The sequence below is a fragment of the Sturnira hondurensis genome, unplaced genomic scaffold (genome assembly GCF_014824575.4).
Source record: "Sturnira hondurensis isolate 20B ecotype Veracruz unplaced genomic scaffold, ASM1482457v3 Scaffold0001509, whole genome shotgun sequence".
NCBI classification, from domain to species: domain Eukaryota; kingdom Metazoa; phylum Chordata; class Mammalia; order Chiroptera; family Phyllostomidae; genus Sturnira; species Sturnira hondurensis.
Window position 1 is genome coordinate 4894327 of NW_028074140.1, and position 144179 is coordinate 5038505.

Consider the following 144179-nt stretch of genomic DNA (forward strand, 5'->3'; position numbering starts at 1 on the left):
TAGTGTCTAGCACATAAGAAGTGTTGACTCGCTTATCACCATCTGTCATTTAAAGTGATCTTATTTGAACGCCTTGGCTGTCAATCTCATAAAGGCTTAATTTTTATGCTTAGATTCCCGATAGACTATGGAGGGAAACATTCCTGTACCATTTTGGATTGAGTTGTTTTTTTTCCCCTCCTAGAGAAAGAAGATGGCATTCTGCCCAGTTACACTGGCACATGGAATATAATGTCCAAGCCACCAACAATAGAGCCAGGGCTGGACACTCTGGAAGACAGCACAATTCAGTGCTGTTCACTCTCTGCGTGTTTGACTCTGTGCAATGCTGCCCAGGAAATCCTTGAAGCCAAGTAAACAAACAAAATAAATAACAGAATGCACTTAACGTGCTTACAGAATTATAGGGTTTTGAGAGATGGCATGGTATCCTGCTAGAAGCTGTAAAAATACCCCAGCTGTTTCATAGTGTGCAAGAAATATATTGGTTTTACATTTTATAATTTCAAACTCTGTTGTCAACGGGCAACTTATGTTACTTTATATTCCACTCATCACAACCCACCATAATTCCTCATGGCAGAGCAAAGTAAAATATATTCCTTTGTGCTGACACTACTTATTGTTTTTTGTCTCCTATAAATGATTTGTGGCCCTGCTTTGAATTTTGGTAAGAAAGTGCATTTCCAGAAGCCTTTTATAAGAAATAACATTCTACAAGACAGGATATTCGGTCTCTTAGGAAACAGAAAAAGGCCATTTGGCTCTTTCTCACAAGCCATTTGCGCTTTCTCCCATCTCTTTCTGCCAATGTTCTTCAAGCCTCTGTTTTCAGAGAAATTCCTCAAGCAGTTGTTGAATCTATTAACCCCTTGCTTTGGTGCCCACCAGCCTGCCTCTTCCTCAGGCAATGGTGGCAAGCCCTGTAGGGCAGCATCCTAAGGTGTGGGTCAGAGCGCATCTTCCACTTTCATTCTATTGTTGATTCAAAGACGACCAAACGATAATTGTCAAGAGAGTAGAGAAGTTGATGTCATTGTCTGAGAACCTTAAAAGGATTAGGAGTTTTGCCCAAGGTTTTATATTTACTGGGTTTGTGCATCTTAACCCAAACTTCGGCTATCCAAGTCATAAAAGAGGCCAGCTTTAAAAATATATATTTGTACATCCCACCCTGAGACCTTGTATCTTCATGAAACTTTTCTTTGGAATCCTCAGGTCATCTCCCGGCCCTCCAGGATGGAGCTGAAGGAGGGCACCCAGAGTGGAGCCGGACCTGGGCCCCCAGAGAAGGGGGCAGAGGCCCCGTCTGTTGCAGGGCGCTGCCCTCATGGGCCCCAGGGACCTTACTGGGAAGAGACCTGTGCTCTCAAAACAATTTAAAGTTAAACCAGTTCAGTGTGAGCCTAACGTATTGCTATCCATGGCACTTATGTGTATCTAAAGAAATAACATCTACAACAAAGAAGTAATAACACAACCATCCACATTACTAATACAATTATAAATCACAACTGAAGTTTTCATCTGAAAAACATTGTTTCCTCAAAACACTTTCATGGTCGAAATTACATTTTTGATGGGTTAAGTCATCAAAAATTTTTTATGGTGATGTGTATTATTTTGAGCTTTTTCTAGGTTTAGTTAATCCTCCATCTACCCTATGACATGGACACTATTGTTTGCCCATTTTACAGGGAAGAAGGCGAGGCTGAGAGAGATTAGGGGACTTGCTGGAGGTTTCCCAGCCAGTGGTGGGGGCTGGAGTGCACACACGCACACTGCGTCCGACACCTGTACTCGACCCACTGTGCCCACTGCCTCCTACATTACTGTTGTGATGGTTTCTTCATACTTTGCAAATCAGTGGCGTTTTACCTATTTCCTGATGTTTCCCAGTAAACATTTTTCTATTTTTTCAGATCTTTATATTTTGACAGTAAATACAAAGGAGGTTTTAAACAAAGTCGACAATCTTTGTTCTTGAGGTTAAGAGGTGCTTATATCTAGAAGTAGAAATAAAAGTTGCCCTTTCCTCCTCACGTGCATTAAATCACCTGGCATTGGTCTACTAGGGCAGGGGAAGATGAGGCGGCAGGATTGTCAAAGATGCAACCGAGAAGCTATAAAACTTAGCAATAGTTCCCATTCATCATGAGTTTACTAAACGCTTCATAAACATCGTCTTTTAAAATCTGCTTACAAATGCTTGGGCTCTGCATATTTTCTCCATTCTAAAAATAAGAAAAATGAAGTTGTTTTTGCAGAGCAGTAAGTTTTGGAATCTGGTTTCAAAGCCAGGAATCTTTGCCTGTTAGAAAGGACGCAGGACTCACCCATCCCATAGTCCTCAGTTCTACCTTGCAGAATGGTTGCAAGCTTGAGAATTTGGCTTAAAATTCAATGAAGAAATGTCATGCCATATATGGAGGATTAAATCTCTGAGGTGGGGGATTATATACGAAGGGAACACATCCAAATTCCTTTTATTAATCAGAAGTAAGCAACTCGTATTTCCTCCCGACCTCATTCCCATTCATTCAGCTACATTGAACCAGTTTCCATGGTTGGCTTCTTTGTTCGGGGGAGATTTCATCAACTAATTGAAAAGAGCACAGCTCTGTCCTCAGCAGAGCTAAATACATACAACAATTTCACCACCAATGCCAGACACATTATCAGTGTCCTGATCTTTGGCCTTTGATACTTTCAAGAGATGTCCCAGGGGAAATCTTTCACTGGAATGTTAATCTGTTGCTTCTCTGACCTTCTACACATGTACCACATTATTATTACAAGCCACATGCTTCTCTTTTCACGCTGTCATTTTGACAATAGAACCATCGGGCAATTCATCTTTAGACTAGATAGCTGGAACAAAGTGCACACCAGTAAGTGAAATCAGATTGGCTAATGGTATTGTTTAAATGCAATAACATTTCTCTTCTGAAATCCACCCAGGTTTCAAATGATATGTCATGCCTGTGGGATGCTCGGCAACAATTAGCTACTGGTGATTCATCAAAGGGTCCCAGGGTGGGGATTTCTTTTTAACTTTCTTCTGAACATGCTTTGGAAACATAAATTAGTCCCTGAACTGGATCGGTGTGGATTTATCACTCACAGTTCCCGTCTTTACCTTTTCTTCTTTCATCTGGCAGATGTTTGTTTCATCTTCAGATTTACAGAGAGTGGTGTGGGGATCTGAGAGCATTTAGCAGTGCTGAAAAGGTGTTTCTTTTAAGACTCTGCTCAAATGTCACATGACACCTCCTGGGAGAGGCCTTTTTTTTGACCACCCCACATAAAATTACCCTTGTTCCTATTAGCATCTATCCTTCTTATTCTGCTTTTTTTTTTTTACAATACCTGTTATAAGCTGTCTTATGACATGCAAGTATTTATTCACATTTGACTATTTTCCACCACTAGAATGTAAGTTCTGGGACTACAGGAAACTGGTTGTTTTATCCACTGCAAACTCACAGGAGAGGCTCCAAAACACTTGTATGTGTTGGGTAGTAGAGAATTTCCCACCCTAGAACATACAGAGAGCGATGCTTTGGAGGCACATGAGTTGCAAATCTCACTGATAACCAGTAGGCATTTCTCTGTCACAGCCTTAATTATGAAAGCAAAGACTATTACACAAAAATGACTGCTTCTTTGTAACCCACCTTATCAGCTGAAGCATTTGAAAAATATGTCATGAGAAAGCTCTAGTCTGTATGGTTTTATGGGTTCTTTTGCTATGCTGACCACCATTCCAAACATAGAGGGTAAGCAAAGTTTCTTTAAAATATTATTCATGTTAGATAACAGAGCATTTGTGAACAGAGTTTTTCTATATATACTTCAGCCAAGTAATCGTAACAACTGAAGAGTCTTGTAAGGCTGGAGAATAAGTGTGCAAGTATGTGTGTGAGTGTACCTGAACCTTCAAACCCATCTCCACTTTCTGTATAAAAGCATCTAAAATGACATCCTATATCACTTCAGTCCATTTACAGACAACACACTAATAGCCAACACTGTAAGCCATGGTTGCCCAGGTCCATGGTAGATTTGTGCTTTTGCAGGGTGCCTTCGTGACCTGAAAGAGTTTGTTCAGCTTCCCAAATCAACAAACTCATAAGTAACAGTTTTTTTTCAAAACTGGTAGAGAATACTTCAGAATGTAGTTAGGTAGGAAAGGCTTAAATGATTTATCTTCCTTGGATCCTCCATAGACCACAGTTATTTTCTCACCCTGCTGAGAAAATGACCAGTCTTCTTTTGTGGCTGTGATAATTACTGCTTTGGCATAACAACAACCATGGAGAGTTGCCATGGAAATCCGCAGTGCAGTCCTCAGTGGTGAAGAGAATGGACAAGTCTAGGAATCATGAAAAGGTACAGTTTATGATCTTCTGATTATAATAATGAAAATAATTTTCCATCTTTTTAATTAGTTTAATAAATTTACTCTTTATCCCCCTCCCCCAGAAACCTTTCCACATTCTCTTCAAAATATTTGCTTCCATTTCTCATCAACATTAATGTCAAATTCTTATTCTTATTCTTATTGACCAAAGGCAGGTATAAACAAAGAAAAAAGAGGGAAATGTCAAGAGAGGTAAGAAAGAGACAGAAGACATGGATTGTATTTAAAATGTAATCTTCTAATGTATAAGATAAAATGCTTAGGGGGAGAAAAAATAATCAGAAAACATTCTTTAGCGATGCAGGCAGGCTGAAACAAGTCAATGGGAAAAGGGTCCTAGAAAGTAGGGGCAAGCAAGTGCCTCATGTGACTAAATTCAAATTAAACATCTCAAGGGAGGCAAGGCTTAGGCTGAAAATGACAATAAATCTAGGCCCTTCTTCCACTCCTGGAGGAAATCTTACCTACATTTCGAACTTCATCACAGCGGACCACATGGTTAACAGTGGTCTCTTCGAATGTCCAATTAAACGATGTGCTTGCGCCTTTCAAAGAGTGTCAATAGGAGCAAGAAATAAGTACAGGGAAGACCAGGGGCTCAGCCGCAGGGGCTGTTCCTTTCGAGCAGGAGCTTGTTGTGTCCTTTCAAGCTGAGCTACAATATGTGCTTTGCAGGGTTGCTGCTTTTCATCTTTATTGTTTGCTCCCTCTAAAGAAATTCGTAAAAATATGATGACAAATCCCAGCGCTGCTTAAGCCTGCACAGCCAGCCTCTAAATTGCTAACTCACCTCAATGAGATCAAATTGTTCAGATCAACTTTTCATTCAAGAGAGAGAGAAATGAGAGAAGGTTGGTTTGAATTAGTTCTCTGTAGAGGAGAAAGGATATTCATCAACTTTAGTTTACACACCAACTCTTAGTTTACACTCAAACACATGAGATGAAAAAAAATTTAGAAGCAATAAGACAGCTTTTAAATTTGGAGCTTAGTTTATACGGCATGTGAGGAGGTGGGAAAAACAGAAGTGAGATCAAAGTGTAATGAATACTTAAAATGTTTTGAATTATTCATCCATTCATTTTATATTCACTGAGCACCTACTGTGTGTCAGACTCTAATCACAGCTGTGCTGATCAGCAGCTAGGAGCGATCGGGGCAAGTGTTGGAGTCAGATGAGCTGCTGAGGTGCCTGTCCAAGCCAAGACTGAGCCCTTCACATGGATCTGGATCTCACCCCCACCACACCCAGATGTCCTGTGGCTGTAGGACTTTCCCAAGGCTGCTGTAACTCACTGCCACAACCTAGTGGCTTCAAACAACACCTATCTTGTCCTACAGTTCTGGAAGTCAGAGGTCTGAAAGGAGTTCTATGGAACTAGAATCTCCAGAAGTATCTCCTTCTGGAAACTCAAAGAGAGAATCTGCTCCTTACCTTTCCCACTTATGGAGGCTGCTCACATGCCTTGGCTTGTGGCTGCCTCCCTCTGAACTCTGCTTCTGTCATCACATTTCCCTCTGACTCTCACACTTCTTGTAATCCTCCTTCTCCTGTGGACCCTTGTGATGACATTTCCCAGGTAATCCAAGGTAATTTCCCCACTGTAAGTCCTTTAACTTAATCATGTCTGCAAAATCCCTTTTGCCATGTAAGGTAATATACTCACCGGTTCCAAGGATTAGGATATGAGCATTTGCTGGGCGGGGGAGGGGGTGGTGATTTCCTGCCTACTACAGCGACAAAACACCATAGGTTATTCTTTTATTTCTTATTTGAAATTCAGCCTCATCCATCTTTTGCTTTTGGCACACTTCCAAACGACTCCTAGCTCTCTCAACCACCATTACCTCTTCACAGAAACTGCTCTCAGCAAGACAACCTAGATTCACCCCATTGCCGTATTACTTACCCTGGTGCATTTGAGGACTTGTCAGTCCCAATATCTGTTAAGTATGATTTATTGATGACCCATCTAGTCTTCCTCCTTTTCAAATAATTTTTCAATTACAGTTTACATTCAATATTATTTTTTAGTGTTTCATGTATGTAGTTTACATTCATTATTACTATGTATTATCTTCGTGTTGAATGTATACTTTACATTCAGTGTTATTTTTTATTGCTTCAGGTGGATAGCAGAGTGATTAGACAACCATATACTTTACAAAGGGGTCTGCTCGATATTTCAGGCACCCACCTATCACCATACATAGTTATTACAATATCATTGACTATATTCCTTATGCTGTACTTTACATTCCCATGACTGTCTGTGACTACCAATATGTACTTCTTAATCCCTTCACCTCCTCCACCCAGCCCTCAACACGCCCCCTCTGAAGAAACGGAAACCATCAGTCTCATCTCTCATTTCTGTTTCATTAGTTCATTCATTTTGCTCTTCAAATTCCACATGTAGGTGAAATCATACGGTATTTGTCTTTGTCTGACTGACTTCACTTAGCCTAATACCCTCTTGGTTTATGGAAGTTGTCACAACTGTTTAATATTTTATTTTTTTATGGCCAAGTACATTTCCATTGTATATACGTACCATATGTTCCTTATCCACTTGTCTGTTGATGGGCACTTTGGTTGCTGCCATATCTTGGCTATTGCAGACAACACTGCAGTGAGCATATTGTTTCAAATAAGTGTTTTGGGTTTCTCCAGATATATGCCCAGAAGTGAAAATGCTGGGTCATAAGGCAATTTTCATTTTAATTTTTTAAGGAACATCCATAGTGTTTTCCATAATTACTACACCAATCTTCACTCCCACCAACAGTATACAAGGGTTCTCTTAACTCTAGACCTTCATCAACACTTGGTTGTTGACTTATTAATGATAGCCAGTCTGACAGGTGTGCATTGATATCTCATTGTGGTTTTAATTTTCACTTCTCTGATGATTACTGATGTTGAGCCCCTTTCCTATGTCTGTTAGCCATCTCTGTGTCCTCTTTGGAGAAATGTCTATCAGGTTCTCTGTCCATTTTTAATTGGATTTTTCTTTTGTGTGTGTGTGTGTTGAGTTACATGAATCCTTTATAAATTTTGAATATTAACCCCATATGGGATGTATAATTGGCAAATTCTCCCCCATTCACTAGGTTTTCTATTTTGTTTATGGTTTACTTTGCAGTGGAAAACCTTTTTGGTTTGGTGTAGTCCTATTTGTTCATATTTTCTTTTGTTTCCCTTGCTCAAGGAGCTATGCCCGAAGAAATACTGCTAAAGGAAATGTCAGAGAGTTTAATGCCTATGTTTACTTCTAGGACTTTTATGGTTTCAAGTCTTACATTTAAGTCTTTAATCTATTTTGAATTTATCCTTTCATATGGTATAAGAAGGTGGTTAAGTTTCATTTTTTTTTGCACCAATTTGTCCAATTTTCTAAACACCATTTATTGAATAGACTCTCTCCCATTGTATGTTCTTGCCTCTATTGGCATGTATTAAGTGACCACATAGATGTGGGTTTATTTCTAGGCTCTCTATTCTGCTCCAATGATGTGTGTGTCTGCTTTTATGCCAGTACCTTGCTGTTTGATTACTATAGCTTTGTAGTACAGTTTGATATCAGGAAGCATAATGCTTCTAACTTTGTTCTTCTTTCTCAAGATTGCTGGGGTATTTCGTGTTTCCATATAAAGTTTTAGGTTACTTTCTTTGAAAGGAATTATATTGAATACATAGATTGCTTCGAATCATATGAAAATTTTAATGATGTTGATTTTTTCTACCCTGAGCATGGTGCATACTTCCATTTACTTGTGTTTTCTTCAGTGTGTTATAATTTTCCAAATGCAAATAGTTTACCTTCCTGGTTAAATTTGTTTTTAGTTACCTTTTTTTGTGATGCAGTTGTAAAAGATTATTTTGTTTGTTTCTCTTTCTATGGTTCATTATTGGTATATAAAAACTCAAACAACTTCTGAATATTTATTTTGTATCCTTCTACTTTACTAAATTCATTGAATAGTTCTAGAAGTTTTTTAATTTTTTTCATTTTTGGTGGAATCTTTAGGGTTCTCTATAAACAGTATCAGGTCATCTGAAAGTAATGATAGCTTTACTTCTTTCTTTTTAATTTTGATGCTTTTAATTTCTTCTTATCTCATCGATTTGGCTAGGACTTCCAGGACTATGCTAAATAAGAGTGGTGAAAGTGCATATTATTGTCTCGTTCCTGGTCTTATAGGAAACACTTTTAGTTTTTTCCTATTGAGTATGATGTTGGCTGTGTGTTTATCATATATGGCCCTTATTATGCTTAGGTATGTTCCTTCTAATCCCACTTTGTTGAGATGTTTTATAATAAATTTGTGCTGGATTTTTTCAATTGTTTTCTTCCACATTTATCAATATGATAATATGAGTTTTATCCTTCATTTTGTTTATGTGATATGTCATATTATTTATGATACTATACCAACCTTGCATCCCAGGAATAAATTCCTCTTGATCATGGTGTATAATATTTTAAATGTTTTGCTGAAATAAGTTTGCTAATATTTTGTTGAGGATTTTTTATATGTTCATAGGCATATTGGCCTATAATTCTCTTTCATTGTAATATTTTTATCTGGTTTTAGGATTAGATAATACTTGTAAAATGAGTTTGGGATTTTTTCCTCCTCTTGCATGTTAGCCTTCTTTTGGATAACAATAAATTAGCTTTAATTATTTAGTGTTTACTATGCTCTAGGCACTAAACTAAACATTTATCAACATTATTTTATTTATTTTTTCCACAATTCCATAAACTCAGCACTATTTTTCACATTATAAATGTTAAAACTGAGTCTTATAGAAGTAACCTCAAATATGTCCTAGCATTCTCTAAACTTTCTTTCCAATCCCCACTTTTTTTCTAAGTGATGAATCTGAACAGCTGACTGGCCTCGGGAAGTAATCATGTGGTTGTCCGAGTATTCCTTTGATTGGTTTTTTTTATTTAATTGTTTTCCAAGTACAGTTTTCTGTCTTTTACTCCAACCCCAGCCCACCCCCCAGTGCTCCCCACCTCCCTCCCCTATCCACCCCCCTTAGTTGTTGTCTATCTGTCCTTTATACTAGTTCCTGTGAATCCTTCCTCTTTTCCCATGAAATTACATCCCCTCTCCCCTCTGGTCACTGCCCCCTGTCCTCTGTTTCAGTGTCTTTGTTTTTATTTTGCTTGCTTGTTGGTTTTATTATCTAGCTTCCTGTTAAAGGTGAGATCATATGGTATTTGTCATTCCACACCTGGCATATTTCACTCAGCTTAATGTTTTCCAGTTCCATCCATGATGTTGCAAAGGGTAGAAGCTCCTTCTTTCTTTCTGCCGCATAGAATTCCATTGTGAATATGTACCATACTTTTTTGATCCATTCATTTACTGACGGGCACCTAGGTTGCTTCCAACTCTTAGCTATTGTAAATTGTGCTGCTATGAACATTGGGGTGCATAGGTTATTTTGGGGGCCCGCCAGGCCGCAGGGGATCACGGACAGAGCCCCCACTGTGAAAACGGTGGCGGGACTTGGTTTCTGGTCCCTGGAGCCGGCGGGTATCTTGACATCTTCCAGACCTTCTCCTTCTCAGCCTTGAAGGCAGGAACAAGGTCTTGGCATGTGCGTCATGTTCCAGGAAAGAGATAATCTTGAGGACACTGCTATCTGTGGGCTAATGTTCTCAGGATGTGAGAACATCTTGCCCTCTTGATAGCCTTCGGTAATGTACAAACTTTTGTAAAACAGCATTGTTCTCGGGCCACTGTAGTTCTGCATATAAGCCAGCAGTTTCTTGAATAAACTCGCCATTTGCCAGCCAGGAGCACTTGGACCTCTCCATTATTTTAATTAAGTTAAGTCCATCGCCTCACCTCGCGACCACCTTGCTGCCGCGGGCGGCGGCAGGTTATTTTGGATTGGTATTTTAGGATTCTTAGGATATAATCTCAGCAGTGGAATTGCTGGGTCAAAAGGCAGGTCCATTTTTAGTTTCTGAGAAAATTCCATACTGTTTTCCATAGTGGTTGTACCAGTCTGCAATCCCACCAACAGTGAACAAAGATTCCCTTTTCCCCACACCCTCTCCAACATTTGTTGTTTGTTGCTTTGTTTATGATGGCCATTCTGACTGGTGTAAAGTGGTATCTCATTGTGATTTTAATTTGCATCTGTCTGACAGCTAGCAATATCAAGCATCTTTTCATGTGTCTCTGGATCCTCTGTATGTCCTCCTTGGAGAAGTGTCTGTTCAAGTCCTTTGCCCATTTTTTAATTGGGTTAGTTGTCTTCTTAGAGTGAAGTCCTATGAGTTCTTTGTATATTTTGGAGATTAAACCTTTGTCAGAGGTATCATTGGCAAATATGTTTTCCCATACACTTGGTTGTCTTTTTATTTTAATACTGTTCTCTTTAGCCATGCAGAAGCTTCTCATTTTGATGAGATCCCATTTGTTTATTCTTTCCTTTATATTTCTTACTCTAGGGGACATATCAATAAAAATGTTGCTGCATGAAATATCTGAGATTTTCCTGCCAATGTTCTCCTCTAGGACTTTAATGATGTCACGGCTTATATTTAAGTCTTTTATTCACCTTGAATTTATTTTGGTGTATGGTGTAAGTTGGTGCTCAAGTTTCATTTTTTTGCATGTAGCTGTCCAGTTCTCCCAACACCATTTGCTGAAGAAGTTATTTTTACCTCATTTTATGTTGCTGCCCCCTTTGTCGAATATTAGTTGCCCGTAGAGACTTGAGTTTATTTCTGAGCTCTCTGTTCTGTTCCATTGGTCTATGTGCCTGTTTTTATGCCAGTACTAGGCTGTTTTGATTACAGTGGCCTTGTAATATACTTTGATATCAGGTATTGTGACCCCTCCTACTTTGTTCTTCTTTCTCAGAATTGCAGCAGCTATTTGGGGTTGTTTATAGTTCCATATAAGTTTTTGAAGTGGTTGTTCTATGTCTGTGAAATATGCCATTGGTACTTTAATAGGTATTGCATTGAATCTGTAAATTGCTTTGGGTAGTATGGACATTTTGATGATGTTAATTCTTCTAATCCGTGAACATGGTATATGTTTCCATTTGTTTGTGTCTTCCTTGATTTACTTCTTCAGTGTTGTGTAGTTTTCTGCTTACAGGTCTTTTACCTCCTTGGTTAGGTTTATCCCCAGATATTTTATTTTTGTTTTTGCTATATCGAATGGGATTTTTTTCTTGATTTCTGCTTCTGCTGTTTCATTGTTAGTATACAAAAATGCCTTTGATTTCTGGATATTGACTTTGTAACCCACTGTTTTGCCAAATTCCTTTATTAGTTTGAGAAGTTTTTTGGTAGAGGCTATAGAATTTTCCATGCACACTATCATGGCATCTGCAAACAGTGACAGTTTTGTCTCCTCCTTTCTGATTTGGATGCCTTTTATTTCCTTTTCTTATCTGATCACTGTGGCTAAAACTTCCAATACTATATTGAATAGAAGTGGTGAAAGTGGACAGCCTTGCCTTGTTCCTGATCTTAGTGGAAAAGGTCTTAGTTTTTGCCCACTGAGTATGATATTGGCTTTAGGTCTCTCATATATGGCCTTTATTATGTTGAGGAATGCTCCCTCTATTCCCACTTTGCTGAGTGCCTTTATCATAAATGGGTGTTGTACATTATCAAAAGCTTTTTCCACATCTATTGATATGATCATGTGGTTTTTGTCTTTGCTTTTGTTTATGTGATGTATTACATTTAGTGATTTGCAAATGTTGAACCATCCTTGCATCCCTGGGATGAATCCACTTGGTCAGGGTGTATGATCTTTTTGATGTATTGTTGGGTGTGATTTGCCAATATTTTGTTGAGGATTTTAGCGTCTATGTTCATCAGTGATACTGGCCTGAAGTTTTCTTTCTTTGTTGTGTCTGTATCTGGTTTTGGAAGTAGGATGGTGCTGGCTTCATAAAAAGAGTTTGAGAGTTTTCCATCATTTTGGGCTTTTTGGAATAGTCTGTGAGGAATAGGGGTTAGCTCTTCCTTAAAAGCTTTGTAGAATTCTCCTGTGAAACCATCTAGTCCAGGGCTTTTGTGTGATACAAGTTTTTTGATTACTGCTTCAATTTCATTTGCTGTTACCAGTCTATTCAGGTTTTCTGCTTCTTTTTCATTGAGTTTTGGAAGATTATTTTTTCTAGAAATTTGTCCATTTCACCTAGGTTTTCAAATTTCTTGGCATACCATTCTTCATAGTAATTTCTTACAATCTCTTTCATTTCTATGGTATCAGTTGTAATCTCTCCTCTTTCGTTTCTGATTGTGTTTATTTGTGTCCTCTCTCTTCTTGTTTTGATGAGCCTACTTAAAGACTTGTCTATTTTGTTTATCTTTTCAAAAAAAGCAGCTCCTGGATTCATTGATCCTTAGAATTGTGCTTTTAGACTATATGTCATTTAATTCTGCTCTGATCTTGGTTATTTCCTTCCTTCTACTTGCTCTGGGCTGTCTTTGTTGTTGTTGCTCGAGTTCTTGAAGGCATAGGGTTAGGTTGTTTGTTTCAAATGTTTCTGTCTTCTTTAGGTAAGCCTGTATTGCTATGAACTTCCCTCTCAGGACTACCTTCACTGTGTCCCATAGGTTTTGGGTTGTTGTGAGCTCATTTTCATTTGTTTCCAGAAACTTTTGGATTTCTTCCCTAATTTCATTCTTGACCCATTCATTGTTGAATAACATGCTATTCAATCTCCATGAATTAGAGTGTTTGGGTTCTTTTTTTTCCTTTGGGGGTTGGTTTCCAGTTTCAGTCCCTTGTGGTCAGAGAAAATGCTCAGTATGGTTTCAATTTTCTTGAATTTGTTGAGTCTCGTTTTGTGTCCTATCATGTGGTTTATCTTTGAAAATATTCCATGTGCATTTGAGAAGAATGTGTATTTAGCTTTGGGATGAAGAGCTCTCTCAATATATAACAGCTAAGCCCATTTCATCTAGGGCATTGTTCAATGCCACAATATCTTTGTTGATATTTTGTTTGGAAGATCTGTCCATTCTTGACAGTGGGGTATTAAAATCCGCTACTATATTTATGTTGCTGTCAATATCTTTCTTGAAATCCTTTAAGATTTTCTTTATATATTTGGGTGCTCCTATGTTGGGTGCATATATATTTACAATGTTTATGTCTTCTTGGTGGATTCTTCCCTTGAGTATTATGAAGTGACCTTCTGGGTCTCTCTATATGGCCCTCTTTTTTGAAGTCTATTTCGTCTGATATGAGTATTGCTACCCCGGCTTTTTTTCTTGTCCATTTGCTTGGAAAATCTGTTTCCAGCCCTTCACTTTCAGTCTGTGGTGGTCTTTCATCCTGAGGTGGGTCTCTTGTAGACAGCATATGTGTGGGTCATGCTTTCTTATCCATTCAGCTATTCTATGTCTTTTGATTGGAACATTTAATCCATTTACATTTAAGGTTATTATTGATAGGTACTTATTCATTGCCATTTTTGTACCTGTGTTTTTCTCCGTCTTTCTTTACCTTCCTTAAAGCAATGCTTTTAGCATCTCTTGCAGAGCTGGTTTGGTGGAGGTGTATTCTTTTAGACTTCTTTTTTTCTTGGAAACTCTTTATTTGGCCTTCTATCTTGATTCAGAGACTTGCTGGGTAAAGTATTCTTGGTTGCAGGCCTCTGGTTCTCATTACTTGGAATACTTTTTGTCATTCTCTTCTTGCTTGGATTGTTTCCATTGATAATTCAGTAGTTAACCTTACTGAGGCTTCCTTGTATGTTACTTCCTTTTTTCTCCCTTGCTGCCTTTAAGATTCTTTCTTTATCTTGGAATTTTGCCATTTTAATGATGATATGTCTTGAAGTGGGCATCTTTGGGTTCCTCTGGGTTGGAACTCTCTGTGATTCCTGGATTTGTGTGACTTTTTCTCTCATCAAACTAGGGAAGTTTTCCCTCATTATTTTTTCAAATAGGTTTTCTATCCCTTTTTCTTCTCCTTCTCCTTCTGGTATCCCTATTATATGGATACTATTACGTTTCATATTGTTTTGCATTTCTCTTAATCCCTCTTCATTCTTTCTGAGCCTCTTTTCCTTTTCTTGCTCTTTCTGTGAGTTTTTTCTGCTTCGTCCTCTGATTTTTAACGTAGTCAGGTCCTAAAAGTCGTTTCAGCAACCAGAAATCTGGCTATCACCTTAGGTTTCTCTTTTATTTTTTCCCCTGCATCCAAGAAGTCTTCAAGCCCTGTTGATTCTACTTAAATATGCCTTCATTTTTTTTCTTTATTTCTATTTTCATGGCCACTACCTTTTGACTTGGCTTGATTCCTATTACCTTCTGTCAATTACTACACTAGCTTTTAACTGACTTTTCTGGTACTACCCATTCACTTTACCTCCTGTTTGGGAGTTTATCCTATACCTTGTCTCTACAATAATATTATTAAAATGTAATTACTGTCCTGTCAATTCCACCTTAAAGTCCTATAATGGTGCCCATTTGCCTTCAAGTGCTGCCATCTCGTAGCTCTGTACTTCTGTTCAGCCTATTCCCTCTGCTCCGCACACCATCCCCACTTTTCCCTTCTCCTCTTCCTTGGCCAATAGAAAGAGCATCAAGTTAATTAATTTAGATATAAGTGAATGAACATTTGAATAATTGTTCTATACTCAATAAAAATAAAAATATTTTGATATGAATTTTTTAATTATTGAAAATTTTGAAATAATGAAAAGATCGGGATAGTTTTGGCAAGCATGCAAGTACTAAAATAATAGTTTAAGAAAGTATGACTTGATTGTCCCTTTCTAAAAATCATTTTTTTACTGTATAATAAGACCTTTAAAAATCTACATTTGACCTAGTATTTCCAATTCTAAGGATTTGTGCTAAGAAAATAACTAAGCATTAAATATGCAGTTAAAGATTATACCCTTGAATATAAATCTTCATATTCAAGAATATTGCAGAATTTTTTATATTCATTAGGAAACATTTAGAAATATGTTTAAGAAGAATACACTAATTACTTAAAAATTAAAATATGTAATAAGCTCATATATTTTATACTAGTTAGAAATCATGTCTTCCAAAACATGGCATCACAAATATTCATAATGCAATTTTAAATAAAAAATCTGATTTTTTTACTTTATAAAATACATATCTATGTATAGACATGAAAGAAACAATAAAAAATAAAAATAAAATGAGCCAAATTAAAAGAGAAAAGAAAGAAACTAGAAAACAAATAAAGTAAATATTATTTTTGATAGAATTTGTGATGACTTCAATTGATTTTATACTTTTTTACAGGCATTAGAGATGTGGGTTAGATGAATTGACAGAGCACAGAGGATTTCTAGGGCAGTAAAAATACTCTGTATGGTACTATAATGGTGGTTACATGTGTTTATACATTATCCAACCCTATGGCATGTACATTATCCAAACCTATGGCATGTACAGCACCAAGAGTGAACTCTAATGTCTATGTAGACTATAGACATTGAGGTGATTGTCATGTGTCCATGTAGGTTCATCAATTCTAACAAAAATAAAAATATGGTGGAGGACATTGATAATGTGAAGGCTGTGCATGTGTTGGGGAAGGGAGTGTAAGGGAAATCTCGGAACCTTCCCCTAAATTTTTGCTGTGAACCTAAAGTTACTGTAAAGAATTAAGTCTTTAGAAAATATATTTTCTATATTCTTTTCTGTATGTAGCCTTTGGAGACAGATGGTTGGGATTCAGGTTCACATCCCAGTTCCATTTCTTTCTGTGTGACTGTGAGCAAGTCACATAATCTCCATAAAGCTCCTTTATTCTCATCCTTAAATTTAAAAAAAAACATAGAATCATGGGCAAAATAATTAAAACACTTCAATGTCTATGTAATAAAAGTCATATAAAGATCTCAGCATAGTGTCTGACACATATAAGCACTCAAAGAAAACTATTGTTGAAGTTATTATTAAACATATAGCTATTATTATCAATGTAAAACTGTTACAAATAGTTTTTCCTATTCAAAAATACTTTTTAGAGAGCAGTAGTTTATTTGTCTCCTTTTGTAAGTTAGATACTTAAGGTTTCTTGGTGTTCCTGTTGACATTGTATGGCACTATGGGTGTGTAACTGACCCGGGTTTTTAGTTGCCTATATAAAAGAGACATTATTGATGAGGTCTTCTGGATGTAATGATCAGTGTTTTGTTGAAATTCATCTGCTCTAAGCTTTTTTCTGGCTTTAATTTTAACATTTGATCTGAGTCATAAGTCACTCAGTAGAACATCTTAAGCAGTTGGCTTCATGCCCATGTTCTCTGAAGGTCCTCAAATTGACATTGGAAGAATGAGTTTCTTTCCATTAAGGACTTTGGTTATGTATAAGTAGAAGAAGTCACAGTAGAAGATAGTTTGTGCTACTCCAGACACCACTTCAATTTGGTCACAGAAATTCTCAGTCTTATAGTGCCTTATCTGGTGAGGCAGGAAGAGTGCCCTATACAGCCCAAGAAAAAACAGCAAGTGAGTAGTAATGGTCTCCAGCCTCTCCAGTCTTGCTGGTCATGAAGACCTGGGGTGGGATGGCCACCAATTCCAGGTAGAGAAAGTTAAGAGGATCTCTAGGGAATTACAGTGAAACTATAATTATCAAGGATAAAGAACCCAATGAATGGAACCAGAGGAAACTCCAGGAGGAATGTATCATTCTCACTGTTAAACGTTTTCCCAAATCTCCCATAGATCATGTACACTGACATAGGCACAGAGGAAAAAAACCACCTTCACAACTGTGTTGAAGACAGAGATGACATTGACGAACAAGTCCAGGTACTTGGTGGTGAAAACGACTACAGAAAGGATCTGGCTTTTCCCCAGTGATGTCTTTTTAGAACTTGGTCTTCTAGGTCTTCCCCAGGAGCATGGCCAGGAGGTGGCTTAGTCTGTCAAGGATACAGAACACAATCCTGGTCCAGCCAGCAGACCCAATGCCCATGCACAGCCAATTCTTGGAAAACTTTCTGGTAGGCAAGGAGGCTGCCACATTTTGGCATAGGCTGTGGGTCCCGTGCAACCCTGTCCATAACTCCAAGCTCTGCACTCTGTGTTCTCAGCTGGTACAAATATTTCTTATTTGTTATAATTATAAAAGCAAAACAAGATTGATAATTAAATGTGAGGTCTGACAGTCAGGGAAGAACGCCTGTTTGTCAATCCTCATTTAGGGCCCAAGTAAAGCTCTGTGAGGGCAAGACAGGTAGATAACTGCATAGTGACATCCCAATAATAGGGAGAATATATTTCTGAAGAAAATGGAGTTTTGCCTCCTAAGGAGCAAACAATGAAAGCAAATGAGCACCCAGTTCAGAAATATAAACTTCAAAATATAGAGGAAATGGTGTCCATCGAGGATGCAAATTCCAGTGTCCCTAGGATAGCCCAACCTGAGCATAGCAGGTCTCAGCACAACTCTTGAAGTATGCTGGGAGTAACGAGCTGTATGTGTTATCTATTGCTATGTAACAAATTGCCCCAAGACTTAGCACACTAAAATAATACACATTTATTATCTTGCAGTATCTCTGGGTCAGGAATTTGGTTATGTTTAGCTGGGTTCTCTAACAAGGCTCTAGTCATTTCAAGGCTTGACCCGAAAGGACATGCTCCTAGCTCACTCTCAGGTTCTTGGCAAGATTCATTTCACTGTGAGTTACTGGACTAAAACACAGTCTCTCCCAAGCTGTTACCCAGAGATTTCCCTTGGTTCTTTGCCATATGAACATCTTCGCTGAGCATCTCACAATGTGGCAGCTTGTTTCATCAAAGTAAGAAAGTGAGAAGTCAAGAGAACAGCAGCAAGAAAGAGAGTTTTAGCAAGATGAACGTCAACATTGTTTTATAATGTAATTATTGAAATGGTACCCGTCACTTGAGCTATATTTTATGCCTCAGAGGCAAGTCACTAAATCCAAACTATACTCAAGGGGAGGATACTGTATGAAGGCATGGATACCAAAAGGGGTGTGTGTGTGTGTGGTATGGAGCTAGTTCACTGGAAGTCATGTCTTAAGCAACCCATCCCAAGAGCCCAGGTAGTGGGCAACCACAACAGCTACCTAAACTGATACAACAAAGGAATTATTTGTTAAATGCTGCTATGTGAACAAGCTAAGTATTTATGTTAATGTAGATTTTTATCTCTCTACTTTTGCCAAATTAAAATTTTAAAATGATTTAGAGTAAGTGTTTATAGACTGTTCACTTACCTAATAGACTATTAGGGATAAAAGTGTAGAGGGCAAGTCTAGCCCTTATTAAAGTCTCAGAGAGGTAATAGATAAAAGTAATTTTTTTAAGATTGTTTTTATTTTTTAAAGATTTTATTTATTTATTTTTAGACAAAGGGGAAGAGAGGGAGAGAAACATCAACATATGGTTGACTCTCGCAAGCCCTCAACCAGGGACCTCTGGCATGTGCCCAGGCGTGTGCCCTGACTGGGAATCAACTGGTGACCCTTTGGTTTGCAGGCCAGCACTCAATCCACTGAGCCACACCAGCCAGGGCTAGATATAGGTAATTTTTATATATGAGAAAAGTTGACCAGATGGCATTCAGAAGTTCCTAGAAAGAATTAAGGATGTAGTAACCAAGATATTGACAAGGGTTCTCACAGCTACACAGAAAATACTCGCTCCCAAAGACTGTAAGTTCAGTAGTGTTGGAAGCCTTTATTTATGCAGAATCAGTGGGGCTGCTGGGGAGGGAGTTGTCAGTCTTTCAGTCATTCCAAACAAACCCCCACATTCTTCCTAAAGATAGGGACATGCTATTGTCAGTTGTATACCTGGAGAGAACAGGTCTGAATTTGACCTTTAGCTTTGCCACTCACAGGCTGTGAGACCACTTAGAAAGTTATTTAGCCTCTGTGAGTTTAGGTGAATCCCTCTGAAATGAATGCAAAGGGCACAGTGCCAAGCATGGTCCACCTGACGTAATACATGGTAGATAAGAATGACAATTAGTGCCGGGTTTAAGAGCATGGGATTTGATGTCAGGTAAGTTGACATACCAGGTGTCAAATTTTAGTTTTGCTACTCACTGTCTGTGAAACAGACAAAAAAAGTACAATGTATTTTACTTTGATTTTTTTTCTTAAATGGATATAGTATCTATTTTAGAAGGTTATTTTGAAAATAAAATAAATATTGTATAACTGTATAATAGTCATTTAGCCATTAGCCCGGTGCCTGACACATGTCAAATCTTTTAAAAACTGTGGCCAGTCTTCAAAGACTGAGTGAAACCAAATTAACTTGATGTAGAATTTTCATGATGTTTCTTAATGAATTATAAAGGACAGAGAATTCATAATTAATGATGAATTGGAGGTTAGCCAAAGAGCAAAATGATGTTCCTGAGTATAATTGAGGAAATGATTCTGCAAGCTTAGAGAAGTTAATAGTGAAGAAATGAGAAAAAAAAGGACAGTCAAAAGCATGGTTCACTGAAGTTAAGGAGCTGAGTATTTAATAACAACATAGCTAGTAAATGAGCCTTTGAAGGTCAATGCTACTTCTCAATACCTTCCATTTATGGGTTGCCTCCCACACAAAGATGCTAAACAAAGATGCTGAACAAAGATACAGAAATGCTGATTAAATGGATCTTGTGTCACTTCAGGTTGACTAGAGATAATGCAGTTGTTCTAGGAAGACTATTAGATTGGCATCTCTTATACCGTATTTTCTTTAAATATTTGTACATCTTTTTTTAATGGGAACTGAGAAGAAACTGATTTTTTTAAACTAACACAAACTGTATATAAAAACAGTCACTAACTTCACTAGCCTCAGAAGGAGGGGAATGAAAAGATCCAAAATATTTATTATATTTTCTGTAGTTTTCTAAAGTTTCTTTTGCAATTTTCTAAATGAGACAATATATTGAGAGGCAAATTACAGGGTTTAACATTTAGATAATTAAACTAAGCCACTCATTCCTGGTAAGCAAAACAACATGCATTATTGATTAAGAACTCAGCCGACAGCAAGCTCATGTGTGATTCACAAAAGTCCTTAGCACAGATAGGTTGACACCAGTGAGGAGTGAAACCAATTTACATTTTGCCAATTTATTCCAGTGATGTTTTAGTTCCCCCTTTAGATCTGCATCCTCGGTAGATACCCAGCTTGCCTTCCCATTAATTTGACTCTGAATTCTACTCTAAAATCTGTGGGTTGTTGAAACAGGATGAAAAAATATTCCAGGGTTGTGAGTCTTCTAGGGAGAACAGTTCTGAAGACAACACTTCATAGGAAATTCCTGCCACTGGATTATCAAAAAGTGCTGCAGGGTAAACGGCAGGAAGGCAATGGAAAGGCAGCCACTTTTATGGTAACCACACTAATTAGGCTTGATCAGCTGCCCTTCCACTGAGCACTGAGACTGAATCCGCTGACTTTGTGGTGTTCTCTTTTTTTCTCCTTGAAGCATTCCCTTAGCGGAGTAGAATGAGCCTCCCAACTAAAGGAAAAATGTTGCTCATTCCTCAGACCATGTGCCCTCAGGTTGACAGTGGTTATTCAGAACACTTTGAATTCCGGAGGTGGTGATGGGGTGGGAACAAGAGGTTTGACATGACTCTCTGTGATGAAGGATTGTTACCAGAAAATATGCTAAGCTGGGAAGGCAATACATCAGTACATACATTTTCCTCTTATGCTCTTCCAAATATTTGTTAAAAATTTGAATTTATTCCTTGGAGGCTGAAGTCTCTACAGTCTACTCCTATGAATTAATTTGGCCCCCTAGTTTCAGTGACTGCTGGATGCTTGGGGGAGATTCAGGTTCAAAGATTTTGCACTAATCTGCTGCCAACAGTAGAATGTCTTCTTAAAATTGGGAAGGAATGTGGTAAGGAAATGACACTAGAAACACGGTTCACACTTCTCTGAACTGTATTATTATCAGTCTCCTCTGAGCGGAGGTTGCTCCTGAACAGTATATTGCTGTTCAGGGAAATTAGCTTTTAAAAAAATGGAAAAAAAAAAGATATTACTATTGGTTGTACAAAAGAGGAAAGGGACATGGAAGGTCAATTCCATCATCCCATTTTATTCTATTGGAGCATAATAGTGTTTATTTTCCATGGTCCTTTCGGACTCAGTTTTTAAAAATTCATATATGAAAGAACCTTCTGCCTAACTCATAAAAATATGAGTTCATATAATTTTGCTCCACTTTGAGTCATTAGCTAACCATGCTACTCTCACCCTGTGACCTGTATTGGGGAATAACTGACAGAGGGAGCACCAAGAACTCCATAAGCATTTTGGGTTCTTGATTGACATGGTTATGAGTAGACTCAGCAATACTTGACCTTTCTTTGTGAACTAAGTTCAGATCTATTGAAAGTGATTTTTTTCATTCTTTTCACCTTTTGATATCATCAAGGCTGGGGCAAGGTGCTGTGAATATGAAACATACAGGGTCTCTTTGCTTTCCAGCAAGCCTCTTACAGGAATAAGAGAAGTTGGGTACCCAGAAACTCCATTCTAAGAGATAATTTCCTGTCAGACAGTGGTTTTGTGATTTCTCTTCCATTGTGGGCAACTAAGGTTCTTTTGGAATTAAGCAAAATTCTCTACTTGCTGCCTTTCTGGGTGGAGCTGCTTGAGGATTCGGTTTCTCATTTTCTTTGTAGTACACTTCCATCCAGCTATTCCCATCCAGTACACCACTGCCAACTCTGTGGATTTCCTCCTACCCATCTCCCTCTCATACTGCCATTACTCATTCGTCTTCTCTTACTCCCCCACCACTGCTCCTCCCTCTGCTCTGGGAGGGAGTCTGAGGTTGACCAAAGTTGCTCATTAATCATTCCTTTGTGAGATCCCCTCATACTAGTGGCCGAGCTCAGAGCTCTTTAGTTCCCTGGTTTTATGAGAAGATGAGTCATTCCTTCACCTGACCACATAGACCCCAAGCCCTCTCCTGGGGACATAGCCAAGAGAGTTACTTTAAAAGCATCTGTTTGGACATGCCCTTTGTGATCCTAGGTCCCTTAACCAAATGGAGAGGGGTACTACTCAGCTCATCTTAAATAACTCATAACGACTCACTTCTTTTTTCTAAACTAAACATTTAAATCCCTCAATGAGGGGAGGGTTTCTGTTTTAGCATCACAAAATTATTATGGGGAAATCATGGTCCTCGACCCAAATAAATCTGTGGCAGATTATACTTGACCAGATGACCCCAAAAGAGACCCCCGCCCCACTCTTTTTAAAAATCATACCATTTTTATGAAGAAGGAGATTCTAGCTACTTTCTCCCTCCAACTAATCAGGCGGTGACTTGTTCATAGCCAATAAAATGGATGGAAGTGACAACGAATGATTTCTAAGGCTAAGTCATAAAAGACAATAGTGATGCCTTATTTGATGGAATGCTAATTCTTGACATCTTCTTGCACCGTGTAAGCTATCTGATAACCCTGGGGTTTTCATGCTGTTAGAAAGTCCAGTAGCCTGTGCATAAAGAACCCTTGAAGAGACTATGAGCCTTCATAAGGCGGGGAAGGTGCTCATCCAGCCTACAGCTCTTTTAGTTCTAGTCAAAGTTTGTCTACAACCACAAAAACACCCACCATGCCAGAAATGCCTGTCTGAACCCTTCCAGAATTTCCAAAACATAGAGACTGTGATAAATAAGAAAATGATTATTGTTATTTTAAGACCCTAATTTATAGACTGGTTTATTATATGGCTAACTGGAACAACTGGTTTATTATAAGAGCTGACTGGAACAACACCTATGTTAGTCAGCTCAGGCTGCCATAACGAAACAGCACGAGTTGGAACACTTAAACAACAGAAACTTATTTTCTCAGTTAGAGGCTAAAATTCTAAGATCACATTTCTGGCCAGTTTTGTTCCAGGTGAGGGTTTTATTTCTAACTTGCAAATGGCTACTATCTTGTTATGTCCTCACATGGCCTTTCCTCAGTGAGTATGTATGTGTGAGAGAGAGGGAGAGAGAGAGAGAGAGAGAGAGAAGCCACTCTAGCTCCTGGCATCTCTTCTCATAAGAATAAAAATCCATATATGATTAGAGCCTTGCCCTTATCACTTCCTTTAACCTTAATTACTTCTTTAGAGAGCTCATCTCTAAATATAGCCACATTGGAGGTTAAGGCTTCCTCACTCGAATTTTGGGAGTACACATTCAGGCCATAACAATGTCTGAGTTCATTATAGTTCTACTGCTATAAAACACGCTCAATCTGAGCTACTAATTTAATTTCTCTGGATCTCAGATTTCCTTTGTATAAACATAGAAATAGTAATCCGACCTCATCAGATTCTTCTGAGGACTAAATGAGAATAAGCATGTAACTATTTTATTTATCTCTAGAGAGGGGGATGACAGGCCCTAGGCCTTTTCAGTCAGCCATCACCACTGCCTTCTGTGTCTGACTACAGAGGGTCCCTGGGACATCCTACTATGACCAAACCAAGCTCTTACTTCTGTTGAGCTAGCCAATGGTCAAAGAATTTTTAAAAAATCATCAATTTATTAAAAATATACAATATAGTAATAACAGCAAGGAGCTCAGAAAAGAAAAGAACAAACCATGATTCTGCCCTCAAGGAACTTACCCTATGCTGGGAAAGGCAGCCCCATGAGCAAATACAAGGTGGAGCAAAAGTAGGTTTCCAGTTGTAAATATGCAAAAGAGAGTTAATTCTGATATCATTATTTATCAACTGTATTATTTTTATACAAACAACCGCAAACCTACTCCTCCTGCCTTACCCTGTATTTACATTTCAATTTGGCAGGTGCTTAATGAAAAGTGATATCTATCATAGAACTCAGTGACTCAGGTCACTGTCTTATCTAATCTTCACCAAAGTCAAGAAAACTGAAGCTCAGAGAGATTGAGATCTCCTTGCCCCAAATTGCACAGCTTACAAGTGGCCAAAACAGAACCTGATTCCACGTAATGTTATCAGAATCTGTGTTTTTATACTATATGCTGAAAGAAAAAACTTCTAACCAGGAATCCTTTGCCCAGCAAAGCTGTCCCTCAAGAATGGAGAAGAAAGATTTTTCCAAAACAAACAAAAGCTGAGGGAGTTCATCGCAGCTAGACCTGTCTTATAAGAAATTCTAAAAGGAGTGATTCAAGATAAAATAAAATAACACCAGTTAGTAATATGAAAACATATTGAAATATAAAATACACTGGTAGGTAAGTATATAGTCACATTCAGAATACTCTATTATTGATTATAGTGGTTTCTTAATTATTTAACTCTAACATAGATTAAAGGACAAAAGTATTAAAAGTAATTGTAGCAAAACAATTCATTAATGGATACACAGTATAAAAAGAAATAAACTGTGACAGCAAAAAAATGCTTGGGGGTAAAGTTTTTGTATGTGATTAAAGTTAAATTGTTATCAGATTGAAACAGACTATTATAACTATAAGATGATTTATGTAAACCTCATGGTAGACAAAAAGCAGAAATCTTTCTCTCCCTCTCTCTCTATATATATCCATATATATATGGATATGTATATATATATATATACATATACATCCAGCCATGTGATATGAAAAATAGAGGTATTTATTGAAGAAGATACAAGGTATAGCAAATATTGTACATGGGAAAATGATGCCTCAGTCCCCTTCCAAGGTAGGCACCTTGGGGCCCCACATAGTTCTCCCAATCACCATCAGCTGCCCTGTCATTATTTTCCTGAATCTCACTGGCAGCCTGAAATCTCTTCTCTTTCAATATTGATTTTAGTTTTGGGAAAAGCCAGAGTTATCAGGGTGTCAACTCTGGGCTGTAGTGGGGGTTGAGTCACCTGGGAGATTTGATGTTTCTCAAAGAAAACTCTGCACAAGACGTGATGTATGAGAGGGCAAGACCCCAAGATCTGTCCAAAAAAGTCCAGTCATTGTTAATATAACAACATCAATGTAACCTGGTAGCCAAGGAGAGTGACCTGGAATGCACATATGTGAACAATGATGACTTCACCATAGTAGTGGGGGCAGCAGATGCCACTGAGTGAACATGTTACGGTGTGGCCATCACATCAAAATGACTCAGCCAGTAGAGCAGTGGATCTGCATCAGATTTTGTATTACGCTTGAACATTTCTCCATGGAAACTATTTGGATGATTCAAAAGGCCACAACTATGTACAACTGGGGACTGGCAACTTTATCACAAAAACATACCCACTCATCCATCACCTTTTGTGCAGAGTTTTTGGAAAAACATCAAATCACCCAGGTGACTCAACCCCCCTACAGCCCAGATTTGTCAGCCAGGGATTTCTGGGTTTTCCCAAAACTAAAATTACCTTTGAAAAGCAAGAGATTTCAGACTGATGATGAGATTCAGGAAAATACAACAGGGTAGCCAATGGTGATTGAGAGAACTGTGTGAGGTCCCAAGGTACCCACTTCAAAGGGGATTGAGGTGTTATTGTCTTATGTACAATGTTTATTGAGTCTTCTTCAATAAATTTCTCTATTTTTCATATTGCATGGCTGGATACTTTGTGGACATACCTCGATATATCACAGAAACTGGAAATAAAATACCTAGCAATACATTTAACTAAGGAGGTAAAAGACCTGTACCCTGAACATTATAAGACATTGATGAAAGAAATTGAAGAAGATACAAATAAATAGAAAGATATCCCATGATCGTGGATCAGAAGAAATAGTATTTTTAAAATGTTCATGCTACTCAAAGTAATCTCTACAGATTCAGTAAAATTTCTACCAACATTCCATGGCAGTTTTCACAGAAATATAAATAAGAATCCTAAAACTGATATATAATCACACACACATACACACATATCCTGGTAGAAGGAAGGTAGCTCATAATTAGTCTCATTTCACACTTATTAAATAACAGTCAGGAAATATTTAACTTCTGGGTAGCTAAGTCTGGCAAATGGAGAGATGCTATTTATACCCTAAATTTTTCCCAGGAAGGGTTTAATAAATTGCAAAAAGAACTTTTGACCACATCATTCCAATAGAGTATGCAAACAAAATATTTTAGTGTTACTCAACAACCAAACAATAGATGGCTAATGCCTTATGTAAACTGGAGTTATCAGTGTTTAGACATTCTATTTAGTACCCATGGTCAAATAAGGAAAAATAAAACTTTAAAAAGAAGCAATAGTTAAGAGAATGAAAAGACAAGCAAAAGACTAGGTAAAAAACATTTTCAAAAGACACCTGATAAAAGAATGCTACCCAAAATATACAAAGAACCCTTAAAGGTAAACAGTAAGAAAACAGCCAACCCCATTTAAAAATGGGCAAAAGATCTGAACAGACCCCCTCATAGATGACATACAAAGAGAAATAAGCATATGAAAAGATACCCAATGCTTTGTTATTAGAGACTTAGAAGTTAAAACGATGAGATACCAGTTTAAATTTATTAAAAGGGTTAAAATCCAAAATACTGATGATGCCCGATGCTGAAGAGGAAGTGAAACAACAGAAACTCTCATTCATGTTCATGTTCTCATTCAACTCTCATTCATGCATTCATGTGGGAATGCAAAATAGTACAGCTACTCTAGAAGACAGTTTGGTAGTTTCTTGCATAATTTGCATACCATAAAATCCAACAATCACAAATGAGTTGAAAACTTACATCTGCACCAAAACCTGTACTCAAATATTTATACCGACTCTATTCCAAATTGTTCAAACTCAGAAACAACTAATAAGTCCTTCAATAGGTCACTAGTTAGACAAACTGTTGTTATACCTAAGTGATGGAATATTATTCAGCTCTAAAAAGAACCGAGCCATGAAAAGACATGGAGGAAACTTCAATATATATTGCTAAGCAAAAGAAGTCAAAGTGAAAAAGTTTCTAGCTGCATGCTTTCAACAATATGACACTCTGGAAGGGACAAAACTATGGGAACAAAAAGAGATAAGGGGTTTCCAGGAGGAAGGGACAAAGAGGCAGGGCACAGAGAATTTTTAGGGCAGTGAAAATACTGTGTATGACACTGCGGTGCTGGATATATGTCATTATATATTTTTCGGGACCCATAGAAGTCACACCAAGAGTGAACCCTGATGTAAACAATGGACTTCAGATGATAATCTTGTTGTCGATGGAGGTTAATCAGCTAACATATTATATTTTCCACTGCAGTGAGTGATGTTTATAGTAGGGTTGGCTGTGCATGTGGGGCACTGGGTGAGTGATGTCCTTTCCACTCAATTTTGCAGTGAACCTAACACTGCATTAATGAAGTCTATCTTTTAAATAGAAGAAGAAGCAGTCCCAACACCATTCCTAATTACTCTGTTCATGCCTATGGCTAACTTCTGGGAAGGAAGATGCATGCCTATCAGTATCAGTCCCACACACCGACGAAAAAAGAGAGCATCATTTTGTGACCACAAGGTGTTTTTATTTCCTTTTCCCCAAAAGGGCATTCTAAATTTGTGTTTTCAATCTTTTCAAAAGGCTCACATCTCTCTTTATTTAAGTTAGGTGTTCAGAACACTCTCTCTGAGAGCCCTATTATCTAGCGGATCATGGGGGAGGGAGGCAGAGAAGAGTAAAGATAGACCCGTGAACGAGTGGGGTTGCCAACAGATTGCCAGTTTGATCCAGACCATTCACTTCAGAATGAGCTGAAAACCACACAGCCTTTGGTTGTGATGGCGTCACTTTGAGTCTGTTTTATGGAGGAGTAGTCTAGCTAGAATTCTGTGGCCACAAACACATTTGTTTTCTTGGGGTGGAGGTGGAAGAAAATGCCAGGAGAAAATGATCTTTTAAATGTGGAAGATTATATATATGAGTATATAACAATATACTCCTACATATACTTAATGTGTGGTTGGAAATATTTGTATGACCAGATCTATCTTTATGGTTTCATTGTCTCTCTGTCATTCCTTTAAAAAAATAAAGCATTTAAGAAAATTACATAGAAAGGGAAAAGGCTACTTACTATAGAGATTCATGTTCTATGTTGAAATGTGTTTACTAGGAGTGCTTCAATGTTGAATTAATTTCTATTCTAAGAAATAATAATAAATTCTCAAACTGCTTTCTCCTCTGGACAGCAAAATTGTATAGAGAGGTTTGAGGGCAGAACTATGTTCAGCGCCAGGCTCACTGACTTTTCTGTTCTGATAGGTACATGTATATCCACCCATTCACGTGGCACGGAGCACATAATTCTGGCTTTGGGCTCTCTGAGCTGTTCAGGCTTCTCCATGTGATCTTTCAGTAGTTGTGGGAATTCTTAAAAATGTCAAAAGAAAAGGCTCCTGAGGCTACAATCTCCATTAGTTCTAAGAGAGAATAAAAAGTGGGTTGTCCTCAGATCTAAGCTCTCTCTCACAGTTTGGTAACCATACTTGAATGTGAATGGAATATCAAACAGCGCTATGGGTACATTATTAAACACAGACTAGGCCCTGACCAGAAGCCTCCAGACTGAGCCTTTGCTCTGTGTAGATTTCCTTTCTCAGGTCTGCCCAGAAGGGTTACTGGGACAGGGACACTGATCCCCTGGTACCCGATTGTGTTGTGTTCGGGCTGGCTTCCCTACCTTTCTCCTGCCTTCCTTAGTACTATGTGCTGAGTGAGATTAACTGACTGTTTTGCTTCAAAATTCAGGAAACCCCAGGAATTGTATGATCAAGAGGTGTCAAACCGGTTCAATTTCCCTCGCAAGCCAGTAACCTCTGATGTGTAAAGCACATGGCTAGTCAACAGTAGATCTCAAAAGCTGATACCACACAGCTTCTTCAGACGCTGCTGTATTTTTATTCTGGGTCTGTTGCTGGTTTTCACAAAGCATGAATGGGAAAATAACAAGGAAAAAATAGTCTAATAAAATACTGTAGTGGGGTGGTCTGTATGAGAACCAGAACAGGGAAAATCAGAAATGGCACACACTCGCCTCAGATGCCGTGTCTGTAGCGGGCAGGTCAGCATGTTCTCTTTCAAGGGCAAAGATAAGGGGCCAGCTGTGGAGAACAGAAAGGCTTTCAAATTTAAGAAGATTTAAAGAAGGTCCAATAGGCTGTTGGAGAAATATAGGAACCATGTAGTAAAGGAGATAGGTCCAGAGCCTCCTTGCTCCATTTCCAGCTTTCTTTTATCAGAAGAAATAATTTCTTCCCCAAACATTTCTGCACTAAAATCAAGTTTCATTCTCATTGGCTATGGGGAGAGCAATATCTTTGATCTTCAGCTTACTGAAGCTGCTGCCTACTGTTCTACTTCAAAGTGTGTTTTATGACTTAAGGGCATTTTAATGACGAGTTCTCCAAAGTCCAGTTGTGTGTAAGGAGCCGTGTAGCTCATCAGGAGATAGAATACTGGAATTATAAGAAAAGTGCTATAAGAAAAGAACAGCCATGAATGGTAGAGAATAGCTTTCCAAACATTTATACTGGCTTTGTAAGGGTACAAGCTTCTATATTTTGGTCCTTCTTATTTTCACGTTAGCTGTTTAGAAATCAAGTTACACCCTCAAAAAAGAAAAAAGAGAAAAAGAAAGAAGAAAGAGTTGGTTTGAAAGGTTTTCATTCTAAAGAGTGTGTGAAAATGTGGCTTATTATAATTTCCTTTGTGTTCATCTAACATGTGAAATGTCCACAATGTGGTAGAAGTTGTTTAGGTCAAGAAAGGGTATCTCCGGTTATGGTATGTAATTTACAGACAAGTCACCAAACCTGTACATTTGGAGCCATGAAAGAAAATACAGGTACTTTCTTTACCTGTGTGGAGGAAGAAGACATTTTATTAGGTATGGAAGAAGGAAGAACACTTACTGTATTCATCTTCACAATTGCAAATAGAAGAGCTAACCATCAACGAAGCCCCAAATTGAAGGAAAGAGAACATGTTCTAACAAGAAAAGTTCATGGCAGGCAAATAATTAAGGTCTAAGTTGTGAAGCCTTTAAGCCAACTTAAGCAATTTGGCAATAGATATAAAATTCAAAAACACATAGAAGGAAAAATTTTAGGTTTTCAGAAGATTGAAGGTTTAATGATTGGTATATGTGGTCAAGTGTTCAAAACAAATTAAATGATGGTTGATGCCTTGTGGTGATATCAACTATCCACATGGTGAGCAAAAGTAAGAAATTTCAGCCACCAAAGTTAATCTTTTGCTTAGTTTCACTGAATATTAATATTTTTATATTCACTTTTTTCTTTTTTTCTACATACCCTGCCATGAACAACTGACCTCCTTTGTCTGCTGCAAACAAGCTGAAGACATCGGGATGTCCCATCCCTAAATACTGTCTCTTCAAGAGCAATAACTCTCTCTCACAAAGCCACAATATCACATTCACACCTTAGTATCTAATACGGATAAATTAATTTTGCATATTAAACAGATCATATTTAAAATTCTCCGGTTCTAATATATATATTAATATATATATATATTGCTGATTTTTACCTTCATTCCAGGATCCAGTCAAAGACAACTCATTGCATTTCACAGTCACATCTTTTTTGTCTCTAATCTGTATCAGTTCACTTGCTATTTTTTTCTTAAATGACATTGTAATTCTTAAAGAATCCAGGCCAGTTGTTTCTAGAATGTATCACAATCTGGATTCATTGATTTATTTTCTCGTGTTTAAGTTAAGGTTACATATTTTTGACAAAAACACTACATAGGTGGGTTAATGTTCTTCCTATTGCTTTACATTCATTTCTCATAATGGCCACCTGTTCTCTGTTGGCGAGGCTGCATTTGGGTCGTTAATTAAGCTGGATCTCTCTCTTGTAAAAGTGTCTTGTGTTTCTTTATACATAATCAATGAATAATCAGAGGTATAGGACTTTGAGAGCATGCAAATTTCCTTTTCTGCTGTGGTAGACAGACCTCTATACACTCCTCGCCCCCATTCCCACAGATGACAATGTCCTAAACCCTGGAAGCTGTGGAAGAATAGGGTAGGTTTAGGGATGGATAAGGGGAATGAAGGTAGCAGATAGAATTAAGTTTACGAACCAGCTGGCCTGAATATTGGGAAATTACCCTGCATTATCCAGGTGGGCCCAATGCAATCACAAGTGTCCTTAAAGGTAGACAATAGAAGTAAGAAGAACCAGAAGGTGATGTGATTTAGGAAGGATGGTCAGAGACGTGCTGCTTGCTGGTCAATGCTGCTTGCTCTGAAGACAGAGAAAGAGAGCCTGAAACCAAAGAGTGCCGTTCTCTTCGGGGAACTGGAAATGATAAGGAACCATTTACCCTCATGGCTCCCGGGAGGAATGCAGGTCTGCTGATACCTTCATTTGTGCTCAGCAAGTCCAGTGTCCGACTTCTAACCAACAAAACTGTAAGTTAAGAAATTTGTGTTGTGTTAAGTCCCTAAGTTGTTGGTAATTTGTTGAGACAGCAATACAAAACTAATACACCCCCTAAAATTACATCTAATCATTTCAGTGTGCATTGATGGTCGTTGCCTGAAAATCCTTACCCTGGCGATTGTAAATGGAGGCATTTACAAACCTATCGGTCTTCTTTTATTAGCTGGTAATCTGAAAAAACACAGCTTCCCCTCCTCTTTCCTTTTTCTTTTGAGTATTGTTATAGATTCACAGATAACTTTTTAAAAATTCAGTGTTTATGCCCTAGTTGATGTGGGTCTGTGGATTAAGTGCCCACCTGTGAACCGAAGGATTGCCGGTTGGATTCCCATTTAGGGCACCTGCCTGGGTTGCAGGCCAGAAGCCCAGCAGGGGGTGTGTGAGAAGCAACCACACATTGATGTTTCTTTACCTCTCTTTCTCACTCCCTTCCCTCTGTCTAAAAATAAATAAATAAAATCTTTTTTTAAGAACCTTTTTAAAAAGATTTTATTTATTTATCTTTAGAGGGGAAGGGAAAGAAGAGAGGGAGAGAAATATCAATGTATGGGTGCCTCTTGTGTGTCCCTTACTGGGGAAGTGGCCTACAACTCAGGCATGTGCCCTGACTGGGAATTGAACTGAGATCCTCTGGTTCACAGGCCCGCGCCCAATCCACTGAGCTACACCAGCCAGGGCAAATCTTTTATTTTAAAAAATTCAGTGTTATAATCTATTACTTTCATCATTTTTCCGTTTTCTAATTGTCCCAAATTTGACTAATGGTAGCTGCTTCAAGCTGACTCCTATGCCCATCTGGCATAGCCTGCTTCTTTCTAGATTACAATGTTTAGAGTTGACTTTAGCCCTTCTATTTGGTCCTAAAGCTGCAATCCACCATTTAAATAAGAATCCCTGGTTTAATGGACAATAGTATTTAGAAACCTTGGTGATAAGAGGACTAATTTTTATTCACCCACTGTTACCTGAGTTTAGTTTCAGTTTTAGCAGGCGGTTGAACATTTTTTTATAGTTTAAGAAACATTTGTTCTTTTTCTGTGAACTGTTCATGTAATTTGCCCATTTTCTTTGTATTAGCTTGTTCTTTTTTTTCTCATTTTGAGTTCTTTGTATAATAGGAAAAATAGCCTTTGATTTGTGAAACATATTGCAGTTGTTTTCTTCCAAATTTTAAGATTTTTTGACATTTTACAAAATAAACCTTTTCTTTAATGTAGGAGGACTTATTCATCCTTTTAAAAGTTGCAACTGGATTTTGAGTTATAGTCAGAAAAGCTTTCTTCACATCCAGCTTATAAAGAAATTCACTCATGTTTCATTCTAGTACTAATATGTCAGTTTTTACATTTAGATCTCTTATCTATTTGGAGTAAGGTGGGAGTCCAAAATTAATAATTTTTCACTTGTTTTGAGAACATTTGTTGTAAATTCCATCATTTTCCCCCAGCCATTTAATATGTCTTCTTTATCACTCACTAAATTTCTGCATGCTTTGGGGTCTGTATTTAGACTTCCTCTTGTGTTCTATTGGCTGATCTGTCCATTCATCCACCAGTACCATACAACTTTAGAATTTTGAGAATATGCTTTATGTATTAGTTCTAGTTAACCCTTATTGTTTTTTTTGTTGTTGTTTTGGGGGTTTCCTATCATATATACATGTTTGCCTGTTTTTATATGAATGTTAGAATTGTCTGTAGTCTAGCTCCAAGAAAACTTTTTAGTGTGTTTACTGGGACGACATTAAATTTATATAGTGATTAGGGACAATTGAAACGTAGATGATGGGTATATGTCCTATTAAAGATGAAGTGTGGTTTTTATTCAACTTATTCTTCTTACACATTTTTGTACATTTGTTAGGTTTATTAAGAGTATTTATCTGCTTGCTTTCCACCATGAATATTCTTTTCTCACTGTAGTTAGTTTTGGTACTTTCCAGTCTTTGTGCATCTGTTTCAGTGGTTTCAGTCTTCTATGCACATTAGAGGCATCTGGAGGACGTAACACTCTTAGGCCCCAGCGATTGGTATATCCACAGCCGAGCAAATCGGGGTCTCTGGGTGTGAGGCCACAGCATCAGTGCTCATAGAGGACCTCATGTGATTTCAATGTATGAGAGAAATGGAGAATCACTGACAGACTTGGGTGGAAGAAGGTTCCTTACAGGGGTGTCCAACCCATGGCCCATGGGCTGCATGGTCCAGGATGGCTACGAACACAGCCCAGCACAAAATCATAAACTTACTTAAAACTATGTTTGCTCATCAGTTTTTGTTAGTGTGTATTTAATGCATGGCCCAAAACAACTCTTCTTCCAGTGTGGCCCAAAGACACCAAGAGGTTGGACACCCTGGCATGACTGGTTTGATATGAATGGAAACAAGTGTTTTATTTAAAGTCCCTATTATTTTGTTTATTAAATACTTTTGAACTTCAAGTACAGGTTTCTGCCTTTCCCCCCCTACCCATCCCCCCACCCCAGCCATCCCCACCTACCTCCCCTGTTTCCACCCCTCCTTCTTTTTGTCCATATGTCCTTTATAGTTGTTCCTATAAACCCTTCACCCATTATTAGTGATGTGTTTTCATTTGGTTCATATATATTTGTCATTGTTATACATTCATTGTGGATTTGGGTTCTTAGTGTTAAGAACCCAAATCCACAATGGAGAGGTCTTGGCCACATACACCGCTTTTAGTCTGAACTCTACCTGTTTGCCCTCAGGATTGTTGTTCCTGCTCTGTTCTTGTTTTGTATTCCCATGAGGCAAACTTGCCACGTGGTTTATTTTTAACTCTTTGGAATTTTTTAACTGGTTTTTGCATTTATTATACAATAGGATTTAGCTTTGTAAATCGATCTGAATATTTTTAAATAGTTGAGGTAAGCCCATTTTGTATTTACATCACAGACATATTTGGTCTCAGCTGCATCATTATTTCATATTTATATTATATGTATTCATATCGTGTCCATTACATTTTCCCCCTCTGTGCTCTACTTTATTTGCCCATTTTTTAGCGTGTTTTTGTTTATGAGGAAGATCTGTAATTTTTTCTAGTGGTTATGTTTATGTTAATCACGTATGTAACACCATTTATCCTCTTCTCCTTTGCTTAGATACATCTGTTTGTTTTGACAACTTCAAGTAATATCCTCCGCACCAGCCTATTGTGTGGCAGTCAATGCGCTTATCTTATTCCTCCTCCTCTTTGTCCTCTAACTTTTTGTGAGTTGTTTCTACTAGCTCAGAACACATAACAGTATACACTGTCCTTCCACATTTGTTTAACCCTGGTTCTGCAATTAAATGTCTTTGATGTTCATGATTACTCTTACTGCTGACGTTTGCCCTGTCATCTCCTGGTTAGATAAAGCTTGACCTCCTGTTGGTTCTCAGGGATTGTTCATGAGGACAGTATTCTCGGGGGTGTGCCTGTGAACGTTGTCTGTGGCCTTGCTCTTTGAAGAACATCATGGCTGGATGTAAGATTGCTGCCTCACGGTTTCTCTTTGGAGCGCCTTTAAATTGTTGCTTACCAGCTGTTTTGCTTTATATGTTACTGATAAGCAGTCTTTTATGCCAATTTGACTTTTTAAAAAAGTAACTTAGTAATTTTTTCTGGAGGGCCAGGGGATTTTTTATCCTTAATGTGTAATTGTTTTACTAGAATATGGTTTAGAACTGACTAGTTTAGTTAAATTTTTTTAGATATACAGTAGAGTCTTTCAGTGTCATTCTTCTTATTTCTAGAAAGTTTTCTGCTACTATAACCTTAAATTTAAATAATAGTTCTATTCCATTCGTTATTTTCTTTTTTAAAATTTATTTATTTTTCAAGTACAGTTTTCTGTCTATTATTCCCATCCCATCCCACCCGCTGTGCTCCCCCACTTCCTCCCATTTCCACACTTCTCAGTTGTTGTCCATGTATCCTTTATATATATTCCTCTAAATCCCTCCCCTATTTCCCCTGAAATTCCCTCCCCTCTCCCCTCTGGTCCCTGTCAGCCTGTTCTCTATTTCAGTGTCTTTTGTTATATTTTGCTTGTTTGTTTTGTTGTTTAGCTTCCTAAGTTAAGGAAGCTAAAGGTGAGATCATATGGTATTTGTTCTTCAACACCTGGCTTATTTCACTCAATTTAATGCTTTCCAGTTCCATCCATGATGTTGCAAAGGGTAGTAGTTCCTTCTTTCTTTCTGTGGCATAGAATTCCATTGTATATATGTACCATAATTTTTTGATCCATTCATTTACTGACGGGCACCTAGGTTGCTTCCAACTCTTGGCTATTGTAAATTGTGCTGCTATGAATATTGGGGTTCATAGGTTCTTTGGGATTGGTGTTTTAGGGTTCTGAGGATACAATCCTAGCAGTGGAATTACGGGGTTTAGTTTTCTGAGAAAATTCCATACTGTTTTCCATAATGGTTGTACCAGTCTGCAATCCCACCAACAGTGGACCAGAGTCCCCTTTTCCCCACACCCTCTCCAACATTTGTTGTTTATTGCTTTGTTTATGATAGTCATTCTCACCAGTGTAAAGTGGTATCTCATTGTGGTTTTAATTTGCATCTCTCTGATAACAAGCAATATTGAGCATCTCTTCATGTGTCTCTGGATCCTTTGTATGTCTTCCTTGGAGAAGTGTCTGTTCAAGTCCTTTCCCCATTTTTTAATTGGGTTAGTTGTCTTCTTAGAGTGAAGTCCTATGAGTTCTTTGTATATTTTGGAGATTAAACCTTTGTCAGAGGTATCATTGGCAAATATGTTTTCCCATACACTTGGTTGTCCTTTTATTTTAATACTGTTCTCTTTAGCCATGCAGAAGCTTCTCATTTTGATGAGATCCCATTTGTTTATTCTTTCCTTTATATTTCTTGCTCTAGGGGACATATCAGTAAAAATGTTGCTGTGTGAAATATCTGAGATTTTCCTGCCAATGTTCTCCTCTAGCACTTTAATGGTGTCATGGCTTATATTTAAGTCTTTTATCCACCTTGAATTTATTTTGGTGTTTGATGTAAGTTGGTGTTTAAGTTTCATTTTTTTTGCACGTACCTGTCCAGTTCTCCCAAGACCATTCGTTGAAGAGGCTATCGTTACCCCATTTTATGTTACTGCCCCTTTTGTCGAATTTTAATTGACTATAGAGAGTTGGATTTATTTCTGAGTTCTCTGTTCTGTTCCATTAGTCTATGTGCCTGTTTTTATGCCAGTACCAGGCTGTTTTGATTACAGTGCCCTTGTAATATAGTTTGATATCAGGTATTGTGATCCCTCCTACTTGGTTCTTCTTTCTCAGAATTGCAGCAGCTATTTGGGGTTGTTTATGGTTCCATATAAATTTTTGAAGTTTTGGAAGATTATATTTTTATAGAAATGTTTTCATTTCACCTAGGTTTTCAAATTTCTTGGCATACCATTCTTCATAGTAATTTCTTACAATCCTTTCTATTTATGTGGTATCAGTTGTAATTTCTCCTTTCATTTCTTATTATGTTTATTTGTGTCCTTTCTCTTCTTTTCTTAGTGAGCCTATTTAAAGGCTTGTCTATTTTGCTTATCTTTCCAAAAAACCAACTCTTGGATTCATTGATCCTTAGAATTGTGCTTTTAGTCTCTATGTCATTTAATTCTGCTCTGATCTTGGTCATTTCCTTTCTTCTACTTGCTCTGGGCTGTCTTTGTTGTTGTTCTTTGAGTTCTTGCAGGCATAGGGTTAGGTTGTTTGTTTGAAATGTTTCTATCTTCTTTAGGTAGGCCTGTATTGCTATGAACTTCCCTCTCAGGACTGCCTTCACTGTGTCCCATAGGTTTTGGGTTGTTGTGAGTTCATTTTCATTTGTTTCCAGAAGCTTTCTGATTTCTTCCCTAATTTCAATCTTGACCTATTCGTTGTTTAATAGCATACCATTCAGTCTCCATGCTTTTGGGTGTTTTGGGTTTTTTCCTTTGGGGTTGGTTTCCAATTCCAGTCCCTTGTGGTCAAAGAAAATGCTTGCTATGATATCAATTTTCTTGAATTTGTTGAGTCTCGTTTTGTGTCCTATCATGTGGTCTATCTTTGAAACTGTTCCATGTGCATTTGAAAAGAATGTGTATTTAGCTTCTTTGGGATGAAGGGCTCTATATATATATCAGTCAAGTCCATTTCTTCTAGAGTGTCATTTAATGCTGCTATATCTTTGTTGATATTTTGTTTGGAAGATCTGTCCATTTTTTGACAGTGGGGTGTTAAAGTCCCCTACTATAATTGTGTTGCTGTCAATATCTTTCTTGAAGTCCTCTAGGATTTTTCTTATATATTTGGGTGCTCCTATGTTGGGTGCATATAAATTTACAATGTTAATGTCTTCTTGGTGGACTCTTTCCTTGAATATTATGAAGTGACCTTCTAGGTCTCTCTTTATGACCCTTTTTTGGAAGTCTATTTTGTCTGATATGAGAATTGCTACCCCAGCTTTTTTTCTTGACCATTTGCTTGGAAAATTTGTTTCCATCCTGTCACTTTTAGTCTGTGATGGTCTTTTGTCCTGAGGTGGGTCTCTTGTAGACAGCATATGTGTGGGTCATGCTTACTTATCCATTCAGCTATTCTGTGTCTTTTGAATGGAGCATTTAATCCATTTACATTTAAGGTTATTATTGATAGGTACTTATTCATTGCCATTTTTGTATCAGAGTTCCTCTCTGTCTCTCTCTTTTCCTTCCTTTCCTTAAAGCAGCCCTTTTAGCATTTCTTGTAGAGCTGGTTTGGTGGAGGCATATTCTTTTAGACTTCTTTTGTCTTGGAAGCTCTTTATTTGGCCTTCTATTTTGATTGAGAGCCTTGCTGGGTAAAGTAGCCTTGGTTGTAGGCCTCTGGTTCTCATTACTTGAAATATTTCTTGCCATTCTCTTCTTGCTTGGAGGGGTTCCATTGAGAAGTTAGTAGCCAACCTTATTGGGGCTCCCTTGTATGTTACTTCCTTTTTCTCCCTTGCAGCCTTTTAGATTCTCTCTTCATCTTGGAATTTTGCCATTTTAATGATGATGTGTCTTGAAGTGTGCCTCTTTGAGTTCCTCTTGATTGGGACTCTCTGTGATTCCTGGATTCATGTAACTTTTTCTCTCATCAAATTAGGAAAATTTTCCATCATTACTCTTTCAAATAGGTTCTTCTTCTATTGTTGATTGAAGAAGTCACTTCTTCCCTTGTTCTTCTTCTTCTCCTTCTGGTATTCCTATTATTCAGATATTATTATGTTTCATATTGTCTTGCATTTCTCTTAATCCCTCTTCATTCTTTTTGAGCCTCTTTTCCCTTTCTTGCTCTTTCTGGGAGATTCTTTCTACTGTGTCCTCCAACTCACTGATCTGATCTTCTGCCTCATCGATCCTGCTTTTCATTCCTTCTACTGTGTTCTTCAGTTCTGAAATTGTTTTCTTCATTTCCTCTTCGCCTTTGCTGGTAGTTTCTATTTCCTTTTTCATGTTGATATAGTTTGTGGAGAGCTCATTGTAGCTCCCCTCTAGTTTCTGGTAGCTCCCCTCTAGTTTCTGGTAGCTCATTGTGAGCTCTTTGAATTTCCTGATAACTAGTGCTTTGAATTCAATATCTGATAGCTGACTTGCTTCTCTTTCATCTAACATTATTTCTGAGACTTCCACCTTTTCTTTCATTTGGGCATTGTTTCTTTGTCTTCCCATTGTTTATGAGACTCTTCTTCTTAGCCTCAGCTTCTTAAATTGATCTGTTCTGACTCCATGGGTTTATAGTGTGAACTTCTGTGGTAGAATACCTGTGAAATTCAGTGGTGCAGTCTACTACAGATATCTTGATGTTCTCTGCTTCTGCCTACTCCTTTCTTTGTGTGTGTGTGTGTGTGTGATCAGTTGGAGGGGGAGGCAAAATGGTTTATGACAGCAGGAGAGTACTTTATGATATTTACAGTCACAGCCAGTACAGAAGAGATAGAAGATCTTTAGGCTATATATATATAAAGTTAAGTGTAATCTTCAGCCCAATTTGCCACTTTTAAGAAAGGACAGACCAAAGATAAGTCTCTTGTTGGGGAGGGAAGGCTTGTGAGTTGTCTCTAGAAAGCAGTGAGTTTGCAGGTGGTCAGATTTTGAGGTAAGGTGAGAGTAAAGAACAGTAAATAGGTGTAGCATGTGAGCAAGTAGAGTTAATCACTACAGTAATAGAATTCACTACTGTAGTTAATCAGTACAGTAATAGGAACCTGTAAAATGTGCTAAGGCCCAAGAGATGTGTTGTGAAGTATTTACAGTGGTATAGAAAGCAACAGAGAAACAAACAAACAACCACACAAAAAAGGGCAGGAGAAGTGAGGGAAAAGCAATAAATTTGGAATGAAAGGAAGAAGGACTAAAACAGGAAAAAAGAAAGGAGAGGAACAAAGTACTGAAAGATACAGCAACAATAAAATTTAAAAAATATATGATTACTGAAAAAAAGGTTAAAAAAAGTACCAAAAAAGTACAGAAAAAATTTAAAAAAAACGCAACCCTCTCTTGTTGGTTTCAAACTGTCCAATCTGGTTTTTCTGGTTTCGGCAGGACTTCTCTGTGGGCTGGGTCGTAGGCCCAGGCACACTCCCACCTGCCAGCCAGGCTACCAGACTGGGGTGCCGGCGCCCACCCACCTGACAGGCTGCCTGGGTCCCACGAGATCTGGTACTGGTCCTTCCCAGTCCTGTGGCTGAGTGAGAAGCAAGTCAAGCTGCCTTCATAGGAGAACACCTCTGTCCACTTTCCAATAAAAACTTCTCCAGAAAGCCTGCCTCTCAGCTCAGCCCAATCCCCAACCCGACCGGTTAGGACAATGCTCCTCTCAAATTTCCTGGGCTGGCGGGCTGGTGTGCTGGCAACCACAGAGATCACAGCTGAACACGGCCCCCTGTCCTTGCCACCCTCCCTGCAAACCTAGGCAGACAGGTCTCTGCCACCCAGCCCCGCCTTGATGCGGAGCCTGAAACAATGACAGAGGGTGGTGCAGCCCTGTGCTGGAAAAGGTGGGCTCCCTGGGACATCAGGCCTGAGAAAGAATATGCAAAATCCCGGGAAGCCTGCTTTGCTAAGAATGTTCTTAGTTAAATGATAAAGGCCCGAGCAAGAAATGACTTTGTTTCCCAAAGTTTTGTAGTCTTTTGGCTGATAGACCCTGACTCAGAAGAAGCCCAGTAGTTCTTTGTATGCTATCTACTGTTTGATCCTTACTGCCTGACAATGATTAATGAGCTGTACCTGTATTCCTGTGCAGATTAAACCCAATAAAAGCCTGTCTAGGCAAGGGTCAGCGTGCTCTCTCCTTAAGAGAGTGGCCAGGCTGTTCTAAGGCTCTCCTTCCTTGAGGGAGTAGCCCTGCCATCCCTTTCCCTCCACAGGACTCGGTAGTCCATGTGAATTGGTCTCATGTCTCATCCATGATGCAGCGGCCACCACGAGCTGGTGCACACTTCACTATCATCCTTTCAGATTCTTTTTGTCTCTTTATTTAATTTTCCATCTCTTAGCTATATTACTTTTTTTTTCAGTGTCCTGTGTTATATTTTCAGTTGAATCTAGCCTCCCTTAGACATGTTATTTCCAAATTGACTTTGTATTTTTTCTATTGCTTTTTAGTTCAATCACTCATGTTTTAAATCTGTGTGTGTGCACACGCGTGCACGCCCATTTTGGTTCTTCATCATTGAGTTTCTGATTTAACACATTTTATTCACATCAACAGAGCTGGTTTAAGAGTATTTAGCTCTAGTTGCAGTGTTAAATCACAGTTTTTAACTGCTTTATTTTTGTTGGAAAATTTTTGTCAGCTAACATCTTTGATTATGTTTTTCTATTTATAAAACTTTGTATGGATGTTGTATGCCAATTTATGCTAATTTTTGAAGTCACTTAATTTTCTGTCTTATCAGTAGTGGAGTCTCTAGTCAGGGGAGAGCAGTTTCTTTGGCTGACAGGCTTTCTTATTTCACAGAAGCCCTCTTCTCTCTGTATATTGCACTACAGTCTTTAAAAATTATAAGTACTGGGCATTGGTGGGGAGAGGGTATTTTATATCTTTTGATTTTGTGATTTTAAAAAATTGTGGTGTAAGGGACATAACATATTATTTCAAGTGTACGACATCATACTTTGTTACAATTTTTTTTCATGTGAGGAGGACTTTTTAGATTTACTTTTAGCAACTTTCAAAGAGCAATATAGTATTATTCACTAGAGTCAACCTACTGCTTGTTACATCTCCATGACTTACCTATTTTATAGGTGGAAGTCTATACCTTTTTGCCCTCCAATTCTGCCTCTTTCTACCCCAGTGATCATCAGTCTGTTCTCTGTATCTGTGAGTGTGGCTTGTCCTTTAGATTTCACATATTAATGAGATCATACAGTCTTTGCCCTTTGTAATTTCTTTCTGTAGATCCCTGAATTTCTAAGACTTGCTATCTTCTTTCCTTTCACCCCCAATTTTAGATGAAGCCCCTTCCCTTCCAGCTAGTCTGCCATACCCCTGAAAGGTGCTTTTTACGGTTTTGATCTTTGCTCTGGCGCATTCTCAACTCTTTCTACGGATTCTTTAGCAGCCAGTGTTCTGAACCGTTAGGTCTCAAAACTGTTCTAAGGTGTCATTTGGAGTGAGTGTCTCTTCCTAGGGTGTGATTTTTATCTGTTTTCTGTCGTATTAGGCCCCTGATCTTTTCTGTCCCCATCCCTGCTCTTTCCATACAATTTTTGCCACCTGCCCTCTCTGGGGTGAGCTCTGCAGCTCGCTTTGCTGCTTTCGGGTGTTGATTTCCCTACATAAACATAGTTGGAAGTCTGCAGTGGTCTCTGGTCCCTACTTAGGCTCTAAGTGTATGTTCTCAATAGCTTTATTTGCATGTTGTCTGTCTGAATGTGTTTTTTTTTTTTTCATAGGTGGTGGAAAGATNCTTCCTAGGGTGTGATTTTTATCTGTTTTCTGTCGTATTAGGCCCCTGATCTTTTCTGTCCCCATCCCTGCTCTTTCCATACAATTTTTGCCACCTGCCCTCTCTGGGGTGAGCTCTGCAGCTCGCTTTGCTGCTTTCAGGTGTTGATTTCCCTACATAAACATAGTTGGAAGTCTGCAGTGGTCTCTGGTCCCTACTTAGGCTCTAAGTGTACGTTCTCAATAGCTTTATTTGCATGTTGTCTGTCTGAATGTGGTTTTTTTTTTTTTCATAGGTGGTGGAAAGATGTGAGTATAAGCTATCTCCATTTTCTTATGGGAACTCAGAAGTTTCCTCTGTATTCCTGAAGTTTACATCTTGGCATTTTTTTCTTAATAATATTAATGTCTTACATTCATATGTCGTATTTTTCTCACAGCACTTCTATGTGTAGTCCTTCATTTGTTCAATGATGCTTTGATAGAAGAACAATTGTACATGAGAAAACTGGCACTCAGGAATGTTAAATGAATTTTTCAGTGTCACACACCTATATATAGTGGAAGAATTCAAATTGAAATTTAGGCTTCTTGACTTCAAATTCAGCTTCTTTCCATACCACTGTTCTGCCATTTTCATGGTTGTGATAATTCATGAAAGCTCCTCCTGGAAAGAATTAAAGGAAATATTTTCTAAAACACTCCCCAACATCCCCTGAAATAAGGTAATCATTCCCAGTTAAGGTACTGGAAATAGCTATTACAGTGGTACCTCCGTACTCATCATTATTTCATTTCGGAATTCATGATGAATACTGAAACTAAGGAATACGGAACGCTGAAGCATTTTCTCTTATAGAGCTGCATTGTGACTCCTGAGTTCTAGTGAGTGTGATGAGACTCGAGCAAGCTCCAAAGTGCTAAATTTTTTTCTCATCAAAATGTGCCAAGTACAGGGTCTGATGGGTATGACTATAGTGGCTGTGAAGGAAGTGCAAATGCTCAATACCGTGATCAGAGTTGTGTTTATAATGATAATCCTGGCTACTTTGTAGCAAACAGATTTTCAGTACACCAGAACAAATATTAGAAAGTACGGTATCACAAACAAGGATGATGTGGAATTAAAGAAAAAACAATATATTTGAGAGCTACCTTAGGAGGTATACTAAAAAGAAATTTGTGATGGATTCGACTCAGAGTGAAGGTGAAGGTGTTCCCAAATGTAATTTCTGGGCTTGGGGCTTGTGCCATTGAATGGAGGGAAATGTGATCTGTTGGGTCTAAGGGCCACTGAATGAGGATGCCATGTAGTAGGGACATTGTGATTCATTCTCCAATATGTTGAGATGTGAGAGGCATTTTGATATTGATGGACTTGTGTGAATGCTGGTGTATGTGAATCTGGAGGTCTGATGTCAGGTGAGACGGCACGGCTCCACACCACTGCAAAGTGTAAAGAAAAAAGGGCCATACAAATAATTCTTAGGTAACAGCTCTAGCCATTTAAGAGTGTAATTGATGTTAAATATCAGAATTATGGGCATCTACCCTGCTGGTGTCACACATTAATTAAACCACACATGATTTTAAAGAACGTACATGAGACCAGAAGCCCTTGGAGTTGTGGTTAGCATGCTTGGCTATGCCTGCAATTGTACTACAGTGATTTTTTATAGATGTGTATGTGTGCGTATAAGATTTATAACAGGGTAGTGTGTGTACTCTCATGGGAGCTGAAACAACTTCAAAGAAATCTTACCATCTTCCTTCGTTTCTGCAAGAGAGAGGCAGGAGTGTGTAGGTGACTGAATAGGATATGTAAGGTGAGAAAGCAGTCCAATTAAATTGCAGGGGAATGATGGAAGTGAATAAAATTTAAAAAAAAACCCACAGTATCTCTGTTAAGCAAGTAAGCGTAAAAACTACTGGGAAAATGCACTAAGAAGATAGCCCACAGTTATGTTAGAATTTCCTTCTATGCCCATTTCTCTCTTTGTGAGTTGACAATCCGTGATAACGTGGAGTTTTATTCACACCGTTTCCTAATAAAAATCTGTTGGCCAAATAAATGTGGATAAATTCAAACATCTGTAATTAGGAAGCAAGGACGTTTCTGGGGGGAATCTATTCCATGAATCTCCTGGACAGTTGGCCACAGCAGCAATGGAAAGACTGTGCTGTGTGGCAGTTCATGCATTGCTTACAGGGTCTGATGGGGTGTCAGACTGTGCAGCTCTATCCAGGAGAGTGAGCTGGCTAACAGCAAACTGAAGGGAATGTGGAAGTTGATCACAGTGATTGTTCCTAAGTCTCCTACTTGCCATTTTGCTTTCTTTTCACGGCATTGAGTATTCATATTAATTTGACTGTATGCATGCCCTTTATACTTAATCATCTCGAATACTATTGAGAAAGTGGCACATTGCAAATGTGATGTGTATAAAATGGAACTGGGCTGGTTCAAATCTTAACACGTAGCTAAAATCTGTTACTTTTGATGGTTCCATTCCATTTGTCACCTCCTTTGCTCATACCCACTCACACCCTCTGGCCTCTTATTCCTCCGTGGGAAAGGGTGTCAGTGCAATATCCTAGCACAGTGGATGCACAAAACCGCAAGTCAGCGCAAAGAGAGCGCATTTCCTTCCTAACGTAGCTCCGGTGGACACTTAACCACTTCAGTGCTGCTTTGGTGCAGTTGCCCAGCACATCTAGGCTGGCGGCTTAGCTCACACACCCTGAGTCTCCTCCCTGCTTCCTCTTTCCTCTGTACCAAGGGAAGCGAAGGAGCCTCTCACTGTGTTCTCACTAATTATCTCTGACATGCAGTCGGCAACCTTATTATTATTTGTGAGGCTCTGTCTATATCCTGTGCTAGGTCGGCCTCACCCCTTGGGAGGTAAGAAGATGTGTGTCTTTGAATCAAAAGATCTGAAAATGCAGTCTAGATGTACTCCTATGATCCCTTAATATACTTTAAGCCAGGGCTTCTTTTATTGTCTCTCAAATACCATTTCCTGAATGCACTGCAGCCTGTTCTTCAAAGTGCCCTTGCAGAGAGCACCTGATGTCTCCAGCTGGAAGAAAATGTGAAGGACAGACTCATCCCTGCTGCTCTCAGTCAGGGCCAGGAAAGGTTTCAGGAGGAGGTCCTGTTTTTCCCCACTGAGATGGGGATGAATGCAGAATGTCTCTCTATTTCAGTCCTCCAATGCTTCCCAAAGACATTAGTTTGCATGTAGACGTTTGTTTCTTGGCATGGCATGGATTGCACAAATGACATCTCTTAGATGGAAACTCAACAAAACTGAACTCAGAAGTTACGTTCTCTTTCACAGAGGAAGGTTAGGGACTTGAGTAGGAGAGGGCTTTCCTCCTCTTCCTCCTTTAGAAACGCAAACACAATTCTGAAGTCAAGGGTCATACAGAAAACAGATCAGATTCAGATTGCAGGTCAGATTCAGCCCTCAGACTGTAGACAGAAGACCTCTGCTTTGGATTTTCTGGGACTATAACTACAACATTTCCTTAGTTTTAAATTCAGAATGTGGAAACAAAGAACGTTACAGGGTCCCTGACTCCCACTCCTGCTGTTTCGTTCTGTGTTCTTGGAGCTCCACACACTACAACACCCAAGGCCTCCCTCTGCTCCTTCTCTCACTCTGCCTTAGGGAAGGGCAGTTCTGATAAGATGCCAAATTTAGGAAAAGTAATTATGCATACTTGGCTTTGTTCAACCCTTCTTCCTCTTAGATTTGTGCTGACCATTCACTTAACAAAGAGTTATTATGTATCTCAGACAGTCTTCTAGACACCGGAATTGCAACAGCGGATAAAACAGACAAAAGTCCCACACAGTCTAATAGGAGATGCAAAAAACAACATAATCATAACAGTTGTTTTTAAAGAGACAAGCATTAAATGAAAGAAAGAGCAGAGAGAAGACACATCAACTAATGTGGGGCAGGGGCTGAAATTTTAGGTGGGAAGTGCAGGGAAGGCTGCCCTGAGAAGGTGACTGTAACTTACACTGAAGGAGGTGGAGGAGAGAAGCATGAGGATATTTGGGTGAAGAGCCTTCCAGGCAGATTCTTCTGAAATTGTGGGGCAGAGTATGTCTGCAGAGTTTGAAGAAGAACAAGGAGGTGGAGTGGCTGGAGAGGCGAGGTGACCTAACTTGATTCGTGTTTTAACAAAATCACTGGACTTCTGGTTGTAAGACTTATTTGGGGGAGGGGTGCGCAAGTCAAACCAAGAAGTAACAACATTACTGCAGTAATCCAAAGGAGAGATGATGGTGCTAACAGCGAAGGTGGTGGTGAAGAGTCGGATTTGGGGTGTAGCTGAAGTACGGCTGACAAAATTTGCTGTGGAAGCAAAGTATATGCATCAGAGACTTTTCAGTGACTAACTGGAGAATGAATGCATATGCAATTAACTGAGGTGGGAAAGACTGGGGAAGAAGCTGTTTGGGGTAGGCTCGGGGAGTGAAGATCAGCAGTTCACTTACTAGATACATGGAGTTTAAGATGCCTGTTCAGTACCCAGGTGGAGATATAGAGCAGGGGATTAGATACATGATTCTGGGGCTCAGAGGAAAAGCCCAAGTTTGACATCAGTTCATAGACTGGATGTCAAGTCATGGGACAGGATGCAACCAGCTACAGTGTGTGTAGTTAGGAAAATAGATGTCTTGCTGTGGCTAAGCCACTGCTACTCTGATATCTAGAATCATGAGCAAGAGGAAGGAAAAACAAAGGAGACTCCAAAAGGTAGGAAGAACAATTCTTGTACTGAAACACGAAATGTTAGGGCCAAAATAGCAAAGATTTGAGATTCAGTTAAGTCAAAGGTGCTTTTAGATGTAATCACTTTGGCAGGGATTCTTCCCATCTTCTTTTCACACCGAAATGTATTACAAACCCGCACATGCTACCTGATTCTGTCAAACAATGTTGATTACTGATCCCAAGTGATTTCAGCTCTGGCTATAAACTGACTTTGTAAATATGCTACAAAGATATTTACATATGCCTATAAAACGAAAACATCAACATTCAAATAAGGTCACCTTCCAACCAAGTCCCAAGGCACAGGACCCTAACCAAATGCTGAATTATAGGATTTCAAAGAACATTAGAGAGTTTGTTGCTTTTTAAAGAATAAAAAAGGAAGGTAAAACTAAGTACTGGGCAAAAGTACTCTGATACGTTTAAATTACATTATTATTTTGTAGAAGAAGAAAGTATTATACTGTATTTGGTTAATTTAGTTCATGACTTTAAAAAACACAAAAAGGCTTGTGTTTTCTCCAAACCAGGTGCACTTGTTCAGTTTTTCTTTTAGGGGGCCCTAAGGAAGACCTAGATATAGCACCATTCTTTCCCACCCAGTTCTGAACAGTTTTAGGAAAAAAATGTGTTATACTTGGGATTAGGTTGAAAGACACAGTTCCATGCAAGGTTAGTAGCCAAGGAGCATGGTAAATACTGAACACCAGAATTGGGCAGAATCATCCATGGAGACCCAGGCAGGTCTGGACTGGGGAAGCAACCTCCAGAGGATGAGCAGTGGAAGCTGTACTAGCACACACTTTATCACAATCTCCTTTGTTTTTCCTTCCCCTTGCTCACAGGTCTAAATATCAGAGTGGCAATGGCTCAATCCTTTCATCACATCTATTTTTCTGACTACACTCACTCTCTAGATGGTCTCATCCTGTCCCATAACTTTAAATCCAGTCTCTGAACTAATGTCAAGTTGAGCTATTTCATCTATATCATATGTATAGTTTTTTAGATTTGTGTGTAACTATTTCATTTGGGGGAGGTGCTAGGTAAATGGTAATGTTTTTAACTTCAAATTCCACTTGTTAATTGCTGTTATATAGGAAAGTAATAGACTTCTGTATAGACTTCTGTATATTAACCATGTATCCTACAGCCTTGCTATAACCATTTTAATAGTCTCAGGAGTTATTCTTATTCTTTGAGATACCTAGATGATTCATCTGCTAACAAAGACTATTTTATTTCTTTTCCCATCTGTAAACCTTTTTTTTCTTTTCTTGTCTTGTTACATTAGCTGAACTTTTCAGTACAATGTTTAAAAGGGGGCAAGGAGTAAGAGGGAACATCTTTGTTTTACCCCTGATTTAGTAGGAAAAGTTTGAGTTTCTCACCATTAAGTATGATGTTAACTGTAGGTTTTCTGTATTTTTACCGAGTTGGGGAAGTTCCCCACTAAATCTTAATTTGCAGAGAGTTTCTGTTGTGATGGATATTAAATTTTGTCAAATGCCTTTTCAACATCTATTATAATTATGTGATTTTTTTTGTTTAGCCTATTAATGTGGAGGGATTACACTAATTGATTTTTTAAAGATAAAACTAGTCTTGCATACCTGCGATAAATCTCTCTTGGTTGCAGTATATCAGGTCAACCCTCTGTATTCATGTGTGGGGGAGGGGGTTCCATCCACAAGGGTCCCCCAGGCACCACAGGTGAGAATAAGTCTACCAAGGCATGATCTGCTTGGGGAGGAAAGGTGACCAATCTCTCAAAGGAGAAGCACCAGGAATTTTTCCTTTGTTTCTCATTGGGCTTTTATTAGCTTCATTTTGCACAGGAATACAGGTAAAACTCATCAATCATTGTCAGGCAGTAAGGATCAAACAACAGATAACATACAAAGAACTCTGAGGGCTTATTCTGAGTCAGGGTCAGATAGCTAAAAGGGCCAAAAAACTTTGGGGAAACAAACTCATTCTATGCTTGGACCCTTATCATTTAAATTGAGGGTATTAGCAAAGCAGATTTCACAGGATTTTATGCATTCTTTCTTAGGTCTGATGGCCCCAGGGAATCACCTGTTCCTGCTCGGGGCTGCACCACCCTCTGGCATTGTTTCAAGCTTAAGTCAGGTAGGGAAAGTAAGGCAGGCAAAAGATTAGGAGACTTCTTACAGATAGCTTTGACATAGCCCGAGTCCTCATTCTAAGGGGTGAGGATCCATCGCCGCCTTTTTCTATAGCCCCACCCCCAAGTCCTTCCATGATGGCCCCATCATGACTGTGCCTGTCTTAGGTCATCCCTTCCCTGAGGAATCATACCCATCTTTGGCTAACCAGTCATCTGCCCAGGGCCAAGCAGGGTGAAGTAAAAGGGGGCAGAGACAGCACCCCTACCAGGAAGATAAGCTTTGTCTCATTAGTGGCTTATAGTTCCAAGGTCTCTCTACTCAGTCTTAGCCATGGGGGTGGTTACAGTTTCTGAAACCAGGCAGGGCAGTTCCCAACATCCATGGGTTCTGAATGTGTGATTCAACCAACCACAGATTAAAAACACGTATTTTCAGTCCAAAGTTAGTTAAATCTGCAGATGCAGATCTCAAAGATACAGAAGACCAACTAAGGGACTTGAAAATCTGTTGATTTTGACATCTGTTGGGTGGGGGTGTCCTTGAGTCAAACCCCCACCAGATACTGAGGGGTGACACTAATTCTTTTACACATTGTTGGACTCAATTTACTAGTATTTTAACACAAATAATTGGTCTGTAGTTTTATTGTCTCGTCATTTTTTAATCTGGTTTTAATAAATTAGGAAGTATTCCTTCTGCTTCTATTTTCTAAAAAAGACAGTAGAGAATTGGTAATATTTCTTCTTTAAATGTTTGGTAGAATTCACCTGTAAACACACCTGGGCCTGCTTTTCTCTACTTTGAGATGTTACTGATTGATTCATTTTCTTTAATAGATATGGGCCTATTCAGGTAGTTTCTACTTATATCAGTTTTGACAAATTATGGCAATCCAAGAATTGGTCCACTTCATCCAGGTTGTCAAATTTGAATGTGTTGAGTAGTCTATAGTATTATTTTTAACTTTTTTCAAATCTAAACATTACTCTTCAGACATTTGAAAGCAACAAACAACATTTACTGTAATCAAAAATAACACAAAACTGACAGTCTATCTTTAAGTTGTCATAGGGTTATTTCAAACTCTTAGAAACAAAAGATAACATACAAAGAACTATAAGATTTAGATTTACATTCACATCACATTTCTATTAGCAACAAGCGAAGCTGGTTATATTCTAGGTTCATACAACTGATTTAATAGCTATTGCATTAGACTTTAAAAAATATTTTATTTACTTTAAAAATTTTTATTGTTTAGTTGTAGCTGTCCCCGTTTTCCCCTATTCCTCTCACCTGCCCTACCCCGCCTCCACATCCAATCCTCCCTCCCCCTCCACCTATGTCTTTATTATTCATTTGATCTCAATGGGATCTGTTGTCCCCTTTTTCATTTTTGAGCTTTAGTACAATTTTTGCCAACTCTCCTTTTCACAGTTAGCCCAGGTATAGGCTTATTTAGTTTACTGATCTTTCCAAACAACCAGTTTTCAGTTTCATGATTTCCCCCCTAATTTTTATTTCTTTTCTTTTGTTTATGTTGGATTTAATTTACTTTTATTTTCCTAGTTTCCTAAGATGGAAGCTTAGATGATTCATTTCAGACACTTCTTTTATAGTACATACATTTAATGCTGTAAACTTCCCTCTTCAGTACTACTTTCATTGCATCCAACAAATTTTGTTGCTGTATTTCCATTTAGTTCAAAATATTTTAAATGTTTTCTTTATTTCTTTACTGACCCATGTATTATTTTAAAATGTGTTATTTACTCCACAAGCACATGTGATTTTCCAGCTATCTTTGGTCTCAGAGCAGACATTTATGACTTCTATTCTTTAAAATCTGTTAAGGTGTGTTTTATGGCCCAGTAGGTGATCTGTCTTGATGAATGTCCCGTGTGAGTTTGAGAAGAGTGCGTATTCTGCTGTTGTTGGATGAAGCAGTCTATAGATGTCAATTACATCCAGGCGATTGGTGCTTTGAGTTCAGCTTTGTCCTTACTGATATTTTGCCTGCTGGATCTGTCTATTTCTGATAGAAGGGTGTTAAAATATCCAACTATATGGCTTACTTATGTCTTCTTGCAGTTCTGCCAGTTTTTTTCTTACATATTTTATTCCTTTGTTATTATGTGCATGTATATTAAGAAACTTTGTCCCTGGCTGATATGGCTCAGTGTATCGAGCGCAGACCTATGAACCAAAGAGTCACTGGTCCGATTCCCAGTCAGGGCACATGCCTTGGCTGCTGGCCAGGTCAGATTCCCAATGGGGGATACATGAGAGGCAGCCACACATTAATGTTTCTCTCTCTCTTTCTCTCTCCCTTCCCCTCTCTCTAAAATAAATAAATAATTTAAAAGAAAAGAAAAAAATTTTGTGCTCAGAATGTTGACCATTTTATCATTATGTAATAATATCCTTATTCTTTCATCTACGATAACTTTTCTTGCTTTGAAATCTACTGTCAGAAATAGTATCAACACATTAGTCAAAAGAAAATGCGAGTATTAATCTGTGTTCTCTGGGAAACAGAACCAATGTAACTTGTTACAGCAGCAATAGCAAACTAATACAGGTGCCAGCCACATGCCAGAAACTGGGAAATTTATGCTAGATGAGAGACAAAGTGGGGTTGGAGCTGTCATGGAGAAGTGATGCCAGTGTCAACCCCTCTCAAAAATGGCATGCCTCCCGAGCTAGGGTAAGTGACCTATGTGGGGTTGGGATCGTATGTTGGGTAAACGAAACTGAAAGCAAATCTTCCTTTGGGGGCAAAATAAGTTACATTGTAGAAAGTTGGAATAGTTGGAATCTCCGCCTCTCAGAATGGAAAAGGCATGGAGGGAAGAGCAATAAGAGAGCCTGTGAGGAGGAACTTCCTACCAAATAAGCAGACATGGGAAAAATCCTTCTCCTTTTAAAATACAGACATAGATATTAAAAGAAAAAACTTTTGGATGATTGCTGAGGACAGGCGGGACATGGGGAGGTGGAGGGGGTAGAGGTTATAAATGGTGATGAAATAAGACTTGAATTGGGGTGGTGAATACACAATACATTGTACAGATGATGTGTTGTGGAATTGTGCACTAAAACCTGTATAATTTATAACTAGTGTCACCCCAATTAAACCAGTAAAAGAAAAATTAAATAAAACTTTAATTTTGATTCATTTTCCAGAAAGTGTCAAGAAAATGACACATACAACTAAAAGAATAGATTTTAAGAAAGAAATCAGCTGTGATCAGAAATGATTTCATAGGTATAAAATTTGATTGAAAATTTTAAAAAGTGATAATATCTTTCACGAGAGAACAAAAATAATTCACACAATACAAAGACAACCCGAGACAAGACACAGAAGGAAAAGGCAATGAAATTAAGAAAAGATGAAACATATGAAAGAAAGGTCAGGAACAGGTGTGTGTGTGTGTGTGTGTGTGTGTGTAAAATAGCATTTGTATTGGAATACTAAAGAAAAAATAGAATTATGCTGGTGAAAATCTTGAAAATACATACTGAAAAGATTCAATGGTAACTACAAAAAATAATTCAAAGGACCAAGAACTATTACACATATGTTTATAGATAAAAAATAATTCTTTCTTTTGTTTTCTTTGCCTGAGGAGATATATCAGAAAAAAATATTGCTACAAGCAGTGTCCAAGATTTTACTGCCTATGTTATCTTTAAGGATTTTTTTGATTTGAGATCTAACATTTAAGTCTTTAATCCATTTTGAATTTATTCTTTTTTTAAAGCTTTTATTTTTAGGCTCAGGCTGGTGTGGCTCAGTGGATTGAGCACTGTCCTGTGAACTGAAGGATTGCCAGTTTGATTCCTAGTCAGGGCACATGCCTGGGTTGCAGGCCAGGTCCCCATTAGGGGGCATGAGAGAGGCAACCACATATTGATGTTTCTCTTCTTTGCTTTCTCCCTCCCTTCCCCTCTGTCTATAAATAAATAAATAAATAAATAAATTTTAGAGAGAGGGGAAGGCTGGGAGAGAAACATTGATGTGTGAGAGATGCATAGACCAGTTGCTTCTCACATACCCCCCAAATGGGGACCTGGACTGCAGCCCAAATATGTGCCCTGAGTGGGAATAGAACCAGCAGCCTTTTGGTTTACAGGCAAGCACTCAGTCCACTGAGCCATACCAGCCAGGGCATTTTGAATTTATTCTTGTGTGTGGCATAAAAAGGTGGTCTAGTGTCTTTTTTTTTTTTTCATTTTTTTTTGTAAGTATATATCCAATTTTCCCAACACCATTTTTTGAATAAACTATCTTTAGTCTATTGTATGTGCTTGTTTCTCTGTCACATATTAATTCACTATAAAGATGGGGGTTTATTTCAGGCCTCTCTCTTCTGTTTCATTGATATATGTGTTTGTTTTTATACTAGTAGAGGCTATTTTGATTACTATGGCCCCTATAGTGTAGTTTGATAATTAGGTAGTGTGATTCCTCCAACTTTAATCTTTTTTTTCTCAAAATTGCTGTTGCTATTTGGTGCCTTTTGTGGTTCCATATAAATTTTTCAAATATTTGTTCCAATTTTGTGAAATGTATCATTGGTATCTTGATAGGAATTGAATTGAACTGATAGATGGCTTTGGGAAACAGAAACATTTTGATTTTGTTAATTCCTTCCTATCCATGAACATGGTGTATGCTTCCAATTTATTTGTATCTTCTTCAATTTCTTTCTTATAATTAGTGTCTTATAATTTTGTGAGTACAGGTCTTTTAAAATGGGACTACATCAAACTAAAAAGGTTTTGCACAGCAAAGGAAACCACTAATAAACAAACAAAAAAAACCACTGAATGGAATGTATTTGCCAATACATCTGATAAGGGGTTAATATCTAAAATTTATAAACAACTCATAACTCAATACCCAAAACTCAAACAACCAATTAAAAAATGGGCAAAGGACCTGAATAGACACTTCTCCAAAGAGGACATACAGATGGCCCATAGACATACGAATCGATGCTCAACATCACTAACAAATTAAAACCACAATGAGATATCACCTCACACTGTTCAGAATGGCCATCGTCAATAAATCAAAAGACAACAAGTGCTGCTAAGGACATAAAGAAAGGGGACCCTTAGGGGACCCTAGAGCACTGTTGGTGGGAGTGGAGACTGGTGCAGCCACTGTGGAAGGCAGTATGGAGTTTCCTCAAAAAGTTAGAAATGGAACAGCCTTATCATTCAGCAACTCCACTTCTGGGATTTATCTGAAGAAGCTGCAAACTCTAATTTGAAAGTATATAAGCACCAGTATATTCATTGCAGTGTTATTTACAATAAGTAAGTTTTGGAAGCAGTCCAACTGTCCATTAGGTGATAAGTAGATAAAACAATTGTGGTACATGTATTCAATGGAATACTAGTCAGCTATAAGAAATTTTTGCCCTTTGTGACAGCAACAATGGACCGGAGAACATTATACTGAGTAAAACAAGCCAGTTAGAGAAAGACAATAACCATATGATTTCACTCATATGTGGAATCTAATGAAAAAAAAAACTGAACTAACAAGCAAAACAGACATACTTAGAGAGCAGGCTGACAGTGAGGACATTAGGGGTAAAGGGATTGAGCAAAAAACAAAAGGACTCATGGATATGGACAACGGTGTGGTAATTGATGGGGGTGAGNATTCAATGGAATACTAGTCAGCTATAAGAAATTTTTGCCCTTTGTGACAGCAACAATGGACCGGAGAACATTATACTGAGTAAAATAAGCCAGTTAGAGAAAGACAATAACCATATGATTTCACTCATATGTGGAATCTAATGAAAAAAAAAACTGAACTAACAAGCAAAACAGACATACTTAGAGAGCAGGCTGACAGGACATTAGGGGTAAAGGGATTGAGCAAAAAACAAAAGGACTCATGGATATGGACAACGGTGTGGTAATTGATGGGAGTGAGGGGGTGGGTGGAGGTGTAAGAAGGTAGAAGGGGGATAAATGTTAATGGAAAAGATACAATAAAACTTTTATTGAAAATAATAATTCATTTTGTGAACATCAAGTAGAGAATGCTATATCCAAATCAAGAAAAGTACAAAGGATCTAGAATTCTCTTCTGTAACACAAAACACCAAAAGATAGGGGGCACATCATCATTAAGTTACCCAAGATTAAATATAAAGAGAGAATCTTAAAAGAAGTAAGGGAAAAGGAGACAGTGCCCATTAGGCTATCAGTTGATTTTTCAAAAGAAACCTTGCAGGCAAGAAGGTGCTGGAAAGAAGTATTCTAAGTCATGAAAGGCAAGGACCTACATCCAAGATGACTCTATCCAGCAAAGCTTTCATTTAGAATGGAAGGACAGATAAAGTGCTTCCCAGATAAGGTCAAGTTAAAGGAGTTCATCATTACCAAACCATTATTAAACGAAATGTTAAAGGGGCTTATCTAAGAAATAAGAAGATCAAATATAACAGTAAAAAGACAACAAACTCATAACTATCAATAAATGAACCTAAAGGAAAAGAAAAATAATGAAAACAAAAACTAAGCAAACAACCAGAACAGGAACAGAATCAGAGAAATGGAGATCACATGGAGGAATTTCAGTGGGGAGTAGGAAGGAACGAATGGGAGGGGGAGGTATAGGGAAGAAGAACCATAATTAGTAGGCATAAAATAGATGGGGAGAGATAAAAACTGGTATAAGAAACAGCACTCAAATAACTTATATGTATAACTTATGGACATGAACTAAGGGGGTGGGGAAAGCTGGTGTGTTGGAGGAGTAGGGTAGAGGGTGGAGTAAAGGGAGAAAAAATTGGGAACACTGTAATAGCATAATAAATAAAAACACTTAAAAATAAAAAAATTCAAAACCACCAAAAGACAACATACTGTTAACACCATCGGAAATGTCATTTTTTAAATTGAAACATAACACAGTGCTTGGAGTGAGAGAAGATGAGTCCATGTGCAGAGAGGCTCAGGGAGACCATGAGAAAAGAGATGGAGGCAATACCTATTTCTAGAGCCTCAGGGACTATACTATCTTCAATATTTTTAATAAACTCCCATTAAAGATTAATATTTGTTTATATGTTCAATGAATATTTAAGGTCACAAGGAAGATAATAAATTTAGTCATTATCCCTCCAGGCAGAGGCAATTGCCAATAACTCAATTTTGGAAGATAGTTGCATATTACTTTAGTGTAACTGAGATCACAGAACACATACTTTATTAATTATACTTTGTTGTTTTCCCACTTAAAAGTGTGTGATGACAACTTCTCAAGTTAACCTCAGCCCATTAGCTTTAAGTTCAACTTCCTGCTCACCATCCTCCTGCAGATGTGAATGTTAGCATAACTAGAATAAAGGACTTGATTTATAGCTTCCTTCTTCCCATAATTTTCCTCTTTCCATCCACCGCCCCCTCAAGAATTAGTATCAGCCTCCACTCAGTTTTTCGCTTGAGCTGGGCATCAATCCTTACTATCTCTTTCTCTTTCATGCCCTCATCCAAATTATCAAAAAGTCCAAAACCCTTCCCTCCCAAAACAGATCCCAAATCTGGCTACGGTTTATAAACAGATTGTGATCTCTGTAAGAACACCACTTTTCTTTCTCCTTGGGACTACTATAGCCTCCTGTCTGGTCGTCTTACTTCTTAAGCTTCTCTTCAATCAATTCTCCACTCAAAAGAGAAGGGTTTTTTTTTGGCGGAGGGGGTGGGTAACATAAACCAGACTAAGTTTAAAATCAATGTAAACTCTTAGAAAAGAAACTCTTCACTGACAAACAAATGTAAACCCCCTGCTTTTTGTACTTTAGAAATACTTTAAAGCCACGAATGAACAAGTCTCTTGCTGTTTATTCAGCCTTTTACACTGGAATGCCCTATTTAATGACTATGCGTCAGTCATGCAACACTCCATTCGTTTGCAAACTCGATTAAATTCTAGCTCTCACTGTTTCTGCCTCTTCTTTCCTCACCTTTTCTAATGACTTACTGTACTAAGAGGACTTTGGACCTGATATTAGAGATCTACGCCCTTTTCGTTTCTTTCTCATATCACCAAAGTTTATAATTACATATTTGTTTACTCCTTGGTCTTTTCTACATTATACATTTCATTCAGGCAGAAACCATGTATATTTTATTATCTGTGCATAGTTAGCCCTACTACTTTGTTTGGAATTTAATGTTTAACGTTTTGAAAAAAGTGTGAACAATTTTTATATTATGGAGGCTTCAAAAGTTGATTTTTTCCTTTGCTGCGAAATATTTTAGCATAGAAATGAATATCTAATTGTTGATTATTAACTATTTACCTTTTTTCAGTTCAAGTAAAAATGTGAATGTATTGAAACTTTTTAAATTTAATTTTGTTGTAAGAAGAGATCTACTCCTAAAAACTTTTAAATGCTCTGTACTATTGGTACATGTACAGCACACTTTATTGTTGACTACTGGTACGATGTTGGACTTCACACGTCTAGAGTTTATTGATCTTATTTAACTGAAACTTTATGGCTGTTGATTAGTAATTGCCCATTTCACTCTTCCCCAGCACCTGACAACTACTTCTGTGAGTCTGACTATTTTAGATACCTCACATAAGAAGACTCATGCAGGATTGGCCCTTCTGTGTCTGGTATAGTTACTGTAGCATAATGTCCTTAAGGTTCATCATGTTGTTGCATAATTTTCTTCCTTTTAAATATTGAATAGTATGCCCTTGTATGTATGTAACACATTTTCTTCACCCATTCATCTATTGATACACATTTAGGTTGTTTTCACATCTTAACTATTGTAAATAGTGCTGCAAATAACATTATGCTAATATCTCTTCAAGATTCTTATTTCAGTATCTTTGGATATACACCCAGGAGTGGGATTGCTGGATCAGGTGCTGGTTTTTTTTGTTGTTGTGTTTGAGGAAACTCCACACTATTTTCCATAGTGGCTGCACTATTATTTTGCACTCCTATTAAAAGTGTGCAAGTGTTCCAGTTTCTTCACATCCTCACCAATACTTGTTACCTTTATTTTCTTGATAATAGCTAACCTGATAGGTGTGAGGTGATATCTCACATTGTGGTTTTACCATAATTTACACTGCACTAATGTAATGAGTAATGTTGAGTTCTCATATGCCAATTCACCATTTTTATGTCTTCTTCAGAGAAATGTCTGTTCAAGTCTCTTGACCACTTTTAAATTAGGTTATTAGTTTTTTGGTATTGAGTTGTAGAAGTTCCTTATGTATTTTGGAAGTATATTGTTTGCAAGTATTTTCTCTCATTCTGTAAGTTGCCTTTTTCTTTTTTCTCTGCAGAGCTTTTTAGTTTGATGTAGTCCAACTTGTCTAGTTTTGCTTTTATTGCCTGAGGTTTCATATCCATGAAATCACTGTTAAAACCAATGTTATGAAGCTTTTCTCCTATGTTTTCTTCCTGGAATTTTACAGTTTCAGGATATATGATTAAATCTCTAATTCATTTTGAGTTGATTTTTGTGTATGGTGTATTATTTTATATGTGGATACCCAATATTCCTAGCACATTTGTTAAAGAGACTACCCTTTCCTCATTGTACATTTTTTGGCACCCTTGTCAAAGATCAGTTGACAGTATATGCTTAGATTTATTTATGTATTCTGTTTCATTGGTCTATGTGTCTGTTTTATGTCAATACATATTCTTTTGATTATTATAGCTTTGCAATATGGTTTGAAATCAAGAACCATGATGTCTCCAGCTTGATTCTCCTTTCTCAGGATTGATGTGGTTACTCATGTTTTTTTGTAATCTCACATGAATTGTAGAACTGTTTTGTCTATTTTTACAAAAAATGGCATTGAGATTTTAATAGGAATTGAGTTGAATTTATAGATCACTTTAAGTAGTACATATACTTTCGCAATATTAATTATTCTAATCCATAATCACAGGATCCTTTTTATTTGTGTTTTAATTTTTTTCACTAACGTTTTGTGGTTCTCAGTATACAGCTCTTTCACCTCTTTAGTTTCTTCCTCAGTATTTTATTATATTTGATACTATTATAAATGGACTTGTCTTTCTAATTTCCTTTTTGGATAGTTTGTTATCATTATATTGAAACACAACTGATTTTTGTATCCTGCAACTTTACTGATTTGTCAGTTCTAACAGTTTTTTGATGGAATTTTCAGGGTTTTCTATTTGGAAATCATGTCATCTGTAAACAGGGACATTTTTACTTTTCCCTTTGCATTTTGGGTCCCTTTAATTTCTTTTTCTTGTTTCATTCTTCTGGCTAGGACTTGGAGTACTACGTTGAACAGAAGTAGTAACAGTGGACATTCTTGTCTTATTCCTGATCTTACAGGAAAAACTTTCAGTTTTTCATGATGAGTATAATGTTAGCTATAGGCTTGTGATATTTGGTCTTTTTTATGTTGAAGTACTTCCCATTCATTCCGAGTTTGAGATTTTTTTTATCACAAAAGATGTTGAAATTTTTTAAATGTTTTTCTGCATCTTTTGAATGATCTTGTGATTTTTATCCTTTAGTATTAATGTGGCCCATAATGTTCATTGATTTTTATGTGCTGAGTCATCCTCACCTCCCTGTATAAATCCCATTTGGCCACAGTATATGACCCTATTAGTGTGCTGTTGGATTTGGTTTGCAGGTATTTTGTTGAGGATCTTTGCACTTAATATTTATCAGGGATATTACCCTGTAGTTTTCTGTTCTTATGGCATCTTTGTCTGGTTTTGGTGTCAAGGTAATGCTGGCATTATAAAATGAGTTTAGAAGTGTTCCCCCTTCAATTTTTTGGAGGACCTTGGAAGAATTGACATTAGTTATCCTTTAAAAGTTTGGCAGAATTCAACCAGGGGTGTGCAACCTGCAGCCTGTGGACGACATGCAGCCCAGAATGGCTATGCATGCAGCCAAACACAAAATTATAAATTTACACAAAATATTATGAGATTCTCTTGTGATTAAACATTGCAATGTATTTAATATGTGGCTCAAGACAAGTCTTTTTCCAGTGTGGCTTAGAGACTCCAAAAGATTGGACACCCCTGTAAGTAAGCCATCTGATCCTACATTTTTCTTAGTAGGAATGTTTTTGATTACAGAGTTACTCTCCATACTACTGATAGGTCTTTTCAGACTCTGTTTCTTCATAGTTTAGTCTTGGTATATTGTATGTTTTTAGGGCTCTATCCATTTCTTTTAAGTTATCCAGTTTATTGGCATATAATTATTCAAAATTGTTTATGGTCCTTTTTATTTCTGCAGCACATCTGTTTTAATGGCCCTTGTTTCATTTCTAATTTTATTTCTTTTCTCTTTTTTCATAGTGTAGCTAAGGATTTGTCATGCATTTAAATACCCTTAACTTTAACCATATTTAATTTTTCTTACAGTAAATGACTAAAAGCGGGAACTGGGTAAAAGTATATAAACTTCTAAATACAGAGATAGAATAGCTTGTAGAATGATAAGTTTGACTATTTTTGAGGTATCAATTCTTGCCAAAATGATTAATTAGCTGAGCTAAATTTTTCAAAGAGGTTTCCAGTGGGAACTTTCTATTGCCAATTAGTATATTGAAAGCTTAAAAAGACCGTTGCTTGTGTCTTAACAATGGGAATAAGCTGGATAAGAGACAAGATTTTTAGTTTTGTTTAAAAAATAATCAGAGCTGAAGGTATAAAGATATCTAAATGAACTAAATTTCCAATGTGATGAGCCTATCCTAGGAGACAGAGAACTGTGGATATTTTCTGGTTTGCTGGGACAGTAGGAAGAGAAGAAATATACCATGGGCAGTGGAATAAACTTTCCAAAAATTTAAATAACTTTTAAATGTCTCATGGGCAGACAAGATGAATTATAATATGAAGGATTATCCAGTCATATAACAAATCTGCGTTTACCCAATAATTCTTTCCTAAAGGCCTAAACACGTGCATGTGAGTAGCATGTTGAAACTTGTTAGTGGAAAAAGAGAGTTGAGAGAAATTCTTCCAAACCACTCCAGGTATCCCCTGGTATGGCCTGCTAATTGCAGATGTAGGTCATAAGAACCAAGAGGAGTCCCCAGACACCCACAGAGCGCCCAGCAGTGACTTGCAGAAAGTTGAGAGAAGGGCAGGAGAAATAAAATCCCTCAAAGGTACACTGAACCATTATTGATAGGAAGGTAGCAAATTCTGAATGCTTGGATCAGAGAAGCAGGGTAGAGAGAAGTCTTTCAAAGCCCAGAAAGCCATGAAGAACTGGAGAGGAAAAGTAAATTCCCTAGTGAGCCAAAAAGCTGTCAGCCATGTTGTAAAACAGAGGAAGATCTTGCATTGAGGATGTGAAACCTAGATAGATATCTAAAATCTACCCATTGCTCAGATCCCAAGCACTGCTAAAGTAAAAATTCTTTATTTTATTTTTTCACATTTTTTATTGCTGTTCAAGTATAGCTATCTCCATTTGTAAAAGTTCTTATTTCACCTTCAAAACTTTTGAAATCACAGATACACTGAATTCATAGAAAGCTGTAACGTAAAAAAAAAAAAAGAAAGCTGTAACTTCACCCAACCACAGTCAGTCACATGTTAGGTGGGTGTGTCCCTGCACACCAGCAACCTGACAAAAGATTGTCAGCTTTCAGGAGGTAATACCATACCTCCTTTTCTGGAGGTTAATGGTATTTCCTAATGGTATTTAATAAAATACCAGTATTAATGATATTTACATTATATGATCAAAATAAACCATAAATTGGATAGATAAAGCCAATATTGGCACAGTGCTATTTATAAATATTATAGGTAATATTTAAAGACATAGACAGTTTGAAAGTAAAACAGTAGAGAAAAGATATGCCATTTAAACTCAAAGCATAAAAAGTATGATCAGTAATGTAATGTTATATATTAACTTTAAGACAAAAAGAATTATCAGATATAATGGAGAACATGTTATAATTATAAAAAGCCAATCAAACTGTAGCACTTTTATAGCATGTACCTAATCCTGAGCTTCAACGTAGTTGAAAATATAAAGACAGAAAAAAGTGAGAAATAGACAAATGTCTAATTATAGCTGTAGATATTCACTCCCCCTTGAGTAATTGATAAGAAAAAATAGATAAAAGTTAATATAGATACACCCTGGCTGGCGTAGCTCAGTGGATTGAGCACAGGCCTGCGAACCAGACGATCGCGGTGCGATTCCCAGTCAGGGCACATGCCTGGGTTGCAAACCGGTTCCTTGCAGGCCAGCTACCAGCAGGGGATGCACAAAAGGCAACCATACATTGATGTTTCTCTCCCTCTCTCCTTCCCCTCTAAAAATAAATAAATAAATAAAATCTTTAAAAAAAGTTAATATAGATACAGAATATTTGAAATATTGAATACTATCAACCAACTTGATCTAAATGCCATTTGTAAAACACTGCAAATATTAATTGCAAAATACACATCCTTCTCATGATCGTATGGAACATTCACCAAGGTAGAACACAATGAACTTTTAAAGGATAAAATCATCAAGTATGTTAAGCCTCATCATGACTAAATTTGAGGTTATTAAAAATGTATAGAAAATTCTTACATATTTGAAAATTTATATACTTCTGCAAAAAAACAATAGTTAAAGAAGACCTCAAAACACAAATTAGGAGAAACTTCTGAGTGATGATGACAACACATACGGGTTGTTACAAAGCAGTCATGGGGATGTAAAATACAACATGGGAATACAGTCCATAAAAACCTAATAATTATGTATGGTGTCAGGTGGGTACGAGAATTATCAGGATGATCACTTAGTAAGTTACATCGTGTCTATTCACTGGGCTGTACACCTGAAACTAACATGATATTGTAGGTCAACTGCCACTGAAAAATATAAAATGATTTAAAAACATATGGAATTTTTGGATGCAAATAGTGATACTCAGAACAAAGCTTATAGTTTTAAATAACTATATTTGAAAAGCTTATAGTTTTAAATAACTATATTTGAAAACATATACAATCAATGATGTTAAGTTTCTATGAACATAAACTAGAAAAAATGAAAGTTAAACTTGAAGTAAATATAAAGAAGAAAAAGAAAAGTAAGATGTAAAACAGTGAACTAGAAAACTGAACTGAAAGAAGTTAACTGATTCTAAAAAGTATAAGGAAATATAAAGGAGTTAAATAGTCAAAATCTTAAGGGGTACAACCAAGTTATAGGATTTATGTTAACTGATTTCAAGATTTACTGTGAAGTTACAAGTTGTCCAGACAGCGGAAGCTTTGCTATAAGTACAGAGATGTAACTGAATGAAACGGAACCCAGTCAAGCAATAGACCTACACCCGGACAGTGAACTGATTTTTCAATATAGACACCAGTCAAAACAATGGGGGAAAATTATTTAAACAAAGAATTATGTTTTGTTTAGCTGTCACAGCTGGATATATTTATATCTACCTCACTTTGTATCAAAGTAACTCATTGTAACTCAAGGTGAATCATAGTCCTGTATGTAAAAGTAAGAACTAAAATTTCTAGGAGAAAACACAGTATAATACTTATAAGACATTGGGATAGGCAAGGGTTTCACAGAATAAGAGGAGAGAATAAATGAACAACAGAGGTTTATAATGGTATTCTGATCCAATAGTTCCACTTCTAGTAATGTATACTAAGGAATTTATGAGAGCTGTTGGATAAAAATGCAGATGTATTTTCTGCAAAGATGTACATCACAGTATTATTATTAATAGCATAATCTCTCAAAAATGCTAATTGTCTAAAACCAAAAGAATTATTAAACTGTAGGGTATCGGTAAGATAAATATCATGTGAAATTTTATGTTTTATGGACATCATTGTGTCCCCAACAAAATTGTAGCTCTAACCCCTCAGGTAACCATATTTGGAGATCAGGGTTTGAAAGAGGTAATTAAGACATGCAGTTACAAGGGTGGGGCTGTAACCAAACGGAACTGGTATTCTCCTGAGGTGAGAGACACCAGGAATATGCACATACAGAGAAAAGGCCATGTGAGGACACAGCTAGACGGTCGCTGCCTGCCAGCCAAGGTGAGGCCCAAGGAGAAACCAAACCTGCCAACACGTTCGTCTTTGACGTCCAGTTAGAGAACTATGAGAGAGAAACTTCTGTTTTTTTAAAAAAATCAATGTTTAAGTTAGTCAGTCTGTTCATTTTGTTATGGCAGCCCTAACAAACTAATAGATCATGTGTTCAAGTGTATAATGTCATCAGAAAGTATATTCGTTTTGTGATATAGATAATATGGAAAACCAACTCTGTGTCTCTCTCTCATATATGTACATATACATACATATATACACATAAACACTATAGAGATTTGTACTCATATATTTTACTTTGGTAGGGGTGGTTTTTTATCTTCCTGGTAGTTATGTTTCAACTTTTTTACAATAAATATGCTTTTTGGTAATTATAACCAAATTAAACATGTATAAAGCAATTGAGTTCAAAATCTCAATTCTTGCAAATTTTAGAATGCTCATGGAAAAGGAACCATCCTGTGGATGGTAGATGGAGAACCTTTTTACTACAAAGCTACTTTGTCATTGGCAGCTTTATTCTTCCTCAAATATAATTACTCCCCTAAGAGTCCTATCTCTGCAATTTAAAAGAAATCATAAAAGGTGAAATAATTGTTGGAAAGAATTAGTAAAGATGAAAAAGATGTGAAAGCAAAGCTATGATGCCAAAACAGCTCTTCTAAACATTCGTGCTTGCCGTGGCTTGCAGTTAAAATTTAAAATAGCACTTAACTATGCGTGTTAATAACATCCAGAAGGCATTCCTTTCCAGCCTGTTTGGGCTGTGGAAGGGTTTAATTTAACCACAGCATTCATTTATGTCTAGCAGTTAAATTTTTTCTTTTAAGCTCAAAGGAACTGTGAGTTGTAACTATGATCTAATTGGTAAGGAATGAAGAATGTTTTTCATGTTTTATAGACAACATGAATCCCGATCACTTCACAGCAGTAAATTATGAAGCAATCCGCTTGCTGTGTCTCCCCGTGGAAGCCAGGGCCTAGCTCATTAAACTGTAAAAATAACTGGCCGGGTTCGGCAGCTCCTAGAAAGCCTCTCTGACGAGGGGGTTATTTTTATTTCACTAACGCACATTCGCTAGGCAGTCAGTCTAGTGCACGCAAGATCCCTCGCAGTCTCCAACTAAATCAATTTATAACTGCATCTACATGTTCCAGGGGCGTGCGCAGAACCTAAACTGCTGTATAGGAAGATAATTTAGTATTGATTTTTTTCAACGCTTTTTAAAAAGCAGCTACAATTCACTGGTCCCTGGGTTCCTTTCTGAAGCTCAGGTGATCCATACAGCACGTGTCCAACCAGGACTCTGCAGCGAGGTCGGGCCTGGGCTTCCTAATGACTTAAGGAGAAACAGAGAGTGGCAGCGCATTGAAATACGAGAAGCAAAAAGTCATCTTTCAGCTCTGCCCTATTGTGGAAGATCTTAAAACACTAAGTGTGAAGGATCTGTTGTTTAAATACACATATTTAATTAGTTCTTACCTAGTAAATCAGGCACTTAACTTTGCTGGAAGAAAAATTACCATAAATGTCACTTTTTGCGGGGGAGGGGGCCTTGAAAAGTCAGTTATCCAGTCGCAAGTAATTTGACAACGGTGCCTCCGGCGCAGGAGTGAAGGAACTTGGAAGAAGACTGTGCCAGAACATCTGTACCCCACGGAGCTTTCGGTGGAGCCCCGTGAGGAAGGTTTCTGATCACTCCACGCTGGCCCCGCAGGGAGCACACGCTGTTGTGAGGAATTCACAATCGAAGTGGCCGTTTCAACAGCACAGGCTTCCTTGTCCACGATTAGAACCAGGGCGGTGTAGTAAGTCTGCACTTCTCAAGACTTGGCTACCTCAGAGCTACTTCACAACTATTCTTTACATATAAAAACTAAAGTAAAAACAAGCTTTGTCCACAGAAAACTGTTCAGGTTTAATGGTCAAAATATTAAATAACGTGATACCATTTCTGAAGACCCTTGTAATAAATATCCTGTAATGATTGTGATGTGGTGAAACTAAACCACTTACCAGCACATTGTAACACGTGGCAGAAAATCCGCCCAAAGTTACTCTAGCGCCCGCTCCCCCTCCCTGCTCACCACCCATGCACTCTCCACTGTCCCTGTTGTTTCTACTTCAGTATTCTTGGTAAACTCATTAAAGGCTAAAACTTATTCTTACAAATAAACTGTATTCTGCCTTAGGTTAGAAAATTTTCTTTTATACTATGTATGATGCCTACACAAGTAAATGGGAATTATGGGATTTAGGCCGCTGGTGCAGTATATTCAAAATATCTGGAATGGAATGCTGGGTTCACCAGTGGCTGTGTTTTTGTTTTTTTGGTTTTGGCGGGAGGATATCTCACTTTATTTCAGTTCCTAATCTATAAAACAGCAGTCATAAAAAATAACTTTTCATATATCATTCAGATATTTTTTGGAAGATTAAGGTAAAATATATGAAAATGTTGGTTTTCGAACAAAGTACGAAACCTTCGTACTTTCATACAAACCTTCGAACAAAGACTGGCTATACTCATATGGCTCATAGATAAAAAGTGTGGGTAAACCCAGAGTCTAGTGATAGAAGATGACATGTAATAAGATACTGTGGTTTCGGAGGACAGTATTACCAGCATTGGTCAAGAGAGACAATGTAGGATCTTTATGGCCGGTGAAAGTAGTCATTATCCCACAGGATGGAGACAAAAGAATTATGAAAAGCGAACTAAAAAGCTGTCCATTCTACCAATACCTGCACCCACACACCCCTGCAAATGTGGTTGAAGGGACCCTGTGCCTTGCTCAGACCAATCCAAAAAGTGTGGCCCTCCCATCTCCTCTCACCAATTAAAGAGGATGGCTGCAATAATCATTGGATTTTGCCTCACTACTAAATTATTACTAATAGTAATCAAATGTTACTATCTTCCTATTTAAAACATCTCTCTTTAAACCATACCCCCTACCCCTGCAAGCTATCACTCTGTTTCTCTTTACTTTTACAGTAAAATCTGAACCATTTCTTTGTACTGATATCTCCGATTTATTTTTCCTTTGTTTTTGAGGTATAGTTGACATATGACATTAGTTTCAGGTGTACAATGAAATAATTCGATATGTGTGAAGTGACCACCATAGTAAGTCCCGTTAACATCTGTCACCATACATAACTACAAAATTTTTTCTTGTGACAATGAATCTTAAGATGTACCCCCTCATCAGCTTTCAAATATGTAATACCGTAGTGCTATTAACCATAGCCACCGCACTGTACGTTATACCCCCAGAACTGATTTCTTCTGTAATGGGAAGTGCATACCTTTTGACATCCTTCACCTGTTTCACTTACCCAGCTTCTAGCAACCAACAATCTATTCTCTGTATCTATGAGCTTGAATTTTGAATGTTTTTTAGATTTTACATATAAGTGAGACTGTATGGTATTTGTCTTTCTCTGTCTGACTTAGTTTACTTAGTGTAATACCATTAGTTATATTCATGGTGTTGCAAATGGCAAGATTTCATTATTATGGGTGACTAGTATCCCATGATGCACATACCACAACTTCTTTATCCATTCTTCCTTTGATGGCAATTTAGATATTTCCATGTCTTGGCCATTGTAAATAATGCTTCAGTGAACTTGAGGTTTATATATATTTTCAAATTAGTGTTTTCTATTTATTCAGATAAATACCCCATGTGGAATTTCTAGATCCTATTGTATTTAGTTTTATTTTTAATTTTTGAATTTTTGAGGCACCTCCATATTGTTTCCCATAGTGGCTGCACCAATGTACATTTTCATGAACAGTGCAAAAGGTTCCATTTTCTCCACATTCTGGTCAAGACTCGTTATTTGTCTTTTTGATGATAGCCGTTCTAACAGGTTCGATGTCATATCTCACTGTTTTTTATTTCCCTGATGATTGGCGATTTGAGCATCTTTTAATGTACCCGTAGGGCATCTTGGTCTTCTTTGGAAAAGTCTTTGTTCAGATCATTTTCCAACTTTTTAGTAAAAAAATTGTTTTTTGGCTATCGAGTTTGAGGTCTTCATGTACTTTGGATGTTAACTCATTACCAGATATGTAATTTACAATTTTTTTCCCTGTTCATCTTATTGATTGTTACCCTTATTGTGTAGAAACATTTTAGTTTGGTGTATTCCTATTTGTTTATTTTTGCTTTTGTTGCCTTTTCTTTTGGAGTTAGATCCAAAAAAATCATCACCAAGACCCCTGTCACCATCTATGTTTCCTTCTAGGATTTTTGTGGTTTCAAGTATTTTATTTGAGTCTTTTAGGTTTGGTAAGTGAAGTTCATTTGGTAGTGAACTTCATGTACCAGTGAAGTTCTCTAGTCCTGGACATTTTTGTTGTTGTTGTTGTTGGGAGGTTTTTTATTATTCTTTCAATTGCCTTACCAGTAATTTATCTATTTTTTCATGAGTCAGTATTAATAGGTTGTATCCATTTCTTCTAGGTTGCCTAATTTGTTGGCATATAATCGTCCACAGTAGTCTTTTATGATTTTTTTGAATTTCTATAGTATGAGTTGTAACATCTCTTCTTTGATTTCTGGTTTTACTTGACTGTGTGTGTGTGTGTGTGTGTGTGTGTGTGTGTGTATAAGGCAATTATTTGTATTTTCACAGAAGCAGCTCTTGGTTTTATTAATCTTTCCTATAGTCTTTTAAATCTTTTATTTATTTTCACTCTGGTCTTTGTTTTTCCCTTTCTTCTAATTCTGGGCTTTGTGTGCTTTTTAAGTTTCTTGAGGGGTAAAATTAGGTTGCTTATTTGACATTTGTCTTCGTTTTTCTAGTTTTGTAAGGCCTACCACATGATCAACTTACATGCATTGTGAAATGATTAAGCAATTGTTTCATCTAACATCTGCCAGGTAGATAGATATAATTTTAAAAATTGTATCTACATGTATTTAAAAAATAACATACATACGTTATTTTGATTCCACATATGTGATTATACTACATTTGTCTTTTTCTTTGATTTATTTCACTTAGCATAATATCTTTAAGGTCTATGTTGTTGCAAATGGTAAGATTTCCTCATTTTTATGGCTAAATAATATAGGCATCAATTACAACTTTTTATCAACTCATTCATTGATGGGCACTTAGGCGGTTACCAGATCTTGACTATTGTAAATAATGCTGCAGTGAACATAGGGGTATAGAGTTAGTGGGGCTTTTTTGAGTTAGTGGTTTCATGACCTTTGGATATACTCCTAGAAGTAGAATTACTGGATCATATGGGAGCTCTGTTTCTAGTTTTTTTTGAGGATCTTCCTTACTGTTTTACAATCCTGACAACAGTGCAAAAAGTTCCTTCTCCTCCACATGCATGACCATATTTGCCGTCTCTTGTCTTTTTGATGATGACTATTTCAATAGATTGGCTTTTGCTACATTTCATAACTTTTGGTATGTTGTATTGCCATTTTTATTTTTCTCAAGGTGTTTTCTATTCCTCTTTTTATTTCTTCACTGACTTATTGATTCAGTAGCATGTTCTTTAATCTCCACTGGCTTTTGAATTTTCCATTTTCCCTCTCATCATTGATTTCCAATTTTATACCATGGTCAGAAAAGATGCTCAATATGATTTCAGTCTGATTGTGGCCTATGACTCTGTGGCCTAACATATGATCTATCTGGAAAATGTTTCATGTGTGCTTAAGAGGAATGTGTATTTTGCTGCTTTTGGATGGAGTTTATCTATGTATCTGTTAAGTTCGGCTACTCTATTGGATCATCTAAGGGTGATTTTTCAAATTGGTTTTCTGTCTGGAAGATGCATCCATTGATATAAGTGAGATATTAAATGAAGTCTCCCCTAAACTTATTGCACATAATTGTCTTTAGTTTATAATAGCTTACATTGGAATGCATTCTAAAGCTCTACATTTTTATTTGATTTCTCTCCTTACCTTTGCAATAATACTTGAAATATTTCTTTATACTGAATATACCCAGTTTCTTTTTTTCTATTTTTTCTTAACCTTACATTATATGAATTTGCTCCCATCAACCAAACTACTGTCTTTTGGCCAAAGAAATCCACATTGCTAAATTTCTTTTAATAGTTTATTTTTATTGTGTTTTTCCATTACCACTTACCTTATTACAACCTCTTCTACCTCCAACTACCCTCTCCATCCCACAATCACCACACTGTTATCTGTGTCCTTGAGTTTTCTCTTTTTTGCTCAATCCCTCCACCCCACAACTTTCCCACCTCTGAACATCAGCCTGCTCTCTATGAGTCTGTATTTTGCTTGTTATTTCAGTTTTTTCATTAGATTCTACACATGGTATTTGACATTCTTTGACCAGCTTATTTCACTTAAAATAATGTTCTTCAGGTCCATCCATGCTGTCACAAAGTGTAAGATTGCCTCCTTTTTTATGGCTGAGTAGTAATCTATTGTGTAAATGTATTATAACTGTTTTATCCATTCACCTACCAATAGACACTTGGGCTACTTCCAAGTCTTCATGATTGTAAATAATGCTCCAATGAACATAGGAGGTGTATATTCTTTTGAATTACTGTTTCAGGTTTCTTCAGACAAATTCCCAGGAGTGAAATTGCTGGGTAATTAGGAAGTTCCATTTTTAATTTTTTGAGGTAACTCCATACTGCCCACATTACTAAATTTTAACAGAAATTATTTGTTCTCATCTCATGTAACATATCACACAACTATACCATGCTCTCTTCTTCAAATATTCTCATTCCTTGTGTTTATGGATACCCACTTACCTGATTTTCATCTTACTCTTTTGGCTGCTCTTTTGTAATCTATCTTGGTGGCTCCTCATACTTTTGTTGGAATGCTCCATCACTCAGTTTTTAGGTCTTCTCTGTGATAATCTCATCCATTTTCATGGCTTTAAATTCTATCCAAATCCTGATGACCTCATAATTTATATCTCCAGCCTAGACTCAATCTTTCTCAAAACAGGTATGTTTATTTCATAGCCTACTTGACATCAATCTTAATTGGTCCAAAACTTAGCTCTTTTATTCAAAAGATTTCTTCATTTATATTTTAGAGGAAAGGGAAGGAGAAAGAGGGAGAGAAACATCAATTAGTTGCTTCTTACATGCCCCCAACTGGGGATCTGGTCCTCAAGCCAGGCATGTACCCTGATGGGGAATCGAACCAGCAACCTTTTGGTTCATGGCAGAAGCTCAACCCACTGAGCGACACCAGCCAGGACCCGAAATTTAGCTCTTGATATTCCTCATCATGGCTCCTCCCATACTCTCATATCTTAGTTAATCTTCCAAAATGCTCAGTAAAAATCCTCAGTCATCCTTGACCCACATTTTCTCTCACAACCCAAATCTAAAATATCAGCAAATTTTGTCTGTTTCTACACCCAAGTGATATCAAGGATTCAATCATTTTAAAAAATGTTAAAATTTTTAAAAAATAAATTTGACAGTAACATTGTATAAATTTAAGGTGTACAATGTGTTACTTTAATACATGTATATATTATAATATGATTGCTGATGTAGTGATATTTATCACATCACATAATTACAGTACAATAATATCATCTATATTTATTATATTTTACATTAGATCTTTATGGCCTCTTTACTATCCTTCCCAAGCTTACACCTTCAAACATTATCACTCTTATACCCCCAGCCCATCTGCTAGTAACCAGCACTTTACTATTTTTTATTTCAACAGTTTTAACTGTTTTAGAAGGAATCCAGTCATTTTTCATCTCCACTACTACCACCTGGTGTTAAGGCACCAGTAAATCTTGCCTGTATTAAAGTACTATCTTTTCATTAGTCTTCATCCTTTAACCCTATTTTCCCTCAAACTATTGATCACAGTTTTTAGAAATTCTGTTGAAACAAAAATTAGATCAGGCCAACCCCCACCTCCAACAACACCTTAAAACCTTTCCATATCTGTTTACATTTCCCCAACTAAAAGGCATATTTCTATAACCAAGAATGCCCTACATGGTCTGGCCACCCATTACCGTTTCCATTTCATATCCTTCTACTCTTCCGAACCTTCACTCTGTTCTAAACACACTAAACCTTTATTGTTCCTCAGATAAACTAAGCACAACCCTTTTTGAGGACTTTGCACTTGAAGTTCCTCCTGCCTGGTATTCTGCTCTGTGGAAGTGCCTGCTTTCACCTCTTTCAGAACCTCCCTCAGGTAATACTTATTCTAGCTCTGTAGGAAGTTGATTGTCTTTCAACTCAAAGACAGTTTTAAAAGATAGTTTTGCTGGATAGAATTCTTGATTGAAAGCTTTTTGCCTTCACTATTGTGAAAATGCTGTTCTTCCGTCTTCTGGCTTCAACTCTTTCATTTGAGTAGCAGGCATTAATTACATGGGTGCTCCACTTTACATCGTCAGTTTTTCTCTTGCTGCTTTTAAGATTTTTCTTTCTTTGTGTTTCACTTTCAACAGTATAAAATGGCTAGGTATAGATTTCTTGTATTTATTTTACTTTGCATTTGTGTAACAGTTTGGATATGTAGGTTACTTTTCATCATATTTGCAAAGTTGGCCAGTATTTCTTCAATTTTTTTCCAGCCCTTTCTCTTTGTCTCCTCTCTTTCTTGTCTCTAATTACAAATACATTAGTATGCTTGATGTAATTCCACATGCATTTGAGGACCATCTCATTTTTCCTCAATCGTTTCTGTTCTTTAAATGTGTTCATTTCTAATTATCTTCTAGTTCATGGTTTCTCTTTCCTTCCATCTCCCATTTTCTTTTGAGTCCCTCTACTTCATTTTTAATTTTATTCATTGAACTTGTCAATTTCCATTTGATTATTCAAAAATATTTGTATCTCCTTACTGAGATTATTAGTTGATTTATTGTCAGATTTTAATTTAATTCTTTAAACATGATTTCTTTGAGTTATTTGCATACATTTGTAATGGTCACCTTGAAGTCTTTGTCTGATAAATCCAACACCTCTAGACAATTAGAGTGATCTTACATTGTTTGTTTTTTTCCTGAGTCATATTTTATTAATTAATATATAACCTATTCAATGAATAGGTTATATATTTGTTAAAGACCATACATTTTAAATAATACATGGCACCAACTATGGATTCCAAATTCTCTCCCTAAGTTCTTATTCTTATTTATTTAGGTTTATCATTTAAAACTTATTATTGTTCAGTTGTCCCACATTTTTCTCCCTTGCTCACCCCAATCACGTCCTCGTTAAGTTCCACAGTCACCCCCCCTCCATTGTCTGTGCCCATGAATCCTCTATTCACGTTCCATTGCTTCCCTCTTTCCTTTCTTTCCCCCACTATCTCCCTCCTCCCTCTTCCCTCCCCCCTCCCCTCTGGTTACTGTTACTTTGTTCTTTATTTCCAAGTCTCTGGTTCTATTTTGCTCATTTGTTTGTTTTATTGATTAAGTTCTACTTATATGTGGGATCATATGGTATTTGTCTTTTACCACATGACTTATTTCACTTAGCATAATGCTCTCCAGTTCCATCCAGTCATGAAGGTTAGGACTCCTTCTTTCTTTCTGCTGCATAATATTCCACTGTGTAAAGATACCACTGTTTTTTTGATCCACTTATTTACTGATGGGCACTTAGGTTGCTTCCAACACTTGGCTATTGTAAATTGTGCTGCTATGAAAATTGGGGTGCATAGGTCCTTTTGAATTGGTGATTCAGGATTCTTAGGGTATAGTCCCATCAGTGGGATCACTGAATCAAAAAACAATTTTAACTTTAATTTTTTAAGGAAATTCTGTACTGTTTTCCACAGTGGCTGCACCAGTCTGTATTCCCACCACCAATGTACTAGGGTTCCCTTTTCTCCATAACCTCACCAGCACTGGTTGTTTGTTGATTTATTAATGATGGCTATTGTCATTGGTGTGTGGTGGTATCTCATTATGGTTTCATTTTGCAGCTCTCTAATGGCAAGTGGTGTTGAACATTTTTTCATGTGTCTATGAGCCTTCTGTATGTCCTGCTTGGAGAAGTGTCTGTTCAGGACCTTTGTCCATTTTTTTACTGGATTGCTTGTTTTCCTGGTGCGGAGTCATATGAGTTCTTTATACGTTTTAAAGATCAAACCCTTGCCTGGTGTAACATTGGCAAATATATTTTCCCATATGGTTGGTTCCCTTTACATTTTGTGATGTTTTCTTTAGCCATGAAGAAGCTTTTTAGTTGATATAGTCCCATTTGTTTATTTCTCCTTTTATATTCCTTACCCTACGATGTATTGGTGAAAATATTGCTGCATGGGACATGTGAAATTTTCCCGTCTATGTTCTCCTCTAGGATTTTTATGGTGTCACACCTTATATTTGAAGTCTTTTATCCACCTTGAATTTATTTTGATGTATGGTATAGCTTGGTGGTCTAGTTCCATTATTTTGCATGTAGCTGTCCAGATCTCCCAGCACCATTTGTTGAAGAGGCTATTTTTACTCCATTTTATGTTTCTGCCCCTTTGTCAAATATTAACTGACTGTGTCCATATGGGCTTATTTCTGGGCTCTTTATTCTGTTCCATTGGTCAATGTGTCTGTTCTTATGTCAGTACCAGACTGTTTTGATTACAGTGGCCTTGTAATATCATTTGATATCAGGTACTGTGATACCTCCTACTTGTGCTTCTTTCTCAAGATTGCTGAGGCTCTTGGGTCATTTATGGTTCCGTATAAATTTTTGAAATATTTGTTCTATTTTTGTGAAATATGTCATTGGTATTTTGATAGGAATAGCATTGAATCTAGAAATCGCTTTGGATAGTATGGATACTTAGATGATGTTAATTATTACAATCCATGAACATGGTATATGCTTCCATTTATTTATTCCTTAATTTCTTTCTTCAGTGTTGTATAGTTTTCTGAGTACAGGTCTTTTACCTCCTTGGTTAAATTTATTCCTAAGTATTTTATTTTTCTTGTTGCTACAGTAGATGGGATTTTCCCCCCTGATTTGCTTCTGATATTTCATTGTTGGTGTACAAAAATGCCTTTGACTTCTGGGTGTTGACTTTAAACACTGCTGTCTTGCCAAATTCACTTACTAGGCTGAGTAATTTTTTGGTGGAGTCTGTAAGATTTTCCATGTACACTATCATGTCATTTGCAAACAGTGACAGTTTTGTTTCCTCCTTTCCAATTTGGATGCCTTTTATTTCCTTGTCTGATCGCTGTGGCTAAAACTTCCAATACTATGTTAAATAAAAGTGATGAAAGTAGACAACCTTGTCTTGTTCCTGATCTTAGCAGAAAAGCTTTTAGTTTTTGCCCATTGAGTATGATGTTGCCTGTAGGTCTCTCATATATGCCCTTTATTATATTGAGGAATGCTCCCTCTATTCCCACTTTGCTGAGGGTTTTTATCATGAATGGGTGCTGTACTTTATCAAATGCATTTTCAGCATCTACTGATATGATCATGTGGCTTTTGCCTTTCCTGTTATTTGCATGGTATATTACAGTTATTGATTTGTGTATATAGTACCATCCTTGCATCCCTGGGATGAATCCCACTTGATCATGGTGTACGATCTTTAAAATGTGTGGCTGGATCTGAGATGTCTATATTTTATTGAGAATTTTAGCATCTATATTCATCAGTGATATTGACCTGTAGTTTTTGTTCTTTGTTGTGCCTTTATCTGGTTTGGGGATTAGGAGAGTACTGGCCCCATAAAAAGAGTTTAGGAGTCTTCCCTTTTTTTGGATTTTTTGGAATTGTTTGAGAAAAATTGTGGTTAGCTCTTCTCTAAATGTTTGGTAAAATTCTTCTGTGAATCTGTCCAGCCCAGGGCTTTTGTGTGCTGGGAGTTCTGTTTACTGCTTCAATTGTACTAGTTGATATCAGTCTATTCAGACTTTCTGCTTCTTCTTACCTGAGTTTCAGAAGACTATATATTTCTAGAAATTTGTTCATTTCACCCAGGTTTTCAAGTGTCTTGGAAAATAGTTCTTTGTAGTAATTTCTTACAATCATTTGTATTTCTGTGTAATTTCCTTGTAATCCTTTGCAATTTCCCCCTTTCATTCCTGATTTTATTTATTTGGGTCCTCTCCCTTTTTTTCTTGATGAATCCCATTAAAGGGTTATTGATTTTCATCTATCTTTTCAAAGAACCAGCTCCTGGTTGTATTGATCCTTTGGATTGCTCTTTTAGTCTCCATGTTGTTTAGTTCTGCTCTGATTTGATTATTTCCTTCCTTCTACTTGCCCTGGGGTTTGTTCTTGTCCTCCTCTAGATTTTGTAGATGTAGGGTTAGGTCATTTATTTGAAAATTTTCTATCTTTTTTCAGTAGGCCTGTATTGTTATGAACTTCCCTCTCAGGACTGCTTTTGCTGTGTCCCATAGGTTCTGAGTTGTTCTCAGTTCCCAGAAACTTCTTGATTTCTTCCCTAATAAAATTGTTTACTCATTCGTTGCTTAATAACATGCTATTCAGTCTGCTTGTATTTGACTTTTTTTTTCAATTTTTTTATTTAATTATTTTTCAAGTACAGTTTTCTGTTTTTTTTTCAATTTTTTTATTTAATTATTTTTCAAGTACAGTTTTCTGTCTATTACTCCCATCCCGTGCCACCCCCCATCCCCCCCTCCCATTTCCACCTTTCTCAGTTGTTGTCCATGTATCCTTTATATAGGTTCCTCTAAATCCCTCCCTTATTTCCTCTGAAATTCCCTCCCTGTATTTGACTATTTTTGAGTTTTTTTCTTGAGGTCATTTCTAGTTTTAAGCCATTGTGATCTGAGAAAATGCTTGATATGATTTCAATTTTTTTGAATTTGTTGAGGCTTGTTTTGTGTTCTATCATGTAGTCTATCTTTGAAAATGGCCCATGTGCATTTGAAAAGAATGTGTATTTTGCTTCTTTGGGGTGAAAGGTACTGTATATAACAGTTAAGCCCTTTTAATCTAGTGTGTTGTTCATTGCCATGATGTCCTTGCTGATTTTTTGTTTTTGGAAGATCTGTCTATTGTTGGCAGTGGGGTGTTAAAATCCCCTAGTACAAGTGTGTTGCTGTCTATATTTTTCTTGAAGTCCTCCAAGATTTTTCTTATATATTTAAGTGCTCCTATGTTGGATGCATATATATGTTTATAATGTTTATGGCTTCCTGATGGATTCTTCTATTTAGAAATATGAAATAGCCTTCTTTGTCCCTTTTTATGGCCTTTGTTTTGAAATCCATTTTATCTAATATAAGTGTTGCTACCCTGACTATTTTTTTCTGTCCATTTGCCTGGAATATATTTTTTCCAACTCTTCACTTTTCAGTCTGTGTAAGTCTGTAGTTCTGAGGTGGGTCTCTTATGGACAGCATATGTGCAGGTCCCGTTTTCTTAACCATTCAGCTACCCTATTTCTTTGTCTTTTGATTGGAGTGTTTAATCTATTTACATTTAAGGTTAATATTGATACTTATTCATTGCCATTTTTCCTTTTGCACCTGTGTTACTATCTTTCTCACTCTATACCTTCATCTTCTTAAAGTAGTCCTTTTAGCATATCTTGGAATGCTGGTTTGGTGGAGATATATTCTTCCAACCTTCTTTTGCCTGGGAAGCTCCTTATTTTTCCTTCCATTTCAATTGAGAGCCTTGCTGGGTAAAGTAGTCTTAGTTGCAGGCCTTTGTTTTTCATTATTTGGAATATTCCTTGCCATTCCCTTCTGGCTGGTATTGTATCTTTTGAGAACACAGCTGATAGCCTTATCAGTGCTCCCTTGTATGTTATTGTCTCTTTCTCCCTTGATCTTTTTAAAATTCTCTCTTTGTCTTTAAAATTTGCCATTTTCATTATGATGTGTCTTGGAGTGGGCCCATTTGGGTTCCTCTTAATCAGGACCTTCTGGGCTTCCTGCACTTGCATGGCTTTTCCCCTCTAAGAGTTTGGGGAATTTTATGTCATTATTTTTTCAAACAGGTTTTCTATCCTTTGCTCCTCTTCTTCTTCTGGTATCCCTGTGATTTGAATGTTGTTACATTTCATTTTATCCTAAAGTTCCCTGAAGCTATCCTAACACTTTTTGAGTCTTTTTTCATGCTGTTGCTCTCCCTGGGTATTTCTTTCTACCTTTTCTTCCAGCTTACTGACTCAGTCCTCTGCTTCATCCAGCCTACTTGTAATTCCTTCTAGTGTATTTTTTTATTTCAGATATTGTATTCATTTTTTTCTCCGTCTTATTTATACTTTCTACTTCCTTTTTCATGCTGTTCTAGTTCCCACTCGGGTCCTTGTAGTTTTCACTGAGTTCGTTGTGCATCCTTATAACCTTTTTTTGAATTCTGTATCTGATAGTTTGCTTGCCTCAATTTCATTTAGCTCTTTTACTGGGGATTCTTCCATTTCTTTTGATTGGGGGTTCTTTCTTTGTCTCCCCATTTTAGGTGACTCTTTTTGTTCATTCCTGCATCTCAGGGCACTCTGCTTTGCCTGCCTGTCCTCATTAGGTGGACTTCTGTGGTAGGAGTTCTGTGGGACTCGGTGGTGCAGTCTCTTTGATCTCCTTGTCTGGATGCTCTGGGGTTGTCCATTCTCCTGTTTGTGTGGGCTCTGTTGTTGTACTTGGGTTTTACTTGTTTGTGGTTTCATCATTGGTGGGTTCTCCCCTCCAGTGAGCTTACTGGTAGTCACAACTCCCACCTGGTTTTGTATGCTCTGAAATTGTGGTCCTCTACTCTGAGAAGTGGCTGAGGTTTTCCTTTCCAGATATTGGTCACATTGAGGTCCTTCTTATAAAGGTGACTTTTCTCCATCATGCTCAAAATCACACCCACCTCCCAAATTTTTTATTTATGTTGGTTGTTTTTTATCTGTTCATTTTTAAGTAACTTGCTTGGTCTAAACCTATGAAATTTATCTTACATGCACTGTGTAGCCAATGACATCTGTGCCAAGTTTTAAAATTATTATTATCATTTTTATGTTTTCAATTTTGGCAGCCTAGAGGCTGCCTATGTGTTGGCATAGTTTAATTGCCCATCATCCAATGACTGAACAGTTTATTCACAAGCACTATAAAACAATAAGGCTTCAGTTCACTGCCAGTGGATATGGATATCAGTGGGGGAGCACATTCAAAGTACACACTCTAAAATTGCCCTGATTTTACTCTCTGCTGGTTCCTTTTGCATTTCTTGTGTGCATGCATTGAGATATGGAAAGGGGATTGAAGGGAGATTTATAAATATATCTCACATTGCCAGTAAATTAGCATTTGTTTGTCTGGTAACATTCTAGAAGGTGGTATAATAGAGGAAGAATATGAAGGCAAGGGTTGATTTAAGATTTTGCTCTCAGCAGCCCACAAATAGATTACTCTTCCCCTGTGTCTCTGAACACAGAAAGTTTCCAGAAAATACAGAATTCCTTCATTGGGTTCTTTCCTCATTTGTTTGGGCAGTATGACCATTTAGTGTAAATTAAATTATGTTATCTTTAAGGCCTCTTAATCAAACCACTTAGACTCAAAGGGGAATAGGAATCATTCTAGGCAGGAAAATACTTCCACGTTTTTTAAATGTCCTTCTAATAACTAAATGCCACTTGTTTGCATTTCCCTCCTGTGGCTGTTTGGGCACCTAAGTACATGCATTTGATGAGTGCTGGAAACTTCGTAGGCAGTTTAAAATTTGTTATTGTTTGCAGCAGATCACTGGACATCAAAGATTCATTGCACTTATGAACAAGGAACCTTTTTTTCAATTTCTGTGTAATTTGAAAGGCTGTACAATGTGTGCTGATACAAGCCTTTTTCAGTTCAAGAGAATAAATGTTTACAAATATAAAAAAAAATTTTTGCTCTCAGCAATGAGAGGAGAAACTCCTTCAGGTCATGAGCTTTGTATCTTATATACTTATATACTCCTTCAGGTCATATACTTTGTATCTTTCCACATATAGAGCACAAAGGACCAAAATATTAAGGTAGATAAGTTTTCCAGAAAGATTTACTTCCTTATGACAAAAGCGATGAAAATTATGTGAAAAATTGCAGATGCATAATGCTACATTAACAAAAAAACTTCATGTAGGAGAGAAGAGCACAGTAAAAAGTGAAAACAAATCTTTAATGTTGAAAATAAACAGTTTGGATTGGTTCATGCCAAACACAGACTAATTTGAGCTGGGAATTCGTTAGTTAGGGATTACGAAGTAATATAAAATGCCAAGAATGTTTTCCAACTTGCACAAGAAAGCTGTTCAGGGAAGCCTAAGAAAAACCATTTTTATATCTCAGACTGGGACACCAAAACAGAATTTCTATAAGTACTATTTGTAAAAGTGTATTTTGAAATTCGTGTTTCCCACTGTATAGCATAAAAGGCATGAGCTTGCATTTCAGCTGTCCCCTTATAAGTGTGCATGTTTTCGGCATGAAAAACCTTCAATGAGTTCCTATTATATTTTGAAGTCATTGACTTTACATCAGAGGCTTACACATTGCGTCCTTAGGTCTTAAACAATTCATGTCCAAGTTAGTGGAGTCTTTGAGTGAAATGTTCTGAAAATAAAACATATGGAAGAGAGCTACTACAGTTTGTCGAGCAAAGATATCTTTATGGAAATTCTAAAAAGACTTAAAAATCAACTGTAAATTATTTTACTCTATTAGATCTTACTTTAATTATATTCTTTCTTTTAAACACATTTTTTTATTTAACTCTTGTTCAACTACAGTTTTCTGTCTTATATTCCCAGCCCTGCCCACCCTCCAGTGCTCCCCACCTCCCACCCATTTCCACTCCCCACCTTAGTTATTGTCCATGTGTCCTTTATACTTGTTCATGTGAATCCTTCCCCTTTTCCCCTGTGATTCTCTCCATTCTCCCCTCTGATTCCTGTTAGCCTGTTCTGTATTTCAGTGTCTTTGGTCATATTTTAGGTCAAATATGATCTAATTATATTCTTAAGACTACAACCAAAAAATATTTCAGTGCACCTATGGTTGACATTTTCCTAATTCTTTGTCCCCAAGGACATTTCTTTTTTTTTTTTTTACTAACAATTCTTTTTTTTAAATGGGAGAAAAACATCAAGGCTACTTTATTTCAGATATTTAAGTTGCAAAGAAACCGATCTGCTTTTGCTTGGCACCACAAACAATTTAAGTCTCACTATTTCAGTCCCCAGTGGTACCTGAGCAATACAACTGCCTTTCAAAGACGTATCAATAACCATCTTCTTGGCAAAGTTTTATTGAACACATCTTTCTTCTGCAGCAAAATGCAATCTGGGTTTGATGAGCAAGAAGGATGGTGGGCAGAAAGGTGAGAGTATCACTCAGTTAAAAACAAGGATTGACCAACAGGAATAAAAGGGATTTTAAACCATTGTCAGAATACTGTGAGATGGATAAAAACTATGGGACTAAGAGAGTGGTACCCAGCCACATAATAAAAGCAACAGATGTATATAATACCCAAAGCACATGAGCAGTAATATGACATACATGGAATGAGATATAAATTTAGGAAATCTTGATTAATACAGGCTCAGTATTACAAAGCATAAACATCAAGCAAGAGCCAATGTAATTACTGGTTGTAAAATTATAATTTACTCAAATTTGAAAAGGCAGTGGCACAGTATGTCATAAAAATATTAAAATGCACCCACCAATATTATCTTAGCATATTCTACTTAATATTTTATGGTCATATATTTGTAATTGGAGATTTCTGTATGAGTCTGAGGTTTCTGTGTGAGTCTGAAAAAAGTTCAATTCCAGCTTAGCAAGATGCCTGCTGACTACTAATGAGACAGATTGTCTATTTTAATGTGTTTTTGTACAAACTGATTATATTCAAGTATGTTGTAATCGAATTCTTTTCTAGACTATTATTTAGGAGTACTCGTTACTTTTGAGCTCTGCTTTTTAGCATACCAGGGGTGATTTGAAATACTTAAAATAACATGATCTATAAGAGAAAGAAGATCCTATTACCAGTAGGGTTATTTGTAGAACAGGTAAAAATAAACTTTTTGGAAGATTTATTTCTGTTTGGAGGTTGTTTCCCCTGTGCTTTTCTGTAACAGCAAAATTTACTTACTCATACAAAGCACTCTACTCCCTTCAATCCACTAGGTCCTAAACACTTTGAATTAGCTAAATCTGTAGCCACATAAAAAGCAATTGTGTCATTAAAGGTCTTATTTTATTCACCTACCAAATTATCTCACATGGGCAATACTCTGAATTATAAAACCATCTGCATACATAGAATTGAAGCCAATTTCCCACAGTGGACTCTCTTAATTTGTGTAAGTTCAGTTCTAAGCTAGTAAAATTGATTATACTTGTTTCTGGAAAGGCAACAGAGTAGTAAAGTCCTTTCTAAATTTCTTCTTAAAACAACGTTTAACCTACCCACTTTAAAACACATAAATATATCTAATATAAGAAAAATAAAAGCAATAATGATAATAAGTATCAATTAATGAATACTGACTATGCTCTGGGTATATGCTAAGTACCTTATAAATATTATTTCATTTAATCTTCTCAACACAATTTTTTAAAGATACCCATTAACGTTTCCGTTTCCCATGAGGACACAGGCTTAGAGAAGTTATAGATGCAGCCTATTAGTGGGAAAAAGAAAACAGCAAGCCCCTGTCTATTTTGAAAGGCACCTTCATAAACTGAGAGTCTCTAGCCCCAAGATATATTATGATAAGAAATTTCCAAACTGTACTCTACAGATGCTTGAGATGCCCCACAAAACACTTGATTTCAAACATGTCTATATAATGTATTTACATATTAATCCATATTATAAAACTGTAAAAACTATAATTTATTACATAATACATATTATGTGGGTGGACTTGCATTTTGATTTTTTGAGTTAAATTTTTACTGTATTTTTCCCATTAACATTTATTCCCTCATATCCTCTTCCCCCTCCACTCATCCCCACCCACAAACACCACACTACTGTCATTTCCAAAAGTTCTTCCTTTCACTCGATCCCTCCACCCCCACAAAGCCCTCCAGAGTTGTCAGACTGGTCTCTATGAGTCTATTTCTATTTTAATAGTTAGTTCAGTTTGTTCATTAAATTCCACATATAAACAAAATAATCAGGTAATTGTCTTTGTCTCACTGGCCTATTTCACTTAGCATAATGCTCTCCAGATACATCCATATAGTCACAAAGGGTGACATTTTCTTTTTTATACCTGAATAGTGTTCCGTAGTGTAAATGTCCCATAGTTGTTTTACCCACTCATCTACTGATGGACACTTGGGCTGCTTCCAAATCTTGGCAATTGTAAATAAAGTTGCAATGAACATAAGGGTGTTTATATTTTTTGAATTAGTGCTCTGGGTTGCTTTGGAAAAATTCCCAGAAGCGGCATCACTGGATTATAGAGAAGCTCCATTTTAATTTTTTGAGGCATCTCCATCCTGCTTTCCACAGTGGCTGCACCAGTCTGCATTCCCACCAACAGTGTACTAGGGTTCCCCTTTCTCCACGTCCTCACTAGTACTTGTTATTTATTGACTTACTGATTATAACTATCTGGACAGCTGTGAGATGATATCTCATTGTGGCTTTAATTTGCATCTCTCTGATGACTAATCATGCTGACCATCTTTTCATATGTCTGTTGGACATCTATCTATATGCCCTCTTTGGAGAAGTGCCTACTCAGGTCCATTGCCCATTTTTTAATTGGGTTGTTTGGGGGGTGTAGTATTGACTTATTTGAGTTTGTTATAAATTTCGTGTATTGGCCACTTATCAGAAGTATTGGCAAATATATTCTGTCATTCAGTGGATTGTATTTTCATTTTGTTGATGGTTTCCTTTGCTGTGCAAAAACTTTTAGTTTGATGCAGTTCCATTTGCTTATTTTTTCTTTTGTTTCCCTTGTTTGAGGAGATATATCAGACAAAATATTGCTACAAAAGGTTTCGAAATTTAACTGGCTATGTTTTCTTCTAGGATTTTTGTGCTTGCAAGTCTGACATTTAAGTCTTTAATCCATTTTGAATTGATTTTTATATGTGGTCTAATAACAACATAACATAACACAACATAACATAACACAACATAACATAACATAAACCCAAGAAGGTGGTCCCAACACCATTTATTGTATAAAGTATCTCTAGCCAATTGTATGTTTTTGCCTCCTCTGTCAAATATTAACTTACTATAAAGGGGGGGTGTTATTTCTGTGCTCTTTATTCTGTTCCATTGATCTATGCGTGTGTTTTTATGCCAATACCATGTTCTTTTGATTACTGTGTCCTTAGAGTATAGCTTGATATCAAGTAGTGTAATTTCTCTAACTTTGTTCTTCACCCTCAAGATTGCCATTGCTATTCAGGGTCTTTTGTGGTTTCTTTTGTGGTTTGATATCAATTTGGGGAATATTTGCTTTAGTTCTATAAACATGTCATTGGTATCTTGATAGGAATTGCATTGAATCCATAGAGTGGTTTTGGATATATACACACTTTAATGATGTTAATCTTTTCTATCCAAGAGCACAGTACATGCTTCCAATTATTGGTATCATCTTCAACTTCTTTCTTTGGTGCCTTATAATTTTTTGAGAACAGGTCTTTTATGTTTGTTCTTGGTTATTTTTATTCCTGGATATTTTATTCTTTTTGAAGCAATTTTGAATTGGATTGTTTTCTTAATTTCCCTTTCTGATAATTTATTATGGGCATATGAAAATGCAACTGTTTTCTGAATATTAATTTTGTACCCTGCTACTTTACTGGATTCATTTATTAGTTCTGGTAGTTTCTTGGAGGAACTGCAGGGTTCTCTATATGCAATATGTCATCTGCAAATAATGACAGTTTTACTTCTTTTCCAATTTGGATGTGTTTCATTTCTTCTCTGATTGCTGTGGCAAGGACTTCCAGTACTATGGTGAATAAGAGTGGTGAGATTAAAATCAGGTCAAGCATCCCTCTGACCATAACAAAGCCCAAAGTGAGTCAAAGAAGGAAATAATAAAGACCAAAGCAGAAATAAATAAAAGAGTCTAAAAAATCAATACAAAAGATCAATGACTCTAAGAGCTCATTCTATGAAAAGAAAACAATGTCAACAAACCTTTAACCAGGCTCATCAAGAAAAAAAGGGAGAGGACCCTAATAAGCAAAATCAAAATGAAATAGAAGTAACAACTGACACCAAAGAAATACAAAGGATTGTAAGTAAATTTTGTCAATAGCTATATGCCAAGAAATTGGACAACCTGGACAAAATGGACAAATTCCTAGAATCACAATCTTCCAAAACTAAATCAGGAAGAATCAGAGAATCTGAGTGGACTGATTACCAGTGAAATTTAAGCAATAATCAAAAAACTACCCCTCACCCCCCAAAAGGCTTGGACTGGTTGGCTTCAGAGGTTAATTTTACCAAACATTCTGACAAAACTAAAGCCTCCTCTTCTCAATCTATTCCAAATAATTCAAGAGGTGGGAAGATTCCCAAGCTCATTTTACAGGGGCCAACATTATCCTAATTCCAAAACCAGATAAAGATACTACAAAGAGAGAAAATTAGCCCTGGCTGCTGTGGCTCGATGGATTGAGCTCAGGCCTGCAAACCGAAGGGTCTCCAATTTGATTCCCAACCACAGCACATGCCTGGGTTGGCAGCCAGGTCCATAGTAGAGGATGCATGAGAGGCAACCACACATGGATGTTTCTCTTCTTCTCCTTCTTCCTCCTTTCCCCCTCTGTCTAAACAACTAAAATCTTTAAAAAAGAAAAACGAAAATTATAGGCCAATATCCCTGATAAAAGTATGTTAAAATTCTCAATAAAATATTAGCAAACCAAATATAGCAATAAATCAAAGAGCATACACCATGATCAAGTAGGATTTATTAAAGGGATACAGAGCTGGTACAACATTTGCAAACCAATAAATGTAATTCACCACATAAACAAAATGAAGGATAAAAACCACACAATTATATCAATAGATGTAGAAAGAGCATTGATAAAATCCAGCACCCATTTATGATAAAAACTCTCAGCCAAGTGGGAATGGAGGGAACATACCTTAATGTAATAAGGCCACATACGACAAACCCACTGCCAGCATCATACTCATGGGCAAAGACCACGGGTGTTCCCTTTAAGACTGGGAACAAGACAGGGATGTCCACCGTCACCACTTTGTTGCATTTTGGTTTTTAATTCACTTTTGGAATAGATGCTTCAGTAAATGTATCACGTATTGGGAAGTATATAGCTCAGGACTGGCCCTTTTAAAATTTCAACTTGGTGAATGTTTGTGTTTATAAAATTGGACATAAAATACCTTACTCTAGTTCTTAATGCTACTCTAATAATGCCCAGAAAGGTTCAGATAGATCTATCTGCTTGGGGAACAAGTTCATCCTAATATAACAGCTAATGTCTGTACAGCCCTAACAATGTGCTCATTTTACAGCCAAGGAAATGGAAGTTCAAAAAGTTTAAGTAACCTGCCCAAGGTCAACCCTTAGAGTTACTATTTAAAGACCAGCAGTCTTACCAAAAAACACTTCTAACCCCTCCCATTTCTCAGAGATAGGGAATGTGAGCCGTTTGTAGTCTTAGTAACTGAACTTGTAAACAATAATCCTACTATTTCATTTTGGAGCTACTGAATCACTGTAATTGAAGAGTACTCAGATTAAAAGGTGAACTGTCAGAAATGTTGACAGGTTCTTGATTAAATCCTAAAAAAATTAATTTGATGTACTGAAATATGACTGTAAATGGTGTTTATAACTATAAACTCAAAATTTGTGTTCAATATCAAAGAAGCTTTGTTTTTAATACTTTGGGAATATTAAATGTTATGAACTTAATTCATAAACTGCGGATTATTTACTATTAAATTCCACCGTCATCTGTTTTAGACATTGAGTTCTACATGCCTCTTCATTGAAGAAGATGATTCAAAGACTTTAAAAAGCACTTGTGGAAATGGGCTTTAAGATCTGAAGAGTTGATGTTGAGTCTTACTAGATGGTTAGGGATTATTTAACTGCTCTAAACATTGGTTTACAATGGAGGAAAGAAAGGACAAGCACCTTTATTTAAGGGCTTACTGTAAACCTAGTCCTATGCTATACTCTTTATCACCTTTCTCCCATTAATGGGAGTGGTAACATCTTCAGATAATTATTGGAAGAAATAAAGAACAAAATGCATGTAGGAAAGACCTGGTAAAGTGATATCACTCACATTAGAGGGCCAATATAAGTCCAGCAGCCCAGGAATTATCCACTCCACAAAGGTGATGGAATACCCACTGTGGATAAAGGACTGAGGCAGCAAACCAGTATCTAGGTGTATGCTTGGTCGGCCAGTGATGTTCTAATTCATGCTTAGGGAGAGTAGAGTCCATGAAATTCTTCAAGGGTCTGAGATTGACTTGATGTGAAATCACCAAAAAAGACCATTAAAGTTATAAGAAAAATATAGGTTGATCTTAGAAAGGGGGAAGTTTTAAAAGTGGTTTCCTAATTTCTGCCTTTCTGGGGGAAGAATGAGATTTGTTCATTGTAGCTAGATAGACAACAAATGATCTATCTGAGACTATTTTTGTAGAAGACAAAATAGCATAAAATGTAATTGTCTTAAAACGTTTAAATGGAGAAAGAATGCAGTTTTTCTGTTTATTTCCAAAAGACAGATATAGACAGATGCTTAAAAATTAATCAAAGAAACAGTTTGGAACTTAATACATTTTAGAATTCTTAAGAGTAGAATGATTTTAGAATAGACCCATTCTAGTGAAGTAAGGCTGTTGAGGTATTATTCTAATCCACATAACAGACTGTCTTGCTGAAATCAATATAGTGGCAAACATCTGAAAGCCCCTTACAGAGGAGTCAAACTGTGTTCCTGATGGCTGGCAAGGGGTAACCGTAGTCCCTTAAATGCATTTTTTTCAACAGGGAAATTGGTAATCTAGGAATAAAGGTCATTGGGAGACAGAATTTGGCTATGATTTTGAGCCTGGTATTTGGAGTCCGCAACCTTTAAATCCTTCCTTGCTCTCATTAACACTTTGAACCAACACTTTGCTCTCATTAACTGACTTTGAACTAGGTAAATATCCCACCATGCCTTCAGTGCCATTTTCCTCATCTATTAAATGGGAGTGACACTCACCACTCAGGGTTGGCATAAAGATAAAATGAGACAATTTATGTAAAACACTTCTTTGTTTTGCAGCATTGACTTTGTTTTTTGAAGAATTTAGTCCAACCCCTAACTTTTTATTTTAATATAATATTAGAAAGAACATCTTGACCTATTTTAATTAAATAAATTTAAATTCTGTACTATAAGAGGATGCAGTTAGGAAGGCCCATGATTTTATAGCATCTATATTTTGAAAAATATTCAAGAAATCATGGTACTATATTTATTTATTGAATTTTATCTTATACAATCATTTGTCAGAGTAAGATACTTAGAATGGAAGCAGAAAGACAGGGACTGTGAAAGTGTTTTATCAGAAATATTTTTATATTTAAACACACACAAAAAATAAGATGTTTATTGATACCCCTCATTTAGCAGAATTTTCTTTTCAACCTCAGGATTTATAGAGAGAATATTTTCTTAAAAATATTGTGGTCTATAACATAGAGTCAACTGAAAGTGCTAGTAATTTCTAATTTATTAATCATTAATTTCTCTTTTAATCTTTGAAATCCATGAACATGTACAAAAAATTATTCTGGTCATTTGAAGGGAAGAAAATACAAAACCTATTTATTTAACATGCACTGTGGGAGTTTATAAATACAGTGTCCTTAAGTGTACAAAACATCTAAGGAGACAAATCTCAAACAAAATAATTTGAGATCATCAGTAAAGAAAAGATAGATTTCTATGGGATATTTATGGCCAAACAAAATTTGTCAGTGGAGAATGTTGTGTGACCTTTTAGGAAGGATATTTCCCAGTACTTTGCCAGATGGAAGGTCTAGGTCGCAGGGATGTCAAACCTTCCTGTGTCTCTGGGCCACACTGGAAGAAGAGTTGTCTTAGGCCGTACATTAAATACACAAACACGAATGAAAACCAAAAAATCTCATAATGTTTTAAGTAAATTTAAGATTTTGTGTTGGGCCCTGGCTGGTGTAGCTCAGTGGATTGAGCTCGGGCCTGTGAACTAGAGGATCGTGGTTCGATTCCCAGTCAGGGCACATGCCTGGGTTGCAGGCCAGTTCCCAGCAGGGGACTCACAAGAGGCAACCATACATTGATATTTCTCTCCTTTTCTCCTTCCCCTCTAAAGATAAATAAATAAATAAATTGTTCTTAAAAAAAAAAAGATTTTGTGTTGGGCTGCATTCATAGCCACCCTGGGCCACATGTGGCCCTCGGGCTGCAGGTTGGATGCCCCCAGGAGGAAGCGCTGAAGACAAGAGAAATGTATAGCAATGATATCAAGAAGCCCTGCCTCTCTTAGTTGGTTATAGGGAATGTTTCAAAGAGGTATCATCCCTATTCCAAGGACTTATGAAATATCGGCAAACTCTCAGAGTAGATATTATAGCTGAGTAGATGCTAGAATACAGGCTTACTCAAATAGAGGAGTTGATATCATCTGTTGGACTTCTTGTGTTATTAGCTCAGATAAATAAAAGCTCATTGAAATTCTCAAGCCCTCTTCACCCCTTTTATTCATTGAATATTTATCAAGTGCCTCTCATTACTGCCTTATGGTCAGACATACGGTCACTTTTAAATATTCAGATAGATAATCCATATAAAGAACTTATTTTCTTTTTTGCTTTATTGTATACAGATATATCATTATATTCATTTGGAATAAAATTTGGAGGAATAGTTTTGAGTAAGATAATTTTTAAGGGGGCCCCATTACAATAAAAGCAATTTGTGGTCCATTAAACAATATTTCAAAAGCTAAATGTCTGCAATCATTTTAACACCAAATTTGGATGATAAATTGTTTGTCCTAATGTTAATACAATGTAACTCTGTCCTTTGAAAAGAGTTTATCTTTCACAGGTAGCCCACTGGTTCAATTTGAGTCCATCAGAATTCTTCCTTGGGAATATTAAAATTGGAACCAAAAAAATGAATCAAATATATTTGATGGGTAGTGGGACTAGAAGATACTAGTGGCATGGTACCTGTCATATGGATTGGAGAGCAAAATAATCAGGTCTACAGAGAGTGAGACAAAAATCTAAGCAGAGAAGAGCTCTTACCTGTATTAAAGCCCATGGAGGCCAGGAGAAGACAGGGGAGAGGGAGGAAGAGAAAAGTCATACTTAAGAGACTTTTGCTTCACTCCACCAGCCACTGGAAATTCTCGGTGCTCTCCGAGTTGGCCTGCTGTGTATGCTTTCACTTCGTATTTCAAACACCTTCTGTCGTCCCAGGGGTGCTGCACCATCTTGGTGGGCCCATCAGCTTCCCCCTGGCTCCTGTGGCTTTAGATGAAAACTGTTAAAAACACTAATGGCCTATACATTCACACTTCTAATACATGTAGAACAACGAAGACCAGTATTTTTCCAAAAACAGTTCTGGAAGGGAAAATTGGCCGATGCTTCCTCCTCTCTCATTCAGTCAAAATTTATGGAGCCCCTACTATGTGTCAGGCCCTTTCTAGGTTACAGGATTAATTAAACAGTGAACAAAACAAACACCTCTGACCTCTTTTTAGGAAAGACAATAATGAAATAAAACATGTAGTGTGTCACCTGGTGATAAGATAAAGCAGACAAACAGAAGATGAGAGTGAGTAACATGGGGGGTATTCCAAATAAGGGGAGAGCAAGAGCAAGGCCCAGAGTTTGCTTGTCAGGAGTTGCTCAAGCCCCCCGTGCCCCTTACATCCATACTCCATCTGTGACTATTCAAGTTTCCCAACAGCTGCTTTTTTGTTTTTTGGCTGCACAAAATAAAATCTTGCAATTTATGTTTTTGTCAAACAGATACACATACACATATAAATTAAGCAGAGAATTGCTTTTAGCAAAGGATTGTATCGTTTGGACTGATGCTGATCAAAAAGTATGATTTCCTGTGCATTTTCCAAAACAGCATCTGAAATGCTTGGGCTTTCCCGAGTATTGTGATCTCTGAGTGTTTCCATGTTTAACATGATTATTCCATTGTAGATTGTCTGGTTTTCAGAGGCTTTCTTTTTAACAGCGGATATCAAAAACATTGCTGTGAAATGTATTTCTGTGGAGCAAGTGAGGATAAGCATGCTTAAGACTCCAAGTCCGAAAATTATTTCCATTTTGTAAAAACTCCTGCTTAAAATGGATAGTTTCTATGAGTGTGTTGAAATTGTACTTTTGCAGTTGTAACTTTTACTGGTTTGTCCAAGCTGAATGAGGCTAGTACACAATAATTCCTAATTACTGTCATTGGATGACCTTTCCAATGGGAAATGACTGGAAATCAACCCCCCAGTTGCCAAGTCAAACGACCCCCAAGTGCAGCTCTGTTAGCTGACATTTAAATTCACAGCACACCACATGTATAGTTAATTTGAATCATGAGTGCTCAGAGGACCTGCATTGCTTCCTGGAATTCCAAATATTGTCTTCAGTTTCCTTATCTTCTATAAAATTACACTATGAATTGACACATGCACTGGCCTGCAGTGCCTGCGGCATTATGGAAGAGACAAGAGACAAATTCACACAGACTACCGAGTCCTGTGGAGGAAAAGGGGCAGCACGGCAACTCCCTGTCATTGTTTCAGGCTTAAGTCAAGCAGAGGAGGCAGATAGCCAAGAAATTTTGGGAAACTTCTTGTGAAATCAGGGGAGTCAGGCTTCATCAAAGGCAAGTGGCGAGGGTCTATCACCCCCTTTCTCCATAGCCCCGAAGTCCTTCTCTGGGGCTTCCACGTGATCATCCCTATCTTAGGTCATTCCCCCTTGGGAAATCTTACCCCATCATTGGCTAACTGATCAAGCACTGGGGGCCAGTTTGAAAAAAGGAGCAGAGGCTGTGCTCCTGCCAGGGAGATTAGCTTTGTCTCCTTAGTGGCTTATGGTCTGAAGGTGGCTCACTCAGCCTTGGCCATGGGGCGGGGCCGGGGGGGGGGGGGGGGGGGACGGNGCCGGGGGGGGGGGGGCGGGAGGGAGTGGTTACAGCTCCTGAAACCAGGCAGGGCAGTTCCCAACAATGAATAAGTAATATTATGTAGAATGGAGTAAACATTTTAAAAAACTGTTCAATTACTATGCCCTCTGTATAGCAAATGAATTGGGGCCAAATATCGTGTTGGCCAAAAAGTCCAATTACTATTTTCTGTAAAATAAAAGACACATTTTTTTACTTTTACAAATAACTGTATTGATTTGTATATTGGCTGTTTTCCACTATTGGCTTCTAGTGGGTAGAGGCCAGGGGGGCTGCTAAACTTCTTCCAATGCATTAGATGGCCCCACAGCAAAGAGTCATTCAGCCAAAATGTCAATAGTAACAAGAAACTTTGAAAATCACTTTTGAAATGTTCAATCACAGCACTTTCTCCATACACACCACAAATCTTTTTTTTTTTTTTTTGCATTTCAGTTGCATTTTTACCTTTCTTGGAATAATAAAGCAAAATATGCCAAAATGTTGCCTTTTTCCATCTTCAATATTAAAATGGCTGCACAAAAATTCACCAATTTTTATAAGTATTTTTTAAAGATTTTATTTTTAGAGAGAGAGGAAAGGAAGGAGAGAGGGAGAGGAACATCAATGTGTGGTTGCCTCTCATGTGCCCCCTACTGGGGACCTGGCCCACAACCCACGTATGTGCCCTGACTGGGAATCAAATTGGTGACCCTTCGGTTCACAGGCCAGCACTCAATCCCCTGAGCTGCACCAGCCAGGGCTTGATAAGTTTTTTTAAATGTACATTGATACGACAGCTGTCCCAATGCAATCTAACAAAATTGTTTCAAATGAAGTTAGAGAGCTAAGCACTATTAGAGCCATAGTACTGGGGGGGAGGGAGGAAGTGAACTTTTTCGGCCAACCCAATACAATGAACTCAGAAATCCCAAAGACTTTTTGTCCTAACTTTAAAATTGGAGAAATCAACCCAATTAAGACTTCCCTTTTACCCAATATCAGCAGAAATGCAGGACAGATATTACATTTAAATTTAGGAAAATCTAGACACCTTCCCCTCTGAATCCCGCACTGCCGTACTCTATAGTCCGACCCCCACCTAAGGCGTTTCACATGCCATAGTTCGCTCTCTTGAGGTCAATGCCTGATTGCTCTGATATTCTTTGACTCCTCTTTCCTTAAACATACAGTTACAACCTGCACACTAATTTGACATATTCTAATTATTGTATCATCAGGTGCTTACTTCCCAAGTTTGGGAAGCTACAGCATCCAAAACAGTTTTTTTTAAACAGTTTTTTAAAACAGTTTTTTAAGTTTGTTGATGATAGTCTCTCTCATCCAATTTTCAGATCGATAACATGGCATGATGAAGTGGTTTTTCATAAAAACAAAAAAAGACTTATTAGTTATGAGCAAACACGTTCTAATGGGGATTGTTAGCATCTCTAATAGAATTATTGCATGCCCTGTGAAGAAACTGCAAAAAAAAATTCAGAAGACAAAGGTGTTTTTTTTTCCATTTAGGAATAGTAACTTAAAGTACCCAGGGGAACACCTATAAAAACTAGTGTTTTTTTTTAAAATAATAAAAAGTAGATAAAGAAGGTGAAATGGCCAGGCTGGGAAAAACTGTACTTGAAGCAGAAAATGTAATAGTCAATACATAATACGAGGCAGTAATTTTAGTGACAGGTTTCTCGCAACAGTGCAAACCATAAGAAAAAAGACAAATAAAAGACATTCTTTTCTATATGCATTTCTTTGCTAATAGCAGGATAATTGTCTCTGCATTGTGTATGCTTGTGATATAGTAGAAATGAAGTCTAGTAGGTTAGGCATTTTTCCTTTTTAAATTTTTTTTTCAATTACAATATACATTAAAGGTTATTTTGTATTAGTTTCAGGTGTACAGCATAGTGATTAGACAATCATATTTTACAAAGTGATCCCCCCAATATTTCAAGTACCCACCTGACACCATACATAGTTATTAAAATATTATACTTGACTATAGTATTTATTGTATCATATATTTCTGATAGCAGAAATTAAGTTTAGGAGCCTAGGCATTTTTCTTAAGCACGGCTATTAAAGTCACTTGTAGAAGTATATATACTTGGTACTGAGATGATGTGCTTAGAAAGGTGACAGATTCCATAATCCACTATTTGCTTTTGCACACGTGTCCCTGCAATGCAATAAGAAAAGTGCCAAGGTGATATCTTTTCACAGGTGTGTTACCACAGCTTTTCATGTCATTCTCACTGTGAACCCTTAAAGCTACCTGTCATGGGTAAGGTATTTCAAGGACAGCTTATTCATTTCCTTGGGGTGTTTCATTAATTAGCAGGTGACACTAGTGTCAGGATATGGTGAATTTAGAATCAATTCTTATTCAAATATTCATTCAACAAATAGTTATTGAATACCTACCATTATTATATTCCCTTATAATTAAATGCAAGTTACTTATGAGTCATGTTTCTTGTGTGCAACCAACAGAGACTATTGAATAATTCAGACTAATTCCTTGAAAAAGATATTATTTCAACTTTACTGGGTAGGTCACAGACTTCTCAGGGAACTGGATCACCTGATTATACAGCCAGAGCTACAGCCCAAACATACCTTTTTCTCAGTGCAGTGACAACACCATGATCATACTACAGGCCATGATCTTCTAGAACTAGTGACACCAGCACCAGCTACTAGATGCTGCATTCCACGGCTTGCTCACCATCCCAGGATAAATGTGTCTCACCAAGACCACCGAATAAGTCTTCTCCTGTCCATAATTATGCCATTAGCTCCATAAGTAAAATTAAGGATTGTATATCTATCTGATTAGCTGAATCCTATCCAAATGAGTATCTGGTATTTTGAAGCTTCTATTTTTAGAAGTGAGCAGTGAGCTAAGACTATTAATCATTGGGATGATCTAGCTATCATCCCTATCGTAAGATAATTGTAATGATATTAATAGGAAAATAGCAATGTTAAGCTTGATTGTATTGGATTGACCAAACACATTGAACTTTCTCTTCACAATATGACAATGGCAAGCATTTGGATGATCATTAGTTATACACATAGTTCTCCCTACTTTTTACTCTTTATTGAGTTCATACCACCAAAGGACACTTAAGGAACAACTCTGTATACATACTCAGTTAAGTAAATAGTTCAATAATTAAATACCTTAGTCTGTAAACATCTGAGTCTTCGTACTCTAGCCTGATGCTCATAAAAGAAAACCTGAAAAACAAATATCACAAAACTGACCATTCATTAAAAGGGTTCTGTTAAATCCTGCCTATTATAAATAATATCCCATTTCCATTTCCTAGGGAAGGAGACTTTTATAAAAGCCACCTGTCTTGTATCCAGTGCTGTTCCTCCCATTTCCTTCTCTGCTCACTGACTTTCATTGCCAGGCAGACAGACATCTCTTCCCCTCTCTCTACTGTTATCAAGTTCATGAATATCAACTCTGTTAATGGAAATTCCCACTAGTGGGAAAGGTCTTTTGTCATTCTCCAAACTATTTTTATGAATTTAGTATAAATGTTAATTTAATATCATTTCACAAACTTTTCCTGTTTGATGTCAATTAAAAAGTCACTGGTTTGCTACTCAAGACAGCACTTAATGTCAATTATCGCAATCAGCCTTTCATTTGAAAAGTGAATTTTTAAGTGAAACTGATTTCGGTATTTCTTTAAACTTTCCCAGTAATGAGTCGAGCATATTATAAAAGACAATTCTTTAAACTTTTTTTATTATTTTAAAGAACTGGAAGTGGCTATTGAACTTTACTAACTGGTCAAAACTAACATCAAAAATGTAAGTAATGCAAAATTGCTTGCATTAACTCAGGTGGCTTTTTAATGGATAAATCATTTAATCATTTTCTTAGTTCTCCTTTGTCAAACTTCTTCCCAAATCTTCATGCTCTATAAGAACTTAGCCATCATACACAACTTAGTTTTGTGAGAAAGTTCAAGAATCATGTAAACTGTTAATGAATGTAATCTGTTACCTTAAGTCTTGTAAGCTGTTAATGAACACGTTAATTTACATCAAGTCTAGGAACAAATTACAGTTCTGCCTTATGAAGAAATGAAAGTCTAGGGAGAGATACTATACCTATCCTATGGCACTTATATGAAAATTAAAATAAAATATAATGTGGAGTATTATCATACCAAGAATACAATATTTCCATTTTCTCAGCTATTTTGAGCACTCATTAACTTAAAAATTTAGTAATTAGCCTTGACCAGTTGGTTGGACATCGTCCTGCAAAGCAAAGGGTTGCTGGCTTGATTCCCAGTTGGGCACATGCCTGGGTTGCAGGTTTGATCCCTAGTCGGGAAGTAGGCGAGAGGCAACAAATCAGTGTTTCTCTCTCACATTGGGGTTTCTCTCCCTTTCTCCCTTCCTCACTCTCTCCACATAAATAAATCTCTAAAAATTAGAATTATTTTATAGTTTAATAGTATAATAAATTTATATCTTTGATTCTTTAAAGAAGTACGTTCTTGAATTTCTTTGGTGTCTTATAATTTGCCAAGGATACATTTTTTTTACATCCTAGTCATTTTATTTTTTTGAAGCAGTTTTGAATGGAACCATTTTCTTACTTTTCCTTTCTGATAGTTTATTATTGGTCTATAAAAAATGCAACTGATTCCTAAATATTAATTTTGTATCCTGCTGCTTTTCTGAATTCATTTATCAATTCTAGTAATTTCATGGTGGAATCTTTAGGGTCCTCTATACACAGTATTATGTCATCTGCAAATAACAACAATTTTACCTTTTCTTTCCAATTTGGATGCTTTTTATATCTTTTCTGATTCCTGTGGCTAGAATTAACAATACTATTTGAATAAGAAAGGTGAACGCGAACATCCCTGTCTTGTTCCCAGTTTTAAGGGAAAAGCTCACAGTTGTAGCCCATTGAGCATGATGCTGGCAATGGGTTTGCCGTATATGGTCTCCAATATGTTTAGGTTTCTTCCCACTAAAACCACTTTGCTGAGAGTTTTTATCATAAATGTGTGTGCGTTGTATCAAATAGTTTTCCTGCATCTATTGATATGATTGTGTGGTTTTTATCCTTCATTTTGTTAATGTGGTGAATCAAATTTAGTGATTTCTGAATGTTTTACCTATCTTGCATTCCCAGAATAAATCCCATTTGATCATGCTATATGAACATTTTGATGCATTGCTATATTCAGTTTGCTAATATTTTGTTGAGGGTTTTAGCATCTATGTTTATCAGGGATATTAGCCTATAATTTTTTTGTAATGTCTTTATCTGGTTTTGGAATTAGGATAATGCTGGCCCTGTAAAATGAGCTTGGGAGTCATCTCTTGTGTTGAATATTTTGGAATAGATCAAGAAGGAGAATTTTAGTTCTTTTCTGAATGTTTGGTACATTTCACCTGTAAAGCCATCTGGCCCAGGGTTTTTGTTGGGAGGTTTTTTTAAATTGCTGCTTCAGTTTTACTAGTTGAATTCCATCTATTCAGATTCTCTGATTCTTCCTGACTTAAGTTTGGAAGATTGTATGTTTCTAGGAATTTGTTCATTTCTTCCATTCTCTAATTTGGTGGTTTAAACTCAGTGACAATGTTTTCTTATAATCCTTTGAATTTCTTTGCTGTCAACTTTTCTTTCATTTATGATTTTACATATTTGATTCCTCCCTTTTTTTTCTTGATGAGTCTGGTTAAAGGTTTATCAATCATATTTATCCATAAGTAGAAGCATATACTGTGTTCATGAATAGAGTTAATATTATTAAAATTTTAATACTGTACAAAGCAATTTATAGATTCGATTCAATCCGTATCAAGATACTAAAGGCAAATGTCACAAAACTAGAACAAATATTCCAAAAATCTCTATGGAACTACAAAAGAACACTTAAAGCCACAATAATATTGAAAAAGTATAACAAAGATGGAGGAATCATGCCATCTGATATCAAACCATACTACAAGAACATAGTAATCAAAGCAGCATGGTACTGGCATAAAAACAAACATCTAGATAAATAGAACAGAATAAAGAACAGAAATAAATCTGTGCCTTTATAGTTAATTAATATTTGCAAAGAAGGCAAAAACATACAATGGAGTAAAAATAGTATATTCAAAAAATGGTGTTGGGAAAATTGGGAGATATGTGTAAAAATTGAATTAGATCATCTTCTTTACCACACACAAGAATAAACTAAAAATGGAATAAAGAGTTAAATGTTAGAGTAGACACCATAAAAATTCTAGAAGAAAACATAGACAGTAAAATCTTAGACATTTCGTGTAGAATATTTTTCTTGCGTATCTCCTCAGGCAAGGGAAACAAATAAATAAATAAATGGGACTACATCAAATTTAAAAAGTTTTATACAACAAAAGAAAGCATCAACAAAATTAAAACACAGCTCACTGAATTGGAGAACATAGTTGCCAATGATACATTTGATAAAGGGTTACTATCCAGTATTTATAAAGAATTAAAAACTCAACATACACAAAAACAAACAATCCAATTAAAAATGGGCAATGGACCTGAATATATACTTCTTTAAAGAGGACATACAGGTGGCCAACAGACTTACATAAAGATAACAACACTGATCATCAGAGAAATGCAAATTAAAACCACAATGAGATATCACCTGTCAGAATGACTATCATCAATAAATCAACAAATAAAAAGTGTTGACAAGGATATAGGGAAAGGGGAACCTTTTTATACCATTGGTGGGAGTGCAGACTGGGGCAGTCATTGTGGAAAGCAGTATGGAGTTTCCTCAAAAAATTAAAAATGGATTTGCCTATCACACAGTGATATCACTTAGGGAATTTATCTGAAGAAACCTGAAACCTTAATTTGAAAGGATACACAAGGCCTGTCCAGGCAGTATCCATCCATATAATATGAAAAATAGGGACATTTATTGAAGAAGATACAAGATACAGAAGTATTGTTCATGCAACAACAAACACATGGTACCCTTCAAAGTTATGACCTCCTTGAGGAAATCTGGTTCTTTTGTAGTGGTTTGAATCAAGTCATTACCAACTGCAGCACCATGTTCCTTCCGTTCTGGTAGCAGAAGCCATAGAATGAATTTTGCTATGACACATTTCATGCCAAGATCCTGTGTCAAAATCTCAGGCAGAAGTTTTTGGAATCTCCAGATCAGGTTCTGGTTCTCCCACTGTCAGTTGCCAACCTTTGTTGATTGAAGGCTGTACATGTTCAACATTCTTAGATATTCTGCCTGTTGCAGGCCTTCCCAAATGTGGATCACTTTCAACAAATTCTCAACTGTCTTTGAAACATTTGTGCTGCACTTTTATTTGCACTGCACTCATTGAATCATCTGTGAAAGCCTTTCGAATCATCTAAATAGTTTCTGCAGAGGAATGTTCCAGCTTAATGCAAAGTTTGATGCAGATTTGTTGCTCTACTCACTCAGTCATTTCTAATGTGATGACCACACAGTACACATGCTCACTCAATGGTGTCTACCTCCCTTACTGACTAGTACAGTGAAGTCATTGTTGTTCACCCATGGGCATTCCAGTCCACTCTCCTTGGCTGCCAAATTACATTGAAGTCACACAAACTGATTATATTAATAATGGCTGGAGTTTTTCCAGATAGATGTTATATGCACCCCTATGTTCATTGCAGTGTTATTGACAAAGGCCAAGATCTGGAAATAACCCAGGTGTCCATCAGTAGATGAGTGGGTAAAACAACTATGGTATATTTACACAGTGGATTACTACTTGGGCATAAAAAAGGAGATATGACCATTTGTGACCAAATAGATGGACCTGGAAAATACTTATGCTAAGTGAAATTAGCATTAGAGAAAGCCAAGCACCATATGATTTCACTCAGGTATGCAATCTTAATAAGCAAAATGAAGTATAACAAGCAAAATGGAGGCTGACTCAGAGTGAGAGCCGACTGACAGCTTGGGGGTGGGGAGATTGAGGGTGGAGGGACTGAGCAAAAAGGAAAAAAAGAGTTCTGGCTGGTGTGGCTCAATTGGTTGGAGCATTGTCTTGTCCATATACTGAAGGGTTGTGGGTTTGATTCCTGGCCAGGGCACATAGTACCTAGGTTGTGGATTTGGTCTCTGATCTGGGAATGTATTGGAGGCAACTGATCTCTCTCTCTCTCCCCCCCCCCTCTCTCCCTCTCTCCCTCCTTCTCTCTTCCCCTCCCTCCTTCCTCTTCCCCTCTCTCTAGATTCCCTTGCCTTCCTTTCTCTCTAAACTCAATGATAATGTCCTCAAGTAAGGATTTTTTTTAAAGAGAGGAAAAAAACTCATGGACAGGGACAACAGTGTGGTGATTGCCTGGAGGATGGGGAGAAGGGGAAGATAGAGAAGGGTATAGGGGATATAAATGGTCATGGTTGGGGACTTGACTCAGGATAGTGAATGTAGTGGATCCTGGCTGGCAGGAGCCATGTATACTGTGGCTGCTAGAGAACAAATACACACGGACAGCAGAAGTCCTGTGGAGAAAAAGGGATAGCAAGGCCACTCTCTCAGAGAGAGAGGGCGAGAGGGCCAGAGAGCCCAGTCCCTGCCTGGACAGGCTTTTATTGCTTCTCTGGGTATATTACATGTAGGGTAGTCTTCATTTACTACGTACAGGTTCACTGCAGGGATGAATGTTACCTTTTACAGATAACAAAGGAAAAAGTGTTGCTAATTATTTCAAAGAGAAGGATGTTACAGATCAAGGGGAAAAGTGGTACATCCGGTCACACGCCATACCTGGGAGGTTAGGCTCAGACTTCAGGAAGTTGCAGTAAGCCCTTGCTGCCTCAATTCAGAGTGAGCGTGTTTTAGCAGAAGCAAGTCTCATAGAAGGCTAGGTACAATGCAGGCCTGATTCGCTATGGGGAAAACCTCTCAGTGGGCGTGGTCCTGCTTGCCACTCTCTCCCCACAGGTTTCCCACATGGAGGCTGAGCTACAATTCCACTCCATTCGAAGCGGTTCCCTACAGGTGAACATACAATATATTGCACAAATGATGTGTTAATGGAATTTTGCACCTAAAACTTGTACAATTTTGTTAACTACTGCCACCACAATAAATTCAATAAAGAGGAAAACAACTAAATAATGAAGTAAATATTTTTTATAAAATATAAAGTCCACCTCTATGTAATACATCAATTTTTTAGCTTTTACTACAATAGGATACATCAAATTATATATTCTGTCCTTTTTATTTGGTTATTATGTGTGTTATTGCTTCAAAATTAAATAATGTTAAATAGCTTTTTATTGGACATTATATTTAGCCATTGCTTATATAGCTATTAGATAGTGTAGTAGCCTCAGAAATTACATGTGGTATTTACATTTTTTGCTTTCAAGAATCAGCCTGTGCCCTAGCCAGGTGTCTTAGTTGGTTGGAGCATCATCTCATACACCAAAAGACTGTTCATTCCATCCCTGACTGGGGTGCTCATGAGAGGCAACCAATTGATATTTCTCTTTCACATTGATGTTTCTCTTTCTCTCTTCCTTCTTCTCTCCTTAAAATTAATGAACAACCTGGCTGGTATAGCTCAGTGGATTGGGCACAGACCTGCAAACCAGAGGATCGCAGTTCAATTCCCAGTGAGGGCACATGACTGGGTTGCAGGCAGGTTCCCTGCAGGCCAACTCCCAGCAGGGGATGCACAAAAGGCAACCATACATTGATGTTTCTCTCCCTCTCTCCTTCCCCTCTAAAGATAAGTAAATAAATAAAATTTAAAAAAAAATTAATGAACATAGCCTCAGGTGAGGATAAAAAAATGTATCAGCCTACAATATTTATAATCTTCATCAGTTTTTTGTTTGAAAACATTGGAGTTTCTCAAAACTATACAGAAAGCTCATGTAACATTTTTTTCTTTTTTCACATCAGTGTGGGGTTGCCTCTCACTTGCCCTTTCCTGGGCACCTGGCCTGCAACCCAGGCCTGTGCCCTGACTGGGAATCAAACCAGCAACCCTTTACTTCACAGGCCAGCACTCAGTCCACTGAGCCATTCTGGCCAGGGCTCATATAACATAATATTTTTTTAAAACAGTGAGAAATGCCTATGATTTTACTAAAAGAGTTTTAACAAATGTCAGAGTATTGTCAAAACTGTTTATGTCAAGGCAAATACAAGGTTTATGTTACCCACTTAATGCCCTCTGAATTATCACAATACATCCTTTCTGTTAAAAAGGAATTGTCAACAATTCATGACAGCAAGGAATATTTGCATTTTAATAGTGAATCATCCTTTTTAAAAAATGATTTCATAGTGAGACAACTAAAAACCCTCAGTGGTTGCTGAACCAGCCTCAGCTCTCTCCCATGACTACTCTCATTCCTCAATAATCTGAAAGAGGGGAAAATGAAGATACAGAAAAAATGGAGAAGAGCTGAAAAAATATCTTCATCTTCCCTAGTTTTTCTTGTTTTAACCTTTATGCCTGTGTATGTCATTGATAAACTTAAATCTGATTATCAATGTATTAGGAAAAGTGTGAAGATATGGATCCTAGTCCTAATAGTTTAACCATAATGAAACTGAATTTCATTTTTGCAAAATGAAAACAAAATACACTCAGATTGTTCATGTAAAATTTTAAAGCAGAGAAGTTCAAATGAAGTAATATGAGATTGTGATTTTAATATTAATTACACATATATAGAATAACTGATGGTGCCAAAGTTTTATACAAGCTATGAAATTATAAACCCATATAAATTTACAATGTGTCTATAAAATAGAATCTTTTATATATGAAAAATTGTACATTATATTGACATAGGATTAATTATTGCACCCAGTAGGTGTAACAAATCTACTCTACAAATATACTTCCTCAAGTTTAAAATGCCCAATGCCATCAAACTTTTTATTGATGATCCATTATACAATTTAGAAATAAAATTAGATAAGGAGGCAGATAACTAAATCAAGTTTCAGTTTGCCTCTCATTCTCCAGTTTCGGCCCTGTGCAAATTACTTCATCTTCTGGGATGCTGCTTCCTCATCTGTAAAATAAGAAGCTTGAGTTACATAATCTCTAAAATCATTTTCAGTGCCATAATTTAAAGATTCTATGGCTTTCTGTTCAACTTAGCCAAATTAAACTATTTCATAACTATTTATGTATTTAGTTCAGGAACGTGTTTTCTTTAAAGTTCTGTCACTTATCTAAACTTGGGTGTTGGGATGAAAACAGTAAACCAGGTGACAGCTTATGTATCAGTGGTTTTCCTTCAAAGTTGTGGCAGTTTTTCTCATTCAAAACACAAAGAGTTCCAATTCTCAGAAAGTGAGAATGTCTTAGGTAAATATGTGCTGAAAGATAGTGCTTTACTGATGGACATGGCATACCGAGACCAATGATTTATTTTGTTGATGTTTTTATTTATTTTTAATTCTATTTTTCAATTAAAGCTTATATTCAATATTATCTTGTTTTTAGTTTCAAGTTCACAATGTGGTGATTAGACAATCAAATCTTTACAAAGTGATCCTCCAGCATTTTCAGTATACCCACCTGGCACCACATTGAGTTATAATATTACTCACTATATTTTCTACACTGTACTTCGTATTTCCATGACTATATTGTAACTACCAATTTGCACTTCTTAATTCCTTCAAGTTTTTCACCCAGCCCTGCAAGTCCCTTTCACTCTGGCAATCAACCCTTCTCTGTATCTGAGTCTGTTTCTGTTTTGTTTTTCATTTATTTTGTTCTTTGGAGTCCACAAATCAGTGAAATCATATGGTATTTTTCTCTCTCTGACTTACTTAGCATAATACCCTTTAGGTCCATCCATGCTGTTGCAATGGTAAATTTTCATTTTTATGGCTGACTAATATTCCACTGTACATATGTACCACCACATGTTTCTCCATTTGTCTATTAATGGACACTCGGGCTGCTTCTGTGTCTTGGCCATTGTACATAATACTGCAGCGAACAAAGGAGCATATGTCCTTTCAAATTAGTGTTTTGGGTTTCTTCATATGTTTGCCTAGAAGTGGAGTTGCTGGGTCATAAGCAATTTCATCTTTAACTTAAAATAATGTCATACTATTTTCCATAGTGGTTACACCAATCCACATTCCCACCAGTAGTGCTCGAGGGGTCCCATAGCTGCACATCCTCATCAACACTTGTTGGTTGATTTATTGATGGCGGCCATTCTGAGACTTGGGATGTGATAGTTCGTTGTGGTTTTAATTTTCAGTTTTCTAGTGATTAGTCCTTTTGAGCATCTTTTCATATGTCTATTGGCCAAGGACAGTAGGCCTTCATCTGTATGTCCTCTTTGAAGAAGTGTTGACTCAGGTCTTCCACCCATTTTTCAATTAAAATGTTTTTCGTGTGTGTTGAGTTGTGTGAGTTTTTTATAAATTTTGGACATTGAGTTCTTATATGATGTATCATTCTGAATACCTTCTTCCATTCAGCAGATTTTGTTGATAGTTTCTTTTGTTACATAAAAACTTTGATGTAGTCTCATTTGTTTATTTTGTTTGCTTGTTTTCATTTTCAAAGGAGATACATTAGAAAAAATACTGCTAAAAGAAATGGCAGAGTTTACTGCCTATGTTTTCCTCTAGAAATTATATGGCTTTGTGTTTTATAATAATTCATTTTGAGTTATGCTTGTATATGGTGTAAGAAGCAGGTCTAGCGTCATTTTTTGCATATCTGTCCAATTTTCCCAACACCATTTATTGAATAGGCTGTCTTTACCCCATTTATGTTCTTGCCTCTTTTGCCATATATATATAATTTTTAATTCTCATGTAATATATATATAATTATATATAATTTTTCAAATTATATATAATTTTTAAAATTCTCATTTATACTTTTAGAGAGAGGGGAAGAGAAGGACAAGGAAAGGGAGATAAATAATTTGTGTAATAAATATCAGTTAGCTGCTTCTGTATGTGCCCCACCTGGGGACCAAACCTACAACCAAGATATGTGGCCTGAAAGGGAATCAACCTGGTAACCTTTTGGTTTGTGAAGTAACACCCAACCAACAGAGTCACGCAAGCCAGAGCTCTTTTGTCACATATTAATTGACTGTAGAAGCTTGGGTTTATCTCTATAGTCCCTATTCTGTTCCTTTGATATATATGTCTATTTTTATGCCAGTGCCATACTGTTTTGATTACTATAGCCTTGTAATATAGTTTGATATCAAGCAGTAGGATACCTTCAACATTTTTTTCCCTCGAGATTGCTGTGGCTATTTGAGTTTCTTTGTGGTTCCATATAAACTTTTGGATTGTTTTTCTAGTTCTGTGAACACCGTGTATACACCTCTGTGCTTAGAGTTGAGCACTGCCTTAAAGTAGACTTCTACTATTAACTCTGATAGGTGATGCCTAAAAATGACAGACATGTTATTTTCCATGTTAACATGTTATTTCTCCTTATACTCCATTGGCCTATGAAAGTTGTGTGGCCAAACATGAGAAGGGTGTTAGAAAATAGACTCTTCTTATAGGGAAATAATAATGGGATAATAATGTAATTCACCACAAGTGCTAGGGCTCTGAATAGCATTACTGAACCTCAAAAATAAGAAGACCCTTAGTAGCTAGTGTTTGTTTGTTTGTTTGTCTGTCTGTCTGTTAAAGCACCATCAAGGCTTAGTGCTGGCATCAGTTAATCATAGGCTTTCGCACGTGGCAGCTTCTAGGTCTTCACCTGCAGATCCCCATTTCAGTGCTAGAGGCCACTGAGATCACCAGGGATGGCTTCCCGAGATGTTTGATTTTCCTGACTTCCTGAATGCCAGCTTCTCTGACTTGTACTGCTCCACTCTTTCAACAGTTTAGCAAACATCTAACTCCCTCTGTTAAATTCGACCATCTTGAAGCACCTGGACTGATTCTCCATTTCCCTAATGGACCTGGACCAATCCATGTAAAATACACATTCCAGTGGGTGCAGAACCTCAGGAAATAAAACTGCCCAAAGACATTCTTTTAACAAGTACTGAAATATAAAATACAGTTTAAAAATAAATAATAACAAAGAACATAAGAGTAGAGAAATTGATGTATAGAAGGAGCTAAATATAGAATCCAGAGTTAAAACACTAGGAAATTTTGATTATAGAAGATGGTGTAAATGTTATAAACTTTCACAATGTAATATTCAGAATTACCAAAAACCAGGAGATAAGGAACAGAGGGTGAGAGAAGTTTTAATGTGCTAATAGCTAAACATCAACAATGCAGTCTAAAGTTTAAGAATTTGACTTTTATTTTTAAGTATATTTTATTAATTATTCTATTACAGTTTTCCCAATTTTTTCCTCTTTATCCCCCCTCTGCTCTGCACCCCCCAACCCTCCAGCATTCCTCCCCCCTTAGTTCATGTCCATGGGTCATACATATAAGTTCTTTGAATTGTCTCATATACCATTTTTGACCTTTCCCCATCTATTTTGTGTGTATCATTTATGCTTCTTATTCCCTGTACCTTTAATGTGAAATCTGGTGTCTTCTGGTTTTCTATTATCTTTTATTTGTGTGTGTGTGAAACTTGTACTTGTGATTTGCAATTAATTCATGTTTATTCTTTCCATTTTTCCATTAAATTTTTAAAAATTAATTTTCTTTTATTATAAAATAACCCTTTTATATAACTTCCATAAAATTCATTCTATGTATCTTTTATCTGTATATATTAATGATCATCAAAATACTCCAGTGGTAATATATGAATTATTATTTTTGTTGACACAAAATTTTTATGTTATATAATTTTAACTATTGTTGAATTTTATTAATAATGGAATTAATTAAGTCACTATTTTGTATAAAAACAAAAATAATTAGCATTAGTCATTTTTATAACCCCTGTCAAGTGTAGTATAATTGCTTTAGATTTATCAACAATCTTTTTTTCCAAAAGTAGTATGAGTAACATTATGTACTTCTATAAAATTGATTATTTGCATTTGGATTTGAGTTACTTATCTTTATATTTTGATGTAATGAAGTATGTTTCATTAAAAGACTCCAGAAAATTTAGGGAGGGGTTGAAATGACCTTAAAAATAAAAATTAAATTAATAACAGAGCATACCAATGCAAGAGAAAGGGTTATTTCTAGTCACCAACTATGAATTAGTGCTATTAACTCATTAAACAATCTTTATTCTAATAAATTCACACATGCTGATAAAGTTCAGAACAAAACTAATAGCAATTTATCATGATTATCTTGGGGGGGGGAAATGGTGTAGACCCACTGATCTGGGTAAAGATTAGTTGCAGCTCTAAGAAAAAAGGTCACTAAATCTTAAACTATTGCCATACTTCAATCTAATCTTTCTTAAAAAATAGAGCAAACACCTGTTTCTTTAAGCAATTTCAAATTCTGAAAATCAAAACATAGATAAAACAATATTCCATCTTGTGTGTTTTTCCATGACATTTATCCTGATAGATCTTGTCAATGAATATTTATGAGATATACTAAGTCACTGACATACATTAACCTCCCAGGGGTATATTACTGGGAATCACAACAGTGGTTATATATTACACTCTCAGTCGCTGACTCAATCCTATAAGGAAAAATTGGACACCATTAAGCTCTGAATAGAGAGTATGTCATGTATTGGAATGAGTCTGCAGTTCTGCCACTCCCCAAATCCCCTTCCAAAGAAGAAGATGAAAAAGATTCTTCTTTGTTCCATGCGACTCTACTTCCTGATCACTACTGAACAATCAGACACGGGGGCCTGTGAGATTGTTTCGCACAAGAACTCTGTTCAATGAGGAAAAAATCTAAATTAGAGTTTGATTCATTCAATTGTTCACTAGTTTTTGAGTTCCTACTAAGTGCTAAGTGTTCTCTAGGGAATTGGTGACACAGGGCTCAACCCAAACAGACACAGGCTCTAACATCCTGAATCTTACAGTTTAGGGAAAGAAACAGACAGTGGTCAAAGTACCCTACAGGTATGCTGAAATGTGTCCTTGTCACAAAAACTTATGGGGAGGTCAGTCATAATGAAAGGGAAGGCTGGTCAAATGTGGCTTCTTAGAGAAAGTGACATTGAACTGCTATGTGGAGGAAGAGAAGCACCAAAGCAGGTAAAATCATATGGGTAAGTCAAAGCCAAGAGCATGCCTGAATGAAATCAGCTGTGGGACAATACAGCAGGAAATGAGAAGAGAAATCAGGGCTGATATTCATGAAACCATGCATTTAAGGACCAGGAAGGTTTGGGGTATGAAAATGAGGCCACAAAGAATTGCCAGTGTAAGACAAAAACTGTACTTGAACAACAATTAAAATAAAATTTTTAAAAATATTTAAAAGTTTTTTAAAAAGTGCCATTGTAGATGTAGATAGAAATCTAGGGAAACGACTAAATCAATCACAGCTTTTTCTCTTGGGGAGAATGGATGGCTGTTAGAAGAGTTAGAGACCAACATACATAGACATGGACATAAATACTCCCACTGGCTGGAAAACCATGTGTAAACACAAGTTATGAAGTGGAGGGGACTACAGAGAAGCTTTTGCTGGAAATGCCTGAAACAAAGACAGATACAGTCACCCAAAGATCAGGGCAACAAATGCTTGTTCCTGTGTGGTCAATAGCATTACATGATCATGGGGGCTCTAATATGTTCTAAACACAGTCCTATTTCTTGAACAGCACTGCCGTCTCATACACTTGGACACATATTAGTTGAAACCATTTATGGTTTGTCTTACTTTCTTGTATATCTTTATAATAAATGCGTTTCTTTTAAAATTTAAATTATTTTATTGTTTTTCAAGTACATTGTCTGGATTTTCTTCCCATCTTTTCTCCCCACCCTGACCAAACCTACCTCCCTCCCTTGCTTCCACCCTCCACTTGGTTTTGTCCATGTGTCTTTTACAGTAGTTCCTGAAAACCCTTCTTCCCCCACTGTCCCCTCCCTGCTCCCCTCTGGCTATTGTTAGATTGTTAATTTCAATGACTCTGGTTATATTTTGTTTGCCTTATTCTCTTGTTGATTATGTTCCACTCAAAGGTGAAATTATATGGTATTTGTCCCTTACCACCTGGCTTATTTCAGTTAGCATAATGCTTTTCAGTTCCATCCATGCTGTCGCAAAGGGTAGGAGCTCCTTCTTTCTCTCTGCTGTGTAGTATTTCATCATGTAAATGTACCATAGTTATTTGAGCCACTTATTTACTGATAGTACTTAGGTTGCTTCTAGCACTTGGCTATTGTAAATTGTGCTGCTATGAACACTGGGGTGCACAGGTTCTTTTGGACTGGTGTTTCAGGGCTCTTAAGGTATAATCCTAGCAGTGGGATTGCCAAGTCAAAAAGGCAGTTCCATTTTTAGTATTCTGAGGAAATTCCATACTGTTTTCCACAGTGGCTACACCAGTCTGCATTCCCACCAACAGTGCACTCGGGTTCCCTTTTCTCTGCATCCTCCCCAACACTTGTTTGTTGATTTGTTTATGATGGCCATTCTGATGGGTATGAGTTGGTATCTCATTGTGGCATTAATTTGCATCTCTCTGATGGCTAGTGATGCTGAGCATCTTTTCATGTGTCTCTGGACCCTCTGTATGTCCTCCTTGGAAAAGTGTGTGTTCAAGTCTTTTGCCCATTTTTAAATTGGGTTTTTTGTCTTCCTGGAGTGGAGTCATATGAGTTCTTCATATATTTTGGAGATCAATCCCTTATCTGAGGTGTCATTGGAAAATATGTTTTCCCATTAATAAATGCCTTTCAACTGAAGTTACATAAGTGTATCTATTTTCTAGCAACTTGGAAAGGACTCAACTAGCATATTTAGTAAGCAAATTTAAAAATCAAGTGCTAGCTTATTATGGTATAGAACTACAGAAAATTGTTCTTACTGTTAAGTCTTTTGTCTACTTGAGTGAAAAAATTAGAAAAACTATGAAAGAACCTTTTAAGAGTATATAATATTAATGTGGAAAAAATCTAGGGCTAATGAATTACCCAGATGACTCCAATAGGTGGTCACAAAAAATGGGCCATACCTTCACGCATGGGTTAGATAGGCGGTGGGCAGGAGGGGAGGCACACAGAAAGGGACTTAGCTTGTGGCATTAGTTATAGGATGGTACAACGTGGTTCACTAAACTTTTGTTCGTTAAAAGACTTTGTTTTGATTGTGTGTCTTACAAAGATATCACCAAACAAACTTTACGCTGCAGTACTACCATAGGAAAACTACGTTCTTCCTATCTTCAGGTTCTGATTTCCATCTGAACCACCAATACACAAAGGTAAAGGGCCTGATATATTCACATATATTTCTGATGTAATACTAACCCTACCATTGATATTTTCTAGTTGAAAATGTCTTTCATCAGATTAAAGTAGGAACACTGACCTTTTGATGTTTTTGACATATTCATGTTTCTCCTTTACAAAGTTATAATTACTCCTATTTTTTGAAATATATTGAGATTTGTGAACAAAGGCAATCATTATATCAGCTATTTGAGAATCTTTGAAGTCATTTAATCCTACCCCAACCCCCCTTTTCTCTGTATAAACTTATATGAACTGGTAAGACCACAAGTAATTTATAATCTACAGAGTTACATTTATTGATGTATTTCAGTGCTTACCTAATACATATGGGTCAATATCTCCTCTCTCTCATATGTCATCAATGTTTCCCTTTCTCCTAGATCATTTTCATCAATATACAAAGGTACTGTAATATCCCCCATCTTAACAATTCTACCCAGATCCCTCTCCAGGTACTGCCTTATTTTTCTACTCCTCTTGACAGTCAGACATTTACAGGACATTTGTTAGCTTCTTTCCTCCCATTCTGTCTTGAATCTATACCCATTGGGCATTAGCCCTCATCACTCCACTGGTATTACCTTTCTCATGATCACTAGTGACCTTCATAGAGCCAAATGCAATGGTCATTTCTCTATTCCACTCTTTCTTTCTGTATTAGCAGCATTGGCATAACACATTACTCCTGCAAGCATTTTCATTCACCTTCTGGAACAACTTTTTCTTGATTATCTTATCACACCAGCCATTTTTCTCAGTCCCTTTTGCTGGTTCTTATTCACCTCTTAGATCTCTTAACCACAGAGGATCCTGAGTTTAGCATTCAGAATTCTCCTCTGTCTACATCCACTTCCTGGGTGAGTCCATCCAGTCTCATGAATGCAAGTGCCATCTATATTTGAATAACTTCAAATTCGAGTCTTCAGCCTGCACCTCTTTCCTGAATTCTAGGCTCCTATATCCAGTTCTCTACTTGACATCTCTACTTAAATGTCTAATAGACAAGTCAAACTTAAATCCACTAACTAGCTTTTATACCAGCCACTTCCATCCCTACATCTGGAAGTTGCCTCAGTCTCTGTAAATGTTACGTTACAGTGTGACCTACCTGTAAGGTTTTTGTCAACCAAAAACCTTAGAGCCGTCTTTTCTACAACCCTGTATATAATCTGAGAGTAAATTCTTTAGGCTCCTTCAAAATACACTTAAAATGTAATTGCTCCACACTTTCTCTGTTGCAAACACTGTGGTCCAAGCCACAGTCCTCACTTCTCCAGGTGATTGCAGTAGTCCCCTAGTTGTTCTTCCTGTGCTCACCCCTGTTCCCTAGTCTATTCTGCACATGGCAGACATTCAGCTTTAAAAATCTTTGTCAGATCACATACTCGTCTGTTCATAGTGCTCAAAGCACTTACAGTGACCTTCAAGGTACTACATGATATACTCCAGGCATACCCACAGATCACCTCACAGCCCACCACTACCTTTCCGCCTTCATCTCCTACCCCTTTCTCCTAACTCAGCCACACTGACATCCCTACTCTTTTGAGCACTCACCCCAGAGCCTTTGTACTTGCTGTTTTCTCTGTTTGCAATGCTCTTCCCCCCTAAATTCACATGGCCTATCCCCTCACTCCCTTCAGATCTCTGCTCCAATGTTACCTTATTTGTGAAACCTTTCTTGAGTCCCTTACATAAAATAGTGCCCTCCCCCTTCTTTTCCATAGCACTAAACATAGCACAATATATATATATATGTGCGTGTGTGTGTGTAGTTATTGTTTATCTGTCTTCACCCACTAAAATATAAGCTCAGAGGACATCAACTGTGTTGTGTTAATTCATATATCCCCAGCACCTAGAACTGTGCCTGTCATATAATAGCTACCTCACATATATTTATTGAATGAATGAGTTGAAAAATTTGGTGGCTAAACATACAATGCAAAGTATGCCTCCCCTGTGCTCCTCTCTCTTGAACTCGGCTGTGGCTTACTGGTGTGTGAGGATAAGCCAGCCTCATCCCGGTCGGATGCTTCTCTGTGATACCTTCCTCTATGGCTCAGCTCAGAGATTTCACAGTAAATTAGTGTGGGCTCCTCTTGTTGTGGAAACTGGGCTTTGTTTGACTCTTAATCATCCTGGCTGTTATGGCTCTCACTGAAGGTGATAAAGCCAAATGTAATTTACAGTATTTAGCTATAAAGTGCATTTAAGTGGGCTTGGTTTAAGTGGTAAAAAAAATGTGTGTGTATGTGTTACGTGTTTAATGTTTTTTATCAGGAAGTCTAGTTATCTTTGGCCTTGAATATCCCTGACGCCTGAGATAATTCTGTTCAGTAAAACTAATTTATATGGGATTTTTTCTATTTTATATTTGGTAAACAAGAAGTTGTGAAACAATGATCTTTCCAGATGCTATACTTACTCCAAATGAGCAGAAGAGGCATCACCAAACTGTCAATAAAATATAGTGTGAAGTAGTATAACTTGAAATATTATTTCAAGGAATGTGAGGACAACACATCTCATTAAACCTTTTTTTTTTAAGAAAGAATACAGGACATCCATGTTCCCCATCGATTTCAGCATCACAGAGTTAGACTGATTGAAATTCGACCTTTTTACAATTTATAATAAAATGTAATTGTGGCTTATATTTTAATTTTCAACTGGCAACTGGAAATCTTCCCATTGACATCAAAGGGATAAGACAGTGTCTTTGCTTGGCAGGAAGCGTTTGCGGCTGTACGTGATACAGATAAGTGTGTTTGGGAGTGTAGATGGCTTTCTAGACAATCACGGGAGATAGGACCTTAATTTAACCCCAAGCCTGCAGCATTTCCTCTGGGATGTGGATGACTGATAACATGGCGGAGGGCAAAGAAAGGACGGATTTATTGAAAAATGAATGTTACAAGCCACGGGTGTTAAATTTCTTCCTCTAAATCATTGTTTAAAAGGACAAGCTTAGATTCCTGCTTCAGGATGAAACCCTAAATGTTACAAGAAAAAGAAATGTTTAAAATCACAGGTAGTTGGCATTTTCGACCTTTCATTTCAAAAGGTAAGCAATGCACTCACCTCTAACTCATCATAAGACGGCACAGCAACACTTGCTTTTAATATCCTCTCTACCTCAGTGATTTCTAATTTAGAGAAAATGACTCCTTTACTGACAGCTTGGTAATCTTTCCCACGGGAACAAGAGAAAAAAGTCTCCTGTTCATGACACTAACGAGCATTATATAATAATAAGCAGGTCCTTTAAATGGTGAAGTAAATAGATCTTTATTAACTTACCTTTGAGACAGCATGGATGGACCTGGAGAGCATTATGCTAATTGAAATAAGCCAGGCAGAGGAAGACAAGTACCATATGATTTCACTTACACGCGGAATCTAATGAACAAAACAAACTAACAAACAAAAAGAAACAGACTCCTAAATACAGAGAACTGACTGCTGGCTCTCAGAGGGGAGGAGGGCTGGGGGGCTGGGTGAAAAGGTGAAGGGATTACGGGGGTGGGGGGGGGGGAAACTCATAGATCCAGGCAACAGGATGGTGATTACTAGAGGGAAAGGGGGTGGGAAGCGGCAGAAGAGGGTATAAGGAGGGCACGTGATGTTAGAAGGAGACTTGACTTGGGGTGGCGAACACCCAATACAGTATATAGATAATATAGAGTCGTACACCTGAAACTATATCATTTTTTTAATCAATGTGACCCCAATAAATTCAATGAAAATGTTTTAAAACTTTCAGGAAAAAAGATTTTGTGTATCTATATCACAAACTTCAAGAATAACCTTTTAACAAAATGCCTAAATAAATCATAATAGGTTTCTCGCCTTTTACTGAGCAAAATATCAAGAGCTTCTGCAAGGGCAGAGGTGAAGTAACTCCTTTATTTTCTAATGATAAAGTTAATTGTGCGAAACCTAATTCTACTGGGTTGGAAAAAGATTTCTTTTTTAAACTAGCACTTGGCCCTCACACCAATTTTTTTCAAATATTCTAATTCTTCAAGTGAAGCTTACTGTCATCTTCGGCTATAGTTTTAACTAATTCACCATTGCAAGCAAAACACTATATACCCCATTTAAAATGACTAAGAACAAGTAACTCCCTGGTCTTTACTGGGGCTGCTCAGGTAATAGTTTCAAATACCCATTAATAGTAAATAGTCCTTATTATCCCTTTCATCGGATTGAACTAACCAAGTGGCACCATTCGGTAGGTAATTATAAAACAACCTACATTATAGAAGAATTAACAGCAATTGAATCACCCGGAGAGCTGCCATAGTTTTTCTAAAATCCTACATACACGTGTGAATTTTAACGTATCGTTTTAATTACACAATTCTTCCTAGTGAGTCCCTCTCATTACCTAGGCAATGTATGTGTGTTTCTTTTGCCTTGATTACAAAGTCAAACCATTTTAGCTGAAATTAAAAATCTGTGTATTTATAGAGAAAACAGAAGGCTGTGTTTTGATAAGGACTCGGAGGAGGAGGGCGAAACGTAGCCCTGTAAGAAAGGGAGGCTGCCCGGTCTTCAGATCAGACACCAGCTAACGAAACCCTAAGAGGGTTTGTTACATGAGCCAGTGGGCTGAGGCGACCTTTAACATGCAGGAAACTGGAGTTAATTAAACCGTTACCGGGATCCTATCTGTCATCCTAGCCGAGTGCTTCGTCCCAGGTCCATTTACATTTTAGAATTGAAAAAATGTTCTCAGGATTGTTGATAAACCATGTTTACTGTCTCTATTGATTTGCTACTTTTGCATAACCTTTATGTTTTAATTATCTTATAGTGTTTCTTGAAGGCTCTTCTGCAGCAGAGTCTATCCAAGTAGACTCTACTGGTAATTACTAAACACTACATGTGCACCTTTTAATGGAATAATCTGCTTCAAAGTTATTAGGTGACTACAGGAGTAAAACGATTAAGGAAGAAAATAATGTTATATTACTGAAAGGCTATTTCCAAACTGCAACTGTGCTTGTGTAGAGGAGACACGACTCGGATTATTGGTCAGCCTTATTCAGTGAAATGCCTAAGGGGGGATTATTTTATACACAGTATGTCAGAAAAAGCATACAACAAGGGATTATCAATTGGATAATTAAGATACAAATTTAACACCTGGTGAGCTTGCATTCTGTGAAAACTCTGGGGCCAGAACTTTTTCTACTATATTTTTATCAAATGGAATTCATAGATGAATATTGCACAATGCATGCTTATTTTTCATTTTACCTAACATTTATTGAGTGTTTACAATGTACCAGGCACTGCACTAAGAGCTAATGAGTTGGACCGTCTCACGATCACGGAGTTGTGTTGGCCCAGTTATCAGGTGGAGAGGCAGAGGCTCAGACAGGTCCAGTAATTTGCCTCAGGTCACGTGGCCTGCATGTGGACTTCCAGCTTCGGGTATCTGATAACACTGGGCTGTACCCGATGAGGTGCATTTCAATAATGAGTTCTGAATATCACTCAGAGGATATTCAGATATTCCTAATCAGAGGAAGGATTAAGCCATGTTCTGCTTTTACATGTTCATTTCATAGTACTGGCCCAAAGCTTTTAATTTGAAGATCCGATTCTGACAACTGTTTCTAAAATTCAAAATAGCTCCAACTCAATTATAATATTAAAGAACATTTATGTGCACATATTCTATGTCAAGGCAAACGCCTTGACATAGAATTATGAATGGATGTTTGTCAGGAGATTTAACAAGGAAAACAGATGAAGAATCTGTCTGTTCTTCTAAAACAGACAAACAACAGCAGCAGCATAAGTTGGAGGAGTTGGAGCCCCTAAGGTTCTGGTCCCATATAGGGGCGGACACATGAAGCTCAATAAGTCATATGAGCTGCTCTTTCACCCTCTCTCCCATCTGAGAGTTTTCTTAGGCTCCGCCGAGAAAGAAATGCCAATCAGCCACAAAATGGGCAATAAAGAGCTTTATTGGGATTTGCGCACCCGGGTGAGATTCCACGGTCTGCAGGATGAGGCCATGGAAGTCACGTCAGAGCAGGGAATGTAGTGGGGTTTTATTTTCGTTGGCTCCCCGTGAGAGCTGGGGATCGGTGCCCTCTGAACAAAGAAGCAGTACAGCATTGGTGGTCTCTNATCAGGAGATTTAACAAGGAAAACAGATGAAGAATCTGTCTGTTCTTCTAAAACAGACAAACAACAGCAGCAGCATAAGTTGGAGGAGTTGGAGCCCCTAAGGTTCTGGTCCCATATAGGGGCGGACACATGAAGCTCAATAAGTCATATGAGCTGCTCTTTCACCCTCTCTCCCATCTGAGAGTTTTCTTAGGCTCCGCCGAGAAAGAAATGCCAATCAGCCACAAAATGGGAAATAAAGAGCTTTATTGGGGTTTGCGCACCCGGGTGAGATTCCACGGTCTGCAGGATGAGGCCATGGAAGTCACGTCCGAGCAGGGAATGTAGTGGGGTTTTATTTTCGTTGGCTCCCCGTGAGAGCTGGGGATCGGTGCCCTCTGAACAAAGAAGCAGTACAGCATTGGTGGTCTCTTCCTCAGACTCAGGTTACTGTGAGGATGTCCGTCTTGGCAAAGTCCAGCCGGAGCTTCCTCCTATCCCCACCCACCCTAACACCATCCATCCGTCTGTCCATCCCTCCCTCCCTCCGTCCCTCCATCTATCCCATGTTCAGTAGGCGAAGAAGAGCATAGGACTTCTGAACATGGACTCTGAAGCCAGGCTGCTCAGATTCAAATGCTCTGACCCCTACTAACAACATCACCTTGCACAAATTAGCCACTCTGGGCTTAGTTTCTCCATCTGTAAAATGGAGGTAGTATATTGAGAAGAGTTAATGGTGAAGTTTAAATGAATTACTATAGGTAAAGTACTCACAAGAGGGACTCTCTTAGGCTCATACATCGAAAGCACAGTACGTATCGCTATACTTCCGTAACTAGTAGAAGTGGAACAGTATCCTGGGCTATGCTAGGCCCTTAGATATAGTCGTATAACATTACCTAATTAGTGATTGGCTGAAAGACAGACAACAACAGCGTGATGTAGTCCTTGATCCCTGCCGTCAGGTCCTTTCTCTAATTTTCCCAAGACATAGTCAGGCCCCTGGGGGAGCATGGCTGAAATAAGAATTCTAAAACAAGCAGTCCAGTTCCCAGGGCCCTCAGAGTCACTCTGGACCTGAGATTCCAGTGTCCCCAGGCTGCCAGCACCATGGCAGCACCCAGCCTTGTGGCCACGCTCGGGCCATCTGCACAGGCCCTTTTGAAGTAACGCTGGGCTTCAGCTAGAAACTTCTGCAAGACCTGCACATCTTCCCAGGAAAACACTTCCCTCTCTTGCCATGCTTATAGACTGTAGGTACATAAACAGGGACCACGTACCTGGCCCTCAATAGTTGCTTGCTTAAAAAGAAAAATGATACATATTTTTAAAAAAATTAATAGTTGTCATTAGTAGCAAGAAGAAAATAGTCTACATGTACTCACAAATGCAGAGGAAACTAACAGGAATGTAGGGAGAAAACAAAATGTTTTTCTCAGCTGTCTCATTTTAGGTTCTCTGGCTGTGGCCCTACAAATTAGATTAACAGAAGACGGTAACAAGAGAACATCAAAAAGTTTCTTAGCATGTGCATCTCTCAAACACCTGGGAGGGAGCACCCAGTGATGAGTAACTCAAAGGGGTGACTAAAACTTGGGCTTATATAGCATCTTACCAAATAATAATATAGTTTAAAGAACTGACAATACAAAGGAAACAGACTTTGAGCTTCTAAGGGCAGCAGGTGGTGTTAAGGAAACCCCTGTTGGACGAGGGCTTTGGCAAAGTTGGCTACCTACCAGATCCGACAGGTACTGTCTCTGAGGTGGTAAGGGCCTAGCACTGTCTCCCATGACTAACTTCTGTTCTTCCTGGTACAGAGGGGAGGGGGACACCTTTACACACATTTTTTAAGTAATAAGGGAGGACATAAGGCTGTCCTTATATGGGCCTCTTCACAATTGTCTTCAGTTCTGAATATTCCTTATTCAAAGTGGCATAATCTTCAGTAGGTGCTTTCTGCTTCATCTTCCCAAAGCAATCCATTCTCTCTCTCCCTTGCTGCAACAACCATGATCCAGGATGTACAGCAGAAAGGGGGGACCACAGTGCTTCAGTGCCAGCTCGGCAACCCGTGGGTTCAGCGAGGCACTTTTGTAGCGGCCCCCTTCCCCTTAGACATTCGGAGAGAAGAACGTCTAAGACTGTCAGAGTTCCCTCTCTCCCTGGCCTACCTGTGGCCCTAAGTCCTTCTTGGAATGCAATGCCCACTTTCATCCCCTACCTGCAGGACATAGGCCATCCCACCCGACTCTTTCCTCTTTGTTTAATACCTTACCGGCCATAGTAGGGCTCAATGTTGTCTGGGGGTACCTGTTTTATGTGTGTGATGGGTTTCACAGGATGATTCGGGTGGCTGATGGAAACATTTTTTCTATCTTGCATTTTAATAGTTGTGTACTTACCGATTTTAATATACTTAGAAACACATCAGCATATCAAAACTATAATTTTATAGATATTTTTGCTCAGAGTAGGCCCAAGAAAACAAAAATAAAGTTGTACAATGAAAACTAGAATTAACTTATATGGGTGTGTATGAAAACAGTACACAGACGGAAGTCATGTACCCAGTCCTACCCTGACTATATGGTGGACTCAAGTTATGGCTAAGATTAAGGGTATTCTTCTTCCTAGTTTATAATTGAAGAAATTAAGAAAAGGAAGAAGTGACTTGTAGCAATGCCCATATGTAAACACTAAATATTAACTATTTCATTAAAGACTTTAATGAACTCTGTAAATAGATGGCTACCATTTTATTGATTTGTTATTTTCTTATATTCTGTTGTCACTTTTGAAGGGGAATTATTTGTTGCAATATTGGAAAACCTCCATCAGCCCACCAAGTGGGTTGGTCACACAGGTCTGACAGGACTCTGCCATCCCTGAGCTGAGGGACCACCTGGCAGGACCCAGCAGGAAAATGTCCTGTGAAACAAACATGAGGACGCTGGAGGATTTTCCTCAATGTTTTACTTGTAAGGCTTGTCCTGTGCCCACGCTTACACTTAATTAAAATCTATTGTTTCCTTTGGGGTCAGAGAGAATGATAACCTCAGTGGACGGGGAAATCTGTATTTGCAATAAATTTGTAAATTTTACTAGTGACTTATTTTTTACTATATTTTACATATTTGGGGGAGTCATGCAAAGGAGATGCTAAATCTCTAGTAGTTGTTGTAGGGACAAAGATTAAAGTCATCATCGTTTTCTTTCAGTTAATTCTTTAAAAGCAGTGTTAAAAGGCTGTAAGTAGGGGGGGTGTTCTCCTTAGATTACTATAACTGTTTTGAATTAGGACTGAATAAGGAAACAACAGTCAGAGCTGGGCTTTTAGCTATTTACTTGCTTTGTAACTATTATGTTGAAAACTGGCCCCAGGTCCCTGCTTCTCAACTTGGATGTGGCCCACAGGCAGTCAGCCAGGCACCACTGCAGGGTAAGTGTGGTACCTCTTCCCGAGGCTCAAATTAGCTTTAGTAAGTCATTTTAAATCATTTGTGAATCAAAACAAACATACTGGAGTTGAAAATAAATTACTCAAAAACGTTTTAAGAAAATCACTAGATCCTGAAAGAAATATTGAGCTTTTAACAGATCTTTTTAAGCTAAATCCCTCCCATTTCCCCAGAGGGGTATACTCACTCTTTTCTTCAACCCTTCCTTTCCGTGAAGAATGCTGAGAGTCCTTCACCGTTTCTGGTGCTTCCAACCACCCCCATGTATACATCTCTTCCAGCTCCTTGCACTTGGCCTTAAACTGGAGTCCACAAAGATATCCTCAGCATCTACAAGGATCTATATTTAAGAAATCCCTCCCTGGAACTTTCTCTCCACTCCATAATAAAACTCAGATACCATTTTACATCTCATTGCCTTTCATGAAATTGCAGACTTCTCCAGTTAAGGGGATTTTTGTTTCCATGGGCAAGAGAGAGGACCCGCTGCTTCATGCACGCACCCTTGCCCAAACGGCCTGTTTGCCGGCCCATCGCCTCCTAGACTCCGGAACATGATTCTGTAGGAAAGCTGTCTGGCAGCAGGCTGGAATTTAGAATTCTGTACTGCTTTACCTAGATAAATGCAAGCTACTTTACTATGAAACTCTCCCTTCTGCCCGCCCATCTCTCACTCCTTGGGCTGAAGTACTATCCTGAATGAATTTGACTAACTCTGGCTGGTGCCTTCAGCACGACTCGTGAGGCATAGTATCTATTAAATATTCACATTCTGCTCCTGGGGTGATCATTTCTATTCCAGATCAGAGCTGTTCTGATGCATTTAAACATCAATATTTCTTAGCTTACTTCATCATGTGTCCGTTCAGGTAGGGGATCATATAGCCAGTCTGTGTATGTCCCAAGGCGCCCCATGCTCTGCCAAGAAGGATGCTTTCTTAGATGTGAGGAAACTGAGATACAGTCCTTTTGTTATTTTTAACTGCAGACATGAATTAGATGCTTGGCACACATGAATGGTTTTTAAGTCATCTCTTTGTAATGTAATCTGTTACAGTGTCTTCATCACCATGCCAACTGGAAGGACTTCCCTGTTCCCTTTGACAGGAAAGTGGAAAAACAAGGGCTAAAAAGAAACCATATTTATTTACATCTTGTTTCCATAGCGGTGGGGAGCAGGAAATGCTTTGAGTATATTACCTAGCAAGTTGTGAATGCAAAGATGTCAGGCCTTGCTATATATTTGTCTGCTCTGGTGGAAAAGCGATTACACGGAATGCTGTCCCGTTTGCTGTCTTAGCCCAAGCTCAAAGGAAGTGCCCCACACAGCTGTGTCCATATTCGATATGGCTGGAAAATGCTGCCTGGGGCTTGGTTACTGGTCAGCCCTCCTCTGGTAAACCTACCCAGGGCAGGATTTAACTCACTCCTCTCCCAGGGTTTTTGTCTTTTTGTTTATGCTGTTATCACTCTTGCTTTTCCTTTTGGTTTCTTTAAAACATATTTTCTCTCATTCTCTCCTTCCTGAGATCTGCTATCATCAGGCTGTCTCAAGGTCAGTCTCCTTCCCCTAATAGTAGCCCTCCCTCTGGCCACACCGAAAGTGTTACTGCTGTTCCTTACCTCTCAACAGCAGCTGATGGAATGGCCTGCTTCAGGGTTCAGGTTGGAGAGCTAGAGGTGTGATTCTCAGCACCATAACTGGGAATGCTGGAGAGCCCGCTTTGCAAGCCTGCTTTTTTCCTCTACACCCTCCCCTGCTCCCCAAGCTTGCTTTTTTCCTCAACACCCTCCCCTGCTCCCCAGAAGAGTGCAACACTCTCTCTGTTGCACTTAACACTGCCAGTGTTAAGAATTCAAATGCATTCCCTGCTGTCTCGGAAAGTGCAGGACACAGAAGGATGAGACCCTCCTAACATTTATGCATCACCTTCGGTTTCCCCAACCTTGAAAGGCATGGCATATTCTAACAAAGAGGATCTCTGAGCAGCACAGGGCTAGGATGGCTTTTTACATGCCAATCATAGAACACACCAGATAAAATTTACTTGGAGCATTTGTGTCTGTAAGTTCCGAAAAACTGGAGAAATTAAGAAGGTCCTCCCCCCATTCCTTTCAGAAAGCATGTGAAAGCATTCGTTTCCTACTAAATGGATTTAGTCTAACTGCCTAATTCATTATGCTAAAACCATGAAGCAATTTCCTGTTCAAAGCCCAGCTCACAGGCTCTCTGTTGTCAAGTATTTGAATTTCAGATTAGAAATGTGTTCATTTGGATAGCTTGAAAGGAAGGCTTTGTTGTCAGCCTGGCTTCATGTTCTGCCAGGAACCAAATCCCTCCTCTTCAGCAGTCACCAACAACACACCGGGTGCAGCTCTAGACTCAGTGTCTTGAAACAAACACCAACACCTCTGGCCTCTGTGGTCAAAGCCATGATTAGAGGTTTACCCTGTAATAATACAATTCTCTTAGCTGACCATTTCTGACAGATAGACACAAACATTTAGGGTCTCCAATCTGTCTACCCTTTTGATATCACCATCATAATTTTTTTAAAGCAGTATTTCTGTCAGAATATCCTCTGGAGTAGCTTAGCTCTCTCAATAACTGAGCCATTTGTTACCGAGCAGTGAAATGAACTGGCAGCTGCATTTTCATCAGCCTTTGACTTGTCACTTGTCACTTCACTTATGCTGTGTAGAACTATCCCATCCACTTGCCACTACATGTGACATTTTTCCATTATTGATCTTGGAAAAATATACACAGCTGCTCCGAAAGTCAGAGGTCATACTTTTGAGCTAAAGAAATGAAGCTCAGAAAAAAACCCTGCTACAAGGAAAATCAAAGCATACACTTAATTGGCTAATAATCATGGAGATTCCGATAATGAGTAGGAGTTCAAGGAGCCATTTCTTGCACAAAATTTTGCATTTCTGAAGCTGCACGATTCTACAACATTGTCACATTTTGGTACTGTGATTCTACTGCAACCATCTATCTAGTTATTAATCAATCAGTATTTATCGAGGATTCTTTTATCCAGTTATCAGTGTAGTCCTCATCTTTGATGTTACCATCAAAGATGGGTTGTCACTCACATTAATAACTGATATTTGTTTGGTGCTTTACAGTTTCCACAGTCCTTTCATCAATATGACCTCACTTGTTTGGTTCTATCAGATGAATTTAAGACTTGCTAAATTGAGACATGACATCAGTTTCAGGCATACAACAATGACTTAATATTTGTACATACTGTGAAATGACTACCATGATGCCTAGTAAACACACATAACCAGCCACAGGTACAAATCATTTTTTTGTGATGAGAACTTGTATGATCTTCTCTAATACAAGCAGCTTCTCTTAGCAGCTTTCAACTATACCGCACAGTATTATTAAATATAGGTAACATGCTGTACATTATGTTCCCATGACTTATTTGTTTCACAATGGAAGTTTGTACTTTTTGACCCACTTTGGGCATTTCCCCAAACCCTTACTCATCCAACCTTCCCATGCCCCTGTGTCTGGCTACCACCAGTCTGGGCTCTGTACCTATAAGCTCAGTTTGGGGGGATGGGGTCATTTTTGTTTGGGTTTGGTTTTTTAGATTCCACATGTAAATGCCATTACATATTATTTGTCTTTCTCTGTATGACTTATTTTACTTAGCATGATGCCCTCAAGGTCCATCCATGTGGCAAATATCAAGATTTTCTTTATTATCGCTGGGTATTATTTCATTTAACATGCATGTGTGTGTCACATTTTTCTTTATTTTCCTTATCCATTTATTCATCAATGGACACTTAGGTTCCTTCCACATCTTTGAACATAAATAATGCTGCCGTGAACATGTGTGTTGCGTAGATCTTTTCAAATTAATATTCTAACTTTTCTTCAGATATACAAAAGTGGAGGTTTTAGATCATACTGTAGTACTATTTTTAATATCCTCACCAAAACATACTACTTCTTGTCTTTTGGATGATAGCTATTTAACTGCATTTCATTGTTATGCTATAACAGTTGTCCCAAAGCTTTTTCCTTATTCCCCCTCCACCCTGCACCCCTCACCCTCCAGCATTCACCCTTCTTAGTTCATGTCTATGGGGGTACATACAAGTTCTATGGCTTCTCTATTTCTTATACTCTTCTTAACCTCCCTCTGTCTATTTTATGCCTACCAATTCTGCTTCTTATTCTCTGTACCTTTTACCCCCATTATCCCACTCCCTGCTCTAAACCTCCATGTGATCTCCATTTCTGTGATTCTATTCCTGTTCTAGTTGTTTGCTTAGTTTTTGTTTTTAGGTTCAGTTGTTGATAGTTGTGAGTTTGTCATTTTACTGTTCATATTTTTTATCTTCTTTTTCTTAGGTAAGTGCCTTCAACATTTCATATGATAAGGGCTTGGTGATAATGAACTCCTTTAACCTGACCTTATTTGGGAAGCAGTTTATCTGCCCTTCCATTCTAAATGATAGCTTTGCTGGATAGAGCAATCTTGAATGTAGATCCTTGCCTTTCATGACTTCAAATACTTCTTTCCAGCCCCTTCTTGCCTACAAGCTTCCTTTTGCAAAATCAGCTGATTGTCTTGTGGAAACTCCTTTGTAGGTAACTGCCTCCTTTTCTCTTACTGCTTTTAATATTATCTCTTTATCATTAATCTTGGCTAATGTAATTATGATGTGCCTTGGTGTGTGCTTCCTGAGGTCCAACTTCTTTGGGACTCTCTGAGCTTCCTAAACTTCCTGAAAGTCTATTTCCTTTGCCAGATTAGGGAAGTTCTCCTTCATAATTTTTTCAAATAAGTTTTCAATTTTTGTTCTTCTCTTCTCCTTCTGGCATCCCTATGATTTGGATGTTGGAATGCTTAAAATTGTCCCTGAGGTTCCTAAGCCTCTCCTCATTTTTTTGAATTCTTGTTTCTCTATTCTTTTTTGGTTGGATGTTTCTTTCTTCCTTCTGGTCCACACTGTTGATCTGAGTCTTAGTTTTCTTTCTCATCACTATTGATTCCCTGTACATTTTCCTTTATTTCACTTAGTGTAGCCTTTATTTTTTCATCTGTGACCAAATTCAACCAATTCTGTGAGCATCCTGATCACCAGTATTTTGAACTGTGCATCTGATAGGTTGGCTATCTCTTAGTCACTTAGTTGTACTATTTCTGGAGCTTTGATCTTTCTTTTGGGCCATTTTTTTCTGTCTTGACGCACCTATTATGTAGTGAGGGGCAGAGCCTTAGATGTTCACCAGGGTGGGGCAACCCTTGACATTGGGTTGTGACAGTATGTGGGGGAGGGGTCAGAGAGGGAACAAAGGCACTTGCTCCACTTCCTGCCAGATTTCAGTTACTTCTGCCACTTCCCCCAAGCAAACTGGGCCCCTGTGGTGCTGGTTCCCGGGTGTGTGGGTTTGTGTGCATTCTAGCACCCTGTGGGTCTCCCCAGAGAACTCTCCTGTGAGGCTGGGAGTCTCTCCCTGAGCCTCAGTCCCCGTAGGTGTTTTCAATTGGTGTTTTGAGACCTTGAGACCTTGGTGTTTTCATCTTGAGACTTTGTCCATTTGTAGAACTTTGAGGTACTCCACTATCCCTAAGGAGAGTTTACTCATCAGTAAAGTATGCCGTCTTTCAGTTAATTTTCTCTCACAGCTTTTCTATGAGACTCTGATTTAAACATGGGGGAGATCAGTGAAGGCATTTAGGTAAGTTACATCCAAGTCAAAAACAGTGTATACTCGGAAAGTGAAATCCGAGGCACAGAAAAGAGGAATGGAGGCTTAGAGACCAGTAGACTAGGGTAATACCGATGTTACAGCATACTCTGAAGGTGGGTGGGGAAGGGGGGAGCTCAGATCAGAACTACAAGCAGCAGGCTTGGCCCTGAGCATAATCTACAGCTTACTTTGATCTCTGTAAGTGTGTAAAAAAGGAAAGTTGATGCTGATGGGCATGTGATCTGAGCATGACACTGAACATTCCTCTCCAGGTGCACACCCTACTAGATGACAAAATATGCATCCCAAATGGAAAGATCAGGGGCTCTGTCTTCCTCACATTATGCGCAAGCTCCTACCTAGCACAAAAGCTAACACATTAATGCTAGTCAATAGAAACTCTTTAAGTGTGGAGAGATGTCTCTGGAAGAGAGAATAGTAAGGGATGTGAGGCACTAAGGTTAGGTTTAGACTAGGCACTAGTCTTAGGCACTAAGGTTAGACTCATTTAAGAGATATTCAAATACATTCAAAACCTATTCACAGGGTAGCATACCACTTACTCCCCAAGACCTTATTTGTTATCCAACAATCTTATACACTCACAAAGAATCATGAAATGAACAAATGTTTTTGCTTTAAGTATTTTCTGAGGCTAACACATTAAATATTAATACACCTTGACAACAAGAGGAGATTAATACTGATATAAGTCTAATATTTAGTTTCTACAGGGAGAGTTGCCAGGTGCCCATCATATTACAGCACACAGGACAGCGGTTGAGGATCAGTTGCCTTCTGAAACCCCTGAACTGCTGAATGCAAGGCCACATGGGCAGCAGTCACCTGGCAGGGTCTGACCCCCTCTTACTGGCTACAGTGTTCTCTTAGAGAAATTGCAGAACACTCTGGAGCTGCAAAAATGATTTCATGTTATTAGGGTGTTTTGTTTCCATATGAAAAATGCATTCACATTAAGAAAAGATTATGACTAAGAAGATAATGCAGATTATTAAATTTTCAAATTAGCAATGTAAATTATTTATCATAAATTAATATAAGACACCAGGGTCTCCTGTATAGCAGAATAGGTGCTGCCTTTTTCATACTCTGGTTACTGCTGAGTTCCTCTCCATGGGAATTTCATCCATACCACTCACAGGATGACAATTTTATATTGTAAGAGGTCCCCTGGTAGTGGATATTAATTTATAATAGAGGGGAACAGCAGGGAGAATTTTTCTGTGTGCTCCTTGCCAGTAAAACACACCAAGTGCTCCCCTGAGGCACATGCAGTTATACATTAAAACATTGGTGATGGCACCAGAGTTATTAAGAGATATAATATACAACACAACCATATATAGTATATATTAACAGTCCACAAAAAGGGAAAAGATTGTACATCCTAAAGAAAATCTCCCAGGATAAATTGTGTCCTATACTTCCCTATGGTTTAAAAACACATAGTCTCTGAAAATATACAATTCATCCTCAGTGGGAGTCACAATTATCTGAGGTCAAATGTCCAAAATTTTTTTCTAATGAAGCATAAAACATAACATTTCTTATTTTTGTCTCTAGACCATAATAGAACTGCCAGTAACCAAGGGTTGAAATAAATGATTCCAAAGTAACAGAAAGCATTAAGTTAGATTAGTGGTTTCCATTGTTCCTTAAATGATTCCTATTCCACATGAAAAATATTTTCAACTTGACTCCTCAAAGTGAAAAATGTATAATACATCCACTTCAGGATATTAAAAACACTGATTTAGGATCTAGTTAATATAAGGTACTTTGCATTTTGATTAAGATCCAGCCATGATCCTGTATAAAACTAACATTTAAAAAAATGTATGCATTAAATTTTGAAATACTTTTATAAAATTATTTTCCAATATGAAATTATCATTCTCTATTAAGGAGCTCAAAAAGCATTAATCCCCAGGTAGGAGTGAAATGGCATATGAAAGGTCACATAATGAAATAGTGGTGGAGTCTAGAACAAACCAGGTTACTTCATGCAAGGCAAGCTAAACCTTTAGCAATAAGCTAGAATTACTGTCATGTCCAGGAAAAAAATGCCTTGTCATCATAGTTATTTTTAAATTGAGGTATATAATTGACATATAACATGATATTAGTTTTAGGGATACATAAAATTATTCAATATTTGTACCTATTGAGAAATGACACCCACAGTAAGTCTAATTGACATCTGTCACTTTATCTTGTTCCAAAATTTTTCTCTTTTGATGAGAATCTTTAAGATATTATCTATTAACAACTTTTAAATATGTAATACAGTATTATTAACTATAGCCAACTTGCTGAACATTACATCTTCATGCCTTTTTTCACATTTTTTATTGTTGTTCAAGTACAGTTGTCTCCACTTTCTCCCCTCCACTCCCTCCCACCCAGTCATTGCATGAGTTACTTTACAATGCAAGTTTGAAACTTTTGACTCCTTCACCCATTTTGCTCACCCTCAACATACCCACCCTTATCCCTGATAACTACCACAGTAGTTGTCAGAGACTAACTACTGTAAGTCTGTTCTCTGTCTTTATAAGCTCAGCTTTTATTGTTCTTGTTTAAATTCCAGGGAAAAAGTGAGATTATACAATATTTGTCTCTCTATGACTTATTTCATTTAGCACTGTGCCCTAAAAGTCCATCCATGTCTTGGCATGGATATATGTTGCCAATATATGGCAAATTTCCTTCTTTTTATGTCTGAATATTTTAGTGTGTGTGTATGATCACATAAAGAATATATAATATATAATATATAATAATATATAGATAATAATTATGTTTATATGTTGATAATTATATATAATACATGTCACATATTCTTTATCCATGGTTGTTTCCATATCTTGGCTATTGTAAATGCTACGTAGATATTTTTTCAAATTAGCGCTTTCATCAACTACTCAGGAGTGGAACTGCTAGATCACCTGTTCTGTTTTTAATTTTTCGAGGAACCTCCATGCTGTTTTCCATAGTGGCAGCACTAATTCAGAATCTCATTAATAGTGCACAAGGGTTCCATTTTCCCCACATCCTTGCCGATACTGTTTGATAATAGGCATTCTAACGTGTGTCAGGTGATAGCTCATTGTGGCTTTGGTTTGCATTTTCCTGATGATTAGTGATGCTGAGCACCTTTTTGTGGAGCTGTCAGCCCTCTGTATGTCTTCTTTGGAAAAATGTTTATTCAGACCCTCTGCTCATTTTTAATTTTTGAAATATATTTTGAAAATAACCCTTTATCAGATATTTGATTTGCCGATATTTTATTCCATGTTGAGTTACATTTTTTAACTTTTTTCCTTTGCTGTGCAGAAGCGCTTTAATTTTTGGAGTCTTTGTGTTGCCTTTGACTTTGGCATCACATCCAGAAAATCATTGCCAAGGCACCTGCATTTTCTTCTAGCAATTTTATGGTTTTAGGTCTAACATTCAGGTCTTTTATCCATTTTGAGTTAATTTTGTGCATGGCGTAAGGGAGTGATAGTTTCATGCTTTTACAGGTGGGTGTCCAGTTTTCCCAACATCATTGACTGAAGAGACTATTTTTTCAAATAATTTATTTATATTCATATCTTTTCTTCCTTTTTTTAAAGATTTTGTTTATTTTAGAGAGAGGGGAAGGGAGGGAGAAAGAGAGGGAGAGAAACATCAATGTATGGTTGCCTCTAGCCCGCCCCCTACTGGGGACTTGGCCTGCAACTCAGGCATGTGCCCTGACTAGGAATCAAACCAGCAATGCTTTGGTTCGAAGGCCTGCACTCAATCTGCTGAGCCACACCAGCCAGGTGGAGAGACTGCATTTTACCTAATGTGCATCTTGCTTTCTCTGTCATAAATGATTGACCTTAATGCACATGTTTATTTCTGGTCTCTCTATCCAGTTCCATTAATCCATGTGTCTGTTTTAGGCCAATAACATACTCAAGGACATTTTTTCATTGTTTTGTTTTTTTTTTCCCTAGGGAAAGGGGAAGTGGGGAGGGAGGGGGAAACAGACAGACAGAGGTGTGAGAGAGAAACATCAATTGGCTGCCTTCTCGTATGTACCTCAACAGGAGATTGAGCCCACAACCTGGGTATGTGCCCAGACCAGGAATTGAACCCATGACATTTTGGTCTATGGGACAACACTCCAACCCACTGAGCCACACCAGCAAGGGCAACACACTCTTTTTAATGTAGTTTAACATCAGGGAGCATGATATCTACAGTTTTGTTCTTTCTCAAGATTCCTTGGCTGTTAGAAGTGTTCTGTGGTTCCATACAAATTTTAGAACTGTTTTCTATTTCTGTGAAAAAATGTTTTTGGAATTTTAATAGGAATTGCAATGAATCTGTAGATGGCTTTGGGTAGTATGGATCTTTTAACATGTTAATTCTGACCCATGACCACACAATATCTTTCCATTTATTTGTGTCTTCAGTTTACTTCATCACTGACTTATAGTTTTCAGTGTATAGGTTTTTTATCTCCTTGGTTAAACTTATTCTTATGTATTTTTTGTTTCTATTACAATTGTAAGTGGCATTTTTTCATAATTTTTCTTTCTAATCTTTGTTGTAACTGTAGAAAAGCACAACCTATTTTGGTATGCTGATTTGGTGTCCCAAAACTTACTAAATTCACTTCTTAGTTCCAACAGGTTTCTTTTTTTTTAAAAAAAAGATTTTTATTTATCTTTAGAGGGGAAGGGAAGGAGAGAAGGAGAGAAATATTAATGTATGGTTGCCTCTCGTGAGTTCCCTGCTGGGAACTGGCCTGCAACCCGGGTATGTGCCCTGACTGGGAATCGAACTGCAATTGTGTGGTTCACAGGCCCACGCTCAATCCACTGAGCTACACCAGCCAGGGCTCTTTCTTTTCTAATTTAATTTATTTAACCCCTTTTTTTTCTTGAGTCTAACTAAAGGTTTATCAATTTTATTTATATTTTCCAAGAATCGGCTCTTAATTTTATCGATCTTTTCTGCGTCTTCTCTCTCATTCATTTCTGCTATAATCTTTATTTCCTTCTTTCTACTACCTTTTGGCCAGTTTCTTCTTTTTCTTATTTCTTGAGGTATAAAGTTAGGTTTGAGTTTCTCTTGCTTCTTTATGTAGTTATTGTTTGCTAGGAACTTCCCTCTTAGAACTATGTTAGTTATTTAAGTTTTGTTACATTTCATTTCCATTATCATTTGTATCAAGATACTTTTAAAAATTTATTGGGTTTTTTTGATCCATTGGTTTTTATAATTGATATTTAGTATAACATTATTCTGGTCTGAAAAGATACTTGATACTTTTGTCTCTCTAATTTAAGACTTATTTGTGGCCTATCATGTGGTCTATGCTGGGAAATGTTCATGTGAACTTGAGAACACGTATTGTGATACTTTTGGATGCCACGTTCTGTATATGTCTAAATCCATCTGCTCTAACGTGTCATTTATGTTCAGTGTCCCCTCGTTGGTTTTTTTGTCTGGATAATCTATTAGTGACAGTTGGGCATGGAAGTCTCCTGCTACTATTGTGTCACTATGTTTTTATCCATTTAGGCATGTTTACGTTTGCTTTACACATTTAGTTGCTCCTATGTTGAGTACATAAATAGTAACAAATGTTGTATCCTAGCTTGGATGGACCTCTTTCTTATTATGTAACAATCTTCCTGTCTCTTAGGATCTTTTGTTTTAAAGTCTTTTTTATCTGTTAAGGGTATAGCAACCTTTGTTCTAGTTTGTATTTATGTGGAATAACTCTTCCATCCCTTCACTGTCCATCTGTGTGTGATTTCACATCTGAAGCAAGTCTCTTGCTCACAGCATATCGATGGGCCTGGACCACCCAGCCACTGTGAGTGTGTTGACTGGAGAACTAAGACTATTACATGTAATTAGTAATAGGGACGTACTTACCGATGTTTTGTGCACTGTTTTCTAAATGTTTTGTAGTTCTGGCACCTTCTTCCTTGTTCTCTTCCTTTGTGGTCTGATGATTTTCTGTAGTGGTATGCTTAGACTACTTTCTCATTTTGCTTTGTGGTTACCAGAAGCTTACATAAAATAGCTTATATTTATGAATGCCCATTTTAAGTTGTAACTTACGTTTGAACACATTCTGAAGTTCTACATCTTTATCCTACTCTTTTATGTTTTTAGGTCGTATTTTACATATTTTTTATTTTGTATATCCCTTAACTAATTATTGTAGTTACAGTTTTTCACTACTTTGCCTTGTAACCATTAGACTAGCTTCATGTGGTTAATCCACCACCCTTAACATATTTTTACCTTTATCAGTTAGATTTATAATTTTTACAGCCTGTGTTATGAATTATTTCACTTTTTTACATTTAAAGAAGCCCCTTTAACATTTGTCATAGGGTTGTTTAGTGGTGAAGAACATTTTTGGCTTTTACTTGTCTGGAAAACTCTATCCATCCTTCAATTCTGAATGATATCTTTGCTGGGTAGAGTATTTTTGGTGGTTTTTTTTTCTTTAAATATATCATGCCATGCTCTTCTGTTCTGCTAATTTTCTGCTGAAAATACATGCTAATGCTCTTATGAGGGTTCCCTTATCCATGAAAGTGTATTTATCTCATTGTCTTTAGCTTTTGCATTTTAATCATAATGGGCCTTGTGTGTCCTCGGGTTTATCTTACTTGGAACTCTATGGGTTTCCTGGATGAATGTGTGTTGCCAAGGTAGGGAAGTTTTCAGCCATTATTTCTTCAAATAATTTTTCTGCTTTTTCTCACTCTCTTCTTTTCCTGACACCTACATTGCAAATGCTGTTTCACTTGATTTTTTTTATAAGCCACTTAGTCTGATTTTACACTTTTTGTTGCTCTGACTGGGTGGGTCCCACTGTCCTGTCTTCACATTCACAGGTCCTTTCTCTGCTTCATCTGGTCTACTGTTGAACTGTGTAGAGTCTTTTCAGTTCAGTTACTGGATTCTTCAGTACTTTCTTGTACTTTCTGTTGAAGTTCTCACATGTTCAGTCATTCTTTCCCCAGGTTCAGCAAACTACTTATCACCATTACCTGGGACTCTTTATCAAGTAAATTAGTCATCTCCATATCATGAATTTTTTTCTGAGGTTTTGTCTTAGTCTTTAGCTGGAACACATTTGTCTCATTGTGTATGACTCTGTGTTGGTTTCTATGCACTAGATTAAACAGCCACCTCTTCCTGTCTTGAAGGATTACATTTGTATAGGAGATGAGCCCTACTGTTCATTCTTGCCCTTGTTCTTATCTCTCAGACCTTTGTGATTGTCCAGGTAGCCAATTTGTTTTCAGTTGCTCCCAGTTATTGAGAGTTTTACACCAGCTATCAGTGTGTGAATAGGATGGTACTCAGTCAGCACCTAGCTGCTGGCCTATTGGAAGACACATCCTCAGGTTTCAGCTTTTAAAGTGTAGTAGTTCCCCCTTTATCTGTGATTTCACTTCCTCAATTACCTACAGTCAACAGCAGTTGGAAATATAAATGGAAAATTCCAGGAATAAACAATAAGTGTTAAATTGTCAGTATTCTGAATAGCGTGAGGAAATCACGCTCTGTCCTGCTCAGGATGTGAACCACCCCTTTGTCCAGCACGTCTATGCTGCATATGCCATCAGCTATTTAGCAGTCTTCTTGGTTATGACACTGACCGTCACGGTATCACAGTATTTATGTCCAAGTAACACTTATTTCTCTTGCGGTGCCTAGTTTATAAATTAAACTTTATCATAGGTATGTATGTATAATGAAAAAAACCTAGTATATATAAGATTTGGTACCATCCATGGTTTCAGGCAACCACACAGGGCCTTGGAGCACGTGTCCTACAGACACGGGGGGAGTACTGGAGGCAGCTATGTACACAGTCCTGTGGGGCCACTGGCACGGGCCCCACTGACTAGCACAGCCAGGCTATCTGGAGGTGTCCCTTGTGTGGCAGTTGCAAATATCAGGGTGCTAGACAAGTGTGCAGCTCCTTTCTGGGAGACACGGCTGAGCTGGAACAAGGTCGAGGAAGCGCCCAAAGTTGGTGTCCACCAGCCTGTGTTCTGTGTGAGCACCTCTGTTGGCTCTCGACTTATGCCAAACCTGATTCCTGCCTCTCGGGCTAACGCTGCTGGACAAATAGACCTCTTTCACAGAAAGAATGAGCTTGTATTTCATTTCTATGAAATGAAAGAATGAGCTTCTAGGCAGTGATGCGGCAGGGAGGGGTAGCTTACCAAAAACTGTGTCTCTGACCAGTTCAGTCATCTGGGACCCCAAAACAAATGCCCTCCCGGCCACTAGAGCCAGGCCATCAAAGGGCAATCCCCTGGGTGACATGTGCAAATATCAAGGGCCCAGACACGTGCAAAAGCTCCCCTCGGGGAGATGCTGGCCCTCGGGAGTGCAGCAAAGGGAGTGTCTGCTCTCTGAGGTCCCTAGAAAGTATTGCAGTCAGCCCCTAAATGTGTACCCGATTAGAAGCCTGCCCCTGATGCTTCAGCAAAGATAAGCCAATGGTAAGCCTCTTTGTATGCCATGAGGGTGGCTGCCATTTAAGAATCCTTTCTCTGACACTGTCCTGTGGGACCTGGAAAGAGAAGCACGGCTGACCCCAGAGCCATGTAACATGGGCTGTCCCCTGGCAGCAACTGCACAAGGGCTCCAGGCAAGGGTACCAGTTCCTTCTGGGAGACACCAGTGAGCTGCAGCAAGGCACAGGGGGAGAGAAAAGACTGTGCCCCTGTGGCCTATCTCCATACCTTCCTCGACACCTGTCAAACCAGAGTCTGCCCCTCAGGCCAAAGGTCTTTCTTTGAAAGGCTTCTTTCACATAAAGACTAGGAGGGTGTTCCAGTCTTTCTGTGTAGTATCCTTGGGGTGATAGCCAGCCAAAAGCTCCGATTGTTACAGCACTGTGGGACTCAGGAACACAAGTCCCACCAGTGAGCAGAGTCAGGCACCCCCTGGGAAGCAGCCACAAAACCCAGGACACCACATTCACGTACTCAGAGAGCACAGAGATAGCTCCTACTGGCTCAGGTGAGGTATGGAGCATGAAGATGGCGCCCGATAGCCTCCCTATGCCGAGGGTACCCTAGTGAGGTCTCTGGGTATGTGTTAAATTACAGGCCACCCTTCAGGTGAGTGAGCCTCTCACACAGAAAGCCTGAGCACCTCTCAATAGGCTGCTTCTGCACTGGGACCCACAGTGGGCAAGTCTGAGCATGTGAACCCTTAAGAGCTGTTTCTCACTGTGTGTCTACAGCCTGGTGTGTCTCATGAAAGCAAGTTCCGTTGTTTCTCAAAGCTAGATATTTGGGGGGCTTGTCTCTTAGGTACAAGTCTTAAAAATTGGGGTGCCCAATGTAGGGTTCAAACCCTTTGCTCATCTGAAAGAAGCTCTGGGGTTTGAGCTCCCTCCCGATTGTGCATTGCAGGGCAAGATTGTGTCTCCGCACCTCCTGCTTCAGTGTGGGGGTTTTTCCTCCCTTCCCCCCAGTGTATAGGAGATGCTCAACTGGTTTTCAGGACTTTTTTTCAGCCATAATTGTTCCATATGTGACTATAGATTCATTGTGTTCATAGAAGAAGGTAAGTTCTAGCTCTTCTTACATCGCTACGTTGAACCAGAACTTACATTTTTGAAGTAGTTATCTGGTCTTTACAAGTCTAGGCCAGCTGGAATGATAATGAGACCAAAGTTGGATAGGCCAATTATATCAACAAAAAAATCGCTACATGTAGTATTTTATTCCCTTTAAACATCTGACATTTTGGGAGCTCTTTTTAGAATACTCCTTATATGGTAGTGTTTCTTCTTGTTCAGTGTTTGTCCTGGTCAGTTTCATCTACTGTATGATTGCCAGTCTCACGTCAACAGTGTGATGTCTCCCATGTCACCAGCACCAGTCTGTATCGGTCTCCACAGCCTCCTGTCCCATTTCCCAGTAGCTTACTGCGTAGGACGCACGGTGTGTCCCACTGGCAACTAAACAGCCTACCTCAATTCACGATGTTATCACCATCCAAGCACTTTTATTTCTTATATAGTCATGTGTCAATGACAGGGAGACATTCTGACAAATGCATTGATAGTTGATTTCGTCCTTGTGTGAACATCATAGGTGTGTGTACACAGACCTAGATGGCATAGCCCACCACACACCTAGGCCACAAACCTGTACAGCCTATTACTGTGCTGAGTACTGCAGGCACTTAGATCACAATGGTAAGCATTTGTGTATCTGAATATACAAAGGTGCCACGAAAATACAGTATAAAAGATTTTTTTCATGGTGCACCCATACAGGGCACTTACCCTGAATGGAGCTCATAGGACTGGGACTCGCTCTGGGTGAGCCAGTGAGTGAATGTCAAGGCCTAGGACACGGGTGGCAAACACAAGGCCTGCGGGCCAAATCCGGCCCTCCACCTTGTTTTATCCAGCCCAGCACCTAGTTTCTACCCAGCAACAGTGCCAAGCTCTCGCTTAACAGTTAAGGAGTAGTTACATTTAATTAGTCCTAAAATTACATTCAACCCTTGAAGGCAACCTCGAGGCTGATGTGGCCCCCAGTTAAAATAGGTCTGACACCCCTGATAGGACATTGTGGGCACTGCTGTAGACTTTATAAACACAGTAGCCCAGCGTTGTCACAAACACGTGAATAATGCATTGCGCTGTGACAGCCACAACATCCCTAGGTAATAGGAATTTTTCAGCTTCATCACAGTCTTAACAGGACCACAGTAATATATGCAGTCCATCATTGACCAAAAAGTTGTTATGCAACACATGACTGTAATTAAAACTGATGATAACACCTGTCTCAGAGTGTCTCTGATGATTAGTGAGAGTCAAACTGTAGGTACTTGCTACCTGTTAGCTGCCAATATCAATAATGCTAATTATTAATTACACATCAAGCATCTTTGACACTTTCCTCTTACTAATTTTTATATGTCCCAAGTGACTCATGTCTTTTCTTTTTGCTGCCCCTGCCTTCCTTCATCTCTGCCCTGAACTGTTGTAATCGCTTCCTGACTTCCATTGCTTTTGTGGCTCTGCTCCATTGCCACCATAGCTATTGTTTTCTGAAACACTAATCTGTTTATGTGACTCCCAACCTAAAAATCTTTGTCAGCAGTAGCAACTCAGAAGTCCTTAGCTTGATATGTAATAATGTTTTAAAACTGCCCAGCTTAACCTCATTGAATACATTTCAAAATGTCCTCAACATGCTGGTCCTTTCATACCCTACTCCATTTGCATGTACCGCTCTCTCTGCTTGGTGTGGTGGTGATGTTTTCTTTTTCCTAATCCCATCCAGATCTTTGGGCGACTACACCATTCTCCCTGTTCTAGGGGACTGGCTGCTGAAGACGAATGATGTGGATGGCCTTGCTTGTCCCCTTCTTGAGTTCAGCCACGAGGAGCAACTGGAAAGATCCAAGGACAAAGAGAGAGCAAGGTCGGGGTACCCACTTCTCTCCTCTCTGACTCCGGACCATGGCCGAAGCCTGAATAATCACAGCTTCTCTCAGGGGCCCCTCATCTGCAGTGTCAAGCAGGACCCGACCTCGTCACTCCCGCCCCGTCCCCTTCAGGCCTTGGAGTGCTGCCGCCTGCTACTGCCTCCATTAAAAAGTGTCCCTAGACATCTGAGCTGACCTGCCAACGTGTATACAAGATGAATCCAAGTTGAAGGATATTTGACAAAATAACAACTCAAGGCCTCTTGCCCAATCCACCCCCTCCCCCTACCCCCTCCAAAGAAAGCCCCAGGAGCTGCTCCAGGAGACCACAGAGACAGGGCAGTTGAAGGCGATATGTGATCCTTGCAGAATTTGAATATGAACTGCGGATTAGGAAAAAGAATGTTGTGTTTTTAAGTTCACAATTTGATAATTATATCTTTATATAACAATGTTTTTGTTCTCAGGGGATATATGCCAACATATTTAGGGATAAATGGACTTGATGTTTACACATTTCAGTGGTTTAGGAAAAGTGTATGTATATATAAAAGATAAAAGTGGTACACCCATGTAGGGCATATATATGTGTGTCCATGTATAATAAATACACATATACACACATAGACACCTATCTCTATCATCCATATAGAAAGAAAATGCAAGTGTTCATAACTGGTGAGCCCTGACTGATAAGACTGTGAAACTCCACTCATCAATAAATGCTCGTTTACCAATACCTTCCTTTTAATAATAACTATTAATCAATAGAGCATACTATGTTTTAGATACTTTATACCCAATTACATTATCCTTATAACAACTCTAGGAGAAGGTTTGTCATCAGCTCCTTTGGCAAGCCCAGAGTTGCTGAGGTAAAGCCTGGGTCAGTTTGGCGCCGGGGCTTTAAGCCTGATGCCGTCTGACTGCCCTGGGCAATGTTGGATGTGCCCTCTCTACTGTGTGTCCAGAACATTTCACACAGACCTCTTCTACTGCATTTACCATGGGACACTAATTATTTTTAAAACAATGTGCCTTCCTTGGTTTTTCTTCCCTCCAACCTAATACGAAGTCTGACACATAGGAGGCATATAATAGCAAGCAACTAAATCCTTGCTTGATTTAGCTGGTTTATTAAGTTGAGGAAACAAGTATGCATTGTTTTCTCAACACTTCCCACCACAGGAAAGGAGCCCTGGAGTGGGATGATGGAAGCATTACCATCCACAATTGCTCGTCAATAGGACAGACAGCTGTCCACCACCTGTGGCTACTGAACTCTTGAAATCTGGCCTGTCCACACTGAGAAGCACTGTAAGTATAATATACACACATAAGAATTTATTATGAAATTGTATCATTAAATAATATTTTGATGTATTGGTTTAAGTACATTGAAGTTAATTTGTTTCTTTTTTAATGTGGCAACTGAATTTAAAACTATACACGTAACTCACATATTTCTTTAAGCTAGTGCTGGTCTAGGTAGATGAGCAAGTTACTAATTAAGCTGTTTGCTGACTCTGATTTTTCAACGACAAGAGCAGCGAATAATTCTTGCCTTCTTCATCCCTTTTTAAAACTAAGTGTAAGGTCTACTGGGGCAGTGTTCCTGAACTTCAATGTCCTGCCAGCAGACATCTTATTAAAATGTGGATTCTGATCCGCGGGTCTAGGACGGGCCACACTGTGAGGGGAGAGAGAGATGAAGGCATGCCAGGCTGTAATTTGATGCAGGTGTTGGCATATAAATATTTCATTAACCTAAGCAAAGTCAGTATTTTAGGAAGTCTAATTACTGTTAACCACCTCTGGTTATATCACATAGTCAGAAGCAGGTGAGTTCCCCAAACTGAAAAGATGAGTTGCCACACTATTAATAAACTGCCAACAAATGTAAACACACCTTTCTATTAAGATAATCTAAGAAAGATACTCATGCCAGTGCTCTTCTATAAACACCAACAGTCTTGTGACAGTCCCTGCTGTGGCTCAGGGGACATTATAGGAAGTCAGCTGGACCTAAGATGACCCCTGAATTCTGGTGTTAGGGAGGGATGTACTTCAAATAGAGCTGGACTGAAAAAAAAAAAAAGACTCTGCTTCTCCTATGGGCATAGAACTACATCTAAATAGTTCTGTATTTCAACATAGTTTTTTCTAACAAAAGAATCTCTTGTTTGTTTCTGGATAATAACACATGCAGGTTAACGTGGGCCAGGAACTGTGTCACAAGACAGGACAAGCAGCAAGCAAAGCTGGAGCAGTCAAAGGAACCCTCTCTAGGCTATCAAACACCAAAACACGTGTGTCAAAACACTAATATTGGCGGGTGGGAGGGGCTGGTGATGTACCCTAGGAATGAGGGATTGTCAATAGTGTTGCGTCCAAAATGTAACCATTTCCAAGAGAAAACTTGAATGATAGGGAGTATTTTTGTGAACTTAATGTTAGTGTTACCTTTCATCACACTGTGAACCTTTGGTAAGAAACAAAAGAAGCAAATTGGAGTGTGAGGCCACGTTAGTGAAGGTGCTGTGCCGGAAATTTGTCTGGCGTCCTCTCTGGTCCTAAACTATACCTTGCACTCCCTCTTTCCCCTTTTCACCTGCGAAAACATTTCCCTCAAAGAAATACCTAATGAATATATTTGCCCTAAAAAAGCAGGTAATTGCTAAATCTCAGATAGTCACTAACAGAGCAGAGCAATCAGCAGGGGAGGCAGGCCGGCCATCACCGGGCAATCATGCCTCCTCAGGCAATGTGCTGCAAGGCAAGCCCTCTTCATTTATTCAGACACCCAAGAAATTCTAGCATGACCTACCAACAGAAAGATAAAGCGTGTATTTAGAGTAGTCATAAAATAAATTCACAGGCAGATGATGGAGTTACCTCAAAAAAATTAAAAACATAACTGCCCGGTGACCCAGCAATTCCACTTCTAGGAATATATTTGAAGAAACCTGAAACACTAATTCAAAAGGATATAGGCACCCTTATGTTCACTGCAGCATTATTTACAACAGCCAAGATTTGGAAGCAGCCCAAGTGCCCATAAGTAGATGAGTAGATTTACACAATGGAATACTACTTGGCCATAAAACAGAAGGAAATCTAACCATTTGCAACAGCATAGGTAGACCTGGAGAGTATTATGCTAAGTGAAATAAGCCAGTCAGAGAAAGACAAATACCATATGCTTCCATTTACATGCAGAATGCAGTGAACAAAATAACAAAATAGAAACAGACTCATAGAGAACAGACTGACAGCTGTCAGAGAGGAGAGGGTTGGTGAAGGCATTAAGCAAAAACACCCCAAAATACCTCATAGATGCAATTAATAACCTAGTGATTACCAGAAAGAAAGAAGCAGGGTGGAGGGAGGTAAATCATGATGGAAGGTGACGTGACTTTGGGTGGTGAACACACAATACAATATATAGATGACGTGTTATGGAATTGTATACTTGAAACCTATGTAATTTTATTAATCAGTGTCACCCCCCCAAAATTCAATAAAAATGAAAAAGAAAAAATAAGGCCCAGAATGCTTAAGAATCTTGTTTTAGAGCACACAGCTGGAAGACAGAGAGGTGGGTTATGAACGCAGATACTCTGGCTGCAGGGTCTGACTACTCACTACTCCCATGCCCTCACTGCTGGAAGTGTGTGAATTACAGACCGGGACAGAGCTGGGTTCAAATCTGACCACAACCTTAAACATGGAAATCTGTGATTCATAACATGAATTTGGCTTCATTAATTTAATCAAGCTGGACCAAAGGCAGGTTCCTTATCTATAAAATAAACTTTTTAAATTTTAGAATCCTCTTGGGAGGGTAACATGAAACAGTATGTGTGAAGTTTCCAGCATAGCGCCCAGGCATAGTAAGTGGTTAATTAATGTTCCTTTAACTTTTAAAAATAAAAGTGCATTTGAAATGAGCCTATACTGACTATCCTCTTTGTCTCTTTTGGCTGCTTTTTCTTTGTTTTCTAAAAGTGTTTTGTAATGAGCAGAACTTTGAGAGACAGGTATTTGCTGAAGCAACGTTGCTGCTCATTTTCATGCAACTCATGATGGGAGTCAGAAAAAACATGTGGACATTACTGTACAGATAAGCAGGTCAGCAGATTTCCATTTAAGTACTAAGTTCTTCAAACTAGTTATAAATAAATATTAATTCAAATGATTTATCCCAAGGCTCAAACAATATGCCAAATCCAGTAAGAGGTCATCTACAATGAAGGTTCTTATCTGCCTAAGAAAGCTGTTTTTCTATTTCTAGATTTTGCTAGCCCCTTTGGGGTTTTCACACTGAGGAAAAAAAGAAGAAATCTATTTGTGAAGGCAGCACTATCACTGAGCAATAAAAAGGTAGAATATTTCTCATCGTATGAATCCAACTTACCCAGCACACACAAGATTCCAAATCAGGGCCCATGAACTGCTCTATCCAGTGACGGTGCAGCTGCTTGGGGACCACCACTCCTGTTGTGAAGGGAAGCTCTACTCACTGAAGTTTCTGGAATGCACAAGAGAGAGGCCACATGTGAAATAGCTGTTTGCACCAATTGGGAAAAAAAAAAAGATAGTTTTCAGGAGTAAGAAATACTTTTAAGTGAATTGGCTTTGTTCTCAAGGTCAATTAGCTCTATAGACATCCAGAAAACAGATTTTATTCTAACACTACAATTTCAAAATTGAAAAAAACAATTCTCCTACAAACTCCTGATTATCCCCAGACAGGATCTTGCCTTGCAGAATATTCATAGGTTTCAAAATCATGTCAATCCACAAACTGATAAATACCCAGCAGAATTTTGATATCCCTTTTCTATATGTACTTTCAGCGTTCTTCCTAGCCGCTTGGGAAAAACACAGCTTAAAAGTCATCTGGCTAAGCAGAACTATAAAAGGCAGAGAGCACCAAAAAAAATGCATATTGAGTATCCAAATTAAAGGCCCATGGCCTGGACATAAAAATAAGAAAAAACAGAGTGAACCATAAATGAACAGAGATGTGCAATTTGTCTGCCTCATCAACTTCTTTGACTCAGCATCAAACCTTTTCCTGGGGAACACGCTAGGGCATTGCTATTTCCAATGAGGGAGAGAGAGACTGATGCAACCCTGCTGCTCTTGTGGTAGCGATCACACGGATCTTGCTTTTGTACCAGAGAGATTACCTATCTGCAAGAACTAACTGGCTAAGTTGTAGACACCGCTTCTCTCCTAATATCACACAAATATTCTCTCTAAAGGAAAACTGTCCCTGAGTTTTTCCACCACTAATCTTTACTATGCTTCCATTTATTCCATAAGTCCACTTTTTCCTAAAGAATTAAGCTGCAGAATCTTCCATTGGCAAAGCTCAAGAGATACTTAAAAACTCAAATTAAAATTGAAAAAAGTAATTATGTGTAATTTGTATACATAGCAACATGAGTTTTTAAATGAATACTGTTAAGTAAAGCATGAAAGGCTAGGAAGAGAAGGAGAGTGAGCAAAAGGAAAAGGAGGAGGAGAAAAGGGAAGAAAGAGAAAAGTAAAAGAGTAAGAAGAAACAAATATTCAGAGGTCAGTGTCCTGTTTGTGAATTACACACACACAGCACCACCATCACTGCTTATTTTATAAGATTGCCAATTACTTTCATGTACCTAACACATAGCAGACACATGTACAAAAATAGATAAATGAATGATTTTATATTATCCACTGAGAACAAGAAAATAGAAAAAAGGGTCAAACAATCAAACAACCTGAGGTTGGAGAAGGTAAGTGTAATTCTGAAGAACACTTAGTTTTTCTTTAATGTCAATAATGATAGTGCAAAGCAAAACAGACTAGAAGAATAAATACCATGGAGCCCATTCTTCAGCCTCACTTGGGTACAGAGCCAAGACAACAGTCTTATCTCACCT

General features: G+C 37.8%; 1 pseudogene; it reads right to left on the reverse strand.

Annotated features, from left to right (window-relative positions):
* Positions 1-16730: 16730 nt before the first annotated feature.
* Positions 16731-119339, reverse strand: LOC118975321 (ER lumen protein-retaining receptor 3-like; annotated as a pseudogene).
* Between the last annotated feature and the right edge of the window lie 24840 nt (positions 119340-144179).